At 36.7% G+C, this 144,179-nt stretch overlaps 1 protein-coding gene and 3 long non-coding RNA genes across 6 annotated transcripts; 2 read left to right on the top strand and 2 right to left on the bottom strand.

The window, feature by feature from the left end:
- Window positions 1-26,202: 26,202 nt before the first annotated feature.
- LOC128019383 (uncharacterized) lies at window positions 26,203-67,121 on the bottom strand. The gene is made up of 3 exons (XR_008185132.1): window positions 67,016-67,121; window positions 54,291-54,352; window positions 26,203-26,466 (listed from the first exon to the last, which is right to left on the bottom strand). It is a non-coding gene; the product is annotated as an uncharacterized LOC128019383 (long non-coding RNA).
- LOC128019381 (uncharacterized) lies at window positions 44,427-75,805 on the top strand. Of its 3 annotated transcripts, none has more exons than XR_008185128.1 (4): window positions 44,427-45,004; window positions 50,031-52,055; window positions 67,087-67,559; window positions 75,379-75,805. It is a non-coding gene; the product is annotated as an uncharacterized LOC128019381 (long non-coding RNA). The 3 variants fall into 3 exon arrangements; XR_008185130.1 differs by lacking the exons at window positions 67,087-67,559; window positions 75,379-75,805 and adding exons at window positions 64,078-64,834; window positions 73,286-73,488; XR_008185129.1 differs by lacking the exons at window positions 67,087-67,559; window positions 75,379-75,805 and adding an exon at window positions 64,078-65,645.
- LOC128019382 (uncharacterized) lies at window positions 52,405-62,681 on the top strand. The gene is made up of 2 exons (XR_008185131.1): window positions 52,405-52,528; window positions 62,171-62,681. It is a non-coding gene; the product is annotated as an uncharacterized LOC128019382 (long non-coding RNA).
- A 38,021-nt stretch (window positions 75,806-113,826) lies between the features above and the next one.
- LOC128019380 (uncharacterized) lies at window positions 113,827-122,602 on the bottom strand. Its single transcript, XM_052605344.1, has 4 exons — window positions 122,543-122,602; window positions 118,559-118,951; window positions 118,091-118,480; window positions 113,827-114,837 (listed from the first exon to the last, which is right to left on the bottom strand). The coding sequence occupies exons 1-3, from the start codon at window positions 122,567-122,569 to the stop codon at window positions 118,094-118,096; spliced, it is 807 nt and encodes a 268-aa protein (XP_052461304.1). The 5' UTR covers window positions 122,570-122,602; the 3' UTR covers window positions 113,827-114,837; window positions 118,091-118,093.
- Window positions 122,603-144,179: the final 21,577 nt, after the last annotated feature.

Below are 144,179 nucleotides of genomic sequence, written 5' to 3'. Positions count from 1 at the left end.
GCAAGCAAAACTATTTCACAAATGCTTATAGGTCATTAAAATCATTACAAAACACTAATACATTATTTAAGGATTTGGTAACACTGTAAAATAATGTCTAATTTGTTAACATTATGCAGTATAACATAGTATGCAGTCTTCGTAGGGCACCAACTCCCAGAGGGGGCACCATCCCAGTTGCTCAAAAAAAAAAAAAAAAAAAAAAAACATGCGCCATTCTCCCATCCGCACTCGCGACCGCTCACACCTCATGTTTGCGGCTGAATGTTCGTAATTGATGGATTGACATCTATGCCTGGGTATAGGACATCAGCAATCCGGCACAGAGAAAAGAAAACTAAAGAAAATAAAACAGGCATAAAGTTGTCTTGACATTGGACTTTCTAGAGTCTCAAATTTAGGGCCGGTCTCTAAAGTTACATGTGATATTGTTATACACTTTTCTAACGTCAGTAGCATTTGAAGAGAATGACTTACAGTCATAAAAACAACTGTAATTGTTCATCTAGGTGACAGCTATAATGCACAATTAAATTGAATGTTTGATATTTATTACAACAAACTGTAAGTCATATGTAAATTATGCTACTTTTTCACATGGGCTCAAATGCAAATTTGAAGCTCAATAGCATTTGAGAAGAAAGACTTGCAGTCACAAAACAATTGTAATGTGTTCATATAGGTGTCAGCTACAATGCACACCTTATACATTTTTTATAAATATTAAAATAAAGTGTTACTAAAGTTATATATATTGTTCTGTGTATGTGATTTCAAAGTCTAGATTGGTCGGATTAACCCTTTAACTGCCGCATCCCTTAAAACTGATTGTCAGAGGGTTACTGTAAATGCTTATGCCCGCTGGGCACAGTTATCCTGATGCCACCGGGGTGGCGTTGCACTGATGGCTTGAGCCCGACATCGCTGCTTGCAGCTATATTTAGGGCTCAAGCCTGGAGGGCGAGAGCCCTATTGTTTTCCTTAGGATTATTTGTTATTATTATTATTATTATTATTTTTCTTCAAGGTTTCGGGGGCTTTTGGGGTCCTTAACATGCTCGAAAACTCTTGAAAATTGGCACACAGATTGAAACCTGCGGCCATTAGGGCCGGGCAGAGACTGATACACGGGCGTGGCACAGGGGCTCTACAGCGCCCCCTGGAATACTGAGGGCCATATATCATACATACTTGCACGTAGACACATGAAACTCGGTACACATGTAGATCTCATTAAACCAAACAACTTTCTTACTGCATGTCATAGGCTCCGCCCAACAGGAAGTTGGCTATTTAAGGTTTAGTATTCATATTTTTCGTCAAAGTTGTGGGGGCTTTTGAGGTCCCTAACATACTCAAAAAATCTTGAAAATTTGCACACACTTTGGAATCTTTGCCCTTTAGGAGCCTGCAGAGGCTGTGACCCGGGCGTGCCACAAGGGCTCTACAGCGCCCCCTGGAACACAGTCAGAAATGTTGATGTATAGCTCACACATACTTGCACATATTCATATGAAACTCAGTACACATATAGATCTCATTGTGCCGAACAATTTTCGTATTGCATGTCATTGGGCTCCGCCCAACAGGAAGTCAGCTATTTAGAGTTATGTAAAAAGCGCATGCTCTGGAATTTGATATACTTGTCATAGGATTTTTACCCGATTGCCACCAAACTCGGTCAACATGATCTCAAGACATTGGGGATGGAAAATTGCCAGGGGATTTTTGATATCTCGAATGGCTTGCTCGTGGCGAGGCGTTGAAATTATGGCGAGAAATGAGAAACAGGAAGTGTCTAATACCATCCACATACATTTCCTGATTTTAATCAAACTTCATCAGATTAATCGTTGTATGATGTCGATCGCATATATGTGACTATTAGGAGTCAAAGTTATAGCGCCACCAACTGGCAGCAGGAAGTGTGTCATTTTCAAAATGCTTTGAATTCAGCATCCTAATTTTACTCGATTTGCTTCAAACTTCATCAGAATAATGTTAAAACACAGCCGAAATGAATCTGCTGGGGGTATATTGATATCTAAAAATATTGTTGCCGTGGCAACATGTCAAACTGGAATACTTCTCAGGTGATTTTGAGGCATATAACAGGCTTAGAATTTCATCAAACTCAGAACACATATCAGTATTAGTGACAGCTAGACACTGGCAAAAGTTCATAAGAGGGCGTGGAAGAGGCACTCTATAGCACCACCTTTTGTCAAAAGTGGGGGGGTTAGTTTTAGCTACAGACACCAAACTCGGTACATAAATTGTTCTTATCAAGACGGACAACTTTCTAATTCACAGTCATCAGCTACGACCAACAGGAAGTCGGCTATTTTGATTTGAATGTGGATTTTTTTTACATTTAGCTGTGAATAAATGCATACTGCTCAGCGGAGAGTAACACTATACACACCAAACTTTGTCTAGATGATGCCAAAACATTGAGGAACTTAAATTGCCAAAGGATTTTGGATAGCTTGAACGGTTTTGACGTCGTGATTTTTTTAAATGACAGTAAAAAGGGAATTATTAATTGTCCTGCATTTTTAAATTCCAAACACTTCAAAACCTTTTTTCATACAGAAAAAAAGTCATTCTGAGTAAATATGGATAGTTTCACGACTTTACAACACTGTATGGGTAACAGAAAATTGAAAAAAATGTCAGACATCTCATCTCACTCTGTCCCTCTGTTTGAGTATTATGTGCTGAGACTTACATTGTCTGAGAGAAAATGCGCCCCTACAGGTGCAATTCCTGAAAGGGAAATTCGACTGAAAGGGAGGAGACTCTCTTTTAGTTTCATTTTTAAATCGGTTAAAATACAAATAAATACTTAGATTTAATTCACACCGACAAGCTAAACCAACATATATGATTATTACCGGGTCAGGGCTCATTAAAAATTGATGTGTGGTCAGTGATACGTGAGAAACACGAGAGATGAATCACCGCTCTGAGCAGGAGCGTGTGGAATGATGAGCTCAGAAAAAAACGAGTTTATTCTTGTTTTATAGCTTTTAAAATTAAAATATTAAAGCGATATCACACAATTCACCAATTAGAACACACCAGGAGCTAAATTCAGATGTTTTTGAACTGTTTGTGTGAAAATGAAATATTTGCAGCTGCCTATCTGAAATCACCGCCTCCGATCAGCGCGTACAGAGTTGAAAACAAACGAATTTATTCTTGTTTAAGAGCTTTTTCAAATAAAATATTGCCATAAATGCACACAATACACCCATTATAACACAAGAGCTAAATGCAGGTGTTTGTGACCCGTTTAAGTGTACAAGACTATTTGAAAGCGCGACTGGCACAATATCTCTCGAGCTGCAGGATTCTGCCTTTCGTCGTACGAACGAACACATCACGGACAAGATTATTTCAAAATACATAATAGCTTGGCAAATATAAACGAAAACAGCCACGTGGACATAAACTGTTGAGAAATAAATCTGAAGTAGATCTACTGGATTTGAATATTAAGTGACGCATATATACCAGCTGCTTCTGTCTTCAATTTTAATCTACATATAAAAAAGGAAACTCATTCATCTTGGCTGCTTTTTAATGTGTGTACGTATTTATTTATTTATTATTTTGCTCTAACAAGAATTAATCTATATTTAATTAAATCAATTACATTTTATTTTACATTTGATTTGTCCATTTCTGCATCTAAACGCCTAAAAACCTAAAACATGCTCTATTATACTATTATTAGCAATTTCTTTATCGTCCAATTTATCTGGTGTACACACTTTCATTTTCACAATAAATTTGCTTGTTAGATTTTACACAGTTACAGTGGTCTATAATAAATATTAACAGGTTTTATTCAAGCTGTTTAGAATTATTGCAGTAGGCAAATTTTTTTAAATGTAAATCCAAAAAAATAAATAAATAAAAAACATTGGAAAACAATAACTGTTGTACTTTTTCATACATTTTGTATAATTTCATAGTTTATGCATTATAGTTATAAAAACAAATAAATTTAGCCACTCTTAGGCCTAGAAATCTTAGGCCTTATCCTTTTCTGACAGTTTTAGGGATTTTTTAAAATACAAAAAAACCTTATTTGTGCTGCAAATAATAATTTCAAACTCATTTGATACTGACCTCTGACATCCTGTGACATGATATTTATTTGAATTTACATAATCTCATGGATGTAACAGTAAATCTGTTCAGCTCACAGATCAAGACTAAGCTGTAATGCAAGCAGAACTTTCACAAATGCTTGTAGGTCAATAAAATCATTACTAAACAAAAATCATTTAAGGATTTGATAACACTGTAAAATAATGTCTAATTTGTTAACATTAGCAAATGCATTAATAACACTTTGTAACAACTGCACTCATTAGTAAATAGTCAGTTCATGCTTTATAAAGCCTTGTCCCAACATTAATAGTCATTAGTAAGCAGTTTATAAATACAGCTATAAATAGTTTGGTTTATAAGCACATTTATTAAAAAGGAGAGTAAAGGGTCGGTTATCTTCCTATGAAAAATAAAAAAATAAAAATAAACAAACAACAACACAGATTGATACAGAACTCAGAAATTTTATTGTGGATTTATGATAAAATCAGCCTGTAAATGAATTCATACTCCTCCAAGAAGACACAATTAGTTCACACCAAACTTTTTTAACATGAAGCCAATATACTGAAGATGTTAAATTGCGAATGGGTTTAGGATTCCTTAAATGGTGTGGCCATAGCGATTTATTAAAGTAACATAAAAAAATACAATATTTATTTTACTATATGTTTAAAATTTTTCATTCCAACTCTTCACAATTTTTATATACGTAGAAGTCATCATTTGAAGGAAGCACAGTAAGTTTCATAGCTTTATCATTTTCAAGAGCCAGCATAAAATTAAAACTATCATAACTTATAAATCAAGCTTGCAATTCTTAGTACCAATAATGGCCACCAGATGGAGCTATAGGATTACTTTTAAATAATTATTGTAGAAACAAGTATGATTTAAATCATTTATAGAAATCTTTCAAAGAAAAATAATATGAATTTTATGTATTTTACTGATAAAATGACCCTCACTTAATTAGAATAACAAGCTGAAGTATTGTGAACTGAATATTAAGAATTATTCTTAATAGGCTTTATGGACAGATACGTTTTGAGTGACTCTTGAAGGTTCAGCACCACATCCTCTTTTACCACTGTTTAAAGAATTTATCTTACAGAACAGGTGCGAATGAATATTGGATAGCTTGAATGGTTTTGTCGTGGTGATTTTTTTAAATAAAAGTAAAAAAGTAACCAGTAAATGTCTTTTATTTTTTTAAAGTGCAGCTTTTAAACACTTCAAAAATATGTACACATAGAAGACAAGTCATTCTGAGGAAATATGCATAGTTTCATGACTATACAACACTATATGGATGATAGAAAATTAAAAAACTATCATACATCTGATGTCACTGTGGGTAATGTGTGTGTGTGTGTGTGTGTGTGTGTGTGTGTTTGTGTGTGTGTTAAGTGAATTAGGTGTGAAACTATCAGGGAGAATTTAGTCTCCAGCGCCAACATTTTACAGAACTGCCACTTTCCTGGAGTCTCGGAATTACAATGTGTCAGGTTCTGAGAGATCTAAGATTCCAAAAAATGATTTAATTAGAATACCATGAAGTATTGTGAAATACTATATATTAAGACTTTATATATAGGCTTTATGAACAGATTAGAGTGACTCGTGAAGGACCAGCATCACCTCCTCTTGTCCGATGGTTTGAGGAACATATCTTCCAGAATCCGGGATTAAGATTTAGGAGCTCATTTTTATTCCACCTCCTTTCCTGAAAGTCTGTCTTGCAGAATTGACTAAAAATTAATCTTCACAATTTTTTGTACAATGGTCAAGTCTTAACTTATCCATTTCTGTATTGCATTTGTGTTTGATATTTCTCATGGGCTTTACAGTTTGAGTTAAAACTCTTTTTTAGCGCATTTCATCTGTAAAAGAAAACATGCCCAATAATTCTGCACACATGAATATAAGGAGTTTTTCTCTTCCAAATAATGGTAGTTATTAAGATTGATATGGTTTGGAATTGGTAAAATGTGCTTGGATAAATATTGTTCATGTTAACATAATGTTTATAAATGAAATCTTATTGTAAAGTGTTACTCAAGTTATATATATATATATATATATATATATATATATATATATATATATATATATATATATATATATATATATATATATTGTTCTGTGAATGTGATTTTAAAGTCTAGATGATTCGGATTAACCCTTTAACTGCCATATCCTTTAAAACCTCACTGCCAGAGGGATATTGTGAATGCATGTGCCCGCTGGGCACAGTTTACCTGATGCCACCGGGGTGGTGATGGCATTGGTGGCTTGAGCCCGCCATCGCTGCTTGCAGCTATATTTATTATTATTATTATTTATTAGGGCCCGAGCCAATGGGCGCAGGGCCCTATTGTTCCCCTAAGGATTATTCTTATTATTTTTATTTTTTTTTTAACCTTCCGGGGGTTTTGGGGGGCCTTAACATACTCAAAAACTCTTGAAAATTGGCATACACATTGGAACCTGCGGCCATCAGGTCGCCGCAGAGACTGGAACCCGGGTGTGGCATAGGAGCTCTACAGCGCCCCCTGGAACACCGTCAGAAATCCTGAACCATAGCTCACACATACTTACATGTATTTTTAAGAAACTCAGTACACTTATAGATCTCACTGAGCCGAACAACTTTCACACTCTATGTCATAGGCTCCGCCCAACAGGAAGTCAGCTATTCAGGGCTGTTTAAAAAAAGCATGCTCTGGAATTTGAAATACTCCTCTGAGGTTTTCCACCCGTTCGCCACAAAACTTGGTGAACATGATCTCAAGACATTGAGGATGACAAATTGCGAGGGGATTTTTGATATCTCGAACGGTTCGCCCGTGGTGAGGCGTTGAAATTAGGGCACAAAATTTGAAACAGGAAGTGCCTAATAACATCTGCGTACATTTCCTGAGTTTCATCAAACTTCATCGGTTTGTTTATTGTAATATGTTACTCGCATATATGTAACTATAAGGTGTCAAAGTTACAGCGCCACCAACTGGAAGCAGGAAGTGTGTCATTTTCAAAATTCTTTTAATTCAGCGTCTTATTTTTACTCGATTTGCTTCAAACTTCATCAGAATAATGACAAAATACAGCTGATGTAAATCTGTTGTGGATATACTGATATCTAATATAGTGTTGCCATGGCAACGTGTCAAACTTGAATATTCTGTTATGGTGATTTTGAGGCAGACAACAAGCTCAGATTTACATTAAACTCAGAACACATATCCGTATTAATGATATCTAGACAATGGCATAAGCTTTTAAAAGGACGTGATAGAGGCACTCTATAGCGCCACCTTTTGTCAAAAGTGGGGGGGTTAGTTTTAGCTACAGACACCAAACTTGGTACATAAATTGTTCTTATCAAGACGGACAATTTTCTAATTCACAGTCATAAGCTACGACCAACAGGAAGTCAGCTATTTTGATTTGAATATGTATTTTTGGCAAATTCGGCTGTGAATTAATGCATACTCCTCACAGGGGAAGTGCACTATACACACCAAACTTTGTCTACATGTTGAAAAAACATTGAGGAACTTAAATTGCGAATGGATTTTGGATAGCTTAAACGGTTTTGCCGTGGTGATTTTTTGAAATAACAGTAAAAAGGGAAACATTAATTGTCTGGTATTTTTAAATTGCAGCTTCCAAACATTTCAAAACCATTTTTCATTTAGAGAACATGCGATTCTGAGGAAATATGCATAGTTTCACAACTTTACAACACTGTAAGATTAAAATAAAATTATAAAACTGTCAGACATCTGATCTCACTCTCTGGCATTGTCTCTGTGTGAGGGAAAGGGGGGGGGGGTGCTTGAGGACCTGTCTGACAGAGAGAGAGAGAGATAGGGAGAGAGAGAGAGAGAGAGTTAACATCTCTTTAATCACCAGAAAAAAAACTGTAATTGTGTGTTGTTGATTTTTTTCATCATTACAGCTTAAGAAATCTCTCTATCATTTTCTATCATTTTTAGGGACGAAAAAAACCTAGTACAATTTGTAATCTTGCTGATTTAACAGTAAAACAGTTCAGCTCACAGATAAAGACTAAGCTGTAATGCAGGTAAACATATTTTACAAATGCTTATAGATCAATAAAATTGTTAAAAATGCTTTTTCACAAAGTACATAATAATAAGGCACGTTGATATTCTGATGACATTTTTTTCCAAGTACATTTTACCAATTTCAAATCACATCAATCTTAATAAATACTATAGATCTGGTATTTCATGATTTATGAGTGATATATATAATTGTCCTCGATGGCTGGAAGTGAAATACTCATATTCAGGAGTGCTGAATTTTTAGGCATGTCTTCTTGTCATGCATTGGTCATTGAGCTCATTGTAGCGATGCTTCAGGTGTTGAAATAGATTTGTTATAGATTATACAGGTTCACTGTTTGAAGAGTGTATACAGTATGTGTATGTGGTGCAGACGCAGTAGCGAGAGCATGTTATTGTTACGCAAAAACACATTAAAATAATGTGCGAGCATGAATCTCTCCGCTTGCATGCACATTTCCTTTACTTTGACAAAAAACGCGTCCTCTGATACATACTGCTTTTGCTCGGAGAGCGTGCGCGCACTTAAAACTCGTTTCCTCTGCTCAAACTGTGTCCTGTGCACTCACAACTCTCTCTATGCTCATGCGCTAGATATTCATTCTTTTCACACCTTTCTACTTCTAACCTTTTCTGTTCACATCTTTTACCATGTGCAGTGTGAATGCTCTGATCCATTAACATGGGCTCTGAAAAAAATATGCATTACAGATAGAGCTTGTGAACCTGGCCTTGCATAGGTATATGCACAGTCTGTCCTGTTCTCCTGCTCCATTTAGGAACGCTTCATTCGGACTGGTTCAGATAGCAACACCAAACTTGCAGTGTGTAATACCTATCATGGCCACCACCAGATGGAGCTATAGGATTACTTTTAAATAATTGTTTTAGAAACGTCTATAAAGCATTTAAATCATTTATAAAAATCTTTCAAAGTAAAACAATATGTATTTTAAAAAGCTAATGAATTTTACTGGTAATATAGTTTTATATAATAATTTCAGAAATGTTTATAGATCAATAAAAGTATTTTTAAAAATGGTTATAGATCATGAAAAGTGCGAATAAGCTCTCTTTGGTTTACATTAGTTAATGCATTAACTAACATGAACTAACAATGAACAATCTATTTTTCAGATAATTTATTAATCTTTTTTATGTTAGTTATTCCTATCATTAAAAATATTATTATTTATGTTTTTTCACAGTACATAAACTAATTTTAAAATAAAAATGTAATAAAAAAAATATTATTAATAATGTATTAAAATATTTTAACTAAGCTTTAATTAACATTTATATAAACACTTATATTGAAAGAGACTGAAATTGAAGTAATTTTTACTTTTAAAAACCACTTGTAAGACACAGTTAACAAATGCAGTGAGCAGATGAAAGGACAGAACAACAAAGATATATAGTGCCCCCTATTGGCAACAGGAAGTGTCATATTTTACACTGCGACAAACTACTCCTAGAAATTTTTTGACATTAATGTCTTTTTCGTGGTCAGTCTATCTTGAGTTTTTGTTAAGGGTCGTGTCCATGGCGCCATGACAAAATTGATGTCTCGCCATAGGAAGAGAAGTTGTTGTAACTCAGGCATAAAATATTCGATCTTCCCCAAACTTCAAATGTTTGATAAGAGTCTTGGCCTGAACACATCTGAAGGAAAATATTCCATTATAATGATAGCGCCACCTGCTGGCAAAAAGAAGATTGGCACATATAAATGACTTTGACATATTCCACTTATATTTACGACTTTAAATGCATATTTCTCGCCGTTCGCTTTTTTTACTAAAGCCGCTTGCTGGCGGTGAGCCCGGGTGCGAGGGCCCGATCATCGCTGCTTGCAGCTTTAATTAGGGCTCAAGCCTGGAGGGCGAGAGCCCTATTGTTTTCCTTAGGATTATTTGTTATTATTATTATTATTATTAGGGCTCAAGCCTGGAGGGCGAGAGCCCTATTGTTTTCCTTAGGATTATTTGTTATTATTTATTATTATTATTATTTATTATTATTATTTTTCTTCAAGGTTTCGGGGGCTTTTGGGGCCCTTAACATGCTTAAAAAGTCTTGAAAATTGGCACACACATTGGAACCTGCGGCCATTAGGGCCGGGCAGAGACTGATACACGGGCGTGGCACAGGGGCTCTACAGCGCCCCCTGGAATGCTGAGGGCCATATATCATACATACTTGCACGTAGACGCACAAAACTCGGTACACATATAGAACTCATCAATACAAACAACTTTCGAATTGCATATCATAGGCTCCGCCCAACAGGAAGTTGGCTATTTGGGATTTATTATTCATATTTGTCGTCAAAGTTGTGGGGGCTTTTGGGGTCCTTAACATACTCAAAAACTCTTGAAAGTTTGCGCACACTTTGGAATCTGTGGCCTTAAGGAGCCTGCAGAGGCTGGGACCTGGGCGTGGCACAGGGGCTCTACAGCGCCCCCTGGAACACAGTCATAAATGTTGATGTATAGCTCACACATACTTACACATATTCATATGAAACTCAGTACACATTTAGATCTCATCGTGCCGAACAACTTTCGTATTGCATGTTATAGGCTCCGCCCAACAGGAAGTCAGCTATTTAGAGTTATGTAAAAAGCATATGCTCTGGAATTTGAAATACTTGTCATAGGTTTTTTACTCGATTGCCGCCAAACTCGGTCAACATGATCTCAAGACAGTGGGGATGAAAAATTGCCAGGGGATTTTTGATATCTCAAACGGTTTGCTCGTGGCGAGGCGTTGAAATTATGGCGAGAAATGAGAAACAGGAAGTGTCTAATACCATCCACATACATTTCCTGATTTTAATCAAACTTCATCAGATTATTCATTGTATGATGTCGATCGCATATATGTGACTATTAGGAGTCAAAGTTATAGCGCCACCAACTGGCAGCAGGAAGTGTGTCATTTTCAAAATGCTTTGTATTCAGCATCTTATTTTTACTCGATTTGCTTCAAACTTCATCAGAATAATGTTAAAACACAGCCGATATAAATCTGCTGGGGGGATATTGATATCTAAAAATATTGTTGCCGTGGCAACATGTCAAATTTGAATACTTCTCAGGTGATTTTAAGGCATATAACATACTTAGAATTTCATGAAATTCAGAACACATATCAGTATTTATGATAACTAGACACTGGCAAAAGTTCATAAGAGGGCGTGGAAGAGGCACTCTATAGCGCCACCTTTTGTCAAAAGTGGGGGGGTTAGTTTTAGCTACAGACACCAAACTCGGTACAAAAATTGTTCTTATCAAGACGGACAACTTTCTAATTCACAGTCATCAGCTACGATCAACAGGATGTCAGCTATTTTGATTTGAATGTGGATTTTTTTTTACATTTAGCTGTGAATTAATGCATACTGCTCAGAGGAGAGTAACACTATACACACCAAACTTTGTCTACATGATGCCAAAACATTTTAAACAACTTAAATTGCCAAAGGATTTTGGATAGCTTGAACGGTTTTGTCGTGGTGATTTTTTTAAATGACAGTAAAAATGGAATTATTAATTGTCCTGCATTTTTAAATTCCAAACACTTCAAAACCTTTTTTCATACAAAAAAAAAGTCATTCTGAGTAAATATGGATAGTTTCACGACTTTACAACACTGTATGGATAACAGAAAATTAAAAAACTGTCAGACATCTCATCTCACTCTGTCCCTCTGTTTGAGTATATGTGCTTAGACTTCCATTGTCTGAGAGAAAATGCGCCCCTACAGGTTCAATTCCTTAAAGGGAAATTCGACTGAAAGGGAGGAGACTCTCTTTTAGTTTCATTTTTAAATCGGTTAAAATACAAAATAATACTTGGATTTAATTCACACTGACAAGCTAAACCAACATATATGATTATTACCAGGTCAGGGCTCATTAATAATTGATGTGTGGTCAGTGATACGTGAGAAACACGAGAGATGAATCACCGCTCTGAGCATGAGCGTGTGGAATGACGAGCTCAGAAAAATGAGTTTATTTTTGTTTTATAGCTTTAACAAATGAAATATTAAAGCGATATCACACAATTCACCAATTAGAACACACCAAGAGCTAAATTCAGATGTTTTTGAACTGTTTGTGTGAAAATGAAATATTCGCGGCTGCCTATCTGAAATCACCGCCTCCGATCAGCGCTTACAGTGTCACAAGTTCAAAACAAACGAATTTATTATTGTTTAAGAGCTTTTTCAAATAAAATATTGCCATAAATGCACACAATACACCCATTATAACACAAGAGCTAAATGCAGGTGTTTGTGACCCGTTTAAGTGTGCAAGACTACTTGAAAACGCGACTGGCAGAATAACATATATCTCTTGAGCTGAAGGATTCCGCCTTTCGTCGTACGAACGAACACATCACGGACAAGATTATTTCAAAATACATAATTGCTTGGCGAATATAAACGAAAACAGCCACGTGAACATAAACTGTTGAGAAATAAATCTGAAGTGGATCTACTGGATTTTAATTTTAAGTGACCGCATATACCAGCTGCTTCTTGTCTTCAATTTTAATCTATATAAAAAATTAAACTCATTCATCTTGGCTGCTTTTTTAATATGTGTACGTATTTATTTATTATTTTGCTCTAACAATACTTAATCTATATTTAATTAAATCAATTACATTTTATTTTACATTTGATTTGTCCATTTCGGCATCTAAACGCCTAAAAACCTAAAACATGCTCTATTATACTATTGTTAGCAATTTCTTTATCGTCCAATTTATCTGGTGTACACTTTTATTTTCATAATAAACTTGTTTGTTAGATTATACACAGTTACAGTGGTCTATAATAAATATTAACAGGTTTTATTCAAGCTGTTTAGAATGATTGCCGTAGGCTAATTTTTAAAAATGTAAATCCAAAAAAAAAAAAAAAAAAAAAAAGTTTAAATAAATAAAAAACATTGGAAAAGAATAACTGTTGTACTTTTTTATACATTTTGTATAATTTTATAGTTTATGCATTATAGTTATAAAAACAAATAAATTTAGCCACTCACATAGAAATCTTAGGCCTTATCCTTTTTTGACAGTTTTAGGGATTTTTAAAAATCCTAAAAAACCTTATTTGTGCTGCAAATAATAATTTCAAATTAATTTGATACTGACCTCTGACATCCTGTGACATGATATTTATTTGAATTTACATAATCTCATGGATGTAACAGTAAATCTGTTCAGCTCACAGATCAAGACTAAGCTGTAATGCAAGCAGAACTTTCACAAATGCTTGTAGGTCAATAAAATCATTACAAAACACTTACAAATCATTTAAGGGATTTGATAACACTGTAAAATAATGTCTAATTTGTAAACATTAGCAAATGCATTGATAACACTTTATAATAACTGCACTCATTAGTAAATAGTCAGTTCATTCTTTATAAAGCCTTGTCCCAATATTAATAGTCAGTAGTAAGCAGTTTATAAATACAGCTATAAATAGCTTGTTCTTGGTTTATAAGCACATTTATTAAAAAGGAGAGTAAAGGGTCAGTTATCTTCCTATGAAAAATAAATAAAATAAAAATAAACAAACAACAACACAGATTGATACAGAACTCAGAAATGTTATTGTGGATTTATGATAAACTCAGCCTGTAAATGAATTAATTCTCCTCCAAGAAGACACAAGTAGTTCACACCAAACTGTTTTAACATGAAGCCATATACTGAAGATGTTAAATTGCGAATGGGTTTAGGATACCTTAAATGGTGTGGCCATAGCGATTTATTAAAGTAACATAAAAAAATACAATAGTTATTTTACTATATCTTTGAAATGTTTAATTCCAACTATTCATATTTTTTTATATACGTAGAAGTCATCATTTGAAGGAAGCACAGTAAGTTTCATAGCTTTATCATTTTCAAGAGCCAGCATAAAATTAAAACTATCATAACTTATAAATCAAGCTGGCAATTCTTAGTACCAATAATGGCCACCAGATGGAGCTATAGGATTACTTTTAAATAATTATTGTAGAAACAAGTATGATTTAAATCATTTATAGAAATCTTTCAAAGAAAAATAATATGAATTTTATGTATTTTACTGATAAAATGACCCTCACTTAATTAGAAAAACAAGCTGAAGTATTGTGAACCGTATATTAAGAATAATTCTTTATAGGCTTTATGGACAGATACGTTTTCAGAGACTCTTGAAGGATCAGCACCACATCCTCTTTTACCACTGTTTAAAGAATTTATCTTACAGAAGAGGTGCGAATGAATTTTGGATAGCTTGAATGGTTTTGTCGTGGTGATTTTTTTTAAATAACAGTAAAAAAGTAACCAGTAAATGTATTTTATTTTTTTAAAGTGCAGCTTATAAACACTTCAAAAAAATGTACACATAGAAGACAAGTCATTCTGAGGAAATATGCATAGTTTCATGACTATACAACACTATATGGATGATAGAAAATTAAAAAACTATCATACATCTGATGTCACTCTGTCCCTCTGTCAAGTTCAAAACTAACAAATTTATTCTTGTTTAAGAGCTTTTTAAAATAAATTATTGCCATAAATGCACACAATACATCCATTATAACATAACACGAGCTAAATATAGGTGTTTGTGACCCGTTTAAGTGCGCAAGACTATTTGAAAGCGCGACTGGCAGAATAACATTGATCTCTCGAGCTGCAGGATTCTGCCTTTCGTCGTAAGAACGAACACATCACGGACAAGATTATTTCAAAATACATAATAGCTTGGCTAATATAAACGAAAACAGCCACGTGAACATAAACTGTTGAGAAATAAATCTGAAGTGGATCTACTGGATTTTAATATTAAGTGACCGCATATACCAGCTGCTTCTGTCTTCAATTTTAATCTATATAAAAAATTAAACTCATTCATCTTGGCTGCTTTTTTAATGTGTGTACGTATTTATTTATTATTTTGCTCTAACAAGACTTAATCTATATTTAATTAAATCAAATACATTTTATTTTAAATTTGATTTGTCCATTTCTGCATCTAAACGCCTAAAAACCTAAAATATGCTCTATTATACTATTGTTAGCAATTTCTTTATCGTCCAATTTATCTGGTGTACACGCTTTTATTTTCATAATAAACTTGTTTGTTAGATTATACACAGTTATAGTGGTCTATAATAAATATTGACAGGTTTTATTCAAGCTGTTTAGAATGATTGCCGTAGGCTAATTTTTTAAAATGTAAATCCAAAAATAAATGAATAAATAAATAAAAAATAAAAAAAAAACATTGGAAAAGAATAACTGTTGTACTTTTTTATACATTTTGTATAATTTCATAGTTTATGTATTAAAAATCATTTAAGGGGTTTTATAACACTGTAAAATAATGTCTAATTTGTTAAAATTAGCAAATGCATTGAAAACACTTTATAATAACTGCACTCATTAGTAAATAGTCAGTTCATGCTTCATAAAGCCTTGTCCCAATATTAATAGTCAGTAGTAAGCAGTTTATAAATACAGCTATAAATAGCTCATTTATTAAAAAGGAGAGTAAAGAGTCAGTTATCTTCCTATGAAAAATAAAAAAAAATAAAAATAAACAAACAACAACACAGATTGATACAGAACTCAGAAATGTTATTGTGTATTTATGATAAAATCAGCTGTAAATGAATTCATACTCCTCCAAGAAGACACAAGTAGTTCACACCAAACTTTTTTAACATGAAGCCATACACTGAAGATGTTAAATTTCGAATGGGTTTAGGATACCTTAAATGGTGTGGCCATAGAGATTTATTAAAGTAACATAAAAAAATACAATAGTTATTTTACTATATCTTTAAAATTTTTAATTCCAACTCTTCATATTTTTTTATACGTAGAAGTCATCATATGAAGGAAGCACAGTAAGTTTCATAGCTTTATCATTTTCAAGAGCCAGCATAAAATTAAAACTATCATAACATATAAATCAAGCTTGCAATTCTTAGTACCAATAATGGCCACCAGATGGAGCTATATGATCATTTTAAATAATTATTGTAGAAACAAGTATGATTTAAATCATTTATAGAAATCTTTCAAAGAAAAATAATATGAATTTTATGTATTTTACTGATAAAATGACCCTCACTTTATTAGAATAACAAGCTGAAGTATTGTGAACTGTAAATTAAGAAATAATTCTTTACAGGCTTTATGGACAGATACGTTTTGAGTGACTCTTGAAGGATCAGCACCACATCCTCTTTTACCAATGTTTAAAGAATGTATCTTACAGAACAGGTGCGGATGAATTTTGAATGGCTTGAATGGTTTTGTCGTGGTGATTTTTATAAATAACAATAAAAAAGTAACCAGTAAATGTCTTTTATTTTTTTAAGTGCAGCTTCTAAACACTTCAAAAAAATTTACACATAGAAGACAAGTCATTCTGAGGAAATATGCAAAGTTTCATGACTATACAACACTATATGGATGATAGAAAATTAAAAAACTATCATACATCTGATGTCACTCTGTCCCTCTGTCACTGTGGGTAATGTGTGTGTGTGTGTGTGTGTGTGTGTGTGGGTGTGTTAAGTGAATTAGGTGTGAAACTATCAGGGAGCATTTAGTCTCCAGTGCCAACATTTTACAGAACTGCCACTTTCCTGGAGTCTCAGAATTACAATGTTTCAGGTTCTGAGAAATCAAAGATTCCAAAAAATGATTTAATTAGAATACCATGAAGTATTGTGAAATACTATATATTAAGACTTTATATGTAGGCTTTATGAACAGATTAGAGTGACTCGTGAAGGACCAGCACCACCTCCTCTTGTCCGATGGTTTGAGGAATATATTTTCCTGAATCCGGAATTAAGATTTAGGAGCTCATTTTTATTCCACCTCCTTTCCTGAAAGTCTGTCTTGCAGAATTGACTAAAAATTAATCTTCACATTAATTTCTAATTATTTTGCAATTATTTTTATCAGTTCTTCTTGACCTGTTTTTTTTTTTTTTCTTCTTTTCTGACCTCATGACCCAGTCAGCATTTTTGTACAATGGTCAAGTCTTAACTTATCCATTTCTGTATTGCATTTGTGTTTGATATTTCTCATGGGTATATCATAATTTTCGACTTTGAGTTAAAACAGTTTGAGTTAAAACTCTTTTTTAGCGCATTTCATCTGTAAAAGAAAACATGCCTAATAATTCTGCACATGAATATAAGGAGTTTTTCTCTTCCAGCTTTCCTGGACTATTGTATAGCACTCATAAATGATTAAATAAAAAATAATGGTAGTTATTAAGATTGATATGGTTTGGAATTGGTAAAATGTGCTTGGAAAAAAAACAATGTTTTAATGTTTAAGTTTGGAATATTAACTGACATGAATGAATGCTATATAAATATTGTTCATGTTAACATAATGTTTATAAATGAAATCTTATTGTAAAGTGTTACTATATATATATATATATATATATATATATATATATATATATATATATATATATATATATATATATATATATATATTGTTCTGTGAATGTGATTTTAAAGTCTAGATGATTCGGATTAACCCTTTAACCGCCATATCCTTTAAAACCTCAGTGCCAGAGGGATATTGTGAATGCATGTGCCCGCTGGGCACAGTTTACCTGATGCCACCGGGGTGGTGATGGCATTGGTGGCTTGAGCCCGCCATCGCTGCTTGCAGCTATATTTATTATTAGGGGTTCAAGCACGAAGTGCTGAAACCCTATTGTTTTTGTTAGGATTTTTATTATTATTAGGGGTTCAAGCACGAAGTGCTGAAACCCTATTGTTTTTGTTAGGATTTTTATTATTATTATTATTATTATTATTATTATTCTTCCCTAAAACTGATCGTGCAGCCCAAACCGTAAGGGCTAGAGAGCTGAAACTTGGCCAGATTGTAGTAGTCTGGCTCGCTACTCAGGCGCAAAGACCCGGCCCAATCGGCCTAACGGGGGCGCTACAGCACGAAAAACTAAATTTTCAGACATTTTTGGCCATAGCTCCTAAACCACTTGACGTAGACTCAAAAACGTTATATATTTTGCATCCTTGGGTTAATAGGAACAAAATTGCTCTGCGCCTTTTTTTACTCTAGGACGCACCGTTTTCCCGTAAAATCGACCTATAGCCCAAACCTACTTTTGCAAACTAGTCCTAGGTTTTTCAGCCAATCGTAACAAAACCAGTGCAGAAATGTTCTATGGACAGTCATTATCAATAATTATCAAAAACAATTTGAAATTTTCACTCACTGCTGCAAGGGGGCGCTAATACCTTCACAAGTCGAGGACCAATTTCATTCAAAAGGCCAGAACTCGTGAACGAAATGAGATATCTTATCCAAACTTGGTACACATTTTAATGAGCTGAAACTTTGGTCAAATAAAAAAGAATTGCACAGCTCTGCCACTTGGTGGCGCTATAAGAGGTAAAAACATAAAAATGGCTATAACTACACAAGCGTTAGCCTGATCGACTTGAAAATTTGTATGCCATGTCATTGTCCCATGTGACACAAGGTTCTATGAGGAAATAGGCGTATCTAAAAAAACATGGCGGCCATTGGCCAATGAAATGTAAGCACCTTTTTGACAAGGTTAACAGAGGTCAATCAGAACGAAACTCGGTAGGCACGTTCGACTCAGGGCCCTAAAGGTCTGTAAGAATTTTGAAAGAAATCGGCCACTAGTTGGCGCTAATGAGATTTTTTGGCTCAGTAATCACGTGGTGTGACATAGATTCACACAATATGCATATCATTTGATAGATCTCCTCATGATGCACAACTTTGCCTCAAGAACCATGGCTGTCAAACAAATTGTTCATTAATTATTCACAAATATGTTATAAACCTACTTTTACGAACTAGTCCTAGGTTTTTCACCCTATCAGAACCAAACCACTGCAGTAATATTCTTTGGACTCTCTAGATCAATAGTTATCAAAAAAAATTTGAATTTTGTCCTTTGGTTAGCTGTAACCAGCTCATTAATAAAAGGGGCGTGGCCACATACAAACAAAAGCCTATAAAACCTCAACAGAAACTCAAAACTTTACAAAACTAGGAGAAAACATGGAGCAGATGTCTCTGAACAATCATGCAAAGTTTCATGGAGATCGGACAATAGGTGGCGCTATAACAGTAGAAAAGGTCTCAAAAACACAAGATTTGTATGGTAAATGGCCTCAAATTGGTTGAAAATACTCATATATTCACACAAACACTAGATCATATGATAGATCTCCTCATTCTGAAAAACTTTGCCTCTTGGATCAATGTTGTCGATAAAACTCCTAATTAAATATTCAAGATTATTTTAAAAAGTTACTTTGGCGAACTAGTCCAAGGGTTTAAGCTGAAAATCAATAAAACCACTCAAGTACAATTCTCTAGACTCTGAAGGTCAATAATTATCAAAAAAATGTTGAACAATTGTATTTGGACAACTATAAACCGGTTATTTTAAAATAAGTTCTTTACATAGTGTACCCAAAGACCGGTTAATACAAACAGAAAGCCCACAAATTATCAAAACTGTGTAAAATAATGCATAATCTCATTCTAAACAAGCATGTGAAATTTAAGTGAATTCATGCCTAAAAAATAAAAAACACAGTTACATTTAAAATCTCATTGAGTCAAAGTTTAACATTTTGTTCAAACAGACATATCCAACAGACATAGTGGTGTTGTTGGCGCAGTGGATAAGACACATGCCATCGGTGCGAGCGACCCGGGTTCGAATCCACTGTGAGACACCGATGTGTCGCTGAGCAAGACACTTAACCCCAAGTTGGTCCAGAAGCATGTGACCTCTGACATATATAGCAAGTGTAAGTCGCTTTGGATAAAAGCTTCAGATAAATGTAAACGTCAGTTTTTACACTTCTGCCACTTTATGATTACAGTGAAAGCTGAAAATGACATCTAAACTATTAAAAACTAGTTCAATCATTTAATTTCAGTGCGTGTGTCTGTCTGTGAGCCTAATCTCCATTTTGGATGTGTTTAACTGTCATCCGTACATCCAGGTTGGCCGAGACCACCCCAGAGACCTAAAATGCTTGAACCCCGATAAATGCTGCTTGCAGCTTTAATTAGGGGTTCAAGCACGCAGTGCTGAAACCCTATTGTAATTGTTAGGATTTTTATTATTATTATTATTATTAGGGGTTCAAGCACGCAGTGCTGAAACCCTATTGTATTTGTTAGGATTTTTATTATTATTAGGGGTTCAAGCACGCAGTGCTGAAACCCTCTTGTAATTGTTAGGATTTTTATTATTATTATTATTCTTCCGCCCTAGAACTGAACGTGCAGCCCAAACCGTAAGGCCTAGAGAGCTGAAATTTGGACAGATCGTAGAGCTCATTTTGGGGAGAACTTATCAAAGTCTTAGCCCAATCGGCCTAACGGGGGCGCTACAGCGCAAAAAACTAAAATTTTGGACATTTTTGGCCGCAGATCGTAAACCGTTAGCCGTAGACTCAAAAACAAGGCATCGTTGCAATCCTTGGGTTAGCCCGCACCGTTTTCTCGCAAAATCGAGCTATATACGAAACCTACTTTTGCGAACTAGTCTTAGGATTTTTAACCAATCGGAATCAAACCACTTCAGAAATATTCCCTGGACACTCAATATCAATAATTATCAAAAAAAAGTTGAAATTTCAATTCTTACGCGAAACAGTACACCAAAAAGCGTCTATGCTAACGTTAGCCAAATGCTATTTTAGCTATAACTCTTGAACGGAATGAGATATCTTCACCAAACTTGGTACACATATGTATGAGCTCAATCTTTGGTCAAATAAAAAAAATTGCGCATCTCTGCCACTTGGGGGCGCTATAAGATCGAAAAAACACATAAATGGCTATAACTAGGCAACCGTTGGCTCGATCGAATTGAAAATTGGTATGCAGTGTCTTGGTCTGAAGGGGCACAAGTACCTATGAGGACATTTGCATATCTCAAAAAAACATGGCCGCCATTGGCCAAACAATTTTAAGCACCTATTTGAAAGGGTTAACGGATGTTGATCGGAACAAAACTCGCTGGGTACGTTCAACTCATGAACCTTAAGGTCTGTAAGAATTTTGAAAGAAATCGGCCACTAGTTGGCGCTAACGAGTTTTATGGCTCTGTAATCACGTGGTGTTTCACATATCAACGAAATATGCATATCATTTGATAGATCTCCTCATAATGCACAACTTTGCCTCAAGAACCATTGCTGTCAATCAAATTGTTCAAATGTTATTCACAAATATGTTAAAAACCTACTTTTACGAACTAGTCCTAGGTTTTTTGTCCGATCGGAACCAAACCACTGCAGTAATATTCTTTGGACTCTCTAGATCAATAATTATCAAAAAAATGTTGAATTTTGTCCTTTGGTTAGCTGTAAAGGGGTAATTTAGTAAAAGGGGTGTGGCCAAACATACCCCAAAGCCTATAAAACCTAAACGAAAACTCAAAACTTTATGAAACTTCGTGGAATCATGTATCAGGTGACTCTTAACAAGCATGCAAAGTTTCATGGAGATCGGATCATAGGTGGCGCTATAACAGTTGAAAAAGCCTCAAAAACATACATTTTCAATAGAAAATGATCACAATTTGTAGGACATGTTCATACATTCACACAAACACTAGATCTTCATATCATATGATAGATCTCCTCTTTGTGAACAACTTTGCCTCAAGGAGCGAAGATGTCAATCAAATCGTTCAATTGTTATTCACAAATATGTTAAAAACTTACTTTTGCGAACTAGTCCCAGATTTTTTACCCGATCGAAACCAAACCACTGCAGTAATTTTCTCCGGACTCTCTAGATCAATAATTATCAAAAAAATGTTGAATTTTGTCCTTTGGTTAGCTTTAACTGGCTAAATTAGAAAAGGGGCGTGACCAAAATACCCAAAAGCATATAAAACCTGAACGAAAACTCAAAACTTTATGAAACTTGGTGAAAACATGTAACAGGTGACTCTTAACAAGCATGCACATTTTCATGGAGATCGGACCACAGGTGGCGCTATGACAGTAGAAAAGGTCTCAAAACATAAGATTGATATGGTAAATGGCCTCAAATTGTCTGAAAATGCTCATATATTCACATAAACACTAGATCTTCATATCATATGATAGATCTCCTCATTCTGAACAACTTTTGGGACCAATGTTGTCAATAAAGCTGTTAATTAAATATTGAAGATTATTTAAAAAAGTTACTTTGGCAAAGTAGTCCAAGGCTTTAAGCTGAAAATCAATAAAACCACTGAAGTACAATTCTCTAGACTCTGAAGGTCAATAATAATGAAAAACATGTTGAAAAATTGCATTTGGACAACTATAAACCAGTGATTGTATAATATGTTCTTTTCACAGTGTACACAAAGGCCTATTTATACAAACAGAAAGCCCACAAACTATCAAAACTGTGTAAAATAAAGCCTAATTTCATTCTAAACAAGCATGCAAAATTTATGAGAGATTGGGCAAAAAACTTTACACTATAACAGTTATGTTTAAAAACAGTGTTGTTTGAGTAAATGCAACCACTAGATGGCAGCGGAAGACCACTAATGGGCTCATTCAGCAAATTGAAACAGTACTTTTGAGAAGATTTATGAATTCATGCCTAAACAATAAAAAAAAAAAACACTGTTACAACATTTTAAATCTCACTGAGTTAAAGTTTTCCATTTTGTTCATACAGACTTACCAGTTTTTAAAATTTTGCCACATTATGATTACAGTGAAACCTGAAAATGACATCCAAACTCTTAAAACTAGTTTAATCATTTAATTTCAGTGCGTGTGTCTGTCTGTCAGCCTATTCTCCGTTTTGGATGTGTTTAACTGTCATCCGTACATCCAGGTTGGCTCAGACCACCTCAGAGGCCTTAATGTGCTTGAACCCCGTAAATGCTGCTTGCAGCTTTAATTAGGGGTTCAAGCACGCAGTGCTGAAACCCTATTGTAATTGTTAGGATTTTTATTATTATTATTATTATTATTCTTCCGCCTTAAAACTGAACGTGCAGCCCAAACCGTAAGGCCTAGAGAGCTGAAACTTGGTCAGATCGTAGTAGTCTTGCTCGCTACTCAGATACAAAGAACCGGCCCAATCGGCCTAACGGGGGCGCTACAGCGCAAAAAACAAAAATTTTTGACAATTTTGGCCGTAAAGTGTAAACCGTTAGCCATAGACTCAAAAACATGGCATTGTTGCAATCCTTGGGTTAGCCCGAACAAAAGTGTACGGCGCCTTTTTGGGGTCTACGACGCACCGTTTTCTCGCAAAATCGAGCTATATCCGAAACCTACTTTTGCGAACTAGTCCTAGGATTTTCAACCAATCAGAACCAAACCACTTCATAAATATTCCCTGGACACTCAATATCAATAATTATTAAAAAAAAGTTGAAATTTCAATTCTTACGCGAAACAGTACGCCAAAAAGCGTCTATGCTAACGTTAGCCAAATACTATTTTGACTATAACTCTTGAACGGAATGAGATATATTCACCAAACTCGGTACACATATGTATGAGCTCAATCTTTGGTCAAATCAAAAAAATTGCGCATCTCTGCCACTTGGGGGCGCTATAAGATAGAAAAAACACATAAATTGCTATAACTAGGCAACCGTTGGCTCGATCAACTTGAAAATCGGTATGCAGTGTCTTGGTCTGAAGCGGCACAAGTACTTATGAGGACATTTGCATATCTCAAAAAACATGGCCGTCATTGGCCAAACAAATTTAAGCACCTATTTGAAAGGGTTAACGGATGTTGATCGGAACGAAACTCGCTGGGTACGTTCGACTCATGAACCTTAAGGTCTGTAAGAATTTTGAAAGAAATCGGCCACTAGTTGGCGCTAAGGAGTTTTATGGCTCTGTAATCACGTGGTGTTTCACATATCAACACAATATGCATATCATTTGATAGATCTCCTCGTAATGCACAACTTTGCCTCAAGAACCATTGCTGTCAATCAAATCGTTCAATTGTTATTCACAAATATGTTAAAATCCTACTTTTGCGAACTAGTCCTAGGTTTTTTGCCCGATCGGAACCAAACCACTGCAGTAATATTCTGTGGACTTTCTAGATCAATAATTATTAAAAAAAATGTTGAATTTTGTCCTTTGGTTAGCTGTTACCGGGTAATTTAGAAAAAGGGGTGTGGCCAAACATACCCCAAAGCCTATAAAACCTAAAGGAAAACTCAAAACTGTATGAAACTCAGTGAAATTATGTATCAGGTGACTCTTAACAAGCATGCAAAGTTTCATGGAGATCAGACCATAGGTGGCGCTATAACAGTAGAAAAGGTCTCAAAACACAAGATTTATATGGTAAATGGACCCAAATTGTTTGAAAATGCTCATATATTCACTCAAAAACACTAAATCTTCATATCATATGATAGATCTCCTCATTCTGAACAACTTTGCCTCTGGGACCAATGTTGTCAATAAAGCTGTTAATTAAATATTCAAGATTATTTTAAAAAGTTACTTTGGCATACTTGTGATACGGTTTAAGATGAAAATCAATAAAACCACTGAAGTACAATTCTCTAGACTCTGAAGGTCAATAATTATCAAAAACATGTTGAACAATTGCATTTGGACAACTATAAACCAGTGATTTTATAGTATGTTCTTTTCATGGTGTACACAAAGGCCTATTAATACAAACAGAAAGCCCACACATTATCAAAACTGTGTAAAACAATGCATAATTTCATTCTAAACAAGCATGCAAAATTTAAGAGAGATTGGGCAAAAAAAAAAAAAAAACCACTATAACAGTTATGTTTAAAAACAGTGTTGCTTGAGTAAATGCAATTTATAACCTCTAGATGGCAGTGGAAGACCACTAATGGGCTCATTCAGTTAAGTTGAACAGTACTGTTGAAAGGATTCATGAATTCATCCCAAAACATTAAAAATGTAACTGTTATAACATTTTAAATCTCATTGAGTCAATGTTTTCCATTTTGTTCTTACAGATATATCAGTTTTTACTATTTTGCCACATTGTGATTACAGTTTAACCTGAAAATGACATCTAAACTCTTAAAAAGAGAAGACTTGCAATAAGTTTATTGTCACCTATCACTTATCTCAAATACCTATATCTGCAACAAAATGTTTGTGCATGTATATGTGTGTCTTTCTCTGTGTGTGTGTGTGTGTGTGTGTGTGTGTGTGTGTGCATATGCTTATAGAGTATACATATATTAGTCTAATCATTTACTTTCAGTGTGTGTGTCTGTCTGTTAGCCTGTTCTCCATTTTGGATGTGTATAACTGTCATCCATGCATCCAGGTTGGCTCAGACCACCTCAGAGGCCTTAATGTGCTTGAACCCCGGTAAATGCTGCTTGCAGCTTTAATTAGGGGTTCAAGCACGCAGTGCTGAAACCCTATTGTATTTGTTAGGATTTTTATTATTATTATTATTATTATTATTATTCTCCACTCAAACTGTTCGTGCAGCCCAAACCGTAAGGCCTAGAAAGCTGAAATTTGGTCAGAATGTAGTAGTCCGGCCTTCTTGTCAGATACCGAGTCTCGACCCAATCGGCCTAACGGGGGCGCTACAGCGCAAAAAACTAAAAATTTTGACATTTTTGGCCGTAAATCGTAAACCGTTAGCTGTAGACTCAAAAACATGGCATTGTTGCAATCCTTGGGTTAGCCCGAACAAAAGTGCACGGCGCCTTTTTGGGGTCTACGACGCACCGTTTTCTCGCAAAATCGAGCTATATCCGAAACCTAGTTTTGCGAACTAGTCCTAGGATTTTCAACCAATCAGAACCAAACCACTTCATAAATATTCCCTGGACACTCATTATCAATAATTATCAAAAAAAGTTGAAATTTCAATTCTTACGCGAAACAGTACACCAAAAAGCGTCTATGCTAACGTTAGCCAAATGCTATTTTAACTATAACTCTTGAACGGAATGAGATATCTTCACCAAACTCGGTACGCATATGTAAGAGCTCAATCTTTGGTCAAATCAAAAAAATTGCGCATCTCTGCCACTTGGGGGCGCTATAAGATAGAAAAAACACATAAATGGCTATAACTAGGCAACCGTTGGCTCGATCGACTTGAAAATCGGTATGCAGTGTCTTGGTCTGAAGGGGCACAAGTACCTATGAGGACATTTGCATTTCTCAAAAAAACATGGCCGCCATTGGCCAAACAAATTTAAGCACCTATTTGAAAGGGTTAACGGATGTTGATCGGAACGAAACTCGCTGGGTACGTTCGACTCATGAACCTTAAGGTCTGTAAGAATTTTGAAAGAAATCGGCCACTAGTTGGCGCTAACGAGTTTTATGGCTCTGTAATCACGTGGTGTTTCACATATCAACACAATATGCATATCATTTGATAGATCTCCTCATAATGCACAACTTTGCCTCAAGAACCATTGCTGTCAATCAAATCGTTCAATTGTTATTCACAAATATGTTAAAAACCTACTTTTGCGAACTAGTCCTAGGTTTTTTGCCCGATCGGAACCAAACCACTGCAGTAATATTCTGTGGGCTCTCTAGATCAATAATTATTAAAAAAATGTTGAATTTTGTCCTTTGGTTAGCTGTAAAGGGGTAATTTAGAAAAAGGGGTGTGGCCAAACATACCCCAAAGCCTATAAAACCTAAACGAAAACTCAAAACTTTATGAAACTCAGTGAAATCATGTAACAGGTTACTCTTAACAAGCATGCAAAGTTTCATGGAGATCAGACCATAGGTGGCGCTATAACAGTAGAAAAGGTCTCAAAACACAAGATTTCTATGGTAAATGGCCTCAAATTGTTTGAAAATGTTCATATATTCACTCAAAAACACTAAATCTTCATATCATATGATACAGCTCCTCATTCTGAACAACTTTGCCTCTGGGACCAATGTTGTCAATAAAGCTGTTAATTAAATATTCAAGATTATTTAAAAAAGTTACTTTGGCATACTTGTGATACGGTTTAAGATGAAAATCAATAAAACCACTGAAGTACAATTCTCTAGACTCTGAAGGTCAATAATTATCAAAAACATGTTGAACAATTGCATTTGGGCAACTATAAACCAATACTTTAATAATATGTTATTTGCATAGTATACACAAAGGCCTATTAATACAAACAGAAAGCCCACAAATTATCAAAACTGTGTAAAATAATGCATAATTTCATTCTAAACAAGCATGCAAAATTTAAGAGAGATTGGGCAAAAAAAAATTACAACACTATAACAGTTATGTTTAAAACCAGGGTTGTTTGAGTAAATGCAATTTATAACCACTAGATGGCAGCGGAAGACCACTAATGGGCTCATTCAGCTAAGTTGAACAGCTCTGTTTTCATGAATTCTTGCCAAAACATTAATAAATTAACTGTTATAACATTTTAAATCTTACTGAATCAATGTTTTCCATTTTGTTCATACAGATGTATCAGTTTTTACAATTTTGCCACATTATGATTACAGTTTAACCTGAAAATGACATCTAAACTCTAAAAAAGAGAAGACTTGCAATAAGTTTATTGTCACCTATCACTTATTTCAAATACCTGTATCTGCAACAAAATGTGTGTCCATGTATATGTGTGTCTTTGTGTGTGTGTGTGTGTGCATATGCTTATAGAGTATACATATATTAGTCTAATCATTTGCTGTCAGTGTGTGTGTCTGTCTGTTAGCCTGTTCTCCATTTTGGATGTGTTTAAATGTCATCCAAACATCCAGGTTGGCTCTGACCACCTCAGAGGCCTTAATGTGCTTGAACCCCGGTAAAATGCTGCTTGCAGCTTTAATTATTATTATTATTATTATTCTTCCGCCTTAAAACTGAACGTGCAGCCCAAACCGTAAGGCCTAGAGAGCTGAAACTTGGTCAGATGGTAGTAGTCTTGCTCGCTACTCAGATACAAAGAACCGGCCCAATCGGCCTAACGGGGGCGCTACAGCGCAAAAAACTAAAATTTTGGACAATTTTGGCCGTAAAGTGTAAACCGTTAGCCATAGACTCAAAAACATGGCTTTGTTGCAATCCTTGGGTTAGCCCGAACAAAAGTGCACGGCGCCTTTTTGGGGTCTACGACGCACCGTTTTCTAGCAAAATCGAGCTATATCCGAAACCTACTTTTGCGAACTAGTCCTAGGATTTTCAACCAATCAAAACCAAACCACTTCATAAATATTCCCTGGACACTCAATATCAATAATTATCAAAAAAAAGTTGAAATTTCAATTCTTACGCGAAACAGTACACCAAAAAGCGTCTATGCTAACGTTAGCCAAATGCTATTTTAACTATAACTCTTGAACGGAATGAGATATCTTCACCAAACTCGGTACACATATGTATGAGCTCAATCTTTGGTCAAATAAAAAAAATTGCGCATCTCTGACACTTGGGGGCGCAATAAGATAGAAAAAACACATAAATGGCTATAACTAGGCAACCGTTGGCTCGATCGACTTGAAAATTGGTATGCAGTGTCTTGGTCTGAAGGGGCACAAGTACCTATGAGGACATTTGCATATCTAAAAAAACATGGCCGCCATTGGCCAAACAATTTTAAGCACCTATTTGAAAGGGTTAACGGATGTTGATCGGAACGAAACTCGCTGGGTACGTTCGACTCATGAACCTTAAGGTCTGTAAGAATTTTGAAAGAAATCGGCCACTAGTTGGCGCTAACGAGTTTTATGGCTCTGTAATCACGTGGTGTTTCACATATCAACACAATATGCATATCATTTGATAGATCTCCTCATAATGCACAACTTTGCCTCAAGAACCATTGCTGTCAATCAAATCGTTCAATTGTTATTCACAAATATGTTAAAAACCTACTTTTGCGAACTAGTCCTAGGTTTTTTGTCCGATCGGAACCAAACCACTGCAGTAATATTCTGTGGACTCTCTAGATCAATAATTATTAAAAAAATGTTGAATTTTGTCCTTTGGTCAGCTGTAAAGGGGTTATTTAGAAAAAGGGGTGTGGCCAAACATACCCCAAAGCCTATAAAACCTTAACGAAAACTCAATACTTTATGAAACTCAGTGAAATCATGTAACAGATGACTCTTAACAAGCATGCAAAGTTTCATGGAGATCAGACCATAGGTGGCGCTATAACAGTAGAAAAGGTCTCAAAACACAAGATTTATATGGTAAATGGCCTCAAATTGTTTGTAAATGCTCATATATTCACTCAAAAACACTAAATCTTTATATCATTTGATAAATATCCTCATTCTGAACAACTTTGCCTCTGGGACCAACGTTGTCAATAAAGCTGTTAATTAAACATTCAAGATTATTTTAAAAAGGTACTTTGGCAAACTAGTGATCGGGTATAAGATGAAAATCAATAAAACCACTGAAGTACAATTCTCTAGACTCTGAAGGTCAATAATTATCAAAAACATGTTGAACAATTGCATTTAGACAACTATAAACCAGTAATTTTATATTATGTTATTTGCATAGTGTACACAAAGGCCTATTAATACAAACAGAAATCCCACAAATGATCAAAACTGTGTAAAATAATGCATGATTTCATTCTAAACAAGCATGCAAAATTTAAGAGAGATTGGGCAAAAATAAAAAAATAACAACACTATAACAGTTATGTTTAGAAACACAGTGTTGTTTCAGTAAATGCAATTTATAACCACTAGATGGCAGCGGAAGACCACTAATGGGCTCATTCAGTTAAAATGAACAGTACTGTAGAAAGGATTCATGAATTCATGCCAAAACATTAATAAATTAACTGTTATAACATGTTACATCTTATTGAATCAATGTTTTCCATTTTGTTCATACAGAAACATCATTTTTTACAATTTTGCCACATTGTGATTACAGTGAAACCTGAATGACATCTAAACTCTTAAAAACTAGTTTAATCATTTAATTTCAGTGTGTGTGTGTCTTTCTTTTGGATGTATTTAAATGTCATCCATACATCCTGGTTGGCCGAGACCACCCCAGAGGCACAAAGACCTATTAATACAAACAGAAATCCCACAAATTATCAAAACTGTGTAAAGTAATGCATAATTTCATTCTAAACAAGCATGCAACATTTAAGAGAGATAGGGCAAAAAAACCCAACAACAACACTTTAACAGTTATGTTTAAAAACACAGTGTTGTTTGAGTAAATGCAATTTATAACCACTAGATGGCAGCGGAAGACCACTAATGGGCTCTTTCAGCTAGTACTGTTTTTATGAATTCATGCCAAAACATTAATAAATTAACTGTTATAACATTTTGTATCTCATTGAATTGATGTTTTCCATTTTGTTCATACAGATGTATCAGTTTTAACAATTTTGCCACATTATGATTACAGTTTAATCTGAAAATGACATCTAAACTCTAAAAAAAGAGAAGACTTGCAATAAGCTTATTGTCACCTATCACTTTTTATCAAATACCTATATCTGCAACAAAATGTTTGTGCATGTATATGTGTATCTTTGTGTGTCTTTGTGTGTGTGTGTGTGTGTGTGTGTGTGTGTGTGTGCATATGCTTATAGAGTATACATATATTAGTCTAATCATTTACTTTCAGTGTGCGTGTCTGTCTGTTAGCCTGTTCTCCATTTTGGATGTGTTTAACTGTCATCCATACATCCAGGTTGGCTCTGACCACCTCAGAGGCCTTAATGTGCTTGAACCCCGGTAAATGCTGCTTGCAGCTTTAATTATTATTATTATTCTTCCGCCCTAGAACTGAACGTGCAGCCCAAACCGTAAGGCCTAGAGAGCTGAAATTTGGACAGATCGTAGAGCTCATTTTGGGGAAAACTTATCAAAGTCTCAGCCCAATCGGCCAAACGGGGGCGCTATAGCGCAAAAAACAAAAATTTTGGACGTTTTTGGCCATGAATTGTAAACCGTTAGCCATAAACTCAAAAACATGGCATCATAGCAATCCTTGGGTTAGCCCGAACAAAAGTGTACGGCGCCTTTTTGGGGTCTACGACGCACCGTTTTCTCGCAAAATCGAGCTATATCCGAAACCTACTTTTGCAAACTAGTCCTAGGATTTTCAACCAATCAGAACCAAACCACTTCAGAAATATTCCCTGGACACTCAATATCAATAATTATCAAAAAAAAGTTGAAATTTCAATTTTTACGCGAAACAGTACGCCAAAAAGCGTCTATAGTAACGTTGGCCAAATGCTATTTTAACTATAACTCTTGAACGGAATGAGATAACTTCACCAAACTTGGTACACATATGTACGAGCTCAATTTTGGGTAAAATAAAAAAAAATGCGCATCTCTGCCACTTGGGGGCGCAATAAGATAGAAAAAACACATAAATGGCTATAACTAGGCAACCGTTGGCTCGATCGACTTGAAAATTGGTATGCAGTGTCTTGGTCTGAAGGGGCACAAGTACCTATGAGGACATTTGCATATCTCAAAAAACATGGCCGCCATTGGCCAAACAATTTTAAGCACCTATTTGAAAGGGTTAACGGATGTTGATCGGAACGAAACTCGCTGGGTACGTTCGACTCATGAACCTTAAGGTCTGTAAGAATTTTGAAAGAAATCGGCCACTAGTTGGCGCTAACGAGTTTTATGGCTCTGTAATCACGTGGTGTTTCACATATCAACACAATATGCATATCATTTGATAGATCTCCTCATAATGCACAACTTTGCCTCAAGAACCATTGCTGTCAATCAAATCGTTCAATTGTTATTCACAAATATGTTAAAAACCTACTTTTGCGAACTAGTCCTAGGTTTTTTGCCCGATCAGAACCAAACGACTTCAGTAATATTCTGTGGACTCTCTAGATCAATAATTATCAAAAAAATGTTGAATTTTGTCCTTTGGTTAGCTGTAAAGGGGTAATTTAGAAAAAGGGGTGTGGCCAAACAAACCCCAAAGCCTATAAAACCTAAACGAAAACTCTAAACTTTATGAAACTAGGTGAAATCATGTAACAGGTGACTCTCAACAAGGCTGCAAAGTTTCATGGAGATTGATCCATAGGTGGCGCTATAACAGTAGAAAAGGTCTCATAACACAAGATTTAGATGGTAAATGGCCTAAAACTGTTTGAAAATGCACATATATTCACTCAAAAACACTAAATCTTCATATCATATGATAGATCTCCTCATTCTGAAAAACTTTGCCTCTGGGACCAATTTTGTCAATAAATCTGTTAATTAAATATTCAAGATTATTTGAAAAAGTTACTTTGGCAAAGTATTCCAAGGCTTTAAGCTGAAAATCAATAAAACCACTGAAGTACAATTCTCTAGACTCAGAAGGTCAATAATTATCAAAAACATGTTGAACAATTGCATTTGGACAACTATAAACCAGTAATTTTATAATATGTTATTTGCATAGTGTACACAAAGGCCTATTAATACAAACAGAAAGCCCACAAATTATCAAAACTGTGTAAAATAATGCATAATTTCATTCTAAACGAGCATGCCATATTTAAGAGATATTGGGCAAAGAACACTAAGATTTAAAAGGATTAACACATTGATGTATGAGAAATTGCCATTTATAACCACTAGATGGCAGCAGAAAACCACTAATGGGCTCATTCAGCTAACTTAAACTGTACAGTTGAAAGGATGTAATGCCTAAACAATACAAAAAACACTCTTACAACATTTCAAATCGCATTGAGTTAAAGTTTTCCATTTTGTTCATTCAGACATATCAGTTTTTAAAATTTTGCAACATTATGATTACAGTGAAACCTGAAAATGACATCTAAAATCTTAAAAACGAGTTTAATCATTTAATTTCAGTGTGTGTGTCTGTCTGTTAGCCTATTCTCCATTTTGGATGTGTTTAACGACCATCCATATATGTCCAGGTTGGCTCTGACCACCTAAGATGCCTTAAGTGCTTGAACCCCGTAAATGCTGCTTGCAGCTTTAATTATTAGGGGTTCAAGCACGCAGTGCTGAAACCCTATTGTAATTGTTAGGATTTTTAGGGGTTCAAGCACGCAGTGCTGAAACCCTATTGTATCTGTTAGGATTTTTATTATTATTATTATTATTATTATTCTCCACTCAAACTGATCGTGCAGCCCAAACCGTAAGGCCTAGAGAGCTAAAACTTGGTCAGATGGTAGAAGTCCGGCCTTCTTGTCAGATCCAAAGGCTCACCCCAATCGGCCTAAAGGGGGCGCTACAGTGATCAAAAATGCGTTAGTGCTAATAACTCCTAAACCGCTTATCATAGAGCCAAAAATTTTACATTTCCGGAATCCGTGGGTCATGCGAAATTAAAAACGGTCACTCTGATTTTGGGTCTAGGAGGCCTCGTTTTTTCGCAAATTTGACGTATGTCCAAAACCTACTTTTGCGAACTAGTCCTAGATTTTTCGCCCAATCTGAACCAAACCACTGCAGAAATGTTCTCTGGCCAGGCAATATCAATAATTATCAAAAAAAAGTTGAAATTTCGACTCGCTGTCGTAATGGGATGCCAAAACGTTCGAAAGTCGAGGAGCAATTTTACGCAACAGGCTATAACTCGTGAAAGAAATAAGATATCTTAACCAAACTTGCTACACATTTGTAAGACCTAAAACTTTGGTCAAATAAAAAAAATTGCACACCTCTGCCACTTGGGGGCGCTATAAAAAGAAAAAACACATAAATGGCTATAACTAGGCTACCGTTGGCTCGATCGACCTAAAAATTGGTATGCAGTGTCTTTGATTGAAGGGGCACAAGTACCTATGAGGACATTTGCATATCTCAAAAAACATGGCCGCCATTGGCCAAACAATTTTAAGCACCTATTTGAAAGGGTTAACGGATGTTGATCGGAACGAAACTCGCTGGGTGCGTTCGACTCATGAACCTTAAGGTCTGTAAGAATTTTGAAAGAAATCATCCACTAGTTGGCGCTAACGAGTTTATTGGCTCTGTAATCACGTGGTGTTTCACTTATCAACACAATATGCATATCATTTGATAGATCTCCTCATAATGCACAACTTTGCCTCAAGAACCATTGCTGTCAATCAAATCGTTCAATCGTTATTCACAAATATGTTAAAAACCTACTTTTACGAACTAGTCCTAGGTTTTTTGTCCGATCGGAACCAAACCACTGCAGTAATATTCTGTGGACTCTCTAGATCAATAATTATCAAAAAAATTTTGAATTTTGTCCTTTGGTTAGCTGTAAAGGGGTAATTTAGTAAAAGGGGTGTGGCCAAACATACACCAAAGCCTATAAAACCTAAACGAAAACTCAAAACTTTATGAAACTTCGTGGAATCATGTATCAGGTGACTCTTAACAAGCATGCAAAGTTTCATGGAGATCAGATCATAGGTGGCGCTATAACAGTTGAAAAAGCCTCAAAAACACACATTTTCAATAGAAAATGATCACAATTTGTAGGACATGTTCATACATTCACACAAACACTAGATCTTCATATCATATGATAGATCTCCTCTTTGTGAACAACTTTGCCTCAAGGAGCGAAGATGTCAATCAAATCGTTCAATTGTTATTCACAAATATGTTAAAAACTTACTTTTGCGAACTAGTCCCAGATTTTTTACCCGATCGAAACCAAACCACTGCAGTAATTTTCTCTGGACTCTCTAGATCAATAATTATTAAAAAAATGTTGAATTTTGTCCTTTGGTTAGCTTTAACTGGCTAAATTAGAAAAGGGGCGTGACCAAAATACCCAAAAGCATATAAAACCTAAACGAAAACTCAAAACTTTATGAAACTTGGTGAAAACATGTAACAGATGACTCTTAAGAAGCATGCAAATTTTCATGGAGATCGGACCACAGGTGGCGCTATGACAGTAGAAAAGGTCTCAAAACATAAGATTGATATGGTAAATGGCCTCAAATTGTCTGAAAATGCTCATATATTCACATAAACACTAGATCTTCATATCATATGATAGATCTCCTCATTCTGAACAACTTTTGGGACCAATGTTGTCAATAAAGCTGTTAATTAAATATTGAAGATTATTTAAAAAAGTTACTTTGGCAAAGTAGTCCAAGGCTTTAAGCTGAAAATCAATAAAACCACTGAAGTACAATTCTCTAGACTCTGAAGGTCAATAATAATCAAAAACATGTTGAAAAATTGCATTTGGACAACTATAAACCAGTGATTGTATAATATGTTCTTTTCACAGTGTACACAAAGGCCTATTTATACAAACAGAAAGCCCACAAACTATCAAAACTGTGTAAAATAAAGCCTAATTTCATTCTAAACAAGCATGCAAAATTTAAGAGAGATTGGGCAAAAAACTTTACACTATAACAGTTATGTTTAAAAACAGTGTTGTTTGAGTAAATGCAATTTATAACCACTAGATGGCAGCGGAAGACCACTAATGGGCTCATTCAGCAAATTGAAACAGTACTTTTGAGAAGATTTATGAATTCATGCCTAAACAAAAAATAAAAAAAAACACTGTTACAACATTTTAAATCTCACTGAGTTAAAGTTTTCCATTTTGTTCATACAGACTTACCAGTTTTTAAAATTTTGCCACATTATGATTACAGTGAAACCTGAAAATGACATCCAAACTCTTAAAACTAGTTTAATCATTTAATTTCAGTGCGTGTGTCTGTCTGTCAGCCTATTCTCCGTTTTGGATGTGTTTAACTGTCATCCGTACATCCAGGTTGGCTCAGACCACCTCAGAGGCCTTAATGTGCTTGAACCCCGTAAATGCTGCTTGCAGCTTTAATTATTATTATTAGGGGTTCAAGCACGCAGTGCTGAAACCCTATTGTATTTGTTAGGATTTTTATTATTATTATTATTAGGGGTTCAAGCACGCAGTGCTGAAACCCTATTGTATCTGTTAGGATTTTTATTATTATTATTATTATTATTATTCTCCACTCAAACTGATCGTGCAGCCCAAACCGTAAGGCCTAGAGAGCTGAAACTTGGTCAGATGGTAGAAGTCCGGCCTTCTTGTCAGATCCAAAGGCTCGCCCCAATCGGCCTAAAGGGGGCGCTACAGTGATCAAAAATGCGTTAGTGCTAATAACTCCTAAACCGCTTATCATAGAGCCAAAAATTTAACATTTCCGGAATCCGTGGGTCATGCGAAATTAAAAACGGTCACTCTGATTTTGGGTCTAGGAGGCCTCGTTTTTTCGCAAATTTGACGTATGTCCAAAACCTACTTTTGCGAACTAGTCCTAGGTTTTTCACCCAATCTGAACCAAACCACTGCAGAAATGTTCTCTGGCCAGGGAATATCAATAATTATCAAAAAAAAGTTTAAATTTCGACTCGCTGTCGTAATGGGATGCCAAAACGTTCGAAAGTCGAGGAGCAATTTTACGCAACAGGCTATAACTCGTGAAAGAAATAAGATATCTTAACCAAACTTGCTACACATTTGTAAGACCTAAAACTTTGGTCACATAAAAAAAATTGCACACCTCTGCCACTTAGGGGCGCTATAAAAAGAAAAAACACATAAATGGCTATAACTAGGCTACCGTTGGCTCGATCGACCTAAAAATTGGTATGCAGTGTCTTGGTCTGAAGGGGCACAAGTACGTATGAGGACATTTGCATATCTCAAAAAACATGGCCGCCATTGGCCAAACAATTTTAAGCACCTATTTGAAAGGGTTAACGGATGTTGATCAGAACGAAACTCGCTGGGTGCGTTCGACTCATGAACCTTAAGGTCTGTAAGAATTTTGAAAGAAATCGGCCACTAGTTGGCGCTAAAGAGTTTATTGGCTCTGTAATCACGTGGTGTTTCACTTATCAACACAATATGCATATCATTTGATAGATCTCCTCATGATGCACAACTTTGCCTCAAGAACCAATGCTGTCAATCAAATTGTTCAAATGTTATTCACAAATATGTTAAAAACCTACTTTTACGAACTAGTCCTAGGTTTTTTGTCCGATCGGAACCAAACCACTGCAGTAATATTCTGTGGACTCTCTAGATCAATAATTATCAAAAAAAATGTTGAATTTTGTCCTTTGGTTAGCTGTAAAGGGGTAATTTATTAAAAGGGGTGTGGCCAAACATACCCCAAAGCCTATAAAACCTAAACGAAAACTCAAAACTTTATGAAACTTCGTGGAATCATGTATCAGGTGACTCTTAACAAGCATGCAAAGTTTCATGGAGATCGGATCATAGGTGGCGCTATAACAGTTGAAAAAGCCTCAAAAACACACATTTTCAATAGAAAATGATCACAATTTGTAGGACATGTTCATACATTCACACAAACACTAGATCTTCATATCATATGATAGATCTCCTCTTTGTGAACAACTTTGCCTCAAGGAGCAAAGATGTCAATCAAATCGTTCAATTGTTATTCACAAATATGTTAAAAACTTACTTTTGCGAACTAGTCCCAGATTTTTTACCCGATCAAAACCAAACCACTGCAGTAATTTTATCTGGACTCTCTAGATCAATAATTATCAAAAAAATGTTGAATTTTGTCCTTTGGTTAGCTTTAACTGGCTAAATTAGAAAAGGGGCGTGACCAACATACCCAAAAGCATATAAAACCTAAACGAAAACTCAAAACTTTATGAAACTTGGTGAAAACATGTAACAGGTGACTCTTAACAAGCATGCAAATTTTCATGGAGATCGGACCACAGGTGGCGCTATGACAGTAGAAAAGGTCTCAAAACATAAGATTGATATGGTAAATGGCCTCAAATTGTCTGAAAATGCTCATATATTCACATAAACACTAGATCTTCATATCATATGATAGATCTCCTCATTCTGAACAACTTTTGGGACCAATGTTGTCAATAAAGCTGTTAATTAAATATTGAAGATTATTTAAAAAAGTTACTTTGGCAAAGTAGTCCCAGGCTTTGAGCTGATAATCAATAAAACCACTGAAGTACAATTCTCTAGACTCTGAAGGTCAATAATAATTAAAAACATGTTGAAAAATTGCATTTGGACAACTATAAACCAGTGATTGTATAATATGTTCTTTTCACAGTGTACACAAAGGCCTATTTATACAAACAGAAGGCCACAAACTATCAAAACTGTGTAAAATAAAGCCTAATTTCATTCTAAACAAGCATGCAAAATTTAAGAGAGATTGGGCAAAAAACTTTACACTATAACAGTTATGTTTAAAAACAGTGTTGTTTGAGTAAATGCAACCACTAGATGGCAGCGGAAGACCACTAATGGGCTCATTCAGCAAATTGAAACAGTACTTTTGAGAAGATTTATGAATTCATGCCTAAACAATAAAAAAAAAACACTGTTACAACATTTTAAATCTCACTGAGTTAAAGTTTTCCATTTTGTTCATACAGACTTACCAGTTTTTAAAATTTTGCCACATTATGATTACAGTAAAACCTGAAAATGACATCCAAACTCTTAAAACTAGTTTAATCATTTAATTTCAGTGCGTGTGTCTGTCTGTCAGCCTATTCTCCGTTTTGGATGTGTTTAACTGTCATCCGTACGTCCAGGTTGGCTCAGACCACCTCAGAGGCCTTAATGTGCTTGAACCCCGTAAATGCTGCTTGCAGCTTTAATTATTAGGGGTTCAAGCACGCAGTGCTGAAACCCTATTGTATCTGTTAGGATTTTTTTTATTATTATTATTATTTTTCTCCGCTAAAACTGATCGTGCAGACCAAACCGTAAGGCCTAGAGAGCTGAAACTTGGCCAGAAGGTAGAGCTCCCCGAGGGGACATTCTGACAAAGTCTCAGCTTAATTGGCCTATGGGGGGCGCTACAGTGATCAAAAATGCGTTTTTGCTAATAGCTCCTAAACCGCTTGTCATAGACCCAAAAATTTTACATTTCTGGAATCTGTGGGTCAAGCGAAATTAAAAACGGTCACTCTGATTTTGGGTCTAGGAGGCCTCGTTTTTTCGCAAACTTGACGTATGTCCAAAACCTACTTTTGCGAACTAGTCCTAGGTTTTTCGCACAATCGGAACCAAAATACTGCAGAAATGTTTGCTGGACAGTGAATATCAATAATTATCAAAAAAAAGTTGAAATTTCGACTCACTGTCAAAATGGGATGCCAAAACGTTCGAAAGTCGAGGACCAATTTTACGCAACAGGCTATAACTCATGAATGAAATAAGATATCTTAACCAAACTTGCTAGACATTTGTATGAGCTAAAACTGTGGTCAAATAAAAAAAATTGCGCATCTCTGCCACTTGGGGGCGCTATAAAAAGGAAAAACACATAAAAGGCTATAACTTGGCAGCCGTTGGCTCTATCGACTTGAAAATTGGTATGCAGTGTCTTGGTCTGAAGGGGCACAAGTATCTATGAGGACATTTGCATATCTCAAAGAACATGGCCGCCATTGGCCAAACAAATTTAAGCACCTATTTGAAAGGGTTAACGGATGTTGATCGGAACGAAACTCGCTGGGTAGGTTCAACTCATGAACCTTAAGGTCTGTAAGAATTTTGAAAGAAATCGGCCACTAGTTGGCGCTAACGAGTTTTATGGCTCTGTAATCACGTGGTGTTTCACATATCAACACAATATGCATATCATTCGATAGATCTCCTCATAATGCACAACTTTGCCTCAAGAACCATTGCTGTCAATCAAATAGTTCAATTGTTATTCACAAATATGTTAAAAAGCTACTTTTGCGAACTAGTCCTAGGTTTTTTGCCCGATCGGAACCAAACAACTTCAGTAATATTATGTGGACTCTCTAGATCAATAATTATTAAAAAAATGTTGAATTTTGTATTTTGGTTAGCTTTAAAGGGGTAATTTAGCAGAGGGGTGTGGCCAAACATACCCCAAAGCCTATAAAACCTAAACAAAAACTCAAAACTTTATGAAACTCGGTGAAATCATGTAACAGGTGACTCTTAACAAGCATGCAAAGTTTCATGGAGATCGGACCATAGGTGGCGCTATAACCGTAGAAAAGGTCTCAAAACACAAGATTTATATGGTAAATGGCCTCAAATTGTTTGTAAATGCTCATATATTCACTCAAAAACACTAAATCTTCATATCATTTGATAAATCTCCTCATTCTGAACAACTTTGCCTCTGGGTCCAACGTTTTCAATAAAGCTCTTAATTAAATATTCAAGATTATTTAAAAAAGTTACTTTGGCATACTTGTGATACGGTTTAAGATGAAAATCAATAAAACCACTGAAGTACAATTCTCTAGACTCTGAAGGTCAATAATTATCAAAAACATGTTGAAAAATTGCATTTGGGCAACTATAAACCAATAATTTTATAATATGTTATTTGCATAGTGTACACAAAGGCCTATTAATACAAACAGAAAGCCCACAAATTATCAAAACTGTGTAAAATAATGCATAATTTCATTCTAAACAAGCATGCAAAATTTAAGAGAGATTGGGCAAAAAAAAATTACAACACTATAACAGTAATGTTTAAAACCAGTGTTGTTGGAGTAAATGCAATTTATAACCACTAGATGGCAGCAGAAGACCACTAATGGGGTCATTCAGCTAGTACTGTTTTTATGAATTCATGCCACAACATTAATAAATTAACTGTTATAACATTTTAAATCTCATTGAATTGATGTTTTCCATTTTGTTCATACAGATGTATCAGTTTTAACAATTTTGCCACATTATGATTAAAGTTTAACCTGAAAATGACATCTAAACTCTAAAAAAGAGAAGACTTGCAATAAGTTTACTGTCACCTATCACTTATTTCAAATACCTATATCTGCAACTAAATGTGTGTGTGTGTGTGTGTGTGTGTGTGTGCATATGCTTATAGAGTATACATATATTAGTCTAATCATTTACTTTCAGTGTGTGTGTCTGTCTGTTAGCCTGTTCTCCATTTTGGATGTGTTTAAATGTCATCCATGCATCCAGGTTGGCTCTGACCACCTCAGAGGCCTTAATTTGCTTGAACCCCGGTAAAATGCTGCTTGCAGCTTTAATTATTATTATTATTATTATTCTTCTGCCCTAGAACTGAACGTGCAGCCCAAACCGTAAGGCCTAGAGAGCTGAAATTTGGACAGATCGTAGAGCTCAATTTGGGGAGAACTTATCAAAGTCTCAGCCCAATCGGCCTAACGGGGGCGCTACAGCGCAAAAAACAAAAATTTTGGACATTTTTGGCCGTAAAGTGTAAACCGTTAGCCGTAGACTCAAAAACATGGCATTGTTGCAATCCTTGGGTTATCCCCAACAAAAGTGTACGATGCCTTTTTGGGGTCTACGACGCACCGTTTTCTCGCAAAATCGAGCTATATCCGAAACCTACTTTTGCGAACTAGTCCTAGGATTTTCAACCAATCAGAACCAAACCACTTCATAAATATTCCCTGGACACTCAATATCAATAATTATCAAAAAAAAGTAGAAATTTCGATTCATACGCGAAACAGTACGCCAAAAAGCGTCTATGCTAACGTTAGCCAAATGCTGTTTTAACTATAACTCTTGAACGGAATGAGATATCTTCACCAAACTCGGTATACATATGTATGAGCTCAATCTTTGGTCAAATAAAAAAAATTGCGCAGCTCTGCCACTTGGGGGCGCAATAAGATTTAAAAAACACATAAATGGCTATAACTAGGCAACCGTTCGCTCGATCGACTTGAAAATTGGTATGCAGTGTCTTGGTCTGAAGGGGCACAAGTACCTATGAGGAAATTTGCATATCTCAAAAAACATGGCCGCCATTGGCCAAACAATTTTAAGCACCTATTTGAAAGGGTTAACGGATGTTGATCGGAACGAAACTCGCTGGGTACGTTCGACTCATGAACCTTAAGGTCTGTAAGAATTTTGAAAGAAATCGGCCACTAGTTGGCGCTAACGAGTTTTATGGCTCTGTAATCACGTGGTGTTTCACATATCAACACAATATGCATATCATTTGATAGATCTCCTCATAATGCACAACTTTGCCTCAAGAACCATTGCTGTCAATCAAATCGTTCAATTGTTAGTCACAAATATGTTAAAAACCTACTTTTGCGAACTAGTCCTAGGTTTTTTGCCCGATCGGAACCAAACCACTGCAGTAATATTCTGTGGGCTCTCTAGATCAATAATTATTAAAAAAATGTTGAATTTTGTCCTTTGGTTAGCTGTAAAGGGGTAATTTAGAAAAAGGGGTGTGGCCAAACATACCCCAAAGCCTATAAAACCTAAACGAAAACTCAAAACTTTATGAAACTCAGTGAAATCATGTAACAGGTTACTCTTAACAAGCATGCACAGTTTCATGGAGATCAGACCATAGGTGGCGCTATAACAGTAGAAAAGGTCTCAAAACACAAGATTTCTATGGTAAATGGCCTCAAATTGTTTGAAAATGTTCATATATTCACTCAAAAACACTAAATCTTCATATCATATGATACAGCTCCTCATTCTGAACAACTTTGCCTCTGGGACCAATGTTGTCAATAAATCTGTTAATTAAATATTCAAGATTATTTAAAAAAGTTACTTTGGCATACTTGTGATACGGTTTAAGATGAAAATCAATAAAACCACTGAAGTACAATTCTCTAGACTCTGAAGGTCAATAATTATCAAAAACATGTTGAACAATTGCATTTGGGCAACTATAAACCAATAATTTTATAATATGTTATTTGCATAGTGTACACAAAGGCCTATTAATACAAACAGAAAGCCCACAAATTATCAAAACTGTGTAAAATAATGCATAATTTCATTCTAAACAAGCATGCAAAATTTAAGAGAGATTGGGCAAAAAAAAAATAACAACACTATAACAGTTATGTTTAAAACCAGGGTTGTTTGAGTAAATGCAATTTATAACCACTAGATGGCAGCGGAAGACCACTAATGGGCTCATTCAGCTAATTTGAACAGCACTGTTTTCATGAATTCTTGCCAAAACATTAATAAATTAACTGTTATAACATTTTAAATCTTACTGAATCAATGTTTTCCATTTTGTTCATACAGATGTATCAGTTTTTACAATTTTGCCACATTATGATTACAGTTTAACCTGAAAATGACATCTAAACTCTAAAAAAGAGAAGACTTGCAATAAGTTTATTGTCACCTATCACTTATTTCAAATACCTATATCTGCAACAAAATGTGTGTCCATGTATATGTGTGTCTTTGTGTGTGTGTGTGTGTGTGTGCATATGCTTATAGAGTATACATATATTAGTCTAATCATTTGCTGTCAGTGTGTGTGTCTGTCTGTTAGCCTGTTCTCCATTTTGGATGTGTTTAAATGTCATCCAAACATCCAGGTTGGCTCTGACCACCTCAGAGGCCTTAATGTGCTTGAACCCCGGTAAAATGCTGCTTGCAGCTTTAATTATTATTATTATTATTATTATTATTATTCTTCCGCCGTAAAACTGAACGTGCAGCCCAAACCGTAAGGCCTAGAGAGCTGAAATTTGGTCAGATCGTAGAGCTCAATTTGGGGAGAACTTATCAAAGTCTCAGCCCAATCGGCCTAACGGGGGCGCTACAGCGCAAAAAACAAAAATTTTGGACATTTTTGGCCGTAAATCGTATACCGTTAGCCGTAGACTCAAAAACATGGCATTGTTGCAATCCTTGGGTTAGCCCGAACAAAAGTGCACGGCGCCTTTTTGGGGTCTACGACGCACCGTTTTCTCGCAAAATCGAGCTATATCCAAAACCTACTTTTGCGAACTAGTCCTAGGATTTTCAACCAATCAGAACCAAACCACTTCATAAATATTCCCTGGACACTCAATATCAATAATTATCAAAAAAAAGTTGAAATTTCAATTCTTACGCGAAACAGTACACCAAAAAGCATCTATGCTAACGTTAGCCAAATGCTATTTTGACTATAACTCTTGAACAGAATGAGATATCTTCACCAAACTCGGTATACATATGTATGAGCTCAATCTTTGGTCAAATCAAAAAAATTGCGCATCTCTGCCACTTGGGGGCGCTATAAGATAGAAAAAACACATAAATGGCTATAACTAGGCAACCGTTGGCTCGATCGACTTGAAAATCAGGTATGCAGTATCTTGGTCTGAAGGGGCACAAGTACCTATGAGGACATTTGCATATCTAAAAAAACATGGCCGCCATTGGCCAAACAAATTTAAGCACCTATTTGAAAGGGTTAACGGATGTTGATCGGAACGAAACTCGCTGGGTACGTTCGACTCATGAACCTTAAGGTCTGTAAGAATTTTGAAAGAAATCGGCCACTAGTTGGCGCTAACGAGTTTTATGGCTCTGTAATCACGTGGTGTTTCACATATCAACACAATATGCATATCATTTGATAGATCTCCTCGTAATGCACAACTTTGCCTCAAGAACCATTGCTGTCAATCAAATCGTTCAATTGTTATTCACAAATATGTTAAAAACCTACTTTTGCGAACTAGTCCTAGGTTTTTTGCCCGATCGGAACCAAACCACTGCAGTAATATTCTGTGGACTCTCTAGATCAATAATTATTAAAAAAATGTTGAATTTTGTCCTTTGGTTAGCTGTAACGGGGTAATTTAGAAAAAGGGGTGTGGCCAAACATACCCCAAAGCCTATAAAACCTAAAGGAAAACTCAAAACTTTATGAAACTCAGTGAAATCATGTAACAGGTGACTCTTAACAAGCATGCAAAGTTTCATGGAGATCAGACTATAGGTGGCGCTATAACAGTAGAAAAGGTCTCAAAACACAAGATTTCTATGGTAAATGGCCTCAAATTGTTTGAAAATGTTCATATATTCACTCAAAAACACTAAATCTTCATACCATATGATAAATCTCCTCATTCTGAACAACTTTGCCTCTGGGACCAATGTTGTCAATAAAGCTGTTAATTAAATATTCAAGATTATTTAAAAAAGTTACTTTGGCATACTTGTGATAAGGTTTAAGATGAAAATCAATAAAACTACTGAAGTACAATTCTCTAGACTCTGAAGGTCAATAATTATCAAAAACATGTTGAACAATTGCATTTGGGCAACTATAAACCAATAATTTTATAATATGTTATTTGCATAGTGTACACAAAGGCCTATTAATACGAACAGAAAGCCCACAAATTATCAAAACTGTGTAAAATAATGCATGATTTCATTCTAAACAAGCATGCAAAATTTAAGAGAGATTGGGCAAAAAAAAATACAACACTATAACAGTTATGTTTTAAAACACAGTGTTGTTTGAGTAAATGCAATTTATAACCACTAGATGGCAGCGGAAGACCACTAATGGGCTCATTCAGCTAGTTAAACAGTACTGTTTTCATGAATTCATGCCAAAACATTAATAAATTAACTGTTATAACATTTTAAATCTCATTGAATTGATGTTTTCCATTTTGTTTATACAGATGTATCAGTTTTTACAATTTTGCCACATTATGATTACAGTTTAACCTGAAAATGGCATCTAAACTCTGAAAAAGAGAAGACTTGCAATAATTTTATGTCACCTATCACTTATTTCAAATACCTATATCTGCAACAAAATGTTTGTACATTTATATGTGTGTCTTTGTGTGTGTGTGTGTGCATATGCTTATAGAGTATACATATATTAGTCTAATCATTTACTTTCAGTGTGTGTGTCTGTCTGTTAACCTGTTCTCCATTTTGGATGTCTTTAAATGTCATCCAAACATCCAGGTTGGCTCTGACCACTTCAGATGCCTTAAATGCTTGAACCCCGGTAAAATGCTGCTTGCAGCTTTAATTATTATTATTATTCTTCTGCCCTAGAACTGAACGTGCAGCCCAAACCGTAAGGCCTAGAGAGCTGAAATTTGGACAGATCGTAGAGCTCAATTTGGGGAGAACTTATCAAAGTCTCAGCCCAATCGGCCTAACGGGGGCGCTACAGCGCAAAAAGCAAAAATTTTGGACATTTTTGGCCGTAAATCGTATACCGTTAGCCGTAGACTCAAAAACATGGCATTGTTGCAATCCTTGGGTTAGCCCGAACAAAAGTGTATGGCGCCTTTTTGGGGTCTACGACGCACCGTTTTCTCGCAAAATCGAGCTATATCCGAAACCTACTTTTGCGAACTAGTCCTAGGATTTTCAACCAATCAGAACCAAACCACTTCAGAAATATTCCCTGGACACTCAATATCAATAATTATCAAAAAAAAGTTGAAATTTCAATTCATACGCGAAACAGTACACCAAAAAGCGTCTATGCTAACGTTAGCCAAATGCTATATTGACTATAACTCCTGAACGGAATGAGATATCTTCACCAAACTCGGTAAACATATGTATGAGCTCAATCTTTGGTCAAATCAAAAAAAATGCGCATCTCTGCCACTTGGGGGCGCTATAAGATATAAAAAACACATAAATTGCTATAACTAGGCAACCGTTGGCTCGATCGACTTGAAAATTGGAATGCAATGTCTTGGTCTGAAGGGGCACAAGTACCTATGAGGACATTTGCATATCTCAAAAAAACATGTCCGCCATTGGCCAAACAATTTTAAGCACCTATTTGAAAGGGTTAACGGATGTTGATCGGAACGAAACTCGCTGGGTACGTTCGACTCATGAACCTTAAGGTCTGTAAGAATTTTGAAAGAAATCGGCCACTAGTTGGCGCTAACGAGTTTTATGGCTCTGTAATCACGTGGTGTTTCACATATCAACACAATATGCATATCATTTGATAGATCTCCTCATAATGCACAACTTTGCCTCAAGAACCATTGTTGTCAATCAAATCGTTCAATTGTTATTCACAAATATGTTAAAAACCTACTTTTGCGAACTAGTCCTAGGTTTTTTGTCCGATCGGAACCAAACCACTGCAGTAATATTCTGTGGACTCTGTAGATCAATAATTATTAAAAAAAAATTGAATTTTGTCCTTTGGTTAACTGTAAAGCGGTAATATAGAAAAAGGGGTGTGGCCAAACATACCCCAAAGCCTATAAAACCTAAACGAAAACTCAAAACTTTATGAAACTCAGTGAAATCATGTAACAGGATACTCTTAACAAGCATGCAAAGTTTCATGGAGATCAGACCATAGGTGGCGCTATAACAGTAGAAAAGGTCTCAAAACACAAGATTTCTATGGTAAATGGCCTCAAATTGTTTGTAAATGCTCATATATTCACTCAAAAACACCAAATCTTCATATCATATGATATATCTCCTCATTCTGAACAACTTTGCCTCTGGGACCAATGTTGTCAATAAAGCTGTTAATTAAATATTCAAGATTATTTAAAAAAGTTACTTTGGCATACTTGTGATACGGTTTAAGATGAAAATCAATAAAACCACTGAAGTACAATTCTCTAGACTCTGAAGGTCAATAATTATCAAAAACATGTTGAACAATTGCATTTGGGCAACTATAAACCAGTCATTTTATAATATGTTCTTTTCATAGTGCACACAAAGGCCTATTAATACAATCAGAAAGCCCACAAATTATCAAAACTGTGTAAAATAAGGCATAATTTCATTCTAAACAAGCATGCAAAATTTAAGAGAGATTGGGCAAAAAAAAAATAACACTATAACAGTTATGTTTTAAAACACAGTGTTCTTGGAGTAAATGCAATTTATAACCACTAGATGGCAGCGGAAGACCACTAATGGGCTCATTCAGTAAAGTTGAACAGTACTGTTGAAAGGATTCATGAATTCATGCCAAAACATTAAAAAATGAACTGTTATAACATTTTAAATCTCATTGAGTCAATGTTTTCCATTTTGTTTATACAGATATATCAGTTTTTTTAAATTTTGCCACATTATGATTACAGTTTAACCTGAAAATGACATCTAACTCTTAAAAAGAAAAGACTTGCAATAAGTTTATGGTCACCTATCACTTATTTCAAATACCTATATCTGCAACAAAATGTTTGTGCATGTATATGTGTGTCTTTGTGTGTGTGTGTGTGTGCATATGCTTATAGAGTATACATATATTAGTCTAATCATTTAGTTTCAGTGTGTGTGTCTGTCTGTTAGCCTGTTCTCCATTTTGGATGTGTTTAACTGTCATCCATGCATCCAGGTTGGCTCAGACCACCTCAGAGGCCTTAATGTGCTTGAACCCCGGTAAATGCTGCTTGCAGCTTTAATTAGGGGTTCAAGCACGCAGTGCTGAAACCCTATTGTATCTGTTAGGATTTTTATTAGGGGTTCAAGCACGCAGTGCTGAAACCCTATTGTATTTGTTAGGATTTTTATTATTATTATTATTATTAGGGGTTCAAGCACGCAGTGCTGAAACCCTATTGTAATTGTTAGGATTTTTATTATTATTATTATTATTAGGGGTTCAAGCACGCAGTGCTGAAACCCTATTGTATTTGTTAGGATTTTTATTATTATTATTATTATTATTATTATTATTATTATTATTCTTCTGCCCTAAAACTGAACGTGCAGCCCAAACCGTAAGGCCTAGAGAGCTGAAATTTGGACAGATCGTAGAGCTCAATTTGGGGAGAACTTATCAAAGTCTCAGCCCAATCGGCCTAACGGGGGCGCTACAACGCAAAAAGCAAAAATTTTGGACATTTTTGGCCGTAAATCGTATACCGTTAGCCGTAGACTCAAAAACATGGCATTGTTGCAATCCTTGGGTTAGCCCGAACAAAAGTGCACGGCGCCTTTTTGGGGTCTACGACGCACCGTTTTCTCGCAAAATCGAGCTATATCCGAAACCTACTTTTGCGAACTAGTCCTAGGATTTTCAACCAATCAGAACCAAACCACTTCATAAATATTCCCTGGACACTCAATATCAATAATTATTAAAAAAAAGTTGAAATTTCGATTCTTACGCGAAACAGTACACCAAAAAGCGTCTATGCTAACGTTAGCCAAATGCTATTTTGACTATAACTCTTGAACAGAATGAGATATCTTCACCAAACTCGGTACGCATATGTATGAGCTCAATCTGTGGTCAAATAAAAAAAAATGCGCATCTCTGCCACTTGGGGGCGCTATAAGATAGAAAAAACACATAAATTACTATAACTAGGCGACTGTTGGCTCGATCAACTTGAAAATCGGTATGCAGTGTCTTGGTCTGAAGGGGCACAAGTACTTATGAGGACATTTGCATATCTCAAAAAACATGGCCGTCATTGGCCAAACAAATTTAAGCACCTATTTGAAAGGGTTAAACGGATGTTGATCGGAACAAAACTCGCTGGGTACGTTCGACTCATGAACCTTAAGGTCTGTAAGAATTTTGAAAGAAATCGGCCACTAGTTGGCGCTAACGAGTTTTATGGCTCTGTAATCACGTGGTGTTTCACATATCAACACAATATGCATATCATTTGATAGATCTCCTCGTAATGCACAACTTTGCCTCAAGAACCATTGCTGTCAATCAAATCGTTCAATTGTTATTCACAAATATGTTAAAAACCTACTTTTGCGAACTAGTCCTAGGTTTTTTGCCCGATCGGAACCAAACCACTGCAGTAATATTCTGTGGACTCTCTAGATCAATAATTATTTAAAAAATGTTGAATTTTGTCCTTTGGTTTGCTGTAACCGGGTAATTTAGAAAAAGGGGTGTGGCCAAACATACCCCAAAGCCTATAAAACCTAAAGGAAAACTCAAAACTGTATGAAACTCAGTGAAATCATGTATCAGGTGACTCTTAACAAGCATGCAAAGTTTCATGGAGATCAGACCATAGGTGGCGCTATAACAGTAGAAAAGGTCTCAAAACACAAGATTTATATGGTAAATGGCCCCAAATTGTTTGAAAATGCTCATATATTCACTCAAAAACACTAAATCTTCATATCATATGATAGATCTCCTCATTCTGAACAACTTTGCCTCTGGGACCAATGTTGTCAATAAAGCTGTTAATTAAATATTCAAGATTATTTTAAAAAGTTACTTTGGCATACTTGTGATACGGTTTAAGATGAAAATCAATAAAACCACTGAAGTACAATTCTGTAGACTCTGAAGGTCAATAATTATCAAAAACATGTTGAACAATTGCATTTGGACAACTATAAACCAGTAATTTTATAATATGTTCTTTTCATAGTGTACACAAAGGCCTATTAATACAAACAGAAAGCCCACACATTATCAAAACTGTGTAAAACAATGCATAATTTCATTCTAAACAAGCATGCAAAATTTAAGAGAGATTGGGCAAAAAAAAAAAAAAAACACTATAACAGTTATGTTTAAAAACAGTGTTGCTTGAGTAAATGCAATTTATAACCTCTAGATGGCAGTGGAAGACCACTAATGGGCTCATTCAGTTATGTTGAACAGTACTGTTGAAAGGATTCATGAATTCATCCCAAAACATTAAAAATGTAACTGTTATAACATTTTAAATCTCATTGAGTCAATGTTTTCCATTTTGTTCTTACAGATATATCAGTTTTTACTATTTTGCCACATTGTGATTACAGTTTCACCTGAAAATGACATCTAAACTCTTAAAAAGAGAAGACTTGCAATAAGTTTATTGTCACCTATCACTTATTTCAAATACCTATATCTGCAACAAAATGTTTGTGCATGTATATGTGTGTCTTTCTGTGTGTGTGTGTGTGCATATGCTTATAGAGTATACATATATTAGTCTAATCATTTACTTTCAGTGTGTGTGTCTGTCTGTTAGCCTGTTCTCCATTTTGGATGTGTTTAAATGTCATCCATGCATCCAGGTTGGCTCAGACCACCTCAGAGGCCTTAATGTGCTTGAACCCCGGTAAATGCTGCTTGCAGCTTTAATTATTAGGGGTTCAAGCACGCAGTGCTGAAACCCTATTGTATTTGTTAGGATTTTTATTATTATTATTATTATTATTATTATTATTCTCCACTCAAACTGTTCGTGCAGCCCAAACCGTAAGGCCTAGAAAGCTGAAATTTGGTCAGAATGTAGTAGTCCGGCCTTCTTGTCAGATACCGAGTCTCGATCCAATCGGCCTAACGGGGGCGCTACAGCGCAAAAAACTAAAATTTGTGACATTTTTGGCCGTAAATCGTAAACCGTTAGCCGTAGACTCAAAAACATGGCATTGTTGCAATCCTTGGGTTAGCCCGAACAAAAGTGCACGGCGCCTTTTTGGGGTCTACGACGCACCGTTTTCTCGCAAAATCGAGCTATATCCGAAACCTACTTTTGCGAACTAGTCCTAGGATTTTCAACCAATCAGAACCAAACCACTTCATAAATATTCCCTGGACACTCAATATCAATAATTATCAAAAAAAAGTTGAAATTTCAATTCATACGCGAAACAGTACACCAAAAAGCGTCTATGCTAACGTTAGCCAAATGCTATTTTAACTATAACTCTTGAACGGAATGAGATATCTTCACCAAACTCGGTACACATATGTATGAGCTCAATCTTTGGTCAAATCAAAAAAATTGCGCATCTCTGCCACTTGGGGGCGCTATAAGATAGAAAAAACACATAAATTGCTATAACTAGGCAACCGTTGGCTCGATCGACTTGAAAATCGGTATGTAGTGTCTTGGTCTGAAGGGGCACAAGTACCTATGAGGACATTTGCATATCTCAAAAAACATGGCCGCCATTGGCCAAACAATTTTAAGCACCTATTTGAAAGGGTTAACGGATGTTGATCGGAACGAAACTCGCTGGGTACGTTCAACTCATGAACCTTAAGGTCTGTAAGAATTTTGAAAGAAATCGGCCAGTAGTTGGCGCTAACGAGTTTTATGGCTCTGTAATCACGTGGTGTTTCACATATCAGCACAATATGCATATCATTTGATAGATCTCCTCATAGTGCACAACTTTGCCTCAAGAACCATTGCTGTCAATCAAATCGTTCAATTGTTATTCACAAATATGTTAAAAACCTACTTTTGCGAACTAGTCCTAGGTTTTTTGTCCGATCGGAACCAAACCACTGCAGTAATATTCTGTGGACTCTCTAGATCAATAATTATTAAAAAAATGTTGAATTTTGTCCTTTGGTTAGCTGTAACGGGGTAATTTAGAAAAAGGGCTGTGGCCAAACATACCCCAAAGCCTATAAAACCTAAAGGAAAACTCAAAACTTTATGAAACTAAGTGAAATCATGTAACAGGTGACTCTTAACAAGCATGCAAAGTTTCATGGAGATCAGACCATAGGTGGCGCTATAACAGTAGAAAATGTCTCAAAACACAAGATTTATATGGTAAATGGCCTCAAATTGTTTGAAAATGTTCATATATTCACTCAAAAACACTAAATCTTCATATCATATGATAAATCTCCTCATTCTGAACAACTTTGCCTCTGGGACCAATGTTGTCAATAAAGCTGTTAATTAAATATTCAAGATTATTTAAAAAAGTTACTTTGGCATACTTGTGATACGGTTTAAGCTGAAAATCAATAAAACCACTGAAGTACAATTCTCTAGACTCTGAAGGTCAATAATTATCAAAAACATGTTGAACAATTGCATTTGGGCAACTATAAACCAATAATTTTATAATATGTTATTTGCATAGTGTACACAAAGGCCTATTTATACAAACAGAAAGCCCACAAATTATCAAAACTGTGTAAAATAATGCATGATTTCATTCTAAACAAGCATGCAAAATTTAAGAGAGATTGGGCAAAAAAAAATTACAACACTATAACAGTTATGTTTTAAAACACAGTGTTGTTTGAGTAAATGCAATTTATAACCACTAGATGGCAGCGGAAGACCACTAATGGGCTCATTCAGCTAGTTAAACAGTACTGTTTTCATGAATTCATGCCAAAACATTAATAAATTAACTGTTATAACATTTTAAATCTCATTGAATTGATGTTTTCCATTTTGTTTATACAGATGTATCAGTTTTTACAATTTTGCCACATTATGTTTACAGTTTAACCTGAAAATGACATCTAAACTCTGAAAAAGAGAGGACTTGCAATAATTTTATGTCACCTATCACTTATTTCAAATACCTATATCTACAACAAAATGTTTGTGCATGTATATGTGTGTCTTTGTGCATATGCTTATAGAGTAAACATATATTAGTCTAATCATTTACTTTCAGTGTGTGTGTCTGTCTGTTAACCTGTTCTCCATTTTGGATGTGTTTAAATGTCATCCAAACATCCAGGTTGGCTCTGACCACCTCAGATGCCTTAAATGCTTGAACCCCGGTAAAATGCTGCTTGCAGCTTTAATTATTATTATTATTATTATTCTTCCGCCCTAGAACTGAACGTGCAGCCCAAACCGTAAGGCCTAGAAAGCTGAAATTTGGACAGATCGTAGAGCTCATTTTGGGGAGAACTTATCAAAGTCTCAGCCCAATCGGCAAAACGGGGGCGCTATAGCGCAAAAAACTAAAATTTTGGACATTTTTGGCCGTGAATCGTATACCGTTAGCCGTAGACTCAAAAACATGGCATTGTTGCAATCCTTGGGTTTGCCCGAACAAAAGTGCACGGCGCCTTTTTGGGGTCTACGACGCACCGTTTTCTCGCAAAATCGAGCTATATCCGAAACCTACTTTTGCGAACTAGTCCTAGGTTTTTCAACCAATCAGAACCAAACCACTTCATAAATATTCCCTGGACACTCAATATCAATAATTATCAAAAAAAAGTTGAAATTTCAATTCTTACGCGAAACAGTACACCAAAAAGCGTCTATGCTAACGTTAGCCAAATGCTATTTTGACTATAACTCTTGAACAGAATGAGATATCTTCACCAAACTCAGTACACATATGTATGAGCTCAAACTTTGGTCAAATCAAAAAAAATTGCGCATCTCTGCCACTTGGGGGCGCTATAAGATAGAAAAAACACATAAATTGCTATAACTAGGCAACCGTTGGCTCGATCGACTTGAAAATCGGTATGCAGTGCCTTGGTCTGAAAGGGCACAAGCACCTATGAGGACATTTGCATATCTCAAAAAACATGGCCGCCATTGGCCAAACAAATTTAAGCACCTATTTGAAAGGGTTAACGGATGTTGATCAGAACGAAACTCGCTGGGTACGTTCGACTCATGAACCTTAAGGTCTGTAAGAATTTTGAAAGAAATCGGCCACTAGTTGGCGCTAACGAGTTTCATGGCTCTGTAATCACGTGGTGTTTCACATATCAACACAATATGCATATCATTTGATAGATCTCCTCGTAATGCACAACTTTCCCTCAAGAACCATTGCTGTCAATCAAATCATTCAATTGTTGTTTACAAATATGTTAAAAACCTACTTTTGCAAACTAGTCCTAGGTTTTTTGTCCGATCGGAACCAAACCACTGCAGTAATATTCTGTGGACTCTCTAGATCAATAATTATTAAAAAAATGTTGAATTTTGTCCTTTGGTTAGCTGTAAGGGGATAATTTATGAAAAGGGGTGTGGCCAAACATACCCCAAAGCCTATAAAACCTAAACGAAAACTCAAAACTTTATGAGCCTTGGTGAAATCATGTAACAGGTGACTCTTAACAAGCATGCAAAGTTTCATGGAGATCAGACCATAGGTGGCGCTATAACAGTAGAAAAGGTCTCAAAACACAAGATTTATATGGTAAATGGCCCCAAATTGTTTGAAAATGCTCATATATTCACTCAAAAACACTAAATCTTCATATCATATGATAGATCTCCTCATTCTGAACAACTTTGCCTCTGGGACCAATGTTGTCAATAAAGCTGTTAATTAAATATTCAAGATTATTTTAAAAAGTTACTTTGGCATACTTGTGATACGGTTTAAGATGAAAATCAATAAAACCACTGAAGTACAATTCTGTAGACTCTGAAGGTCAATAATTATCAAAAACATGTTGAACAATTGCATTTGGACAACTATAAACCAGTAATTTTATAATATGTTCTTTTCATAGTGTACACAAAGGCCTATTAATACAAAGAGAAAGCCCACACTATCAAAACTGTGTAAAACAATGCATAATTTCATTCTAAACAAGCATGCAAAATTTAAGAGAGATTGGGCAAAAAAAAAAAAAAAAAACACTATAACAGTTATGTTTAAAAACAGTGTTGCTTGAGTAAATGCAATTTATAACCTCTAGATGGCAGTGGAAGACCACTAATGGGCTCATTCAGTTAAGTTGAACAGTACTGTTGAAAGGATTCATGAATTCATCCCAAAACATTAAAAATGTAACTGTTATAACATTTTAAATCTCATTGAGTCAATGTTTTCCATTTTGTTCTTACAGATATATCAGTTTTTACTATTTTGCCACATTGTGATTACAGTTTAACCTGAAAATGACATCTAAACTCTTAAAAAGAGAAGACTTGCAATAAGTTTATTGTCACCTATCACTTATTTCAAATACCTATATCTGCAACAAAATGTTTGTGCATGTATATGTGTGTCTTTCTGTGTGTGTGTGTGTGTGTGTGTGTGCATATGCTTATAGAGTATACATATATTAGTCTAATCATTTACTTTCAGTGTGTGTGTCTGTCTGTTAGCCTGTTCTCCATTTTGGATGTGTTTAACTGTCATCCATGCATCCAGGTTGGCTCAGACCACCTCAGAGGCCTTAATGTGCTTGAACCCCGGTAAATGCTGCTTGCAGCTTTAATTATTATTATTATTATTATTCTTCTGCCCTAGAACTGAACGTGCAGCCCAAACCGTAAGGCCTAGAGAGCTGAAATTTGGACAGATCGTAGAGCTCAATTTGGGGAGAACTTATCAAAGTCTCAGCCCAATCGGCCTAACGGGGGCGCTACAGCGCAAAAAGCAAAAATTTTGGACATTTTTGGCCGTAAATCGTATACCGTTAGCCGTACACTCAAAAACATGGCATTGTTGCAATCCTTGGGATAGCCCGAACAAAAGTGTACGGCGCCTTTTTGGGGTCTACGACGCACCGTTTTCTCGCAAAATCGAGCTATATCCGAAACCTACTTTTGCGAACTAGTCCTAGGATTTTCAACCAATCAGAACCAAACTACTTCATAAATATTCCCTGGTCACTCAATATCAATAATTATCAAAAAAAAGTTGAAATTTCAATTCTTACGCGAAACAGTACGCCAAAAAGCGTCTATGCTAACGTTAGCCAAATGCTATTTTGACTATAACTCTTGAACACAATGAGATATCTTCACCAAACTCGGTACACATATGTATGAGCTCAATCCTTGGTCAAATCAAAAAAATTGCGCATCTCTGCCACTTGGGGGCGCTATAAGATAGAAAAAACACATAAATTGCTATAACTAGGCAACCGTTGGCTCGATCGACTTGAAAATCGGTATGCAGTGTCTTGGTCTGAAGGGGCACAAGTACCTATGAGGACATTGGCATATCTCAAAAAACATGGCCGCCATTGGCCAAACAAATTTAAGCACCTATTTGAAAGGGTTAACGGATGTTGATCGGAACGAAACTCGCTGGGTACGTTCGACTCATGAACCTTAAGGTCTGTAAGAATTTTGAAAGAAATCGGCCACTAGTTGGCGCTAACGAGTTTTATGGCGCTGTAATCACGTGGTGTTTCACATATCAACACAATATGCATATCATTTGATAGATCTCCTCGTAATGCACAACTTTGCCTCAAGAACCATTGCTGTCAATCAAATCGTTCAATTGTTATTCACAAATATGTTAAAAACCTACTTTTGCGAACTAGTCCTAGGTTTTTTGCCCGATCGGAACCAAACCACTGCAGTAATATTCTGTGGACTCTGTAGATCAATAATTATTAAAAAAATGTTGAATTTTGTCCTTTGGTTAGCTGTAAGGGGATAATTTAGGAAAAGGGGTGTGGCCAAACATACCCCAAAGCCTATAAAACCTAAAGGAAAACTCAAAACTTTATAAAACTCAGTGAAATCATGTAACAGGTGACTCTTAACAAGCATGCAAAGTTTCATGGAGATCAGACCATAGGTGGCGCTATAACAGTAGAAAAGGTCTCAAAACACAAGATTTATATGGTAAATGGCCCCAAATTGTTTGAAAATGCTCATATATTCACTCAAAAACACTAAATCTTCATATCATATGATAGATCTCCTCATTCTGAACAACTTTGCCTCTGGGACCAATGTTGTCAATAAAGCTGTTAATTAAATATTCAAGATTATTTTAAAAAGTTACTTTGGCATACTTGTGATACGGTTTAAGATGAAAATCAATAAAACCACTGAAGTACAATTCTGTAGACTCTGAAGGTCAATAATTATCAAAAACATGTTGAACAATTGCATTTGGACAACTATAAACCAGTAATTTTATAATATGTTCTTTTCATAGTGTACACAAAGGCCTATTAATACAAACAGAAAGCCCACACATTATCAAAACTGTGTAAAACAATGCATAATTTCATTCTAAACAAGCATGCAAAATTTAAGAGAGATTGGGCAAAAAAAAACAAAAAACACTATAACAGTTATGTTTAAAAACAGTGTTGCTTGAGTAAATGCAATTTATAACCTCTAGATGGCAGTGGAAGACCACTAATGGGCTCATTCAGTTAAGTTGAACAGTACTGTTGAAAGGATTCATGAATTCATCCCAAAACATTAAAAATGTAACTGTTATAACATTTTAAATCTCATTGAGTCAATGTTTTCCATTTTGTTCTTACAGATATATCAGTTTTTACTATTTTGCCACATTGTGATTACAGTTTAACCTGAAAATGACATCTAAACTCTTAAAAAGAGAAGACTTGCAATAAGTTTATTGTCACCTATCACTTATTTCAAATACCTATATCTGCAACAAAATGTTTGTGCATGTATATGTGTGTCTTTCTGTGTGTGTGTGTGTGTGTGTGCATATGCTTATAGAGTATACATATATTAGTCTAATCATTTACTTTCAGTGTGTGTGTCTGTCTGTTCTCTATTTTGGTTGTGTTTAACTGTCATCCATGCATCCAGGTTGGCTCAGACCACCTCAGAGGCCTTAATGTGCTTGAACCCCGGTAAATGCTGCTTGCAGCTTTAATTTAGGGGTTCAAGCACGCAGTGCTGAAACCCTATTGTATTTGTTAGGATTTTTATTATTATTATTATTATTATTATTATTATTATTATTATTCTTCTGCCCTAGAACTGAACGTGCAGCCCAAACCGTAAGGCCTAGAGAGCTGAAATTTGGACAGATCGTAGAGCTCAATTTGGGGAGAACTTATCAAAGTCTCAGCCCAATCGGCCTAACGGGGGCGCTACAGCGCAAAAAGCAAAAATTTTGGACATTTTTGGCCGTAAATCGTATACCGTTAGCCGTAGACTCAAAAACATGGTATTGTTGCAATCCTTGGGTTAGCCCGAACAAAAGTGCACGGCGCCTTTTTGGGGTCTACGACGCACCGTTTTCTCGCAAAATCGAGCTATATCCGAAACCTACTTTTGCGAACTAGTCCTAGGATTTTCAACCAATCAGAACCAAACCACTTCATAAATATTCCCTGGACACTCAATATCAATAATTATTAAAAAAAAGTTGAAATTTCAATTCTTACGCGAAACAGTACGCCAAAAAGCGTCTATGCTAACGTTAGCCAAATACTATTTTGACTATAACTCTTGAACGGAATGAGATATCTTCACCAAACTCGGTACACGTATGTATGAGCTCAATCTTTGGTCAAATCAAAAAAATTGCGCATCTCTGCCACTTGGGGGCGCTATAAGATAGAAAAAACACATAAATTGCTATAACTAGGCAACCGTTGGCTCGATCGACTTGAAAATCGGTATGCAGTGTCTTGGTCTGAAGGGGCACAAGTACTTATGAGGACATTTGCATATCTAAAAAAACATGGCCGTCATTGGCCAAACAAATTTAAGCACCTATTTGAAAGGGTTAACGGATGTTGATCGGAACGAAACTCGCTGGGTACGTTCGACTCATGAACCTTAAGGCCTGTAAGAATTTTGAAAGAAATCGGCCACTAGTTGGCGCTAACGAGTTTTATGGCTCTGTAATCACGTGGTGTTTCACATATCAACACAATATGCATATCATTTGATAGATCTCCTCGTAATGCACAACTTTGCCTCAAGAACCATTGCTGTCAATCAAATCGTTCAATTGTTATTCACAAATATGTTAAAAACCTACTTTTGCGAACTAGTCCTAGGTTTTTTGCCCGATCGGAACCAAACCACTGCAGTAATATTCTGTGGACTCTCTAGATCAATAATTATTAAAAAAATGTTGAATTTTGTCCTTTGGTTAGCTGTAACCGGGTAATTTAGAAAAAGGGGTGTGGCCAAACATACCCCAAAGCCTATAAAACCTAAAGGAAAACTCAAAACTGTATGAAACTCAGTGAAATCATGTATCAGGTGACTCTTAACAAGCATGCAAAGTTTCATGGAGATCAGACCTTAGGTGGCGCTATAACAGTAGAAAAGGTCTCAAAACACAAGATTTATATGGTAAATGGCCCCAAATTGTTTGAAAATGCTCATATATTCACTCAAAAACACTAAATCTTCATATCATATGATAGATCTCCTCATTCTGAACAACTTTGCCTCTGGGACCAATGTTGTCAATAAAGCTGTTAATTAAATATTCAAGATTATTTTAAAAAGTTACTTTGGCATACTTGTGATACGGTTTAAGATGAAAATCAATAAAACCACTGAAGTACAATTCTGTAGACTCTGAAGGTCAATAATTATCAAAAACATGTTGAACAATTGCATTTGGACAACTATAAACCAGTAATTTTATAATATGTTCTTTTCATAGTGTACACAAAGGCCTATTAATACAAACAGAAAGCCCACACATTATCAAAACTGTGTAAAACAATGCATAATTTCATTCTAAACAAGCATGCAAAATTTAAGAGAGATTGGGCAAAAAAAAATTACAACACTTATAACAGTTATGTTTAAAACCAGGGTTGTTTGAGTAAATGCAATTTATAACCACTAGATGGCAGCGGAAGACCACTAATGGGCTCATTCAGTAAAGTTGAACAGTACTGTTGAAAGGATTCATGAATTCATGCCAAAACATTAAAAAATGAACTGTTATAACATTTTAAATCTCATTGAGTCAATGTTTTCCATTTTGTTCATACAGATATATCAGTTTTTAAAATTTTGCCACATTATGATTACAGTTTAACCTGAAAATGACATCTAAACTCTTAAAAAGAAAAGACTTGCAATAAGTTTATTATCACCTATCACTTATTTCAAATACCTATATCTGCAACAATATGTTTGTGCATGTATATGTGTGTCTTTGTTTGTGTGTGTGTGTGTGTGTGTGTGTGTGTGTGTGTGTGAGCATATGCTTATAGAGTATACATATATTAGTCTAATCATTTACTTTCAGTGTGTGTGTCTGTCTGTTACCCTGTTCTCCATTTTGGATGTGTTTAACTGTCATCCATGCATCCAGGTTGGCTCAGACCACCTCAGAGGCCTTAATGTGCTTGAACCCCGGTAAATGCTGCTTGCAGCTTTAATATTATTATTATTATTATTCTTCTGCCCTAAAACTGAACGTGCAGCCCAAACCGTAAGGCCTAGAGAGCTGAAATTTGGACAGATCGTAGAGCTCAATTTGGGGAGAACTTATCAAAGTCTCAGCCCAATCGGCCTAACGGGGGCGCTACAGCGCAAAAAGCAAAAATTTTGGACATTTTTGGCCGTAAATCGTATACCGTTAGCCGTAGACTCAAAAACATGGCATTGTTGCAATCCTTGGGTTAGCCCGAACAAAAGTGCACGGCGCCTTTTTGGGGTCTACGACGCACCGTTTTCTCGCAAAATCGAGCTATATCCGAAACCTACTTTTGCGAACTAGTCCTAGGATTTTCAACCAATCAGAACCAAACCACTTCATAAATATTCCCTGGACACTCAATATCAATAATTATCAAAAAAAAGTTGAAATTTCAATTCTTACGCGAAACAGTATGCCAAAAAGCGTCTATGCTAACGTTAGCCAAATGCTATTTTGACTATAACTCATGAACGAAATGAGATATCTTCACCAAACTCGGTATACATATGTATAAGCTCAATCTTTGGTCAAATCAAAAAAATTGCGCATCTCTGCCACTTGGGGGCGCTTTAAGATAGAAAAAACACATAAATTGCTATAACTAGGCAACCGTTGGCTCGATCGACTTGAAAACCGGTATGCAGTGTCTTGGTCTGAAGGGGCACAAGTACCTATGAGGACATTTGCATATCTCAAAAAAACATGGCCGTCATTGGCCAAACAAATTTAAGCACCTATTTGAAAGGGTTAACGGATGTTGATCGGAACGAAACTCGCTGGGTACGTTCGACTCATGAACCTTAAGGTCTGTAAGAATTTTGAAAGAAATCGGCCACTAGTTGGCGCTAACGAGTTTTATGGCTCTGTAATCACATGGTGTGTCACATATCAACACAATATGCATATCATTTGATATATATCCTCGTAATGCACAAGTTTGCCTCAAGAACCATTGCTGTCAATTAAACCGTACAATTGTTATTCACAAATATGTTAAAAACCTACTTTTGCGAATTAGTCCTAGGTTTTTTGCCCGATCGGAACCAAACCACTGCAGTAATATTCTCTGGACTCTCTAGATCAATAATTATTAAAAACATGTTGAATTTTGTCCTTTGGTTAGCTGCAACGGGGTAATTTAGAAAAAGGGGTGTGGCCAAACATACCCCAAAGCCTATAAAACCTAAAGGAAAACTCAAAACTTTATGAAACTCAGTGAAATCATGTATCAGGTGACTCTTAACAAGCATGCAAAGTTTCATGGAGATCAGACCATAGGTGGCGCTATAACAGTAGAAAAGGTCTCAAAACACAAGATTTATATGGTAAATGGCCTCAAATTGTTTGAAAATGTTCATATATTCATTCAAAAACACTAAATCTTCATATCATATGATAAATCTCCTCATTCTGAACAACTTTGCCTCTGGGACCAATGTTGTCAATAAAGCTGTTAATTAAATATTCAAGATTATTTTAAAAAGTTACTTTGGCATACTTGTGATACGGTTTAAGATGAAAATCAATAAAACCACTGAAGTACAATTCTCTAGACTCTGAAGGTCAATAATTATCAAAAACATGTTGAACAATTGCATTTGGGCAACTATAAACCAATAATTTTATAATATGTTATTTGCATAGTGTACACAAAGGCCTATTTATACAAACAGAAAGCCCACAAATTATCAAAACTGTGTAAAATAATGCATGATTTCATTCTAAACAAGCATGCAAAATTTAAGAGAGATTGGGCAAAAAAAAATTACAACACTATAACAGTTATGTTTTAAAACACAGTGTTGTTTGAGTAAATGCAATTTATAACCACTAGATGGCAGCGGAAGACCACTAATGGGCTCATTCAGCTAGTTAAACAGTACTGTTTTCATGAATTCATGCCAAAACATTAATAAATTAACTGTTATAACATTTTAAATCTCATTGAATTGATGTTTTCCATTTTGTTTATACAGATGTATCAGTTTTTACAATTTTGCCACATTATGATTACAGTTTAACCTGAAAATGACATCTAAACTCTGAAAAAGAAAAGACTTGCAATAATTTTGTCACCTATCACTTATTTCAAATACCTATATCTGCAACAAAATGTTTGTGCATGTATATGTGTGTCTTTGTGTGTGTGTGTGTGTGCATATGCTTATAGAGTATACATATATTAGTCTAATCATTTACTTTCAGTGTGTGTGTCTGTCTGTTAACCTGTTCTCCATTTTGGATGTGTTTAAATGTCATCCAAACATCCAGGTTGGCTCTGACCACCTCAGATGCCTTAAATGCTTGAACCCCGGTAAAATGCTGCTTGCAGCTTTAATTATTATTATTATTATTATTCTTCCGCCTTAAAACTGAACGTGCAGCCCAAACCGTAAGGCCTAGAGAGCTGAAACTTGGTCAGATGGTAGTAGTCTTGCTCGCTACTCAGATACAAAGAACCGGCCCAATCGGCCTAACGGGGGCGCTACAGCACAAAAAACAAAAATTTTGGACAATTTTGGCCGTAAAGTGTAAACCGTTAGCCATAGACTCAAAAACATGGCATTGTTGCAATCCTTGGGTTAGCCCGAACAAAAGTGTACGGCGCCTTTTTGGGGTCTACGACGCACCGTTTTCTCGCAAAATCGAGCTAAATCCGAAACCTACTTTTGCGAACTAGTCCTAGGATTTTCAACCAATCAGAACCAAACCACTTCATGAATATTCCCTGGACACTCAATATCAATAATTATCAAAAAAAAGTTGAAATTTCAATTCTTACGCGAAACAGTACACCAAAAAGCGTCTATGCTAACGTTAGCCAAATGCTATTTTAACTATAACTCTTGAACGGAATGAGATATCTTCACCAAACTCGGTATACATATGTATAAGCTCAATCTTTGGTCAAATCAAAAATATTGCGCATCTCTGACATTTGGGGGCGCTATAAGATAGAAAAAACACATAAATGGCTATAACTAGGCAACTGTTGCCTCGATCGACTTGAAAATTGGTATGCGATGTCTCGGTCTGAAGGGGCACAAGTACATATGAGGACATTTGCATATCTAAAAAAAACATGGCCGCCATTGGCCAAACAATTTTAAGCACCTATTTGAAAGGGTTAACGGATGTTGATCGGAACGAAACTCGCTGGGTACGTTCGACTCATGAACCTTAAGGTCTGTAAGAATTTTGAAAGAAATCGGCCACTAGTTGGCGCTAACGAGTTTTATGGCTCTGTAATCACGTGGTGTTTCACATATCAACACAATATGCATATCATTTGATAGATCTCCTCATAATGCACAACTTTGCCTCAGGAACCATTGCTGTCAATCAAATCATTCAATTGTTATTCACAAATATGTTAAAAACCTACTTTTGCGAACTAGTCCTAGGTTTTTTGTCCGATCGGAACCAAACCACTGCAGTAATATTCTGTGGACTCTCTAGATCAATAATTATTAAAAAAATGTTGAATTTTGTCCTTTGGTCAGCTGTAAAGGGGTAATTTAGAAAAAGGGGTGTGGCCAAACATACCCCAAAGCCTATAAAACCTTAACGAAAACTCAAAACTTTATGAAACTCGGTGAAATCATCTAACTTGTGACTCTTAACAAGCATGCAAAGTTTCATGGAGATCAGACCATAGGTGGCGCTATAACAGTAGAAAAGGTCTCAAAACACAAGATTTATATGGTAAATGGCCTCAAATTGTTTGTAAATGCTCATATATTCACTCAAAAACACTAAATCTTTATATCATTTGATAAATATCCTCATTCTGAACAACTTTGCCTCTGGCACCAATGTTGTCAATAAAGCTGTTAATTAAACATTCAAGATTATTTTAAAAAGGTACTTTGGCAAACTAATGATCGGGTATAAGATGAAAATCAATAAAACCACTGAAGTACAATTCTCTAGACTCTGAAGGTCAATAATTATCAAAAACATGTTGAACAATTGCATTTAGACAACTATAAACCAGTAATTTTATATTATGTTATTTGCATAGTGTACACAAAGGCCTATTAATACAAACAGAAATCCCACAAATGATCAAAACTGTGTAAAATAATGCATGATTTCATTCTAAACAAGCATGCAAAATTTAAGAGAGATTGGGCAAAAAAAAAAAAAAAATAACAACACTATAACAGTTATGTTTAGAAACACAGTGTTGTTTCAGTAAATGCAATTTATAACCACTAGATGGCAGCGGAAGACCACTAATGGGCTCATTCAGTTAAAATGAACAGTACTGTAGAAAGGATTCATGAATTCATGCCAAAACATTAATAAATTAACTGTTATAACATGTTACATCTTATTGAATCAATGTTTTCCATTTTGTTCATACAGACACATCATTTTTTACAATTTTGCCACATTGTGATTACAGTGAAACCTGAATGACATCTAAACTCTTAAAAACTAGTTTAATCATTTAATTTCAGTGTGTGTGTGTCTGTCTTTTGGATGTATTTAAATGTCATCCATACATCCTGGTTGGCCGAGACCACCCCAGAGGCACAAAGACCTATTAATACAAACAGAAATCCCACAAATTATCAAAACTGTGTAAAGTAATGCATAATTTCATTCTAAACAAGCATGCAACATTTAAGAGAGATAGGGCAAAAAACCCAACAACAACACTTTAACAGTTATGTTTAAAAACACAGTGTTGTTTGAGTAAATGCAATTTATAACCACTAGATGGCAGCGGAAGACCACTAATGGGCTCTTTCAGCTAGTACTGTTTTTATGAATTCATGCCAAAACATTAATAAATTAACTGTTATAACATTTTGTATCTCATTGAATTGATGTTTTCCATTTTGTTCATACAGATGTATCAGTTTTAACAATTTTGCCACATTATGATTACAGTTTAATCTGAAAATGACATCTAAACTCTAAAAAAAGAGAAGACTTGCAATAAGCTTATTGTCACCTATCACTTTTTATCAAATACCTATATCTGCCACAAAATGTTTGTGCATGTATATGTGTATCTTTGTGTGTCTTTGTGTGTGTGTGTGTGTGTGTGTGTGCATATGCTTATAGAGTATACATATATTAGTCTAATCATTTACTTTCAGTGTGCGTGTCTGTCTGTTAGCCTGTTCTCCATTTTGGATGTGTTTAACTGTCATCCATACATCCAGGTTGGCTCTGACCACCTCAGAGGCCTTAATGTGCTTGAACCCCGGTAAAATGCTGCTTGCAGCTTTAATTAGGGGTTCAAGCACGCAGTGCTGAAACCCTATTGTATCTGTTAGGATTTTTAGGGGTTCAAGCACGCAGTGCTGAAACCCTCTTGTAATTGTTAGGATTTTTATTATTATTATTATTCTTCCGCCCTAGAACTGAACGTGCAGCCCAAACCGTAAGGCCTAGAGAGCTGAAATTTGGACAGATCGTAGAGCTCATTTTGGGGAGAACTTATCAAAGTCTTAGCCCAATCGGCCTAACGGGGGCGCTACAGCGCAAAAAACTAAAATTTTGGACATTTTTGGCCGCAGATCGTAAACCGTTAGCCGTAGACTCAAAAACAAGGCATCGTTGCAATCCTTGGGTTAGCCCGAACAAAAGTGCACAGCTGCATTTTTTGCTCTACGACGCACCGTTTTCTCGCAAAATCGAGCTATATCCGAAACCTACTTTTGCGAACTAGTCTTAGGATTTTTAACCAATCGGAATCAAACCACTTCAGAAATATTCCCTGGACACTCAATATCAATAATTATCAAAAAAAAGTTGAAATTTCAATTCTTACGCGAAACAGTACACCAAAAAGCGTCTATGCTAACGTTAGCCAAATGCTATTTTAGCTATAACTCTTGAACGGAATGAGATATCTTCACCAAACTTGGTACACATATGTATGAGCTCAATCTTTGGTCATACAAAAAAAATTGCGCATCTCTGCCACTTGGGGGCGCTATAAGATTGAAAAAACACATAAATGGCTATAACTAGGCAACCGTTGGCTCGATCGACTTGAAAATTGGTATGCAGTGTCTTGGTCTGAAGGGGCACAAGTACCTATGAGGACATTTGCATATCTCAAAAAAACATGGCCGCCATTGGCCAAACAATTTTAAGCACCTATTTGAAAGGGTTAACGGATGTTGATCGGAACAAAACTCGCTGGGTACGTTCAACTCATGAACCTTAAGGTCTGTAAGAATTTTGAAAGAAATCGGCCACTAGTTGGCGCTAACGAGTTTTATGGCTCTGTAATCACGTGGTGTTTCACATATCAACGAAATATGCATATCATTTGATAGATCTCCTCATAATGCACAACTTTGCCTCAAGAACCATTGCTGTCAATCAAATTGTTCAAATGTTATTCACAAATATGTTAAAAACCTACTTTTACGAACTAGTCCTAGGTTTTTTGTCCGATCGGAACCAAACCACTGCAGTAATATTCTGTGGACTCTCTAGATCAATAATTATCAAAAAAATGTTGAATTTTGTCCTTTGGTTAGCTGTAAAGGGGTAATTTAGTAAAAGGGGTGTGGCCAAACATACCCCAAAGCCTATAAAACCTAAACGAAAACTCAAAACTTTATGAAACTTCGTGGAATCATGTATCAGGTGACTCTTAACAAGCATGCAAAGTTTCATGGAGATCGGATCATAGGTGGCGCTATAACAGTTGAAAAAGCCTCAAAAACAAACATTTTCAATAGAAAATGATCACAATTTGTAGGACATGTTCATACATTCACACAAACACTAGATCTTCATATCATATGATAGATCTCCTCTTTGTGAACAACTTTGCCTCAAGAAGCGAAGATGTCAATCAAATCGTTCAATTGTTATTCACAAATATGTTAAAAACTTACTTTTGCGAACTAGTCCCAGATTTTTTACCCGATCGAAACCAAACCCCTGCAGTAATTTTCTCTGGACTCTCTAGATCAATAATTATCAAAAAAATGTTGAATTTTGTCCTTTGGTTAGCTTTAACTGGCTAAATTAGAAAAGGGGCGTGACCAAAATACCCAAAAGCATATAAAACCTAAACGAAAACTCAAAACTTTATGAAACTTGGTGAAAACATGTAACAGGTGACTCTTAACAAGCATGCAAATTTTCATGGAGATCGGACCACAGGTGGCGCTATGACAGTAGAAAAGGTCTCAAAACATAAGATTGATATGGTAAATGGCCTCAAATTGTCTGAAAATGCTCATATATTCACATAAACACTAGATCTTCATATCATATGATAGATCTCCTCATTCTGAACAACTTTTGGGACCAATGTTGTCAATAAAGCTGTTAATTAAATATTGAAGATTATTTAAAAAAGTTACTTTGGCAAAGTAGTCCAAGGCTTTAAGCTGAAAATCTATAAAACCACTGAAGTACAATTCTCTAGACTCTGAAAGTCAATAATAATGAAAAACATGTTGAAAAATTGCATTTGGACAACTATAAACCAGTGATTGTATAATATGTTCTTTTCACAGTGTACACAAAGGCCTATTTATACAAACAGAAAGCCCACAAACTATCAAAACTGTGTAAAATAAAGCCTAATTTCATTCTAAACAAGCATGCAAAATTTAAGAGAGATTGGGCAAAAAACTTTACACTATAACAGTTATGTTTAAAAACAGTGTTGTTTGAGTAAATGCAACCACTAGATGGCAGCGGAAGACCACTAATGGGCTCATTCAGCAAATTGAAACAGTACTTTTGAGAAGATTTATGAATTCATGCCTAAATAATAAAAAAAAAAACACTGTTACAACATTTTAAATCTCACTGAGTTAAAGTTTTCCATTTTGTTCATACAGACTTACCAGTTTTTACAATTTTGCCACATTATGATTACAGTGAAACCTGAAAATGACATCCAAACTCTTAAAACTAGTTTAATCATTTAATTTCAGTGCGTGTGTCTGTCTGTCAGCCTATTCTCCGTTTTGGATGTGTTTAACTGTCATCCGTACATCCAGGTTGGCTCAGACCACCTCAGAGGCCTTAATGTGCTTGAACCCCGTAAATGCTGCTTGCAGCTTTAATTATTATTATTATTATTATTATTCTCCACTCAAACTGATCGTGCAGCCCAATCCGTAAGGCCTAGAGAGCTGAAACTTGGTCAGATGGTAGAAGTCCGGCCTTCTTGTCAGATCCAAAGGCTCGCCCCAATCGGCCTAAAGGGGGCGCTACAGTGATCAAAAATGCGTTAGTGCTAATAACTCCTAAACCGCTTATCATAGAGCCAAAAATTTAACATTTCCGGAATCCGTGGGTCATGCGAAATTAAAAACGGTCACTCTGATTTTGGGTCTAGGAGGCCTCGTTTTTTCGCAAATTTGACGTATGTCCAAAACCTACTTTTGCGAACTAGTCCTAGGTTTTTCGCCCAATCTGAACCAAACCACTGCAGAAATGTTCTCTGGCCAGGGAATATCAATAATTATCAAAAAAAAGTTGAAATTTCAACTCGCTGTCGTAATGGGATGCCAAAACGTTCGAAAGTCGAGGAGCAATTTCACGCAACAGGCTACAACTCGTGAAAGAAATAAGATATCTTAACCAAACTTGCTACACATTTGTAAGACCTAAAACTTTGGTCAAATTAAAAAAATTGCACACCTCTGCCACTTGGGGGCGCTATAAAAAGAAAAAACACATAAATGGCTATAACTAGGCTACCGTTGGCTCGATCGACCTAAAAATTGGTATGCAGTGTCTTTGTCTGAAGGGGCACAAGTACCTATGAGGACATTTGCATATCTCAAAAAACATGGCCGCCATTGGCCAAACAATTTTAAGCACCTATTTGAAAGGGTTAACGGATGTTGATCGGAACGAAACTCGCTGGGTGCGTTCGACTCATGAACCTTAAGGTCTGTAAGAATTTTGAAAGAAATCGGCCACTAGTTGGCGCTAACGAGTTTATTGGCTCTGTAATCACGTGGTGTTTCACTTATCAACACAATATGCATATCATTTGATAGATCTCCTCATGATGCACAACTTTGCCTCAAGAACCAATGCTGTCAATCAAATTGTTCAAATGTTATTCACAAATATGTTAAAAACCTACTTTTACGAACTAGTCCTAGGTTTTTTGTCCGATCGGAACCAAACCACTGCAGTAATATTCTGTGGACTCTCTAGATCAATAATTATCAAAAAAATGTTGAATTTTGTCCTTTGGTTAGCTGTAAAGGGGTAATTTAGTAAAAGGGGTGTGGCCAAACATACCCCAAAGCCTATAAAACCTAAACGAAAACTCAAAACTTTATGAAACTTCGTGGAATCATGTATCAGGTGACTCTTAACAAGCATGCAAAGTTTCATGGAGATCGGATCATAGGTGGCGCTATAACAGTTGAAAAAGCCTCAAAAACACACATTTTCAATATAAAATGATCACAATTTGTAGGACATGTTCATACATTCACACAAACACTAGATCTTCATATCATATGATAGATCTCCTCTTTGTCAACAACTTTGCCTCAAGGAACGAAGATGTCAATCAAATCGTTATTCACAAATATGTTAAAAACTTACTTTTGCGAACTAGTCCCAGATTTTTTACCCGATCAAAACCAAATCACTGCAGTAATTTTATCTGGACTCTCTAGATCAATAATTATCAAAAAAAATGTTGAATTTTGTCCTTTGGTTAGCTTTAACTGGCTAAATTAGAAAAGGGGCGTGACCAAAATACCCAAAAGCATATAAAACCTAAACGAAAACTCACTAACAGGTGACTCTTAACAAGCATGCAAATTTTCATGGAGATCGGACCACAGGTGGCGCTATGACAGTAGAAAAGGTCTCAAAACATAAGATTGATATGGTAAATGGCCTCAAATTGTCTGAAAATGCTCATATATTCACATAAACACTAGATCTTCATATCATATGATAGATCTCCTCATTCTGAACAACTTTTGGGACCAATGTTGTCAATAAAGCTGTTAATTAAATATTGAAGATTATTTAAAAAAGTTACTTTGGCAAAGTAGTCCCAGGCTTTGAGCTGATAATCAATAAAACCACTGAAGTACAATTCTCTAGACTCTGAAGGTCAATAATAATTAAAAACATGTTGAAAAATTGCATTTGGACAACTATAAACCAGTGATTGTATAATATGTTCTTTTCACAGTGTACACAAAGGCCTATTTATACAAACAGAAGGCCACAAACTATCAAAACTGTGTAAAATAAAGCCTAATTTCATTCTAAACAAGCATGCAAAATTTAAGAGAGATTGGGCAAAAAACTTTACACTATAACAGTTATGTTTAAAAACAGTGTTGTTTGAGTAAATGCAACCACTAGATGGCAGCGGAAGACCACTAATGGGCTCATTCAGCAAATTGAAACAGTACTTTTGAGAAGATTTATGAATTCATGCCTAAACAATAAAAAAAAAACACTGTTACAACATTTTAAATCTCACTGAGTTAAAGTTTTCCATTTTGTTCATACAGACTTACCAGTTTTTAAAATTTTGCCACATTATGATTACAGTAAAACCTGAAAATGACATCCAAACTCTTAAAACTAGTTTAATCATTTAATTTCAGTGCGTGTGTCTGTCTGTCAGCCTATTCTCCGTTTTGGATGTGTTTAACTGTCATCCGTACGTCCAGGTTGGCTCAGACCACCTCAGAGGCCTTAATGTGCTTGAACCCCGTAAATGCTGCTTGCAGCTTTAATTAGGGGTTCAAGCACGCAGTGCTGAAACCCTATTGTATTTGTTAGGATTTTTATTATTATTATTATTATTATTATTATTATTCTCCACTCAAACTGTTCGTGCAGCCCAAACCGTAAGGCCTAGAAAGCTGAAATTTGGTCAGAATGTAGTAGTCCGGCCTTCTTGTCAGATACCGAGTCTCGACCAAATCAGCCTAACGGGGGCGCTACAGCGCAAAAAACTAAAATTTTTGAAATTTTTGGCCGTAAATCGTAAACCGTTAGCCGTAGACTCAAAAACATGGCATTGTTGCAATCCTTGGGTTAGCCCGAACAAAAGTGCACGGCGCCTTTTTGGGGTCTACGACGCACCGTTTTCTCGCAAAATCGAGCTATATCCGAAACCTACTTTTGCGAACTAGTCCTAGGATTTTCAACCAATCAGAACCAAACCAATTCATAAATATTCCCTGGACACTCAAAATCAATAATTATTAAAAAAAAGTTGAAATTTCAATTCTTACGCGAAACAGTACGCCAAAAAGCGTCTATGCTAACGTTAGCCAAATACTATTTTGACTATAACTCTTGAACGGAATGAGATATCTTCACCAAACTCGGTACACATATGTATGAGCTCAATCTTTGGTCAAATCAAAAAAATTGCGCATCTCTGCCACTTGGGGGCGCTATAAGATAGAAAAAACACATAAATTACTATAACTAGGCAACCGTTGGCTCGATCAACTTGAAAATCGGTATGCAGTGTCTTGGTCTGAAGGGGCACAAGTACTTATGAGGACATTTGCATATCTCAAAAAACATGGCCGTCATTGGCCAAACAAATTTAAGCACCTATTTGAAAGGGTTAACGGATGTTGATCGGAACGAAACTCGCTGGGTACGTTCGACTCATGAACCTTAAGGTCTGTAAGAATTTTGAAAAAAATCGGCCACTAGTTGGCGCTAACGAGTTTTATGGCTCTGTAATCACGTGGTGTTTCACATATCAACACAATATGCATATCATTTGATAGATCTCCTCATAATGCACAACTTTGCCTCAAGAACCATTGCTGTCAATCAAATCGTTCAATTGTTATTCACAAATATGTTAAAAACCTACTTTTGCGAACTAGTCCTAGGTTTTTTGCCCGATCGGAACCAAACCACTGCAGTAATATTCTGTGGACTCTCTAGATCAATAATTATTAAAAAAATGTTGAATTTTGTCCTTTGGTTTGCTGTAACCGGGTAATTTAGAAAAAGGGGTGTGGCCAAACATACCCCAAAGCCTATAAAACCTAAAGGAAAACTCAAAACTGTATGAAACTCAGTGAAATCATGTATCAGGTGACTCTTAACAAGCATGCAAAGTTTCATGGAGATCAGACCATAGGTGGCGCTATAACAGTAGAAAAGGTCTCAAAACACAAGATTTATATGGTAAATGGCCCCAAATTGTTTGAAAATGCTCATATATTCACTCAAAAACACTAAATCTTCATATCATATGATAGATCTCCTCATTCTGAACAACTTTGCCTCTGGGACCAATGTTGTCAATAAAGCTGTTAATTAAATATTCAAGATTATTTTAAAAAGTTACTTTGGCATACTTGTGATACGGTTTAAGATGAAAATCAATAAAACCACTGAAGTACAATTCTGTAGACTCTGAAGGTCAATAATTATCAAAAACATGTTGAACAATTGCATTTGGACAACTATAAACCAGTAATTTTATAATATGTTCTTTTCATAGTGTACACAAAGGCCTATTAATACAAACAGAAAGCCCACACATTATCAAAACTGTGTAAAACAATGCATAATTTCATTCTAAACAAGCATGCAAAATTTAAGAGAGATTGGGCAAAAAAAAAAAAAAAACTCTATAACAGTTATGTTTAAAAACAGTGTTGCTTGAGTAAATGCAATTTATAACCTCTAGATGGCAGTGGAAGACCACTAATGGGCTCATTCAGTTAAGTTGAACAGTACTGTTGAAAGGATTCATGAATTCATCCCAAAACATTAAACATGTAACTGTTATAACATTTTAAATCTCATTGAGTCAATGTTTTCCATTTTGTTCTTACAGATATATCAGTTTTTACTATTTTGCCACATTGTGATTACAGTTTAACCTGAAAATGACATCTAAACTCTTAAAAAGAGAAGACTTGCAATAAGTTTATTGTCACCTATCACTTATTTCAAATACCTATATCTGCAACAAAATGTTTGTGCATGTATATGTGTGTCTTTCTGTGTGTGTGTGTGTGCATATGCTTATAGAGTATACATATATTAGTCTAATCATTTACTTTCAGTGTGTGTGTCTGTCTGTTAGCCTGTTCTCCATTTTGGATGTGTTTAACTGTCATCCATGCATCCAGGTTGGCTCTGACCACCTCAGAGGCCTTAATGTGCTTGAACCCCGGTAAATGCTGCTTGCAGCTTTAATTATTATTATTATTATTATTATTCTCCACTCAAACTGATCGTGCAGCCCAAACCGTAAGGCCTAGAGAGCTGAAACTTGGTCAGATGGTAGAAGTCCGGCCTTCTTGTCAGATCCAAAGGCTCACCCCAATCGGCCTAAAGGGGGCGCTACAGTGATCAAAAATGCGTTAGTGCTAATAACTCCTAAACCGCTTATCATAGAGCCAAAAATTTTACATTTCCGGAATCCGTGGGTCATGCGAAATTAAAAACGGTCACTCTGATTTTGGGTCTAGGAGGCCTCGTTTTTTCGCAAATTTGACGTATGTCCAAAACCTACTTTTGCGAACTAGTCCTAGATTTTTCGCCCAATCTGAACCAAACCACTGCAGAACTGTTCTCTGGCCAGGCAATATCAATAATTATCAAAAAAAAGTTGAAATTTCGACTCGCTGTCGTAATGGGATGCCAAAACGTTCGAAAGTCGAGGAGCAATTTTACGCAACAGGCTATAACTCGTGAAAGAAATAAGATATCTTAACCAAACTTGCTACACATTTGTAAGACCTAAAACTTTGGTCAAATAAAAAAAATTGCACACCTCTGCCACTTGGGGGCGCTATAAAAAGAAAAAACACATAAATGGCTATAACTAGGCTACCGTTGGCTCGATCGACCTAAAAATTGGTATGCAGTGTCTTTGATTGAAGGGGCACAAGTACCTATGAGGACATTTGCATATCTCAAAAAACATGGCCGCCATTGGCCAAACAATTTTAAGCACCTATTTGAAAGGGTTAACGGATGTTGATCGGAACGAAACTCGCTGGGTGCGTTCGACTCATGAACCTTAAGGTCTGTAAGAATTTTGAAAGAAATCATCCACTAGTTGGCGCTAACGAGTTTATTGGCTCTGTAATCACGTGGTGTTTCACTTATCAACACAATATGCATATCATTTGATAGATCTCCTCATAATGCACAACTTTGCCTCAAGAACCATTGCTGTCAATCAAATCGTTCAATCGTTATTCACAAATATGTTAAAAACCTACTTTTACGAACTAGTCCTAGGTTTTTTGTCCGATCGGAACCAAACCACTGCAGTAATATTCTGTGGACTCTCTAGATCAATAATTATCAAAAAAATTTTGAATTTTGTCCTTTGGTTAGCTGTAAAGGGGTAATTTAGTAAAAGGGGTGTGGCCAAACATACACCAAAGCCTATAAAACCTAAACGAAAACTCAAAACTTTATGAAACTTCGTGGAATCATGTATCAGGTGACTCTTAACAAGCATGCAAAGTTTCATGGAGATCAGATCATAGGTGGCGCTATAACAGTTGAAAAAGCCTCAAAAACACACATTTTCAATAGAAAATGATCACAATTTGTAGGACATGTTCATACATTCACACAAACACTAGATCTTCATATCATATGATAGATCTCCTCTTTGTGAACAACTTTGCCTCAAGGAGCGAAGATGTCAATCAAATCGTTCAATTGTTATTCACAAATATGTTAAAAACTTACTTTTGCGAACTAGTCCCAGATTTTTTACCCGATCGAAACCAAACCACTGCAGTAATTTTCTCTGGACTCTCTAGATCAATAATTATTAAAAAAATGTTGAATTTTGTCCTTTGGTTAGCTTTAACTGGCTAAATTAGAAAAGGGGCGTGACCAAAATACCCAAAAGCATATAAAACCTAAACGAAAACTCAAAACTTTATGAAACTTGGTGAAAACATGTAACAGATGACTCTTAAGAAGCATGCAAATTTTCATGGAGATCGGACCACAGGTGGCGCTATGACAGTAGAAAAGGTCTCAAAACATAAGATTGATATGGTAAATGGCCTCAAATTGTCTGAAAATGCTCATATATTCACATAAACACTAGATCTTCATATCATATGATAGATCTCCTCATTCTGAACAACTTTTGGGACCAATGTTGTCAATAAAGCTGTTAATTAAATATTGAAGATTATTTAAAAAAGTTACTTTGGCAAAGTAGTCCAAGGCTTTAAGCTGAAAATCAATAAAACCACTGAAGTACAATTCTCTAGACTCTGAAGGTCAATAATAATCAAAAACATGTTGAAAAATTGCATTTGGACAACTATAAACCAGTGATTGTATAATATGTTCTTTTCACAGTGTACACAAAGGCCTATTTATACAAACAGAAAGCCCACAAACTATCAAAACTGTGTAAAATAAAGCCTAATTTCATTCTAAACAAGCATGCAAAATTTAAGAGAGATTGGGCAAAAAACTTTACACTATAACAGTTATGTTTAAAAACAGTGTTGTTTGAGTAAATGCAATTTATAACCACTAGATGGCAGCGGAAGACCACTAATGGGCTCATTCAGCAAATTGAAACAGTACTTTTGAGAAGATTTATGAATTCATGCCTAAACAAAAAATAAAAAAAAACACTGTTACAACATTTTAAATCTCACTGAGTTAAAGTTTTCCATTTTGTTCATACAGACTTACCAGTTTTTAAAATTTTGCCACATTATGATTACAGTGAAACCTGAAAATGACATCCAAACTCTTAAAACTAGTTTAATCATTTAATTTCAGTGCGTGTGTCTGTCTGTCAGCCTATTCTCCGTTTTGGATGTGTTTAACTGTCATCCGTACATCCAGGTTGGCTCAGACCACCTCAGAGGCCTTAATGTGCTTGAACCCCGTAAATGCTGCTTGCAGCTTTAATATTATTATTAGGGGTTCAAGCACGCAGTGCTGAAACCCTATTGTAATTGTTAGGATTTTTATTATTATTATTATTATTATTATTCTTCTGCCCTAGAACTGAACGTGCAGCCCAAACCGTAAGGCCTAGAGAGCTGAAATTTGGACAGATCGTAGAGCTCAATTTGGGGAGAACTTATCAAAGTCTCAGCCCAATCGGCCTAACGGGGGCGCTACAGCGCAAAAAACAAAAATTTTGGACATTTTTGGCCGTAAATCGTATACCGTTAGCCGTAGACTCAAAAACATGGCATTGTTGCAATCCTTGGGTTAGCCCGAACAAAAGTGCACGGCGCCTTTTTGGGGTCTACGACGCACCGTTTTCTCGCAAAATCGAGCTATATCCGAAACCTACTTTTGCGAACTAGTCCTAGGATTTTCAACCAATCAGAACCAAACCACTTCAGAAATATTCCCTGGACACTCAATATCAATAATTATCAAAAAAAAGTTGAAATTTCAATTCATACGCGAAACAGTACACCAAAAAGCGTCTATGCTAACGTTAGCCAAATGCTATTTTAACTATAACTCTTGAACGGAATGAGATATCTTCACCAAACTCGGTATACATATGTATAAGCTCAATCTTTGGTCAAATCAAAAAAATTGCGCATCTCTGCCACTTGGGGGCGCAATAAGATTTAAAAAACACATAAATGGCTATAACTAGGCAACCGTTGGCTCGATCGACTTGAAAATTGGTATGCAATGTCTTGGTCTGAAGGGGCACAAGTACCTATGAGGACATTTGCATATCTCAAAAAAACATAGCCGCCATTGGCCAAACAATTTTAAGCACCTATTTGAAAGGGTTAACGGATGTTGATCGGAACGAAACTCGCTGGGTACGTTCGACTCATGAACCTTAAGGTCTGTAAGAATTTTGAAAGAAATCAGCCACTAGTTGGCGCTAACGAGTTTTATGGCTCTGTAATCACGTGGTGTTTCACATATCAACACAATATGCATATCATTTGATAGATCTCCTCATGATGCACAACTTTGCCTCAAGAACCATTGCTGTCAATCAAATCGTTCAATTGTTATTCACAAATATGTTAAAAACCTACTTTTGCGAACTAGTCCTAGGTTTTTTGTCCGATCGGAACCAAACCACTGCAGTAATATTCTGTGGACTCTCTAGATCAATAATTATTAAAAAAAATGTTGAATTTTGTCCTTTGGTTAGCTGTAAAGGGATAATTTAGAAAAAGGGGTGTGGCCAAACATACCCCAAAGCCTATAAAACCTAAACGAAAACTCAAAACTTTATGAAACTCAGTGAGAACATGTAACAGGTGACTCTTAACAAGCATGCAAAGTTTCATGGAGATCAGACCATAGGTGGCGCTATAACAGTACAACAGGTCTCAAAACACAAGATTTATATGGTAAATGGCCTCAAATTGTTTGAAAATGCTCATATATTCACTCAAAAACACTAAATCTTCATATCATATGATAAATCTCCTCATTCTGAACAACTTTGCCTCTGGGACCAATGTTGTCAATAAAGCTGTTAATTAAATGTTCAAGATTATTTAAAAAAGTTACTTTGGCATACTTGTGATAGGGTTTAAAATGAAAATCAATAAAACCACTGAAGTACAATTCTCTAGACTCTGAAGGTCAATAATTATCAAAAACATGTTGAACAATTGCATTTGGACAATTATAAACCAGTAATTTTATAATATGTTATTTGCATAGTGTACACAAAGGCCTATTAATACAAACAGAAAGCCCACAAATTATTAAAACTGTGTAAAATAATGCATAATTTCATTCTAAACAAGCACGCAATATTTAAGAGAGATTGGGCAAAAAAACAAAAAACAAAACTATAACAGTTATGTTTAAAAACACAGTGTTGCTTGAGTAAATGCAATTTATAACCTCTAGATGGCAGTGGAAGACCACTAATGGGCTCATTCAGTTAAGTTGAACAGTACTGTTGAAATGACTCATGAATTCATCCCAAAACATTAAAAATGTAACTGTTATAACATTTTAAATCTCATTGAGTCAATGTTTTCCATTTTGTTCTTACAGATATATCAGTTTTTACTATTTTGCCACATTGTGATTACAGTTTAACCTGAAAACGACATCTAAACTCTTAAAAGGAGAAGACTTGAAATAAGTTTATTGTCACCTATCACTTATTTCAAATACCTATATCTGCAACAAAATGTTTGTGCATGTATATGTGTGTCTTTCTGTGTGTGTGTGTGTGCATATGCTTATAGAGTATACATATATTAGTCTAATCATTTACTTTCAGTGTGTGTGTCTGTCTGTTAACCTGTTCTCCATTTTGGATGTGTTTAAATGTCATCCATGCATCCAGGTTGGCTCAGACCACCTCAGAGGCCTTAATGTGCTTGAACCCCGGTAAATGCTGCTTGCAGCTTTAATTATTATTATTATTCTTCTGCCCTAGAACTGAACGTGCAGCCCAAACCGTAAGGCCTAGAGAGCTGAAATTTGGACAGATCGTAGAGCTCAATTTGGGGAGAACTTATCAAAGTCTCAGCCCAATCGGCCAAACGGGGGCGCTACAGCGCAAAAAGCAAAAATTTTGGACATTTTTGGCCGTAAATCGTATACCGTTAGCCGTAGACTCAAAAACATGGCATTGTTGCAATCCTTGGGTTAGCCCGAACAAAAGTGCACGGCGCCTTTTTGGGGTCTACGACGCACCGTTTTCTCGCAAAATCGAGCTATATCCGAAACCTACTTTTGCGAACTAGTCCTAGGATTTTCAACCAATCAGAACCAAACCACTTCATAAATATTCCCTGGACACTCAATATCAATAATTATCAAAAAAAAGTTAAAATTTCAATTCTTACGCGAAACAGTACGCCAAAAAGCGTCTATGCTAACGTTAGCCAAATGCTATTTTGACTATAACTCTTGAACGGAATGAGATATCTTCACCAAACTCGGTACACATATGTACGAGCTCAATCTTTGGTCAAATAAAAAAAATTGCGCATCTCTGCCACTTGGGGGCGCTATAAGATAGAAAAAACACATAAGTTGCTATAACTAGGCAACCGTTGGCTCGATCGACTTGAAAATCGGTATGCAGTGTCTTGGTCTGAAGGGGCACAAGTACCTATGAGGACATTAGCATATCTCAAAAAACATGGCCGCCATTGGCCAAACAAATTTAAGCACCTATTTGAAAGGGTTAACGGATGTTGATCGGAACGAAACTCGCTGGGTACGTTCGACTCATGAACCTTAAGGTCTGTAAGAATTTTGAAAGAAATCGGCCACTAGTTGGCGCTAACGAGTTTTATGGCTCTGTAATCACGTGGTGTTTCACATATCAACACAATATGCATATCATTTGATAGATCTCCTCGTAATGCACAACTTTGCCTCAAGAACCATTGCTGTCAATCAAATTGTTCAATTGTTATTCACAAATATGTTAAAAACCTACTTTTGCGAACTAGTCCTAGGTTTTTTGCCCGATCGGAACCAAACCACTGCAGTAATATTCTGTGGACTCTCTAGATCAATAATTATTAAAAAAATGTTGAATTTTGTCCTTTGGTTAGCTGTAACGGGGTAATTTAGAAAAAGGGGTGTGGCCAAACATACCCCAAAGCCTATAAAACCTAAAGGAAAACTCAAAACTTTATGAAACTCAGTGAAATCATGTAACAGGTGACTCTTAACAAGCATGCAAAGTTTCATGGAGATCAGACCATAGGTGGCGCTATAACAGTAGAAAAGGTCTCAAACACAAGATTTATATGGTAAATGGCCTCAAATTGTTTGAAAATGTTCATATATTCACTCAAAAACACTAAATCTTCATATCATATGATAAATCTCCTCATTCTGAACAACTTTGCCTCTGGGACCAATGTTGTCAATAAAGCTGTTAATTAAATATTCAAGCTTATTTAAAAAAGTTACTTTGGCATACTTGTGATACGGTTTAAGATGAAAATCAATAAAACCACTGAAGTACAATTCTCTAGACTCTGAAGGTCAATAATTATCAAAAACATGTTGAACAATTGCATTTGGGCCACTATAAACCAATAATTTTATAATATGTTATTTGCATAGTGTACAAAAGGCCTATTAATACAAACAGAAATCCCACAAATTATCAAAACTATGTAAAATAATGCATGATTTCATTCTAAACAAGCATGCAAAATTTAAGAGAGATTGGGCAAAAAAGAAATACAACACTATAACAGTTATGTTTTAAAACACAGTGTTGTTTGAGTAAATGCAATTTATAACCACTAGATGGCAGCGGAAGACCACTAATGGGCTCATTCAGCTAGTTAAACAGTACTGTTTACATGAATTCATGCCAAAACATTAATAAATTAACTGTTATAACATTTAACATCTCATTGAATTGATGTTTTCCATTTTGTTCAAACAGATGTATCAGTTTTTACAATTTTGCCACATTATGATTACAGTTTAACCTGAAAATGACATCTAATCTCTGAAAAAGAGAAGACTTGCAATAATTTTATGTCACCTATCACTTATTTCAAATACCTATATCTGCAACAAATTATTTGTACATGTATATGTGTGTCTTTGTGTGTGTGTGTGTGCATATGCTTATAGAGTATACATATATTAGTCTAATCATTTACTTTCAGTGTGTGTGTCTGTCTGTTAGCCTGTTCTCCATTTTGGATGTGTTTAACTGTCATCCGTACATCCAGGTTGGCTCAGACCACCTCAGAGGCCTTAATGTGCTTGAACCCCGGTAAATGCTGCTTGCAGCTTTAATTATTATTATTATTATTATTCTTCCCTAAAACTGATCGTGCAGCCCAAACCGTAAGGGCTAGAGAGATGAAACTTGGCCAGATTGTAGTAGTCTGGCTCGCTACTCAGGCGCAAAGACCCGGCCCAATCGGCCTAACGGGGGCGCTACAGCACAAAAAACTAAATTTTCAGACATTTTTGGCCATAGCTCCTAAACCACTTGACGTAGACTCAAAAACTTTATATATTTTGCATCCTTGGGTTAATAGGAACAAAATTGCTCGCGCCTTTTTTTACTCTACGATGCACCGTTTTCCCGTAAAATCGACCTATAGCCCAAACATACTTTTGCAAACTAGTCCTAGGTTTTTCACCCAATCGGAACAAAACCAGTGCAGAAATGTTCTATGGACAGTCATTATCAATAATTATCAAAAAAAATTTGAAATTTTCACTCACTGCTTCAAGGGGGCGCTAATACCTTCACAAGTCGAGGACCAATTTCATTCAAAAGGCCAGAACTCGTGAACGAAATGAGATATCTTAACCAAACTTGGTACACATTTTGATGAGCTGAAACTTTGGTCAAATAAAAAAGAATTGCACAGCTCTGCCACTTGGTGGCGCTATAAGAGGTAAAAACATAAAAATGGCTATAACTACACAACCGTTAGCCTGATCGACTTGAAAATGTGTATGCCATGTCATTGTCCCATGTGACACAAGGGTCTATGAGGAAATTGGCGTATCTAAAAAAACATGGCCGCCATTGGCCAATGAAATGTAAACCCCTTTTCGACAAGGTTAACAGAGGTCAATCGGAACGAAACTCGGTAGGCACGTTCGACTTAGGGCCCTAAAGGTCTGTAAGAATTTTGAAAGAAATCGGCCACTAGTTGGCGCTAATGAGATTTTTTGGCTCAGTAATCACGTGGTGGGACATAGATTCACACAATATGCATATCATTTGATAGATCTCCTCATGGTGCACAACTTTGCCTCAAGAACCATGGCTGTCAATCAAATTGTTCATTAATTATTCACAAATATGTTAAAAACCTACTTTTGCGAACTAGTCCTAGGTTTTTCACCCGATCAGAACCAAACCACTGCAGTAATATTCTCTGGACTCTCTAGATCAATAGTTATCAAAAAAATGTTGAATTTTGTCCTTTGGTTAGCTGTAACCAGGTCATTAATAAAAGGGGCGTGGCCACATACAAACAAAAGCCTATAAAACCTCAACAGAAACTCAAAACTTTACAAAACTAGGAGAAAACATGGAGCAGATGTCTCTGAACAATCATGCAAAGTTTCATGGAGATCGGACAATAGGTGGCGCTATAACAGTAGAAAAGGTCTCAAAAACACAAGATTTATATGGTAAATGGCCTCAAATTGGTTAAAAATACTCATATATTCACGCAAACACTAGATCATATGATAGATCTCCTCATTCTGAACAACTTTGCCTCTTGGATCAATGTTGTCGATAAAACTCCTAATTAAATATTCAAGATTATTTAAAAAAGTTACTTTGGCAAACTAGTCCAAGGTTTTAAGCTGAAAATCAATAAAACCAATTAAGTACAATTCTCTAGACTCTGAAGGTCAATAATTATCAAAAAAATATTGAACAATTGTATTTGAACAACTATAAACCAGTTATTTTAAAATACGTTCTTTACGTAGTGTACCCAAAGACCTGTTAATACAAACAGAAAGCCCGCAAATTATCAAAACTGTGTAAAATAATGCATAATCTCATTCTAAACAAGCATGCAAAATTTAAGTGAATTCATGCCTAAAAAATAAAAAAACAAAGTTACATTTTAAATCTCATTGAGTCAAAGTTTTCCATTTTGTTCAAACAGACATTTCCAACAGACGTAGTGGTGTTGTTGGCGCAGTGGATAAGACACACGCCATCGGTGCGAGCGACCCGGGTTCGAATCCACCGTGAGACACCGATGTTTCGCTGAGCAAGACACTTAACCCCAAGTTGTTCCAGAAGCATGTGACCCCTGACATATATAGCAAGTGTAAGTCGCTTTGGATAAAAGCGTCAGATAAATGTAAACGTCAGTTTTTACACTTCTGCCACTTTATGATTACAGTGAAAGCTGAAAATGACATCTATACTATTAAAAACTAGTTCAATCATTTAATTTCAGTGCGTGTGTCTGTCTGTGAGCCTAATCTCCATTTTGGATGTGTTTAACTGTCATCCGTACATCCAGGTTGGCCGAGACCACCCCAGAGACCTAAAATGCTTGAACCCCGATAAATGCTGCTTGCAGCTTTAATTATTATTTATTATTATTATTTTTCTTCAAGGTTTCGGGGGCTTTTGGGGCCCTTAACATGCTTAAAAAGTCTTGAAAATTGGCACACACATTGGAACCTGCGGCCATTAGGGCGGGGCAGAGACTGATACACGGGCGTGGCACAGGGGCTCTACAGCGCCCCCTGGAATATGGAGGGCCATATATCATACATACTTGCACGTAGACGTACGAAACTCGGTACACATATAGAACTCATCAATACAAACAACTTTCGTATTGCATATCATAGGCTCCGCCCAACAGGAAGTTGGCTATTTGGGGTTTATTATTCATATTTGTCGTCAAATTTGTGGGGGCTTTTGGGGTCCTTAACATACTCAAAAACTCTTGAAAGTTTGCGCACACTTTGGAATCTGTGGCCTTTAGGAGCCTGCAGAGGCTGGGACACGGGCGTGGCACAGGGGATCTACAGCGCCCCCTGGAACACAGTCATAAATGTTGATGTATAGCTCACATATACTTACACGTATTAATATGAAACTCAGTACACATATAGATCTCATCGTGCCGAACAACTTGCGTATTGCATGTTATAGGCTCCGCCCAACAGGAAGTCAGCTATTTAGAGTTATGTAAAAAGCGCATGCTCTGGAATTTGAAATACTTGTCATAGGTTTTTTACTCGATTGCTGCCAAACTCGGTCAACATGATCTCAAGACACTGGGGATGAAAAATTGCCAGGGGATTTTTGATATCTCAAACGGTTTGCTCGTGGCGAGGCGTTGAAATTATGGTGAGAAATGAGAAACAGGAAGTGTCTAATACCATCCACATACATTTCCTGATTTTAATCAAACTTCATCAGATTATTCTTTGTATGATGTCGATCGCATATATGTGACTATTAGGAGTCAAAGTTATAGCGCCACCAACTGGCAGCAGGAAGTGTGTCATTTTCAAAATGCTTTGTATTCAGCATCTTATTTTTACTCGATTTGCTTCAAACTTCATCAGAATAATGTTAAAACACAGCCTATATTAATCTGCTAGGGGGATATTGATATCTAAAAATATTGTTGCCGTGGCAACATGTCAAACTTGAATACTTCTCAGGTGATTTTAAGGCATATAACATGCTTAGAATTTCATGAAATTCAGAACACATATCAGTATTTATGATAACTAGACACTGGCAAAAGTTCATAAGAGGGCGTGGAAGAGGCACTCTATAGCGCCACCTTTTGTCAAAAGTGGGGGGGTTAGTTTTAGCTACAGACACCAAACTCGGTACAAAAATTTTTCTTATCAAGACGGACAACTTTCTAATTCACAGTCATCAGCTACGATCAACAGGAAGTCAGCTATTTTGATTTGAATGTGGATTTTTTTTTACATTTAGCTGTGAATTAATGCATACTGCTCAGAGGAGAGTAACACTATACACACCAAACTTTGTCTACATGATGCCAAAACATTTTAAACAACTTAAATTGTCAAAGGATTTTGGATAGCTTGAACGGTTTTGTCGTGGTGATTTTTTTAAATGACAGTAAAAATGGAATTATTAATTGTCCTGCATTTTTAAATTCCAAACACTTCAAAACCTTTTTTCATACAAAAAAAAAAAAGTCATTCTGAGTAAATATGGATAGTTTCACGACTTTACAACACTGTATGGATAACAGAAAATTAAAAAAACTGTCAGACATCTCATCTCACTCTGTCCATCTGTTTGAGTATTATGTGCTGAGACTTACATTGTCTGAGAGAAAATGCGCCCCTACAGGTTCAATTCCTTAAAGGGAAATTCGACTGAAAGGGAGGAGACTCTCTTTTAGTTTCATTTTTAAATCGGTTAAAATACAAAATAATACTTGGATTTAATTCACACTGACAAGCTAAACCAACATATATGATTATTACCGGGTCAGGGCTCATTAATAATTGATGTGTGGTCAGTGATACGTGAGAAACACGAGAGATGAATCACCGCTCTGAGCATGAGCGTGTGGAATGAGGAGCTCAGAAAAACGAGTTTATTTTTGTTTTATAGCTTTAACAAATAAAATATTAAAGCGATATCACACAATTCACCAATTAGAACACACCAAGAGCTAAATTCAGATGTTTTTGAACTGTTTGTGTGAAAATGAAATATTCGCGGCTGCCTATCTGAAATCACCGCCTCCGATCAGCGCTTACAGTGTCACAAGTTCAAAACAAACGAATTTATTCTTGTTTAAGAGCTTTTTCAAATAAAATATTGCCATAAATGCACACAATACACCCATTATAACACAAGAGCTAAATGCAGGTGTTTGTGACCCGTTTAAGTGTGCAAGACTACTTGAAAACGCGACTGGCAGAATATCTCTCGAGCTGCAGGATTCTGCCTTTCGTCGTACGAACGAACACATCAAGGACAAGATTATTTCAAAATACATAATAGCTTGGCGAATATAAACGAAAACAGCCACGTGGACATAAACTGTTAAGAAATAAATCTGAAGTGGATCTACTGGATTTGAATATTAAGTGACCGCATATACCAGCTGCTTCTGTCTTCAATTTTAATCTATATAAAAAATTAAACTCATTCATCTTGGCTGCTTTTTTAATATGTGTACGTATTTATTTATTATTTTGCTTTAACAAGACTTAATCTATATTTAATTAAATCAATTACATTTTATTTTACATTTGATTTGTCCATTTCTGCATCTAAACGCCTAAAAACCTAAAACATGCTCTATTATACTATTGTTAGCAATTTATTTATCGTCCAATTTATCTGGTGTACACTTTTATTTTCATAATAAACTTGTTTGTTAGATTATACACAGTTACAGTGGTCTATAATAAATATTAACAGGTTTTATTCAAGCTGTTTAGAATGAATGCAGTAGGCTAATTTTTTTAAATGTAAATCCAAAAAAAAAAAAAAAAAAAATTTAAATAAATAAAAAACATTGGAAAAGAATAACTGTTGTACTTTTTTATACATTTTGTATAATTTTATAGTTTATGCATTATAGTTATAAAAACAAATAAATTTAGCCACTCACATAGAAATCTTAGGCCTTATCCTTTTTTGACAGTTTTAGGGATTTTTAAAAATCCTAAAAAACCTTATTTGTGCTGCAAATAATAATTTCAAATTAATTTGATACTGACCTCTGACATCCTCTGACATCATATTTATTTGAATTTACATAATTTCATGGATGTAACAGTAAATCTGTTCAGCTCACAGATCAAGACTAAGCTGTAATGCAAGCAGAACTTTCACAAATGCTTGTAGGTCAATAAAATCATTACAAAACATTTACAAATCATTTAAGGGATTTGATAACACTGTAAAATAATGTCTAATTTGTTAACATTAGCAAATGCATTGATAACACTTTATAATAACTGCACTCATTAGTAAATAGTCAGTTCATTCTTTATAAAGCCTTGTCCCAATATTAATAGTCAGTAGTAAGCAGTTTATAAATACAGCTATAAATAGCTTGTTCTTGGTTTATAAGCACATTTATTAAAAAGGAGAGTAAAGGGTCAGTTATCTTCCTATGAAAAATAAATAAAATAAAAATAAACAAACAACAACACAGATTGATACAGAACTCAGAAATGTTATTGTGGATTTATGATAAACTCAGCCTGTAAATGAATTAATTCTCCTCCAAGAAGACACAAGTAGTTCACACCAAACTGTTTTAACATGAAGCCATATACTGAAGATGTTAAATTTCAAATGTGTTTAGGATACCTTAAATGGTGTGGCCATAGCGATTTATTAAAGTAACATAAAAAAATACAATAGTTATTTTACTATATCTTTAAAATGTTTAATTCCAACTATTCATAATTTTTTATATACGTAGAAGTCATCATTTGAAGGAAGCACAGTAAGTTTCATAGCTTTATCATTTTCAAGAGCCAGCATAAAATTAAAACTATCATAACTTATAAATCAAGCTGGCAATTCTTAGTACCAATAATGGCCACCAGATGGAGCTATAGGATTACTTTTAAATAATTATTGTAGAAACAAGTATGATTTAAATCATTTATAGAAATCTTTCAAAGAAAAATAATATGAATTTTATGTATTTTACTGATAAAATGACCCTCACTTAATTAGAAAAACAAGCTGAAGTATTGTGAACCGTATATTAAGAATAATTCTTTATAGGCTTTATGGACAGATACGTTTTCAGAGACTCTTGAAGGATCAGCACCACATCCTCTTTTACCACTGTTTAAAGAATTTATCTTACAGAAGAGGTGCGAATGAATTTTGGATAGCTTGAATGGTTTGTCGTGGTGATTTTTTTTTTAAATAACAGTAAAAAAGTAACCAGTAAATGTATTTTATTTTTTTAAAGTGCAGCTTATAAATGCTTCAAAAAAATGTACACATAGAAGACAAGTCATTCTGAGGAAATATGCATAGTTTCATGACTATACAACACTATATGGATGATAGAAAATTAAAAAACTATCATACATCTGATGTCACTCTGTCCCTCTGTCATGTGGGTAATGTGTGTGTGTGTGTGTGTGTGTGTGTGTGTGTGTGTTAAATGAATTAGGTGTGAAACTATCAGGGAGCATTTAGTCTCCAGCGCCAACATTTTACAGAACTGACACTTTCCTGGAGTCTCAGAATTACAATGTGTCAGGTTCTGAGAGATCTAAGATTCCAAAACATGATTTAATTAGAATACCATGAAGTATTGTGAAATACTATATATTAAGACTTTATATATATAGGCTTTATGAACAGATTAGAGTGACTCGTGAAGGACCAGCAGCACCTCCTCTTGTCCGATGGTTTGAGGAATATATCTTCCAGAATCCGGGATTAAGATTTAGGAGCTCATTTTTATTCCACCTCCTTTCCTGAAAGTCTGTCTTGCAGAATTGACTAAAAATTAATCTTCACATTAATTCCTAATTATTTTGCAATTCTTTTTGTCAGTTCTTCTTGACCTGTTTTTTTCTTCTTCTTTTCTGACCTCATGACCCAGTCAGCATTTTTTGTACAATGGTCAAGTCTTAACTTATCCATTTCTGTATTGCATGTGTGTTTGATATTTATCATGGGTATTTCATAATTTTCGACTTTACAGTTTGAGTTAAAACTCTTTTTTTAGCGCATTTCATCTGTAAAAGAAAACATGCCTAATAATTCTGCACACATGAATATAAGGAGTTTTTCTCTTCCAGCTTTCCTGGACTATTGTATAGCACTCATAAATGATTAAATGAAAAATAATGGTAGTTATTAAGATTGATATGGTTTGGAATTGGTCAAATGTGTTTGGAAAAAAAATCACAATAAAACAATGTTTTAATGTTTAATTTTGGAATATGAACTGACATGAATGAATGTTATATAAATATTGTTCATATTAACATAATGTTTATAAATGAAATCTTATTGTAAAGTGTTACTAAAGTTAAATATACATTGTTCTGTGAATGTGATTTTAAAGTCTAGATGATTCGGATTAACCCTTTATCTGGCGTATCCTTTAAAACCTCACTGCCAGAGGGATATTGTGAATGCATGTGCCCGCTGGGCACAGTTTACCTGATGCCACCGGGGTGGCGATGGCATTGGTGGCTTGAGCCCGCCATCGCTGCTTGCAGCTATATTTATTATTATTTTTCTTCAAGGTTTCGGGGGCTTTTGGGGCCCTTAACATGCTTAAAAAGTCTTGAAAATTGGCACACACATTGGAACCTGCGGCCAATAGGGCCGGGCAGAGACTGATACACGGGCATGGCACAGGGGCTCTACAGCGCCCCCTGGAATATGGAGGGCCATATATCATACATACTTGTACGTAGACGTACGAAACTCGGTACACGTATATAACTCATCAATACAAACAACTTTCACATTGCATATCATAGGCTCCGCCCAACAGGAAGTTGGCTATTTGGGGTTTATTATTCATATTTGTCGTCAAAGTTGTGGGGGCTTTTGGGGTCCTTAACATACTCAAAAACTCTTGAAAGTTTGCGCACACTTTGGAATCTGTGGCCTTAAGGAGCCTGCAGAGGCTGGGACCTGGGCGTGGCACAGGGGCTCTACAGCGCCCCCTGGAACACAGTCATAAATGTTGATGTATAGCTCACACATACTTGCACGTATTAATATGAAACTCAGTACACATTTAGATCTCATCGTGCCGAACAACTTGCGTATTGCATGTTATAGGCTCCGCCCAACAGGAAGTCAGCTATTTAGAGTTATGTAAAAAGCATATGCTCTGGAATTTGAAATACTTGTCATAGGTTTTTTACTCGATTGCCACCAAACTGGGTCAACATGATCTCAAGACAATGGGGATGAAAAATTGCCAGGGGATTTTTGATATCTCAAACGGTTTGCTCGTGGCGAGGCGTTGAAATTATGGCGAGAAATGAGAAACAGGAAGTGTCTAATACCATCCACATACATTTCCTGATTTTAATCAAACTTCATCAGATTATTCATTGTATGATGTCGATCGCATATATGTGACTATTAGGAGTCAAAGTTATAGCGCCACCAACTGGCAGCAGGAAGTGTGTCATTTTCAAAATGCTTTGTATTCAGCATCTTATTTTTACTCGATTTGCTTCAAACTTCATCAGAATAATGTTAAAACACAGCCGATATAAATCTGCTGGGGGGATATTGATATCTAAAAATATTGTTGCCGTGGCAACATGTCAAACTTGAATACTTCTCAGGTGATTTTAAGGCATATAACATACTTAGAATTTCATGAAATTCAGAACACATATCAGTATTTATGATAACTAGACACTGGCAAAAGTTCATAAGAGGGCGTGGAAGAGGCACTCTATAGCGCCACCTTTTGTCAAAAGTGGGGGGGTTAGTTTTAGCTACAGACACCAAACTCGGTACAAAAATTGTTCTTATCAAGACGGACAACTTTCTAATTCACAGTCATCAGCTACGATCAACAGGAAGTCAGCTATTTTGATTTGAATGTGGATTTTTTTTTACATTTAGCTGTGAATTAATGCATACTGCTCAGAGGAGAGTAACACTATACACACCAAACTTTGTCTACATGATGCCAAAACATTTTAAACAACTTAAATTGCCAAAGGATTTTGGATAGCTTGAACGGTTTTGTCGTGGTGATTTTTTTAAATGACAGTAAAAATGGAATTATTAATTGTCCTGCATTTTTAAATTCCAAACACTTCAAAACCTTTTTTCATACAAAAAAAAAAGTCATTCTGAGTAAATATGGATAGTTTCACGACTTTACAACACTGTATGGATAACAGAAAATTAAAAAACTGTCAGACATCTCATCTCACTCTGTCCCTCTGTTTGAGTATTATGTGCTGAGACTTACATTGTCTGAGAGAAAATGCGCCCCTACAGGTTCAATTTCTTAAAGGGAAATTCGACTGAAAGGGAGGAGACTCTCTTTTAGTTTCATTTTTAAATCGGTTAAAATACAAAATAATACTTGGATTTAATTCACACTGACAAGCTAAACCAACATATATGATTATTATCAGGTCAGGGCTCATTAATAATTGATGTGTGGTCAGTGATACGTGAGAAACACGAGAGATGAATCACAGCTCTGAGCAGGAGCGTGTGGAATGACGAGCTCAGAAAAAAACGAGTTTATTCTTGTTTTATAGCTATTAAAAATAAAGTATTGCAGCGATATCACACAATTCACAAATTAGAGCACACCAAGAGCTAAATTAACATGTTTTTGAACTGTTTGTGTGAAAATGAAATATTTGTGGCTGCCTATCTGAAATCACTGCCTCCGATCAGCGCGTACAGTGTCACAAGTTCAAAACTAACGAATTTATTCTTGTTTAAGAGCTTTTTAAAATAAATGATTGCCATAAATGCACACAATACATCCATTATAACACAACACGAGCTAAATGCAGGTGTTTGTGACCCGTTTAAGTGTGCAAGACTATTTGAAAGCGCGACTGGCAGAATAACATATATCTCTCTCGAGCTGCAGGATTCTGCCTTTCGTCGTAAGAACGAACACATCACGGACAAGATTATTTCAAAATACATAATAGCTTGGCTAATATAAACGAAAACAGCCACGTGAACATAAACTGTTGAGAATTAAATCTGAAGTGGATCTACTGGATTTTAATATTAAGTGACCGCGTATACCAGCTGCTTCTGTCTTCAATTTTAATCTATATAAAAAATAAACTCATTCATCTTGGCTGCTTTTTTAATGTGTGTACGTATCTATTTATTATTTTGCTCTAACAAGACTTAATCTATATTTAATTAAATCAATTACATTTTATTTTACATTTTATTTTTCCATTTCTGCATCTAAACGCCTAAAAACCTAAAACATGCTCTATTATACTATTGTTAGCAATTTCTTTATCGTCCAATTTATCTGGTGTACACACTTTTATTTTCATAATAAACTTGTTTGTTAGATTATACACAGTTATAGTGGTCTATAATAAATATTGACAGGTTTTATTCAAGCTGTTTAGAATGATTCCCTTAGGCTAATTTTTTTAAAATGTAAATCCCAAAAAAAAAAAAAAAAAAGAAAAAAAAATTAAATAAATAAAAAACATTGGAAAAGAATAACTTGTACTTTTTTATACATTTTGTATAGTTTCATAGTTTATGCATTATAGTTATAAAAACAAACAAATTTAGCCACTCACATAGAAATCTTAGGCCTTATCCTTTTCTGACAGTTTTAGGGATTTTTAAAAATCCTAAAAAACCTTATTTGTGCTGCAAATAATAATTTCAAACTAATTTGATACTGACCTCTGACATCCTGTGACATCATATTTATTTGAATTTACATAATCTCATGGATGTAACAGTAAATCTGTTCAGCTCACAGATCAAGACTAAGCTGTAATGCAATCAGAACTTTCACAAATGCTTGTAGGTCAATAAAATCGTTACAAAACACTTACAAATCATTTAAGGGATTTGATAACACTGTAAAATAATGTCTAATTTGTTAACATTAGCAAATGCATTGATAACACTTTATAATAACTGCACTCATTAGTAAATAGTCAGTTCATGCTTTATAAAGCCTTGTCCCAATATTAATAGTCAGTAGTAAGCAGTTTATAAATACAGCTATAAATAGCTTGTTCTTGGTTTATAAGCACATTTATTAAAAAGGAGAGTAAAGGGTCAGTTATCTTCCTATGAAAAATTAAAAAAAATAAAAATAAACAAACAACACAGATTGATACAGAACTCAGAAATGTTATTGTGGATTTATGATAAACTCAGCCTGTAAATGAATTCATACTCCTCCAAGAAGACACAAGTAGTTCACACCAAACTTTTTTAACATGAAGCCAATATACTGAAGATGTTAAATTTCGAATGGGTTTAGGATACCTTAAATGATGTGGCCATAGCGATTTATTAAAGTAACATAAAAAAATACAATAGTTATTTTACTATATCTTTAAAATTTTTAATTCCAACTCTTCATAATTTTTTATATACGTAGAAGTCATGACTTTAAGGAAGCACAGTAAGTTTCATAGCTTTATCATTTTCAAGAGCCAGCATAAAATTAAAACTATCATAACATATAAATCAAGCTTGCAATTCTTAGTACCAATAATGGCCACCAGATGGAGCTATAGGATTACTTTTAAATAATTATTGTAGAAACAAGTATGATTTAAATCATTTATAGAAATCTTTCAAAGAAAAATAATATGAATTTTATGTATTTTACTGATAAAATGACCCTCACTTAATTAGAATAACAAGCTGAAGTATTGTGAACTGTATATTAAGAATAATTCTTTATAGGCTTTATGGACAGATACGTTTTGAGTGACTCTTGAAGGATCAGCACCACATCCTCTTTTACCACTGTTTAAATAATGTATCTTACAGTACAGGTGCGGATGAATTTTGAATGGCTTGAATGGTTTTGTCGTGGTGATTTTTTGAAATAACAATAAAAAAGTAACCAGTAAATGTCTTTTATTTTTTTAAGTGCAGCTTCTAAACACTTCAAAAAAATTTACACATAGAAGACAAGTCATTCTGAGGAAATATGCATAGTTTCATGACTATACAACACTATATGGATGATAGAAAATTAAAAAACTATCATACATCTGATGTCACTCTGTCCCTCTGTCACTGTGGGTAATGTGTCTGTCTGTGTGTGTGTGTGTGTGTGTGTGTGTGTGTGTGTGTGTGTGTGTGTTTGTGTGTGTTAAGTGAATTAGGTGTGAAACTATCAGGGAGCATTTAGTCTCCAGCGCCAACATTTTACAGAACTGCCACGTTCCTGGAGTCTCAGAATTACAATGTGTCAGGTTCTGAGAGATCTAAGATTCCAAAAAATGATTTAATTAGAATACCATGAAGTATTGTGAAATACTATATATTAAGACTTTATATATAGGCTTAATGTAGAAAAATGAACATAATAAGCGAGTACACCATGAATCCATTTTCAAAACCGTGTTTTTAGCTTGTCCTGAATCACTAGGGTACACCTATAATAAGTGTTTATATTCGGACTATTTTAGATTGCTTCGGGGATACCGCGGTGGAGTAACCCAGTACCTTTGTGATTCTTCATAGACATAAACAGAGAGAAGTAGCTCCAGCTACAATGTTCTTCCGCAAGACGCGAGCAGTTCTGTTTATTAACCTCTAGAGCATCAAAAGTTACCTACCGCAGCTTTAAGACTGATATGGTTTGGAATTGGTACAATGTGCTTGGAAACAAATCACAATAAAACAATGTTTTAATGTTTAAGTTTTGAATATTAACTGACATGAATGAATGCTATATAAATATTGTTCATGTTAACATAATGTTTATAAATGAAATCTTATTGTAAAGTGTTACTAAATATATATATATATATATATATATATATATATATATATATATTGTTCTGTGAATGTGATTTTAAAGTCTAAGATGATTCAGATTAACCCTTTAACTGCCATATCCTTTAAAACCTCACTGCCAGAGGGATATTGTGAATGCATGTGCCCGCTGGGCACAGTTTACCTGATGCCACCGGGGTGGCGATGGCATTGGTGGCTTGAGCCCGCCATCGCTGCTTGCAGCTATATTTTTTTTTATTTTTTATTTAATCTTCCGGGGGTTTTTAGGGGCCTTAACATGCTCAAAAACTCTTGAAAATTGGCACACACATTGGAATCTGCGGCCATCAGGACGCCGCAGAGGCTGGGACCCGGGCGTGGCACAGGGACTCTACAGCGCCCCCTGGAACACCTTCAGAAATCTTAAACCATAGCTCACACAGACTTGCATGTATATATATGAAACTCGGTACACTTATAGATCTCATTGAGCCGAACAACTTTCACACTTTATGTCATAGGCTCCGCCCAACATGAAGTCAGCTATTCAGGGCTGTTTAAAAAAAGCATGCTCTGGAATTTGAAATACTCCTCTGAGGTTTTCAACCCGTTCGCCACGAAACTCGGTGAACATGATCTCAAGACATTGGGGACGAAAAATTGCGAGGGGATTTTTGATATCTTGAACGGTTTGCCCGTAGCGAGGCGTGGAAATTATGGCGAGAAATGAGAAACAGGAAATGTCTAATAACATCCACATACATTTCCTGAATTTTATCAAACTTCATTGGTTTGTTTGTGGTATGATACCGATCGTATATATGTGACTACTAAGAGTCAACGTTATAGCGCCACCAACTGGCAGCAGGAAGTGAGTCATTTCAAAATGTTTTGAATTCAGCATCTTATTTTTACTCGATTTACTTAAAACTTCATCAGAATAATGACAAAACACGGCCGATGTAAATCTGTTGTGGGGATATTGATATCTGATATGGCGTTGCCATGGCAACGTGTCAAACTTGAATGTTCTGTTATGATGAGTTTGAGGCAGACACCAACCTCAGATTTACATGAAACTAAAAACACATCAGTATTAGTGATAGCTAGACAATGGGAAAAGCTTTTAAAAGGGCGTGAAGGAGGCATGCTATAGCGCCACCTTTTGTCAAAAGTGGGGGGTTTAGTTTTAGCTACAGACACCAAACTTGGTACATAAATTGTTCTTATCAAGACGGACAACTTTCTAATTCACAGTCATCAGCTACGACCAACAGGAAGTCGGCTATTTTGATTTGAATATTTAAATTGAGCTCTGATTTAATGCATTCTCCTCAGAGGAAATGTTCACTATACTCACCAAACTTTGTCTACATGTTGAAAAAACATTGAGGAACTTAAATTGCGAACGGATTTTGGTTAGCTTGAACCGTTTTGTCGTGGTGATTTTTTGAAATGACAGTAAAAAGGGAATCATTAATTGTCTTGTATTTTTAAATTGCAGCTTCCAAACACTTAAAAAAAAATTCATACAGAGATCAAATCATTCTGAGGACATATGCATAGTTTCATGACCTTACAACACTGTATGATTAAAAGAAAATAAAAAAAAACTGTCAGACATCTCAACTCACTCTGTCCCTCTGTTTGAGCAATGTATGTGTGCTGACTGAGTGCATGTGTGTGTGTGAGTGTGTGTGTGTGAGTGGGGGATGGGCATGAGCTGAGTGGCAGACACAATGAGAGAGAGAGAGAGAGAGAGACTTAATCATCTCTTTAATCACCAGAAAAAAAATGTATTTTAAATTGTTATTTTTTGTTGCTGTTGCTAACATTGCTGTTTTCATTACAGCTTAAGAAATCTCTTAGGCCTTATCCTTTTCTGACAGTTTCAGGAATTAAAAACAAAATTCTAAAAATACTTATTTGTGCTGCAAATAATAATTTCAACTCATTTGATACTGACCTATTCCATCCTGTGACATGACATGTATCTACATTTTTAAAATCTCATGGATGTAACAGTAAAACTGTTCAGTTCACAGATCAAGACTAAGCTTCTTTCACAAATGCTTATAAGTCATTAAAGGATTTAATAACACTGTAAAATAATGTCTAATTTGTTAACATTAGTAAATGCATTGGTAACACTTTATAATAACTGCACTCATTAGTAAATAGTCAGTTTATGCTTTATAAAGCCTTGTCCCAATATTAATAGTCAGTAGTAAGCAGTTTATAAATACAGCTATAAATAGCTTGTTCTTGGTTTATAAGCACATTTATTAAAAAGGAGAGTAATCTTTTCAGTTATCTTCCTATGAAAAATAAACAAAAATAAAAATAAACAAACAACAACACAGATTGATACAGAACTCAGAAATTTTATTGTGGATTTATGATAAAATCAGCATGTAAAAATGAATTCATACTCCTCCGAGAAGACATAAGTAGTTCACACCAAACTTTTTCAACATGATGCTAATATACTGAAGATGTTAAATTGCGAATGGGTTTAGGATACCTTAAATGGTGTGGCCATAGCGATTTATTAAAGTAACATAAAAAAATACAATAGTTATTTTACGATATCTTTAAAATTTTTCATTTCAACTCTTCATAATTTTTTATATATGTAGAAGTCATCATTTGAAGGAAGCACAGTAAGTTTCATAGCTTTATCATTTTCAAGAGCCAGCATAAAATTAAAACTATCATAACTTATAAATCAAGCTTGCAATTATTAGTACCAATAATGGCCACCAGATGGAGCTATAGGATTACTTTTAAATAATTATTGTAGAAACGAGTATAATTTAAATCATTTATAGAAATCTTTCAAAGAAAAATAATATGAATTTTATGTATTTGTATTTGTACTGATAAAATGACCCTCACTTAATTAGAATAACAAGCTGAAGTATTGTGAACTGTATATTAATAAATAATTCTTTATAGGCTTTATGGACAGATAAGTTTTGAGTGACTCTTGAAGGTTCAGCCCCACATCCTCTTTTACCACTGTTTAAAGAATTTATCTTACAGAACAGGTGCGAATGAATTTTGGATAGCTTGAATGGTTTTGTTGTGGTGATTTATTGAAATAACAGTAAAAAAGTAACCAGTAAATGTCTTTTTATTTTTTTAAAGTGCAGTTTCTAAACACTTCAAAAAAATGTACACATAGAAGACAAGTCATTCTGAGGAAATATGCATAGTTTCATGACTATACAACACTATATGGATGATAGAAAATTAAAAAACTATCAAACATCTGATGTAACTCTGTCCCTCTGTCACTGTGGGTAATGTGTGTGTGTGTGTGTGTGTAAGTGAATTAGGTGTGAAACTATCAGGGAGCATTTAGTCTCCAGCGCCAACATTTTACAGAACTGCCACTTTCCTGGAGTCTCCAGAATTACTCTGTGTCAGGTTCTGAGAGATCTAAGATTCAAAAAAATGATCTAATTAGAATACCATGAAGTATTGTGAAATACTATATATTAAGACTTTATATATAGGCTTTATGAACAGATTAGAGTGACTCGTGAAGGACCAGCACCACCTCCTCTTGTCCGATGGTTTGAGGAATATATCTTCCAGAATCCGGGATTAAGATTTAGGAGCTCTTTTTTATTCCACCTCCTTTCCTGAAAGTCTGTCTTGCAGAATTGACTAAAAATTAATATTCACATTAATTCCTAATTATTTTGCAATTCTTTTTGTCAGTTCTTCTTGACCTGTTTTTTTTTCTTCTTCTTTTCTGACCTCATGACCCAGTCAGCATTTTTTGTACAATGGCCAAGTCTTAACTTATCAATTTCTGTATTGCATTTGTGTTTGATATTTCTCACAGGCTTTACAGAGTTAAAACTCTTTTTTAGCGCATTTCATCTGTAAAAGAAAACATGCCCAATAATTCTGCACACATGAATATAAGGAGTTTTTCTCTTCCAGCTTTCCTGGACTATTGTATAGCACTCATAAATGATTAAATAAAAAATAATGGTAGTTATTAAGATTGATATGGTTTGGAATTGGTAAAATGTGCTTGGAAAAAAATCACAATAAAACAATGTTTTAATGTTTAAGTTTGGAATATTAACTGACATGAATGAATGCTATATAAATATTGTTCATGTTAACATAATGTTTAGAAATGAAATATTATTGTAAAGTGTCACTAAAGTTATATATATTGTTCTGTGAATGTGATTTTAAAGTCTTGATGATTCGGATTAACCCTTTAACTGCCATATCCTTTAAAACCTCACTGCCAGAGGGATATTGTGAATGCATGTGCCCGCTGGGCACAGTTTACCTGATGCCACCGGGGTGGCGATGGCATTGGTGGCTTGAGCCCGCCATCGCTGCTTGCAGCTATATTTAGGGCTCAAGCCCGAAGGGGCGAAGAGCCCTATTGTTCTTCTAAGGATTATTCTTGTTATTATTAGGGCTCAAGCCTGGAGGGCGAGAGCCCTATTGTTTTCCTTAGGATTATTTGTTATTATTATTATTATTATTATTATTATTAGGGCTCAAGCCTGGAGGGCGAGAGCCCTATTGTTTTCCTTAGGATTATTTGTTATTATTATTATTATTTTTCTTCAAGGTTTCGGGGGCTTTTGGGGCCCTTAACATGCTTAAAAAGTCTTGAAAATTGGCACACACATTGGAACCTGCGGCCATTAGGGCCGGGCAGAGACTGATACACGGGCGTGGCACAGGGGCTCTACAGCGCCCCCTGGAATACTGAGGGCCATATATCATACATACTTGCACGTAGATGCACGAAACTCGGTACACATGTAGATCTCATCAAACCAAACAACTTTCGTACTGCATGTCATAGGCTCCGCCCAACAGGAAGTTGGATATTTAGGGTTTAGTATTCATATTTTTCGTCAAAGTTGTGGGGGCTTTTGGGGTCCTTAACATACTCAAAAACTCTTGAAAATTTGCGCACACTTTGGAATCTGTGGCCTTTAGGAGCCTGCAGAGGCTGGGACCCGGGCGTGACACAGGGGCTCTACGGCGCCCCCTGGATCACAGTCAGAAATGTTGATGCATAGCTCACACATACTTGCACATATTAATATCAAACTCAGTACACATATAGATCTCATCGTGCTGAACAACTTTCGTATTGCATGTCATAGGCTCCGCCCAACAGGAAGTCAGCTATTTAGAGTTATGTAAAAAGCGCATGCTCTGGAATTTGAAATACTTGTCATAGGGTTTTTTGCCGATTGACACCAAACTCGGTCAACATGATCTCAAGACATTGGGGATGAAAAATTGCCAGGGGATTTTTGATATCTCGAACGGTTTGCTCGTAGCGAGGCGTTGAATATATGGCGGGAATTGAGAAACAGGAAGTGTCTAATACCATCAACATACATTTCCTAATTGTAATCAAACTTCATCAGATTATTCATTGTATGATGTTGATCGCATATATGTGACTATTAGGAGTCAAAGTTATAGCGCCACCAACTGGCAGCAGGAAGTGTGTCATTTTCAAAATGCTTTGAATTCAGCATCTTATTTTTACTCGATGTGCTTCAAACTTCATCAGAATAATGTTAAAACACAGTCGATATAAATCTGCTGGGGGGATATTGATATCTAAAAATATTGTTGCCGTGGCAACATGTCAAACTGGAATACTTCTCAGGTGATTTTGAGGCATATAACATGCTTAGAATTTCATCAAACTCAGAACACATATCAGTATTAGTGACAGCTAGACACTGGCAAATGTTCATAAGAGGGCGTGGAAGAGGCACTCTATAGCGCCACCTTTTGTCAAACGTGAGGGGGTTAGTTTTAGCTACAGACACCAAACTCGGTACATAAATTGTTCTTATCAAGACGGACAACTTTCTAATTCACAGTCATCAGCTACGACCAACAGGAAGTCGGCTATTTTGATTTGAATGTGGATTGTTTTTTACATTTAGCTGTGAATTAATGCATACTGCTCAGAGGAGAGTAACACTATACACACCAAACTTGGCCTACTTGTTGAAAAAACATTGAGGAACTTAAATTGTGAATGGGTTTTGGATAGCTTGGATGGTTTTGTCGTGGTGATTTTTTTAAATGACAATAAAGATGGAATTATTAATTTTCCTGCATTTTTAAATTCCAAACACTTCAAAACCTTTTTTCATACAGAAAAAAAGTTATTCTGAGTAAATATGCATAGTTTCATGACTTTACAACACTGTATGGATAACAGAAAATTAAAAAACTGTCAGACATCTCATATCACTCTGTCCATCTGTTTGAGTGTGTGTGCTTAGACTTCCATTGTCTGAGAGAAAATGCGCCCCTACAGGTTCAGTTACCGGACTAAAAAAGGGAGGAGACTGTCTTTTGGTTTCACTTTTAAATCGGTTAAAATACAAATAAATACTTGGATTTAATTCAAACTGACAAGCTAAACCAACATATATGATTATTATCAGGTCAGGGCTCATTAATAATCGATGTGTGGTCAGTGATACGTGAGAAACACGAGAGATGAATCACCGCTCTGAGCACCAGCGTGTGGAATGATGAGCTCAGAAAAAACGAGTTTATTCTTGTTTTATAGCTATTAAAAATAAAGTATTGCAGCGATATCACACAATTCACCAATTAGAACACACCAAGAGCTAAATTAAGATGTTTTTGAACTGTTTGTGTGAAAATGAAATATTTTCAGCTGCCTTTCTGAAATCACTGCCTCCGATCAGCGCGCACAGTGTCACAAGTTCAAAACAAACGAATTTATTCTTGTTTAAGAGCTTTTTAAAATAAATTATTGCCATAAATGCACACAATACACCCATTATAACACAACGCGAGCTAAATGCAGGTGTTTGTGACCCGTTTATGTGCGCAAGACTATTTGAAAGCGAGACTGGCAGAATAACATATATCTCTGGAGCTGCAGGATTCTGCCTCTCGTCTTAAGAACGAACACATCACGGACAAGATTATTTCAAAATACATAATAGCTTGGCTAATATAAACGAAAACAGCCACGTGAACATAAACTGTTGAGAAATAAATCTGAAGTGGATCTACTGGATTTTAATATTAAGTGACCGCATATATACCAGCTGTTTCTGTCTTCAATTTTAATCTATATAAAAAATTAAACTCATTCATCTTGGCTGCTTTTTTAATGTGTGTACGTATTTATTTATTATTTTGCTCTAACAAGACTTAATCTATATTTAATTAAATCAATTAAATTTTATTTTACATTTGATTTGTCCATTTCTGCATCTAAACGCCTAAAAACCTAAAACATGCTCTATTATACTATTGTTAGCAATTTCTTTATCGTCCAATTTATCTGGTGTACACACTTTATTTTCATAATAAACCTGTTTGTTAGATTATACACAGTTACAGTGGTCTATAATAAATATTAACAGGTTTTATTCAAGCTGTTTAGAATGAATGCCGTAGACTAATTTTTTTAAAATGTAAATCCATACAGCTATAAATAGCTTGTTCTTGGTTTATAAGCACATTTATTAAAAAGGAGAGTAAAGGGTCAGTTATCTTCCTATGAAAAATAAAAAAAATAAAAATAAACAAACAACACAGGCCATAGCGATTTATTAAAGTAACATAAATACAATAGTTATTTTACTATATCTTTTAAATTTTTAATTCCAGCTCTTCATAATTTTTTATATACGTAAAAGTCATCATTTGAAGGAAGCACAGTAAGTTTCATAGCTTTATCATTTTCAAGAGCCAGCATAAAATTAAAACTATCATAACATATAAATCAAGCTTGCAATTCTTAGTACCAATAATGGCCACCAGATGGAGCTATAGGATTACTTTTAAATAATTATTGTAGAAACAAGTATGATTTAAATCATTTATAGAAGTCTTTGAAAGAAAAATAATATGTATTTTATGTATTTTACTGATAAAATAACCCTCACTTAATTAGAATAACAAGCTGAAGTATTGTGAACTATATATTAAGAATAATTCTTTATAGGCTTTATGAACAGATACGTTTTGAGTGACTCTTGAAGGTTTAGCACCACATCCTCTTTTACCACTGTTTAAAGAATTAATCTTACAGAACAGGTGCGGATGAATTTTGGATAGCTTGAATGGTTTTGTTGTGGTGATTTTTTGAAATAACAGTAAAAAAGTAACCAGTAAATGTCTTTTATTTTTTTTAAGTGCAGCTTCTAAACACTTCAAAAAAAATTACACATAGAAGACAAGTCATTCTGAGGAAATATGCATAGTTTCATGACTATACAACACTATATGGATGATAGAAAATTAAAAAAACTATCATACATCTGATGTCACTCTGTCCCTCTGTCACTGTGGGTAATGTGTGTGTGTTTGTGTGTGTGTGTGTGTGTGTATTAAGTGAATTAGGTGTGAAACTATCAGACAGCATTTAGTCTCCAGCGCCAACATTTTACAGAACTGCCACTTTCCTGGAGTCTCAGAATTACAATGTGTCAGGTTCTGAGAGATCTAAGATTCCAAAAAATGATTTAATTAGAATACCATGAAGTATTGTGAAATACTAAATATTAAGACTTTATATATAGGCTTTATGAACCGATTAGAGTGACTCGTGAAGGACCAGCACCACCTCCTCTTGTCTGATGGTTTGAGGAATATTGTGGCGAGTGGGGCGGGGCCGAGAGGCGTGGGAACGAGGAGTGAGGCCAGGTGTAGTGATTGGAGATGAGCTACACCTGAGCCCCACCGCTAGTATCGAGTCCCACGTAGGAGATGGAAGGATATAAAACTGGAGTGACGACCGTGAAGGACGAGAGAGGACCAGGCCTGGGACATTATTTTAATGTGTGTGCTTTTTATTTATGCGCACCAGTCGGCCGTGAGGGGCTGGTGCGCCGTTTTGTATTTATTTTGGATATTAAAGTGCTTTTTGATTGTGCGCCGGTTCCCGCCTCCTTCTTCCCGATGAATATGGAGATTTGTTTATTACAGTGGTGCCGAAGCCCGGGAGAAGGAGGGACGCGCTGCTGAAGATCCCTCGCCGCTGTGGTGAATCCGCGGTGCCCTCGAGCAGGCGAGGTATGTGCCGCCAGGGACGCTCGAGGCGGTGGGCTGGAGCGAGTTGCCGGGGACGGGCGAGCTTGCTGCCGACCGCCCACGACAAGGAGGGGCGGCTGCCGTCCGTGAGGGAGCGGAGGAGTCGGCGCCATTCGCCAGGGGGCCGGAGCCTGCCGCCTCCGTGACGGAATCCGGAGGGGCAGGGAACGGGGGACTCCTGCCGCTGCCCAAAATCGGAGGAGCCGTCGCCGTCCATCGGGCGGCGGAGGAGTGTCGCGCCGTCCGCCGAGGGCCGTCCAGTGCCACCGCCAGGCACCGCGGAGGAGATCACCCAGCTGGTGGAGGGCCGAGCAGCAGTGCGTCTGGGAACCGGATTTTTTTTTTTTTTTCCTCTCTCCCCTCTCTCGTCCTTGTCGCTCCTCCTTCCATCTCCTTTTCTCTCGCCTCGTCTGTCCTACCCCCAGGTTCCTGCAGGTCCCCGTGAGCGGTCCCCCCCGGAGGGAAGGGGGGGGGGGGAGTAGAGCGCAGTCTCGAGGGTACCCCCCGGCCTGCGAGGGGCGATGGGGGTATGTGGCGAGTGGGGCGGGGCCGAGAGGCGTGGGAACGAGGAGTGAGGCCAGGTGTAGTGATTGGAGATGAGCTACACCTGAGCCCCACCGCTAGTATCGAGTCCCACGTAGGAGATGGAAGGATATAAAACTGGAGTGACGACCGTGAAGGACGAGAGAGGACCAGGCCTGGGACATTATTTTAATGTGTGTGCTTTTTATTTATGCGCACCAGTCGGCCGTGAGGGGCTGGTGCGCCGTTTTGTATTTATTTTGGATATTAAAGTGCTTTTTGATTGTGCGCCGGTTCCCGCCTCCTTCTTCCCGATGAATATGGAGATTTGTTTATTACAAATATATCTTCCAGAATCCAGGATTAAGATTTAGGAGCTCATTTTTATTCCACCTCCTTTCCTGAAAGTCTGTTTTGCAGAATTGACTAAAAATTAATCTTCACATTAATTCCTAATTATTTTGCAATTCTTTTTGTCAGTTCTTCTTGACCTGTTTTTTTCTTCTTCTTTTCTGACCTCATGACCCAGTCAGCATTTTTGTACAATGGTCAAGTCTTAACTTATCAATTTCTGTATTGCATTTGGGTTTGATATTTCTCATGGGTATTTCATAATTTTCGACTTTGAGTTAAAACAGTTTGAGTTAAAACTCTTTTTTAGCGCATTTCATCTGTAAAAGAAAACATGCCTTATAATTCTGCACACATGAATATAAGGAGTTTTTCTCTTCCAGCTTTCCTGGACTATTGTATAGCACTCATAAATGATTAAATAAAAAATAATGGTAGTTATTAAGATTGATATGGTTTGGAATTGGTAAAATGTGCTTTGAAAAAAATCACAATAAAACAATGTTTTAATGTTTAAGTTTGGAATATTAACTGACATGAATGAATGCTATATAAATATTGTTCATGTTAACATAATGTTTATCAATGAAATCTTATTGTAAAGTGTTACTAAATAAATAAATAAATAAATATATATATATATATATATATATATATATATATATATATATATATATATATATATATATATATATATATATATATATTGTTCTGGGAATGTGATTTTAAAGTCTAGATGATTCGGATTAACCCTTTAACTGCCATATCCTTTAAAACCTCACTGCCAGAGGGATATTGTGAATGCATGTGCCCGCTGGGCACAGTTTACCTGATGCCACCGGGGTGGCGATGGCATTGGTGGCTTGAGCCCGCCATCGCTGCTTGCAGCTATATTTATTATTATTATTTATTATTATTATTTTTCTTCAAGGTTTCGGGGACTTTTGGGGCCCTTAACATGCTTAAAAAGTCTTGAAAATTGGCACACACATTGGAACCTGCGGCCATTAGGGCCGGGCAGAGACTGATACACGGGCGTGGCACAGGGGCTCTACAGCGCCCCCTGGAATGCTGAGGGCCATATATCATACATACTTGCACGTAGACGCACAAAACTCGGTACACATATAGAACTCATCAATACAAACAACTTTCGAATTGCATATCATAGGCTCCGCCCAACAGGAAGTTGGCTATTTGGGGTTTATTATTCATATTTGTCGTCAAAGTTGTGGGGGCTTTTGGGGTCCTTAACATACTCAAAAACTCTTGAAAGTTTGCGCACACTTTGGAATCTGTGGCCTTAAGGAGCCTGCAGAGGCTGGGACCTGGGCGTGGCACAGGGGCTCTACAGCGCCCCCTGGAACACAGTCATAAATGTTGATGTATAGCTCACACATACTTGCACATATTAATATGAAACTCAGTACACATTTAGATCTCATCGTGCCGAACAACTTGCGTATTGCATGTTATAGGCTCCGCCCAACAGGAAGTCAGCTATTTAGAGTTATGTAAAAAGCATATGCTCTGGAATTTGAAATACTTGTCATAGGTTTTTTACTCGATTGCCGCCAACCTCGGTCAACATGATCTCAAGACAATGGGGATGAAAAATTGCCAGGGGATTTTTGATATCTCAAACGGTTTGCTCGTGGCGAGGCGTTGAAATTATGGCGAGAAATGAGAAACAGGAAGTGTCTAATACCATCCACATACATTTCCTGATTTTAATCAAACTTCATCAGATTATTCATTGTATGATGTCGATCGCATATATGTGACTATTAGGAGTCAAAGTTATAGCGCCACCAACTGGCAGCAGGAAGTGTGTCATTTTCAAAATGCTTTGTATTCAGCATCTTATTTTTACTCGATTTGCTTCAAACTTCATCAGAATAATGTTAAAACACAGCCGATATAAATCTGCTGGGGGGATATTGATATCTAAAAATATTGTTGCCGTGGCAACATGTCAAACTTGAATACTTCTCAGGTGATTTTAAGGCATATAACATACTTAGAATTTCATGAAATTCAGAACACATATCAGTATTTATGATAACTAGACACTGGCAAAAGTTCATAAGAGGGCGTGGAAGAGGCACTCTATAGCGCCACCTTTTGTCAAAAGTGGGGGGGTTAGTTTTAGCTACAGACACCAAACTCGGTACAAAAATTGTTCTTATCAAGACGGACAACTTTCTAATTCACAGTCATCAGCTACGATCAACAGGAAGTCAGCTATTTTGATTTGAATGTGGATTTTTTTTACATTTAGCTGTGAATTAATGCATACTGCTCAGAGGAGAGTAACACTATACACACCAAACTTTGTCTACATGATGCCAAAACATTTTAAACAACTTAAATTGCCAAAGGATTTTGGATAGCTTGAACGGTTTTGTCGTGGTGATTTTTTTAAATGACAGTAAAAATGGAATTATTAATTGTCCTGCATTTTTAAATTCCAAACACTTCAAAACCTTTTTTCATACAAAAAAAAAAGTAATTCTGAGTAAATATGGATAGTTTCACGACTTTACAACACTGTATGGATAACAGAAAATTAAAAAACTGTCAGACATCTCATCTTACTCTGTCCCTCTGTTTGAGTATTATGTGCTGAGGCTTACATTGTCTGAGAGAAAATGCGCCCCTACAGGTTCAATTCCTTAAAGGGAAATTCGACTGAAAGGGAGGAGACTCTCTTTTGGTTTCACTTTTAAATCGGTTAAAATACAAAATAATACTTGGATTTAATTCACACTGACAAGCTAAACCAACATATATGATTATTACCGGGTCAGGGCTCATTAATAATTGATGTGTGGTCAGTGATACGTGAGAAACACGAGAGATGAATCACCGCTCTGAGCATGAGCTTGTGGAATGACGAGCTCAGAAAAACGAGTTTATTTTTGTTTTATAGCTTTAACAAATAAAATATTAAAGCGATATCACACAATTCACCAATTAGAACACACCAAGAGCTAAATTCAGATGTTTTTGAACTGTTTGTGTGAAAATGAAATATTCGCGGCTGCCTATCTGAAATCACCGCCTCCGATCAGCGCTTACAGTGTCACAAGTTCAAAACAAACGAATTTATTCTTGTTTAAGAGCTTTTTCAAATAAAATATTGCCATAAATGCACACAATACACCCATTATAACACAAGAGCTAAATGCAGGTGTTTGTGACCCGTTTAAGTGTGCAAGACTACTTGAAAACGCGACTGGGAGAATAACATATATCTCTCGAGCTGCAGGATTCTGGCTTTCGTCGTACGAACGAACACATCAAGCACAAGATTATTTCAAAATACATAATAGCTTGGCGAATATAAACGAAAACAGCCACGTGAACATAAACTGTTGAGTATTAAATCTGAAGTGGATCTACTGGATTTTAATATTAAGTGACCGCATATACCAGCTGCTTCTGTCTTCAATTTTAATCTGTATAAAAAATTAAACTCATTCATCTTGGCTGCTTTTTTAATGTGTGTACGTATTTATTTATTATTTTGCTCTAACAAGACTTAATCTATATTTAATTAAATCAATTACATTTTATTTTACATTTGATTTTTCCATTTCTGCATCTAAACGCCTAAAAACCTAAAACATGCTCTATTATACTATTGTTAGCAATTTCTTTATCGTCTAATTTATCTGGTGTACACACTTTTATTTTCATAATAAACTCGTTTGTTAGATTATACACAGTTATAGTGGTCTATAATAAATATTGACAGGTTTTATTCAAGCTGTTTCGAATGATTGCCGTAGGCTAATTTGTAAAAATGTAAATCCCCCAAAAAAAAAAAAAAATGTAAATAAATAAAAAACATTGGAAAAGAATAACTTGTACTTTTTTATACATTTTGTATAGTTTCATAGTTTATGCATTATAGTTATAAAAACAAACAAATTTAGCCACTCACATAGAAATCTTAGGCCTTATCCTTTTCTGACAGTTTTAGGGATTTTTAAAAATCCTAAAAAACCTTATTTGTGCTGCAAATAATAATTTCAAACTAATTTGATACTGACCTCTGACATCCTGTGACATGATATTTATTTGAATTTACATAATCTCATGGATGTAACAGTAAATCTGTTCAGCTCACAGATCAAGACTAAGCTGTAATGCAAGCAGAACTTTCACAAATGCTTGTAGGTCAATAAAATCATTACAAAACACTTACAAATCATTTAAGGGATTTGATAACACTGTAAAATAATGTCTAATTTGTTAACATTAGCAAATGCATTGATAACACTTTATAATAACTGCACTCATTAGTAAATAGTCAGTTCATGCTTCATAAAGCCTTGTCCCAATATTAATAGTCAGTAGTAAGCAGTTTATAAATACAGCTATAAATAGCTCATTTATTAAAAAGGAGAGTAAAGGGTCAGTTATCTTCCTATGAAAAATAAAAAAAATAAAAATAAACAAACAACAACACAGATTAATACAGAACTCAGAAATATTATTGTGGATTTATGATAAACTCAGCCTGTAAATGAATTCATTCTCCTCCAAGAAGACACAAGTAGTTCACACCAAACTTTTTTAACATGAAGCCATATACGGAAGATGTTAAATTGCGAATGGGTTTAGGATACCTTAAATGGTGTGGCCATAGAGATTTATTAAAGTAACATAAAAAATACAATAGTTATTTTACTATATCTTTAAAATTTTTAATTCCAACTCTTCATAATTTTTTATATAGGTAGAAGTCATCATTTGAAGGAAGCACAGTAAGTTTCATAGCTTTATCATTTTCAAGAGCCAGCATAAAATTAAAACTATCATAACTCATAAATCAAGCTTGCAATTCTTAGTACCAATAATGGCCACCAGATGGAGCTATAGGATCACTTTTAAATAATTATTGTAGAAACAAGTATGATTTAAATCATTTATAGAAATCTTTCAAAGAAAAATAATATGAATTTTATGTATTTTACTGATAAAATGACCCTCATTTAATTAGAATAACAAGCTGAAGTATTGTGAAATACTGTGTATTAAGAATAATTCTTTATAGGCTTTATGGACAGATAAGTTTGGAGTGACTCTTGAAGGATCAGCACCACATCCTCTTTTACCACTGTTTAAAGAATTTATCTTACAGTACAGGTGCGGATGAATTTTGAATGGCTTGAATGGTTTTGTCGTGGTGATTTTTTGAAATAACAGTAAAAAAGTAACCAGTAAATGTCTTTTATTTTTTTAAGTGCAGCTTCTAAACACTTCAAAAAAATGTACACATAGAAGACAAGTCATTCTGAGGAAATATGCATAGTTTCATGACTATACAACACTATATGGATGATAGAAAATTAAAAAACTATCATACATCTGATGTCACTCTGTCCCTCTGTCACTGTGGGTAATGTGTGTGTGTGTGTGTGTGTGTGTGTGTGTTAAGTGAATTAGGTGTGAAACTATCAGGGAGCATTTAGTCTCCAGTGCCAACATTTTACAGAACTGCCACTTTCCTGGAGTCTCAGAATTACAATGTGTCAGGTTCTGAGAAATCAAAGATTCCAAAAAATGATTTAATTAGAATACCATGAAGTATTGTGAAATACTATATATTAAGACTTTATATGTAGGCTTTATGAACAGATTAGAGTGACTCGTGAAGGACCAGCACCACCTCCTCTTGTCCGATGGTTTGAGGAATATATCTTCCAGAATCCGGGATTAAGATTTAGGAGCTCATTTTTATTCCACCTCCTTTCCTGAAAGTCTGTCTTGCAGAATTGACTAAAAATTAATCTTCACATTAATTCCTAATTATTTTGCAATTATTTTTGTCAGTTCTTCTTGACCTGTTTTTTTTTTTCTTCTTCTTTTCTGACCTCATGACCCAGTCAGCATTTTTGTACAATGGTCAAGTCTTAACTTATCCATTTCTGTATTGCATTTGTGTTTGATATTTCTCATGGGTATTTCATAATTTTCGACTTTGAGTTAAAACAGTTTGAGTTAAAACTCTTTTTTAGCGCATTTCATCTGTAAAAGAAAACATGCCTATTAATTCTGCACATGAATATAAGGAGTTTTTCTCTTCAAGCTTTCCTGGACTATTGTATAGCACTCATAAATGATTAAATAAAAAATAATGGTAGTTATTAAGATTGATATGGTTTGGAATTGGTAAAATGTGCTTGGAAAAAAATCACAATAAAACAATGTTTAAGGGCCCTATCTTGCACCCAGCGCAATTGACTTTGTACACCGACGCATGTGTCATTCCTATTTTGCACCCGCGCAAAGCGCGCTTTTCCCCCCACAGAAGCACGTCGCTAAACTAGTGAATGCACTTGCGCTCCCTGGGCGGTTCAGCGCAAAAAAGGAGGCGTGTTCCGGCGCAAACAATCCCTGGTGCTATTTTGTTGTTCCATTAAACAATTGCGCCACTGACCAGAAAAAACCTAGTCTAAAGTCAGTGGCGAGTTGCGCGTTGTTCATTATGCTATTTTAAGGGCGCATGCTTGACCATATGTATAGCGTGCACAACGCGCATACACTTTGCTCATGTAATCTACACAGATGCAACAGTTATTTTTGCAAATCATAAATTGTTACACTAAAAAAATATTAACACATGAGATGACAGAAATCATTGTGGTGTGCCACGAAGATGTGAAAAAATAGGCATAAATCTAGCTTACAAATTATTCAGGCTAATCGTAGTAATTAAGGATCAGACCTGTTTGATGTCATATATGTTTATAAGGACATCTGACAAATTGGTTTGTCCATCAAGAACCAGGAAAAAAAATCGATGAAACAATTGTGGCTATTTCCTCCCACGCCTGTTTAACCGACGCTATTTTGGGTGGGTTTCTCCCATCCCCATACAACACAACTTCTCTGTCTTTCACTGCTCTTACAAGAACATCAGTCTCCTCGGCTGTGAACCGCTCCTGGCGTGCGCCTCGTAAATACGCCATAATAATAGCAATCCATAATGGAACTTGCGCACCTGCTTTTAAAGGGAATGTTGGATGACGCTCTGATTGGTTTATTTCACGTTACGCCCAAACCACACCTATGAATAATGAAGCTGCTTCAGACCAACCCATTTTAGATTTGCGCCGGGCGCAAGAGCCATTTATCCCGCCGGGAAAATAGCAACAGCGCCGAGACCCGCCCACAAACTTACTTGCGCTTCGCGCTTTGACACTTGCGTTTCAGATCGTTAAAATAGGGCCCTTAATGTTTAAGTTTGGAATATTAACTGACATGAATGAATGCTATATAAATATTGTTCATGTTAACATAATGTTTATGAATGAAATCTTATTGTAAAGTGTTACTAAATATATATATTGTTCTTTGAATGTGATTTTAAAGTCTAGATGATTCGGATTAACCCTTTAACCGCCATATCCTTTAAAACCTCACTGCCAGAGGGATATTGTGAATGCATGTGCCCGCTGGACACAGTTTACCTGATGCCACTGGGGTGGCGATGGCATTGGTGGCTTGAGCCCGCCATCGCTGCTTGCAGCTATATTTATTATTATTTTTATTTTTTATTAAACCTTCCGGGGGTTTTGGGGGGCCTTAACATGCTCAAAAACTCTTTAAAATTGGCACACACATTGGAATCTGCGGCCATCAGGACGCCACAGAGACTGGGACCCGGGCGTGGCACAGGGGCTCTACAGCGCCCCCTGGAACACAGTCAGAAATCTTGAACCATAGCTCACACACACTTGCATGTATTTATATGAAACTCTGTACACTTATAGATCTCATTGAGCCGAACAACTTTCACACTTTATGTCTTAGGCTCCGCCCAACAGGAAGTCAGCTATTCAGGGCTGTTTAAAAAAAGCATGCTCTGGAATTTGAAATACTCCTCTGAGGTTTTCAACCCGTTCGCCACGAAACTTGGTGAACATGATCTCAAGACATTGGGGATGAAATATTGCGAGGGGATTTTTGATATCTCGAACGGTTTGCCCGTGGTGAGGCGTTGAAATTATGGCGAGAAATGAGAAACAGGAAATGTCTAATAACGTCCACATACATTTCCTGAATTTGATCAAAATTCATCGGTTTGTTCGTTGTATGATACAGATCGTATATATGTGACTATTAAGAGTCAACGTTATAGCGCCACCAACTGGCAGCAGGAAGTGTGTCATTTTCAAAATGTTTAGAATCGGGCATCTTATTTTTACTCGATTTACTTAAAACTTCATCAGAATAATGACAAAACACGGCTGAAGAAAATCTGTTGTGGGGATATTGATATCTAATATAGTGTTGCCATGGCAACGTGTCAAACTTGAATGTTCTGTTATGGTGAGTTTGAGGCAGACAACAACCTCAGATTTACATGAAACTCAAAACACATATCAGTATTAGTGATAGCTAGACAATGGCAAAAGCTTTTAAAAGGGCGTGAAGGAGGCACGCTATAGCGCCACCTTTTGTCAAAAGTGGGGGAGTTAGTTTTAGCTACAGACACCAAACTTGGTACATAAATTGTTCTAATCAAGACGGACAACTTTCTAATTCACAGTCATAAGCTACGATCAACAGGAAGTCGGCTATTTTGATTTGAATGTGTATTTTTGAGATTTTACAGTTGTGAATTAATGCATACTCCTCACAGGGGAAGTACACTATACACACCAAACTTTGTCTACATGAAGAAATACCATTGAGGAACTTAAATTGCGAACGGATTTTGGTTAGCTTGAACGGTTTTGTCGTGGTGAATTTTTGAAATGACAGTAAAAAGGGAAACATTAATTGTCTTGTATGTTTAAATTGCAGCTTCCAAACACTTCAAAGCATTTTTTCATACAAAGATCAAATCATTCTGAGGAAATATGCATAGTTTCACGACTTTACAACACTGTATGGATAAAAGAAAATTAAAAAACTGTCAGAATTCTCAACTGACATGATCTCACTCTGGCCACCCTGTCTGTGTGAGGAAAGGGAGGGGGAGTGTTAGGGGGTTGGTGACTGTGACAGTGTGTGTGGACTGTAGGGAGGGGCTGTCTGGCAGAGAGAGAGAGAGAGAGAGACCTGATCATCCTTTTAATAATCAGGAAAAAAAAATCTGTATTTTAAATTGTTTTTGTTTTTGTTGTTGCTAATGGTGGTGTTTTTTTCCTTTCATTACAGGTTAAGACATCTCTTAGGCCTTATCCTTTTCTGACAGTTTTAGGGATTTAAAAACATCCTAAGAACCCTAATTTGTGCTGCAAATAATAATTTCAAACTCATTTGATACTGACCTATGACAACCTGTGACGTGACATGACATTTATTAATCTCATGGATGTAACAGTAAAACTCTTCAACTGACAGATAAAGCTGCAATGCAAGCAAAACTATTTCACAAATGCTTATAGGTCATTAAAATCATTACAAAACACTAATACATTATTTAAGGATTTGGTAACACTGTAAAATAATGTCTAATTTGTTAACATTAGTATATGCAATGGTAACACTTTATAATAATTGCACTCATTAGCTAAGCATTAGTAAATAGTTCATGATTATAAAGCATTTTCCCTTAATAATAGTCATTATTAAGCAGTAATACATCTATAAATAAATTGTTCTTGGTTTAAAAGTACATATATTACAAAGGAGATTTAAGTCTCAGTTGTCTTATAAAATAAATAAATAAACACAACCCAGTTTGATTCAGAATTCAGAAATATTTATTTCAAGATGCAATAAAAGGAAACTGTACACTTGAATAGCTTTTATGCGATTCTTGAAGGATTAGCATCACCTCCTCTTGTAAAATGGTTTGAGGAATATATCTTCAAGATAGTACCGCCGCTCCCTATATGCATAGTATGCAGTCTTCGTAGGGCACCAACTCCCAGAGGGGGCACCATCCCAGGTGCTCAAAAAAAAAAAAAAAAAAAAAAAAAACATGCGCCATTCTCCCATCCGCGCTCGCGACCGCTCACACCTCATGTTTGCGGCTGAATGTTCGTAATTGATGGATGGACATCTATGCCTGAGTATAGGACATCAGCAATCCGGCACAGAGAAAAGAAAACTAAAGAAAATAAAACAGGCATAAAGTTGTCTTGACTTTGGACTTTCTAGAGTCTCAAATTTAGGGCCGGTCTCTAAAGTTACATGTGATATTTTTATACACTTTTCTAACGTCAGTAGCATTTGAAGAGAATGACTTACAGTCATAAAAACAATTGTAATTGTTCATCTAGGTGACAGCTATAATGCACAATTAAATTCAATTTAAAAACACATCTCTTGGCGAAAGAGATGTGTTTTTAATCTAGATTTAAACAGAGAGAGTGTGTCTGAACCCCGAACATTATCAGAAAGGCTATTCCAGAGTTTGGGAGCCAAATGTGAGAAAGCTCTACCTCCTTTAGTGGACTTTGCTATCCTAGGAACGACCAAAAGTCCAGCGTTTTGTGACCTTAGGGTGCGTGATGGGTTGTAACGTGGTAGAAGGCTAGTTAGGTACGCTGGAGCTAAACCATTTAGGGCCTTATAGGTAAGTAATGATAATTTGTAACTGATACGGAACTTAATAGGTAGCCAGTGCAGAGACTGTAAAATTGGGGTAATATGATCATATTTTCTTGACCTGGTAAGGACTCTAGCTGCTGCATTTTGGACTACCTGTAGCTTGTTTATTGACGAAGCAGGACAACCACCTAGAAGTGCATTACAATAGTCCAGTCTAGAGGTCATGAATGCATGAACTAGCTTTTCTGCATCAGAAACAGATAACATGTTTCGTAGCTTGGCAATGTTTCTAAGATGGAAGAATGCAGTTTTTGTAACATTGGAAATATGATTTTCAAAAGACAAATTGCTGTCTAATATAACACCCAGATTTCTGACTGTAGAGGAAGTAACAGTACATCCGTCTAGTTGCAGATTGTAATCTACAAGATTCTGTGTAGTGTTTTTTGGTCCAATAATTAGTATCTCTGTCTTATCCAAATTTAATTGGAGAAAATTGTGTGTCATCCAATCTTTTACATTTTTAACACACTCTGTTAGCTTAGATAATTGGGAAGTTTCATCTGGTCTCGTTGAGATATATAGCTGAGTATCATCAGCATAACAGTGGAAGCTAATTCCGTATTTTCTAATAATATTACCAAGGGGCAACATATATATTGAAAATAGAAGGGGACCTAGGACGGATCCTTGTGGCACTCCATATTTTACTGATGATAAATGAGATGACTCCCCATTTAAGTAAACAAAATGGTAGCGATCGGACAGGTAGGATCTAAACCATCTTAGAGCCTGCCCTTGAATACCTGTATAGTTTTGTAATCGATCTATGAGTATGTCATGATCTATGGTGTCGAACGCAGCACTAAGATCAAGTAAGACTAGAAATGAGATGCAGCCTTGGTCTGACGCAAGGAGCAGGTCATTTGTAATTTTAACAAGTGCAGTTTCTGTGCTATGGTGGGGCCTAAAACCTGACTGAAATTCTTCATACAGATCATTTTTATGCAGGAAGGTGCTCAATTGAGCAGACACAACTTTCTCTAAAATTTTAGACATAAATGGAAGATTTGAAATAGGCCTATAATTTGCCAGTACACTAGGATCTAGTTTTGGTTTCTTAATAAGAGGCTTGATAACCGCCAGCTTGAATGGTTTTGGGACGTGTCCTAAAGTTAACGACGAGTTTATGATATTGAGAAGCGGTTCTTCGGCTACAGGTAACAGCTCTTTCAGTAATTTAATGGGTACAGGATCTAATAAACATGTTGTTGGTTTAGATACAGTGATAAGTTTATTTAGCTCTTCCTGTCCTATGGTTGTAAAGCACTGCAGTTTATCTTTGGGTGCGATGGATGAAACTGAAGTGTTAGACGCTGTAGAATCTACATTCGCTATTGTATTTCTAATGTTATCTATTTTATCAGTGAAGAAATTCATGAAGTCATTACTGTTTAACGTTGGTGGAATATTTGAATCAGGTGGCATCTGGTAATTTGTTAACTTAGCCACTGTGCTAAATAAAAACCTTGGATTGTTTTGGTTATTTTCAATGAGTTTGTGTATATGCTCTGCCCTAGCATTTTTCAGAGCCTGTCTATAGCTGGACATACTGTTTTTCCATGCAGTTCTAAAAACTTCTAAGTTAGTTTTTCTCCATTTGCGTTCAAGACTACGAGTTAATTTCTTGAGAGAGTGAGTATTACTGTTATACCATGGTACAGTACGTTTTTCTCGAACTTTTTTCAATTTGATTGGGGCAACAGCTTCTAATGTATTAGAGAAAATAGTGCCCATGTTGTCAGTAATTTCGTCTAATTTGTGTGTATTTTTGGGTACAATTAGCAGTTGAGATAGATCAGGCAGGTTATTTGCGAATCTTTCTTTGGTGGCTGGAACAATAGTTCTGCCCAGACGGTAACGCTGCGACATATAGTTAATATCAGTTATACGCAGCATGCACGATACAAGGAAATGGTCTGTAATATCATCACTTTGAGGTACAATATCTATAGCAGTAAGATCGATTCCATGCGATATAATTAAATCTAGTGTATGATTAAAACGATGAGTGGGCCCGGTGACATTTGCTTGACTCCAAAGGAGTTTATTAGGTCAGTAAACGCAAGTCCTAATGTATCATTTGCATTATCAACGCGAATATTAAAATCTCCCATGATTAGCGCCTTATCAACTGTAACTAGAAGGTCTGAGAGGAAATCTGCAAATTCTTTTAGGAATTCTGTATACGGCCCTGGTGGTCTATACACAGTAGCCAGAGCAAGAGATACATTAGATTTCTTTTGCATGTCTGACAGAGTAACATTTAGCAGAAGTATTTCAAAAGAGTTAAACCTGTATCCTGTTTTCTGGGTAACATTGAGAATATCACTATATATTGTTGCAACACCCCCGCCACGACCAGTCTGACGGGGCTCATGCTTATAACAGTAGTTTGGTGGAGTAGACTCATTTAGACCAAAATAATCATTTGGTTTTAGCCAGGTTTCAGTCAAGCAGAGTAAATCAAAACTATTATCTGTGATCATTTCATTTACAATAACTGCTTTTGGTGCGAGTGATCTAATATTTATGAGCCCAAACTTTAAAAATTGTTTTTGTTCATTTACTTTACATTTTTCTGGTTTAATTACGATAAGATTTTTTCTTGATCCTACATTATATTTATATTTTGACCTCACTATTCGGGGAACAGACACAGTCTTAATAGGTTTTACAGCGCAAGTACCTTTAGCATTTAAGCGGTTAGAACAAAACTCATCATAATGGTTATTTGAGAATTGTCTTACTAGTCACATGGAGCGAAGTGTCCTGGAGATGTTGTCAGAGAGAAGCTCCGCTCCAATTTTGCTGGGGTGTAATCCATCAGCGCGAAACAGTCTAGGACGCTCCCAGAAAAGATTCCAGTTATTAACAAATAGCAGTTTCTGTTCTTTACACCATGACAACAACCATTCATTTAAAGCAAAAAGTCTACTGAACCTTTCGTGTCCTCGTCGATACGTGGGCAGTGGTCCTGACACGACGATCGTCGCCGCGGGCGTCGTGCTGCGAACTGTCTCGATCAGGCTCCTGAAGTCCCTCTTCAGCGTCTCCGTCTGCCGCAGCGTGGTGTCGTTAACCCCGGCGTGAAGCACGACCGCTCTGGGGCTCTCGCCGTCCTTCAGGATCGCGGGTATCTGCGCAGAAACATCGAGAACACGAGCACCAGGCTAACAATGAGTGTGCACTTTACCTTCGGCTAACATAGCACTTACGTGTCGGACGATGGAGTCTCCGACGATCACAGCGTCGCGTCCTGTCTCACGGAGGGGAGCGAAGCGGTTCTGGATGGAGATCTCGAAGGCAGGAGGGGGGGAAGTCGTCGCCCGGGACCCAGCTCGCGTCAACCGCTGTGGATGCACCCAGGGTCCGTGGTGTCCCGGCGTCGCAGTGAAGGACATCTGGGAAGATCGCGTCCTGGGTTCACCGGGCCTGCGCAGAGAAACACACGGAGTAGACGTGGTGGGACTGTTAACAGCACGCTGTATACTTACCCCGGACTTGTGAGCGTCAGCCCGGGATGATTCCAGCGCGGCTCTCTGCTCTCTCAGCTGGGCCTGCTTCTGTTCAAGGTCGCGAAACTGCTTCCCCACCGCCTCGAGCTCGAGCTGCAAAGAGTGGAGACATTCATCCGCCATTAAAGCAAGTAACAGTGAGTACAGCAGTGGTAATGTGTGAGAATAGAGTATTAGCAATGTAAGCGCAGTTAGCAGCAACCACGCTTGATGATGCTAACTGGCTAAAAGCTAATAGCGGACCCGGGAGATCAAAATAAAACTAGTGATAGCGAGGCGCTCTGATTGTTTTTGTTGTAGAATACAATAGAGGATATATTCACGCCTTATATAAACGGAAACAATGATGTATAAAATTGATTTTTAAGTTAAAAATAGTCAATGAAAAGAATATAGTGACGGAGCTCAAACGTAGTACAGCCGTCAACAACAAACTGAATGTTTGATATTTATTACAACAAACTGTAAGTCATATGTAAATTATGCTACTTTTTCACATGGGCTCAAATGCAAATTTGAAGCTCAATAGCATTTGAGAAGAAAGACTTGCAGTCATAAAACAATTGTAATGTGTTCATATAGGTGTCAGCTACAATGCACACCTTATAAATTTTTTATAAATATTAAAATAAAGTGTTACTAAAGTTATATATATTGTTCTGTGTATGTGATTTCAAAGTCTAGATTGGTCCGATTAACCCTTTAACTGCCGCATCCCTTAAAACTTGATTGTCAGAGGGTTACTGTAAATGCTTATGCCCGCTGGGCACAGTTATCCTGATGCCACCGGGGTGGCGTTGCACTGATGGCTTGAGCCCGACATCGCTGCTTGCAGCTATATTTCTTCTTATTATTATTATTAGGGCTCAAGCCCGAAGGGGCGAAGAGCCCTATTGTTCTTCTAAGGATTATTCTTGTTATTAGGGCTCAAGCCCGAAGGGGCAAAGAGCCCTATTGTTCTTCTAAGGATTATTCTAATTATTTTTTTAATTTTTTATTAAACCTTCCGGGGGTTTTTAGGGGCCTTAACATGCTCAAAAACTCTTGAAAATTGGCACACACATTGGAATCTGCGGCCATCAGGACGCTGCAGAGGCTGGGACCCGGGCGTGGCAAAGGGGCTCTACAGCGCCCCCTGGAACACCTTCAGAAATCTTGAACCATAGCTCACACAGACTTGCATGTATTTATATGAAACTCGGTACACTTATAGATCTCATTGAGCTGAACAACTTTCACACTTTATGTCATAGGCTCCGCCCAACAGGAAGTCAGCTATTCAGGGCTGTTTAAAAAAAGCATGCTCTGGAATTTGAAATACTCCTCTGAGGTTTTCAACCCGTTCGCCACGAAACTCGGTGAACATGATCTCAAGACATTGAGGATGAAAAATTGCGAGGGGATTTTTGATATCTCGAACGGTTTGCCCGTAGCGAGGCATGGAAATTATGGCGAGGAATGAGAAACAGGAAATGTCTAATAACATCCACATACATTTCCTGAATTTGATCAAACTTCATTGGTTTGTTCGTTGTATGATACCGATCGTATATATGTGACTATTAAGAGTCAACGTTATAGCGCCACCAACTGGCAGCAGGAAGTGAGTCATTTTCAAAATGTTTTGAATTCAGCATCTTATTTTTACTCGATTTACTTAAAACTTCATCAGAATAATGACAAAACACGGCCGATGTAAATCTGTTGTGGGGATATTGATATCTAAAAATATTGTGTGAAACTATTGAGTGACTCTTGAAGGTTTAGCACCACATCCTCTTTTACCACTGTTTAAAGAATTAATCTTACAGAACAGGTCGGATGAATTTTGGATAGCTTGAATGGTTTTGTCGTGGTGATTTTTTGAAATAACAGTAAAAAAGTAACCAGTAAATGTCTTTTATTTATTTATTTAGTGCAGCTTCTAAACACTTCAAAAAATGTACACATAGAAGACAAGTCATTCTGAGGAAATATGCAAAGTTTCATGACTATACAACACTATATGGATGATAGAAAATTAAAAAACTATCATACATCTGATATCACTCTGTCCCTCTGTCACTGTGGGTAATGTGTGTGTGTGTGTGTGTGTGTGTGTGTGTTAAGTGAATTAGGTGTGAAACTATCAGGGAGCATTTAGTCTCCAGCGCCAACATTTTACAGAACTGCCACTTTCCTGGAGTCTCAGAATTACAATGTGTCAGGTTCTGAGAGATCTAAGATTCCAAAAAATTATTTGATTAGAATACCATGAAGTATTGTGAAATACTATATATTAAGACTTTATATATAGGCTTTATGAACAGATTAGAGTGACTCGTGAAGGGCCAGCACCACCTCCTCTTGTCCAATGGTTTGAGGAATATATTTTCCTGAATCCGGGACTAAGATTTAGAAGCTCATTTTTATTCCACCTCCTTTCCTGAAAGTCTGTCTTGCAGAATTGACTAAAAATTAATCTTCACATTAATTCCTAATTATTTTGCAATTATTTTTGTCAGTTCTTCTTGACCTGTTTTTTTTTCTTCTACTTTTCTGACCTCATGACCCAGTCAGCATTTTTGTACAATGGTCAAGTCTTAACTTATCCATTTCTGTATTGCATTTGTGTTTGATATTTCCCATGGGTATTTCATAATTTTCGAATTTGAGTTAAAACAGTTTGAGTTAAAACTCTTTTTTAGCGCATTTCATCTTTAAAAGAAAACATGCCTAATAATTCTGCACACATGAATATAAGGAGTTTTTCTCTTCCAGCTTTCCTGGACTATTGTATAGCACTCATAAATTATTTAAAAAAAAATAATGGTAGTTATTAAAGGTGCTGTAGGGAACTTTTGTAAAAAAAATATTTTTTACATATTTATTAAACCTGTCATTATGTCCTGACAGTATAATTGAGACAGATAATCTGTGAAAAAAATCAAGCTCCTCTGGCTCCTCCCAGTGGTCCTATTGCCATTTGCAGAAAGTCATGCGCTCCCGGTAAAAAACAACCAATCAGAGCTGCGGTCCGTAACTTTGTTTCTGTTCAAAATGTAGAAAAATGAACATAATAAGCGAGTACACCATGAATCCATTTTCCAAACCTTGTTTTTAGCTTGTCCTGAATCACTAGGGTACACCTATAATAAGTGTTTATATTCGGACTATTTTAGATTGCTTCGGGGGTACCGCGGTGGAGTAACCCAGTACCTTTGTGATTCTTCATAGACATAAACAGAGAGAAGTAGCTCCAGCTACAATGTTCATCTGCAAGACGCGAGCAGTTCTGTTTATTAACCGCTAGAGCGTCAAAAGTTCCCTACTGCAGCTTTAAGATTGATATGGTTTGGAATTGGTACAATGTGCTTGGAAACAAATCACAATAAAACAATGTTTTAATGTTTAAGTTTGGAATATTAACTGACATGAATGAATGCTATATAAATATTGTTCATGTTAACATAATGTTTATAAATGAAATCTTATTGTAAAGTGTTACTAAATATATATATATATATATATATATATATATATATATATATATATATATATATATATATATATATATATATATTGTTCTGTGAATTTGATTTTAAAGTCTAGATGATTCGGATTAACCCTTTAACTGCCATATCCTTTAAAACCTCACTGCCAGAGGGATATTGTGAATGCATGTGCCCGCTGGGCACAGTTTACCTGATGCCACCGGGGTGGCGATGGCATTGGTGGCTTGAGCCCGCCATCGCTGCTTGCAGCTATATTTCTTTTTTTTTTTTTCTTTATTCTTCAAATTTTTTTCCAAGGTTTCGGGGGCTTTTGGGGCCCTTAACATGCTCAAAAACTCTTGAAAATTGGCACACACCTTGGAACCTGCGGCCATTAGGGCCGGGCAGAGTCTGATACACGGGCGTGGCACAGGGGCTCTACAGCGCCCCCTGTAGAACCGAGGGCCATATATCATGCGTACTTGCACGAATACATATGAAACTTGGTACGTATATATAACTCATCAAACCAAACAACTTTCACACTGCATATCATAAGCTCCGCCCAACAGGAAGTTGGCTATTTAGGGTTTTATGAAAAACACATGCTCTGGAATTTGATATACTTCTCTGAGGAACTCCACCCGTTCAACACAAAACTCGGTGAACACGATCTCAAGACATTGGGGATGCTAAATTGCCAGGTGATTTTTGATATCTCGAACGGTTTGCCCGTGGCGAGGCGTTGAAATTATGGCGAGAAATGAGAAACAGGAAATGTATAATAACATCCAAATACATTTGCTGAATTTGATCAAACTTAATTGGTTTGTTCGTTGTATGATACCGATCGTATATATGTGACTATTAGGAGACAAAGTTATAGCGCCACCAACTGGCAGCAGGAAGTGAATCATTTTCAGAACGCTTTGAATTCAGCATCTTATTTTTACTTGATTTGCTTCAAACTTCATCAGAATAATGACAAAACACGGCCGAAGAAAATCTGTCGTGGGGATATTTATATCTAATATAGTGTTGCCATGGCAACGTGTCAAACTTGAATGTTCTGTTCTGGTGATTTTTAGGCAGATAACTAGCTCAGATTTACATGAAACTCGAAACAGATATCAGTATTAAAGATAGCTAGACCATGGCAAAAGCTTTTAAAAGGGCATGGAAGAGGCACTCTATAGCGCCACCTTTTGTCAAAAGTGTGGGGGGGGGGGTTAGTTTTAGCTACAGACAGCAAACTTGGTACATAAATTGTTCTTATCAAGACGGACAACTTTCTAATTCGCAGTCATAAGCTATGACCAACAGGAAGTTGGCTATTTTGACTTGAATATGGATTTTGGGGAATTTTCTTTTGTGAATTAATGCATACTCCTCCCAGGGGAAGTACACTATACACACCAAACTTTGTCTACATTAAGAAAAAACATTGAGGAACTGAAATTGCGAATGGATTTTGGATAGCTTGAAAGGTTTTGTCGTGGTGATTTTTTGAAATAACAGTAAAAAGTGAAACATTAATCGTCTTGTATTTTTAAATTGCAGCTTCCAAACCTTTAAAAAAACATTTTTCATTTAGAAAACCAATGATTCTGAGGAAATATGCATAGTTTCATGACTTTACAGCACTGTATGATTAAAAGAAAATTAAAAAACTGTCAGACATCTGATCTCACTCTGTCACTCTGTGTGAGGAATGTATGTGTGCTGACTGTGTGTCTGTGTGTGTGTGTGTGTGTGTGTGTGAGTGGGGGAGAGGTGTGAGGTGTGAGGTGAGTGGCAGACAAGACAGGGAGAGAGAGAGGGACTTAAACATATCTTTAATCACCAGAAAAAAAATATTATTTTAAATTGTTATTTTTTTGTTGTTGTTGCTAATTGTGCTGTTTTCATTACAGCTTAAGAAATATCTTAGGCCTTATCCTTTTCTGACAGTTTCAGGGATTAAAAAAATTCTAAAAATACTTATTTTAGCTGCAAATAATAATTTAAAACTCATTTGATACTGACCTCTGACACCCTGTGACATGACATTTATTTGAATTTACATAATCTCATGGATGTAACAGTAAAACTGTTCAGCTCACAGATGAAGACTAAGCTGTGATGCAAGCAAAACTATTTCACAAATGCTTAAAGGTTAATGAAATCATAACAAAACACTTTTAAATTATTTAAGGATTTGGTAACACTTAAAAATAATGTCTCAATTGTTAACATTAGTAAATGCATTGGTAACACTTCATAATAGCTGTACTCCTAGCTAAGCATTAGTAAATAGCCAGTTCATGCTTTATATATCCTTCTCCCAAAATTAATATTTTATTAAGCATTTTATAAATACAGCTATAATTAAATTGTTCATAGTTTATATGCACATTTATTTTGAGGAGATTAAAGGCTGTTATCTTCCAAAATAAAAAAAAATAAATAAAAAAATAAAAATAAACAAACGCAGAACTAAAAAGGGAATCATTAATTGGCTTGTATTTTTAAATTGCAGCTTCCAAACATTTCAAAGCATTTTTTTCATACAGAGATCAAATCATTCTGAGGAAATATGCATAGTTTCACGACTTTACAACACTGTATGGGACAACAGAAAATAAAAAAACTGTCAGACTTCTTAACTAATATGATCTCACTCTGGCCACTCTGTCTGTGTGAGGGAAGGGAGGGGAAGAGGGAGGGGGAGTGTGAGGGGGTTGGTGACTGACTGCATTTTTGGTGACTGACAGTGTGTGTGAATTGTAGGGAGGGGAGGGGCTATCTGGCAGAGAGAGAGACAGAGAGAGAGAGAGAGAGACCTAATCATCTCTTTAATCATCAGGGGGAAAAAAATCAGTATTTTAAATGTTTATTGTTTTTGTTGTTGCAAATGGTGGTATTTTTTTCCCTTTCATTACAGCTTAAGAAATATCTTAGGCCTTATCCTTTTCTGACAGTTTTAGGGATTTAAAAACATCCTAAGAATCCTTATTTGTGCTGCAAATAATAATTTCAAACTCATTTGATACTGACCTATGACATCCTGTGACATGACATGACATTTATCTGAATTTAAGAGTTATGAATCTACATCCGTCTGCATGGACTCTTGTTTGTAGGTGTTCTACACTTGCTTACTCCTATTATCAATGGCAACGGCATTGGAAAGCCAGTACATTATATACATACATATATATATATATATATATATATATATATATATATATATATATATATATATATATACATATATACAGTATTGTTCAAAATAATAGCAGTACAATGTGACTAACCAGAATAATCAAGGTTTTTAGTATATTTTTTATTGCTACGTGGCAAACAAGTTACCAGTAGGTTCAGTAGATTGTCAGAAAACAAACAAGACCCAGCATTCATGATATGCACGCTCTTAAGGCTGTGCAATTGGGCAATTAGTTGAAAGGGGTGTGTTCAAAAAAATAGCAGTGTCTACCTTTGACTGTACAAACTCAAAACTATTTTGTACAAACATTTTTTTTTTTTCTGGGATTTAGCAATCCTGTGAATCACTAAACTAATATTTAGTTGTATGACCACAGTTTTTTAAAACTGCTTGACATCTGTGTGGCATGGAGTCAACCAACTTGTGGCACCTCTCAGCTGTTATTCCACTCCATGATTCTTTAACAACATTCCACAATTCATTCACATTTCTTGGTTTTGCTTCAGAAACAGCATTTTTGATATCACCCCACAAGTTCTCAATTGGATTAAGGTCTGGAGATTGGGCTGGCCACTCCATAACATTAATTTTGTTGGTTTGGAACCAAGACTTTGCCCGTTTACTAGTGTGTTTTGGGTCATTGTCTTGTTGAAACAACCATTTCAAGGGCATGTCCTCTTCAGCATAGGGCAACATGACCTCTTCAAGTATTTTAACATATGCAAACTGATCCATGATCCCTGGTATGCGATAAATAGGCCCAACACCATAGTAGGAGAAACATGCCCATATCATGATGCTTGCACCTCCATGCTTCACTGTCTTCACTGTGTACTGTGGCTTGAATTCAGAGTTTGGGGGTCGTCTCACAAACTGCCTGTGGCCCTTGGACCCAAAAAGAACAATTTTACTCTCATCAGTCCACAAAATGTTCCTCCATTTCTCTTTAGGCCAGTTGATGTGTTCTTTGGCAAATTGTAACCTCTTCTGCACATGCCTTTTTTTTAACAGAGGGACTTTGCGGGGGATTCTTGAAAATAGATTAGCTTCACACAGACGTCTTCTAACTGTCACAGTACTTACAGGTAACTCCAGACTGTCTTTGATCATCCTGGAGGTGATCATTGGCTGAGCCTTTGCCATTCTGGTTATTCTTCTATCCATTTTGATGGTTGTCTTCCGTTTTCTTCCACGTCTCTCTGGTTTTGCTCTCCATTTTAAGGCATTGGAGATCATTTTAGCTGAACAGCCTATCATTTTTTGCACCTCTTTATAGGTTTTCCCCTCTCTAATCAACTTTCAAAGTACGCTGTTCTTCTGAACAATGTCTTGAACGACCCATTTTCCTCAGCTTTCAAATGCATGTTCAACAAGTGTTGGCTTCATCCTTAAATAGGGGCCACCTGATTCACACCTGTTTCTTCACAAAATTGATGACCTCAGTGATTGAATGCCACACTGCTATTTTTTTGAACACACCCCTTTCAACTAATTCAACTAATTGCCCAATTGCACAGCCTTAAGAGCGTGCATATCATGAATGCTAGGTCTCATTTGTTTTCTGAGAATCTACTGAACCTACTGGTAACTTGTTTGCCACGTAGCAATAAAAAAAATATACGAAAAACCTTGATTATTCCGGTTAGTCACATTGTACTGCTATTATTTTGAACAATACTGTATATATATATATATATATATATATACAGGTACTTCTCAAATAAATAGCACATTGTGATAAAAGTTCATTATTTTCCATAATGTAATGATAAAAAAATAATTTTATATATTTTAGATTCATTGCACACCAACTGAAATATTTCAGGTCTTTTATTGTTTTAATACTGATGATTTTGGCATACAGCTCATGAAGACCCAAAATTCCTAACTCAAAAAATTAGCATATTTCATCCGACCAATAAAAGAAAAGTGTTTTTAATACAAAAAAAATCAACCTTCAAATAATTATGTTCAGTTCTGCACTCAATACTTGGTCGGGAATCCTTTTGCAGAAATGACTGCTTCAATGTGGCGTGGCATGGAGGCAATCAGCCTGTGGCGCTGCTGAGGTGTTATGGAGGCCCAGAATACTTCAATATCGGCCTTAAGCTCATCCAGAGTGTTGGGTCTTGCGTCTCTCAACTTTCTCTTCACAATATCCCACAGATTCTCTATGGGGTTCAGGTCAGGAGAGCTGGCAGGCCAATTGAGCACAGTAATACCATGGTCAGTAAACCATTTACCAGTGGTTTTGGCACTGTGAGCAGGTGCCAGGTCGTACTGAAAAACGAAATCTTCATCTCCATAATGCTTTTCAGCAGATGGAAGCATGAAGTGCTCCAAAATCTCCTGATAGCTAGCTGCATTGACCCTGCCCTTGATAAAACACAGTGGACCAACACCAGCAGCTGACATGGCACCCCAGACCATCACTGACTGTGGGTACTTGACAGTGGACTTCAGGCATTTTGGCATTTCCTTATCCCCAGTCTTCCTCCAGACTCTGGCACCTTGATTTCCGAATGACATGCAAAATTTGCTTTCATCCGAAAAAAAGTACTTTGGACCACTGAGCAACAGTCCAGTGCTGCTTCTCTGTAGCCAATTTCCTGCACACGCCTGTGCACGGTGGCTCTGGATGTTTCTACTCTAGACTCAGTCCACTGCTTCCGCAGGTCCCCCAAGGTCTGGAATCGGTCCTTCTCCACAATCTTCCTCAGGGTCCGGTCACCTCTTCTCGTTGTGCAGCTTTTTTTGCCACACTTTTTCCTTCCCACAGACTTCCCACTGAGGTGCCTTGATACAGCACTCTGGGAACAGTCTATTCATTCAGAAATTTCTTTCTGTGTCTTACCCTCTCGCTTGAAGGTGTCAATGATGGCCTTCTGGACAGCAGTCAGGTCGGCAGTCTTATCCATGATTGCGGTTTTGAGTAATGAACCAGGCTGGGAGTTTTTAAAAGCCTCAGGAATCTTTTGCAGGTGTTTAGAGTTAATTAGTTGATTCAGATGATTAGGTTAATAGCTCGTTTAGAGAACCTTTTTTCATGATATGCTAATTTTTTGAGATAGGAATTTTGGGTTTTCATGAGCTGTGTGCCAAAATCATCAGTATTAAAACAATAAAAGACCTGCAATATTTCAGTTGGTGTGCAATGAATCTAAAATATATGAAAGTTTAATTTTTATCATTACATTATGGAAAACAATGAACTTTTATCACAATATGCAAATTTTTGGAGAAGGACCTGTATATATATATATATTGTGACGAGCACTCCCAGAGGAATCAGCGTCGCCCTGGAAACCAAAGCAAAACACCTGCACGTCCTCATCACCGGCTGATCGGTCACAGCTACTCCCCATCAGCCAGCACATTTAAAAGGAGCACATGTTACACTCAGAAGAGGTTCTTGAACCGAATGCAATGCTGGTCTAACCCCTCTCTCTTCACTTTTCAGAAAGCAGCGAGTGACCGACAGCCCAGCCACTTTGGAGCACGTTTGGATACCCACTTTCCCCTTAACTGGCACAGAAAAGCACAAAGAGCACACGGGAAGCACCGGCCACCAGAAAGTGGAGCAGCACCTTTCAAAAGGCATCACTGTGTTTAATAAATCCACCCTCCAGGGCTTTTGATTTCACGTACATCTTGTCGAGTGTTTCTTCACCCCGTGACAGTGGTGGAGAATGCGGGCAGTACAGTGAGGAATCACCGACAAGATCACCGCCCCAACTCCTAATTTTTTTCCTGTTTTTCCTGTTTCTGTCACCGGCACCACGGAAGGCAGCACTCGCGTCCCCGCGACGGAGGACGTCTTACAACGCCTCGCTGAAGTTAGCATCCGCCAGCAGCAAATAGCGGAACACCTCGCCACTCGCCTGGGCAGGACGGAGGATGAACTCGCCGCCGTCCAGGCGGCCGCGGCCCAGCGCGTGTTACCTAAGATAACAGCCGATGACGATGTGGAAGCCTTCCTTCAGGTTTTTGAAAACACTGCCCACCGAGAGGGATGGCCAGAGGATGAGTGGGCATGTGCGCTAGCACCCTTACTCACCGGTGAAGCACAGAGGGCTTACTTCTCGCTCCCCCTGAAGAGTGCCGACAGTTATGTTGAAGTTAAGCGAGAGATCCTGGCGAGGCTGGGCCTCTCCACTGTAAGCGCCGCCCAGCAGTTCCACGAGTGGGAATGCAAGCCCCAGGTGCCAGCCCGTGCCCAGGCAGCCGAACTCAGCCGCATCGCCCAGCACTGGCTGTTGGAAGGAAACCCCACACCAACACAGGTAGCGGAACGAGTGGTGGTCGATCGCCTCCTGCGCGCACTACCTTGCGCCCACCGACAGGCCGTCGGCATGAGGAACCCACGTGACATCCGGGAACTAGTGGAGGCGATCGAGCTGGCGGATGCTGTCCATCCCAACGGGGCAGGGGACCGGCTGCCGCCATTCCCCCGGAGGGTGGTCCAGGAGCGACGCCCGCTCGAAGGCACCGCGCGACCAGTCAGCAGGCCGACGGTTCCCCCACCGCGAGATGAGCCCATGCCAAGTGCCGAACCACCGTCGCCTCCGCGAGCCTGGCTGGCAGGCTGCATCCTTCACCAATGGGTGCCGGCGGGAGCCCCCGAAGCAAACGTGAAGGTGGATGGAAGATGGTTCCGGGCCCTGTTGGACTCAGGCAGTGCGGTCACCCTCATCCAGTCGTGGATGTGCGCCCCTCGAAGCGGCCGGAAAAACTTCCTACCAATTACCTGTGTGCAAGGGCGTAACTTTGGGTCTACCATTGGGGGGGTTAAACTTGCGGCATATTTATTAAAAAATCAAACAAAAATAAACGGGTGACTCTATTGGAGCAAACATCAACTTAGGTTACAATACAGTGACATTGGTTCTACACAGTCCCTGGCACCCTCTGGCTTTACCTCACAGGACACTGGCAAACCAACATCTAGCCAGCCCACTCCAGTCAACAAAACAGCATAATAACAAAAACAAAAATAACAGCATTAATAACTTTCAAATAGAGAAAATGAAAGTGCAATTATATTATCACTTTGCATGAAATAAGACTCAAAAGTAGATTAAAAAAATAATAATAATTGTGTTTGCATTTAGCCTCTGATAACATCAAATTCAGAAACTGAGAAAATACAAGTGTGGACTGACGTTAACCTTAGTTGTGCTAATATATATATATATATATATATATATATATATATATATATATATATATATATATATATATATATATATATATATATTTTTTTTTTTTTTTTTTTTTTTGAGATGATTATAATATATTATAATTATAATATATATATATATATATATATATATATATATATATATATATATATATATATATATATATATATATATTATAATTATAATTATAATATATTATAATCATCTCAAATTGAACCGGAGGTGGTAAATTCCTAATAATAATTTAACGTTACGTAATTTTTTAGGTATTTTAATAAGATAGATACCTAAAATACGTTGCGCATACAACTCAATTAACGCAATCATTATAAAGGTGTTTGAACAACAAAACACATCCACTTGCACATATTTGACAATCGGAATATCAGATATATCCTGCTATAGCTAACAAATTTGTGAAATTAGAATAAAAAAGGAAATAAAAGCAGATCATCAGTCATCAGCACTGACAAGCAATGAACGATTCGTCTCCATGGGAACCATAAAGCGATACTACGATCAATAACGGTCGCCTTGAAAAACTTTTAAACTTAAGTGTGAAAAGGTTAAGTAAGGCTTACATTTAAATGTGTCTTTGTTTTTGTTTTGAGTGTATGGTCAATAAATAAAGTAATTAGAAAAAAGTGGGCACAAAACATGTTTGTCATGTATCTGCTCCCCACACTTTGAGAAACGCTCAGCTAACTTAACAGCCAATTTAGCGGGGTACCTCCGTTTGGTCAGGATTTTCTTTTCTTTTTTTTTTTGGCTGGTGTCGACAAACAATGAAAAATTGTTGTCTGGCTGCCTTTCAGTGTCCTTTTCATCTTTCCGTCAGCTTTTTCCACCCATTCATCCCAGGGACTGCGCAAAATAGTGAACAAACTTGGTAGAGAAAGCCGGTTGGGTAATACCAAGTAGTCGATGCGGGGGGCGGGGGGTACATTACAGATTCTTAAAAATATGATACTATCTTTCTTGCTGGCAAATGAAATTAATAAAGAAAACGAACAAAAGTATTTATTCTGAATATTTCATATTATTTTAATCTGAATGGTTTGATGATATTGAGGGGGTTATATTAGTTTGATCTGATTTGAACCCCCCTGCAAATTACGCGCATGCCTGTGTGCACGGAGACACTTGCCAAGTACCGGCCCGTGGGATGGTCATTTCGTCCCCCCAAGGCACCTGGCTGGTGGAGGTAGGCCTGGTGAAGGACCTTCCGGTGGCCGTACTGCTTGGAAGGGATTGGCCCGGCTTCGAGAAGCTGCTGTCCACCGCTACTAAGCCTGCCAGCCCCAAGGGGAACCGTCGAAGACCGAGGCGGCCGCCTGGACCCCGCCACCGACCAGCCCTGCTTGTCTCCGACAGTGGGAGAAAATGAGGCCCCCTCCCAATCTACTAATCTGTTTTATGATGTCTACCAACTGGAGGAGGCTCTTTCGCCAAGGAACAGCGGGAGGACGACCGACTAAGGCACTGTTGGAGCCAGGTGCGAGTCGTGGATGGAGAGGACGTCCTCCCCCGGCCCCACCCTCTCCCACATTTTGTTGTAGAGAATGGCATGCTGTATTGTGTCGCCCAGCGTAGGGGGGGAGGAGGAGAAAAAGTTACTAGTTGTGCCTCGAGCCAAGACCGAGACCATTCTAGAGCTGGCCCATTCCCACCCCATGGCAGGACACCTCGCGGCAGCCAATACTGCTCAACGCATCCGCGACCGCTTCTATTAGCCGGGCTGGACGCTGAGGCAAAGCGGTTCTGCCAAGCCTGCCCGACCTGTCAGGCCACGTCGCCCAGGACTCCTCCCCCCAGCCCACTCATCCCGCTGCCTATCATTGAGGTGCTCTTCGAGCGGATTGGAATGGACATAGTGGGGCCATTGCCAAAGTCTGCCCGTGGGCATGAGCACATCCTGGTCATCGTCGACTATGCCACCCGGTACCCAGAAGCAGTCCCCCTGCGGAAGGCCACCGCGAAGTCCATCGCCCAGGAGCTGTTTCTGCTGGCCAGCCGAGTCGGCCTCCCATCGGAGATCCTGACTGACCAGGGAACCCCCTTCATGTCCCGGCTAATGGCTGACCTCTGCCGGCTGCTGCGGGTGAAGCAGTTGATGACCACTGTTTATCACCCCCAAACTGATGGCCTCGTAGAGAGATTTAACCAGACCCTCAAGCAAATGCTCAGATGTGTGGCGGCGGAGGACAAGCGGGATTGGGACCTCATGATCCCCTACGTGCTCTTTGGGATCTGCGAAGTTCCCCAGGCCTCAACTGGCTTCATCCCCTTCGAGCTCCTGTTTGGCCGTCAACCCCGGGGCCTCTTGGATGTGGCCCGGGAAGCGTGGGAGCAGCAGCCGGCCCCGCATCGTACCGTCATCGAGCATGTCCGGCAAATGAGGGAACGGATCGACCGAGTGATGCCGTTAGTCCGGGAACACCTCACCAGGGCCCAACGTCATTACGACCGGGCGGCCCAACCACGGGAGTTCCAACCGGGAGACCGCGTCATGGTCCTGGTCCCCAGCTTCGCCTGCAAATTTCTGGCCTCCTGGAAGGGACCCTACTCGGTCGTTGAGAGGATTGGACCGGTCACTTACCGCCTGAGACAGCCGGGACGATGGCAGGTGGAGCAACTCTACCACATCAACCTCCTAAAGAAATGGGTGGGGACCCGGGACCAAGTAGCTGCCCTGAGCCTCACCGAACCCATGGTTGTGGATGTCAACCCCCACCTTTCGGCTGCCCAGAAGACAGAGCTGCAGCACCTGGTCAGTCAGTTCCAGGATGTGTTCTCCTCTCAGCCCGGGCAGACCAACGTGCTTCAATCAATCAATCACCTTTATTTATATAGTGCTTTAAACAAAATACATTGTGCCAAAGCACTGAACAACATTCATTTGGAAAACAGTGTCTCAATAATGCAAAATGATAGTTAAAGGCAGTTCATCATTGAATTCAGTTATGTAATCTCTGTTCAGTTGAAATAGTGTCTGTTTTAATTTGCAATCAAGTCAATGATATCGCTGTAGATGAAGTGACCCCAACTAAGCAAGCCAGAGGCGACAGCGGCAAGGAACCGAAACTCCATCGGTGACAGAATGGAGAAAAAAACCTTGGGAGAAACCAGGCTCAGTTGGGGGGCCAGTTCTCCTCTGACCAGACGAAACCAATAGTTCAATTCCAGGCTGCAGCAAAGTCAGATTGTGCAGAAGAATCATCTGTTTCCTGTGGTCTTGTCCTGGTGCTCCTCTGAGACAAGGTCTTTACAGGGGATCTGTATCTGGGGCTCTAGTTGTCCTGGTCTCCGCTGTCTTTCAGGGCAGTAGAGGTCCTTTCTAGGTGCTGATCCACCATCTGGTCTGGATACGTACTGGATCCGGGTGACTGCAGTGACCCTCTGATCTGGACACAGACTGGATCTGGTGGCCACGGTGACCTTGGAACAAGAGAGAAACAGACAAATATTAGCGTAGATGCCATTCTTCTAATGATGTAGAAAGTACGGTGTTATGTGAAGTGTTCCGGTTCCAGTTTACCTAATTAATGCAGCCTAAAAATCCTTTAACGGATTTGGATATTAAAAGCATATTAGTATGTTATGTGTATGCCAGGTTAAAGAGATGGGTCTTTAATCTAGATTTAAACTGCAAGAGTGTGTCTTCAACACCATATCCGGACGCCCCAGGAGTCGTCGTTAGGCAACGGCCCTACCGAGTCCCGGAGGCTCGTCGGCAGGCTATTGAGGAAGAGGTCCAACAGATGCTAAAGTTGGGGTTAATAGAACCATCCCAGAGTCCGTGGTCCTGCCCCATTGTGATGGCCCCAAGCCGGATGGCACCCTCCGCTTTTGTAATGACTTCCGCCGCCTGAACGAAGTCTCCGAATTCGACGGGTACCCCATGCCTCGGGTGGACGAACTGCTGGACCGGCTAGGAAGGGCCCGGTATATCAGCACCCTAGACCTCATCAAGGGCTATTGGCAGGTACCGCTCTCCGAGGCCCACAAGCCGAAAACCGCCTTCTCCACCCCCAGTGGCCACTGGCAGTACTGGACCCTTCCCTTCTGCCTACATGGGGCCCCCGCGACGTTCCAGCGGATGATGGACCTCCTGCGGCCACACCAAGCTTACGCGGCCGCCTACCTGGATGACGTCGTGGTCCACTCCGAGGCATGGGACGAACATCTGCGGAGGGTGCTCTCGGAGCTCCGGCGGGCTGGACTTTCCACCAACCCCCGAAAATGCCACCTAGCCCTCTCTGAGGCCAAGTACCTGGGCTATCAAGTCGGCCGAGGACTCATCCGGCCGCAAGACAAGAAAGTTGAGGCCATCCACGCCGCACCAAGACCCGAGACAAAGACCCAGATACGAGCCTTCTTGGGGTTGGCGGGTTATTACCGTTGTTTTATCCCCAACTTCTCTTCTTTAGCCTGCATGTCCTCATCACCGGCTGATCGGTCACAGCTGCTCCCCATCAGCCAGCACATTTAAAAAGAGCACATGTTACACTCAGAAGAGGTTCTTGAACCGAATGCAACACTAGTCTAACCCCTCTCTCTTCACTTTTCAGAAAGCAGCGAGTGACCGACAGCCCAGCCACAGCCCAGCCATATATATATATTCCAGATGTATGTGTGCCCATAGATTAGGGTCACCACCCATCCAGTGTGTTAGTCTCTCCCTTCTTTAATGCTGGAACTGAACAGACTCACTCTGATGAGGACGCTCTTCCAATGTGCTGTCTGTACGCTTCCATAAACAGGTCAGTTCAGGGCTTGGCACAATATGGCTGCATTATTCCCCACAATAAACTTCAAGGGCTGTTGTTCCTCAGGGTAATTTCCCTGTGCGTCTGTTTTCTCCAGGGATTCTCCAGGACATTGTTTCAGGGTTATAATCTTTCACTGTAATGGCCTGAAGGTTTATGTTATACTGGAGACAAGGTGTCATAATAGACATTGTAAAAAATATTAACTGTAATTTGCTTTCTATGAGTCAGTTAATGTTGTCTCCCTTAATTTTACATCCTAGAATTGTGTTTGTTTATTTGTTTGTTTAACTCTAAAATAAATAAAGTTTAATGATGTGTTCACCCTTGAGTTTGGTCCTGTAAAAGGAGTTGTGTTTGTATATATATATATATATATATATATATATATATATATATATATATATATATATATAAATTTGCCCCGTTTCATTTAATCTATTCATAAACAATGACACATGTGAGGTGAGGGGCATTGAGGACACCCGTGTTGGGGTGCTGGCTAACAGGTTTTAAAGCATGTGTCTTGAGTATTTTGTATAAAAATTCTTGCTTTTGACCTGTTGCATCAATCCAGAAAAAAAAAGTACACAAACGTAATACATTCATAAACAAATAATAAACAGTAGCAAAGAAAACATTATTAATAATAATACAATTAAATAAATAAAGTTTTTTGTTACCTGAGTTTGTTGGTATAAAGTAATGTATTTAGATTGATTCAGTGATGCTAAATAATAGCATAGCAATAGCATGAGCATTTGCAGCGCGCTTGTGTTGTCAAATTGATGAAGTTTTTTCTTAATTTGCAGTGCATTTTTTCTTTTTTTGTGAAAATATTGTGAGCATTTGCAGCATGCATGTAGTCAAATGGATGAAGTTGTTTAAATAATTTGCAGGTGTGTTTTTTTTTTTTTTTTTTTTAGCGCGTTGAGCTCTTTCGGCCACCGTACTAAAGCCTATCAATGCTTCTACAATTCAGTAGTTATATTCATTTACTTTGCATCTACATATATAATAGTTTACAAAATTCTTGTGTGTTTAACACACACACACACAAGCACAAAACACTATTTAAACTGAACAGAGATGAAATCACTGAATTCAATGATGAACTGCTTTTAACTTATCATTTTGCATTATTGACACACTGTTTTCCTAATGAATGTTGTTCAGTTGCTTTGACACAATGTATTTTGTTTAAAGCGCTATATAAATAAAGGTGACTTGACTTGACTTGACACACACACACACATCCACACCAGGATCCATTTAGAGGGTAACCACAGCAAAGGTCATGCTACAGCATGCCAATCTCCTACTGTAATTGACCAGTGATGTTTAGTGATCATTAAGGCCCCCCCTTCCAGCATAGCATGGGGGACCCATCATTCGTTCAACCTCACAGGAGGAGAGTCCAATGAGACACAATTCACAGCAGGGGTTGGATATTTTATATATGATTTCATAATTGGCAAGCTTAATTGGTCACAGTTGTTATGAAGAGAAGGGGATTGGCTGAAGGTATAAGTTGAATTGAGAGTTCAAAGTTCAGGCCAAAGCTGATTGTGTGGAGACAGCTGCCTTAACTGTCAACTGACGTCTCCTGTTGGTCCAATTAGACACTACCTCAGTAAATTACAGCCCCCTATCATTTTGGTCAGAAAAAAAAAAAAAAAAAAAAAAAAAAAAAATCCTTCATAATAGTATTTGGAAAGAAGTGAACTGGCTGTGCTTAAATATAGTTAATTTAGTCAAAAGGCAATCTCATATAGCAGCATTGCATAAATGGCAATCCCACGATGCATAGCAACAAGTTTATCAAAGATGGTGGACAGGATAAAAAAAAAAAAAATAATAATAATAATAAATACATAAATAAAAATAAATAAAACCTGTACTTGTGTAGACAGCCAGCAGGCAGTAATAGAACAGAGCTCACTGCATGACAAGACCAACCAAAGTACAAGCTGCTCATGCTGGGCTTTAATATCTTTATTCCTGGTTCTGTTATAGACATACAGTACAGTCATGACAGTTGACAAAATATAGATAAATAGGAAAATCCAGCAAGGCAAACTTGGCTGTTTGTTTATTTGATATCACACATCACTTTTCTGTCCATCACATATACAGTGAAATAGATCAACAATATAGTGCATGTGACCCGTATGCGTGTTGTTCTTCCTGTCTAGAGATGTGTTCAAGTCAACACATCAAGTACAACTGACACCGCAGATTTAGATATAGTAAAGCAACAGCTGCTGAACGGTTTACAAGGTTAATAGATATGGACAATACAACATGAAATGGACCCGAGCAGGTGTTTTTATTTCCAAGCTACTTTTATTATTATTATTATTATTATTATTATTATTATTATTATGAGGGATCTTTCTAAAACAAAATTCTAATTATTCCAAAGAGTTTCCAGAGCTGCAGGTTTTACAATAATTCCCATATTGCACCATAAAATCAATCATTTTATATCTAAGATCAAGGAAAAACTGGATTCCTCATGATATTACCTATTTAATTCCACATTCTGAAATCCCATCAAGCACCTGTTTAAGTGGAATCAGCTGAGATTGGAAACATGTGAGCATGTCTTTTTAAGTCTGTTAAAAAGAGAGACACCATTCACCCATGAAGAAGACGAGAGGTATAAGAAGCAGAAAATGACTGGATAGCTTTTATGTTGCTCGCCGTCCATCAGCAGCAGAGAGAAAGGATTTTGCAGCCATAAAGACAGAGCCCGGGAAAAGAGCAGGCGAGCTTGTGCTCGCTGGAATTAATCAGTTTGGGTTTTGGGCCTGAACTTAAATGTCAGGTGCTGCTCTCTCAATGCTTCTGGGCGATTTCTTAAAGCAGGGAAACACGTTAAGCTCACTCACACACACTAACGCACACACAGGAGGTCAAAGTTGGTCAGTGAGCCAAGAAATACCATATCAGAGCTGCCTTCCTCTGCTATTGCCAGCAGTATAAATTGCAGAATTAGTGTATTGATTTGGGAATGTAGCATCCAGCAATCACTTTTACAGTCCTGACAAGATTATTTTATCCTTGTTTTCCTGTATGATTATGTGTTATGTGTGAGTTATGCTCTCAGCATGGGAACTGACAGACTAAATTTACTCAATAAAATGGGGCAGTTAGTGAAGGCAGTCAGCCACAACAGAGATATCTGTTACTGTTAGCATGTATGCTAGCTCGAAGGACTGCCAACGGCCCCCCAAAAAGATCAATATACCAAACCATGCAACTTACCTGCATGGAATGTGTGGGGGAAACGTGCTGCCCTTAAAAATATGACATGAGAAACTTGCGGCGCCCGGGGAGCAGTTGGGGGTTCGATGCCTTGCTCAAGGGCACCTAAGTCATGGTATTGAAGGTGGAGAGAGATCTGTACATGCACTCCCCCCACCCACAATTCCGTCCGGCCCGAGACTAGAACTCACAACCCTTCGATTGGGAGTCCAACCCTCTAACCATTAGGCCACGACTTCCCGTGGCCTAATAAATAGATAGATAGATAGATAGATAGATAGATAGATAGATAGATAGATAGATAGATAGATAGATAGATAGATAGATAGATAGATAGATAGATAGATAGATAGATAGATAGATAGATAGATAGATAGATAGATAGATAGATCCATCATCTACCATTGGGTAGGCAGTTCTTGTTTTAAGAACTGATTTGAATATTTATTGGCTCCTCATTTTAACCTCAACAAGTGAGAGATATGCTGAGCTTCTAAAAGTTTTCAAACATTGATAAGCCAGCTGTTTTTATCGTAATAAAAGGCCTTTTAAAAGCTGCTAAACCCCTGGTGATGATTATTCACTTCTGGGCTTCTGATACCAGTGAAAGCAGCACTTACCTAATTACAGATTAATACATAAATGTGCTTTTAATCATCAGAGGTTTTGAACAGGATGGTCTCATTTCTTGGCGACAGCTGGGGACGCTTTCTTCTGATTTGTTGTAATCCACTTTTTATTATGAAGAAAATTGTGCCGTTTCAGATACAGACGGCTGCTCAGGATAAGTAATAGAGAAGGTGGCATGGGGCAGGGGAAAGAGAGGAGGAGAATACTGATCTCCTCATTTTACAACAAACATTGAAAAATAATTATATGTAATTTATAATGTGAAATTGCTTACATTAAACACATGACCACACATTTAAAAAAGGCAGTCTTAGTGTGTTTTCTAATTGTTTTATTTAATGTCTCTTTAGTAAGCCCTCACTCTTGTAAGCACTTTAATGTAATGATTTACACAACAGTTTATGAAGACAAATGCATTTACATTACAACCAAAATACATTTATATGAATTATGCACATGATGAAGCAGTTGCTGTTTGTTGCTGTGACTTTTTTTCTTCTTATTAGTGTTTTTATTATGTGCACTGCTATGCAAATGTTCCTGACCCAAATCTGCTTGGTTTAAATTAATGTATTTTACCTCTGAGATGAGGTGCTGAGCTCTCAGTGGGTAATTTGTGTAAAGTGTTCACAGGGAGTCATACAGTATAGATTTAAGTGGTTAAACAGTGATATCTATTATACACAATCCCATAACGGTAAAGCATTAGACTTACTAAATGATATATACCAATTATATCAGTAACACAGCCTTGTGCACACAGTAATACTTCATAAAACAGTCATTACTCTTGTGAGCTGCAACGTAGGGCTTTCCTCTCATTAAAGATTTATTCACTAACACTGAAGGAAAATAACTGCTCTGTTTCTGTTTGTGCGGTAATACTTCTGGGGCAATTTCTGTGCATGACTTTACATATACACAGTAAAAACTGTATATATATATATATATATATATATATATATATATATATATATATATATATATATACACGCACACACATATGCATTTATAATCACTCTTTGCAGTGTTCATGTCACTGTCATGTTAATTAACAGTATTAGGATTTGCTTGTAATTGAAAACTGTATTGTAATTTCATGGTAGTCATATTTTAATAAATGTGTAATGGTCACTGATGTGTTTTCCGAAGACATATTTATTCAACAACTTGTCTTAAATATTGTATAAGTGTTATTTTTAAAAATGTTTTAAAGTGAGATTGAAATGTGCATTTTAGTCTTTTTGTGTGTGTGTGTGTGTTTTATTAAATTCTACAGTGAGGATTTTACCAGGTTAAACCATACTATCAAATGTATCTATTCAAAATTAAACTGTTCTAAATGGATGTGTCTTCACAAACGGATTTATTTTGTTTCTATATTTTGTTAAAAGAAAAACTAAATAATGTTGTCTACCATGGGCGTAGGTTTGGTCTCAGCTTTGGTGGGGACATCCTCATACAACAGCGCCTCCCCCGTATCCTGACCCCGATATACCATCCTGTATACTGTCCCTAAAGAGCTAGTATAACTGTAAAAAATAAAAAATAAAAACCTGAGACTGTGTAATGCTGAACAAGCAAACGTTTTATTAACATAAATCATTATGTACATTAGTATTTACACTAACAAAAAAATACTCAGCAACAAGGAAACAAATATAAATAAATAAATATAATAACCTTTTTTCTATTATAAACAGTATTTATTTGTGTGGCTAGCTAGTTATTTTGCTTACTTACACTCTGACTCTGCTTTATGAAAAAGCTTCTTATATCCCCTTTTTTCTTCTTGGGTGGCATCTACAAAGTACAAAAAGGGGCAAACCGGAATATTAAAATGTTTTTACTCTGGCCTTGTATGTGGCAGAGAGACAGCCCTGGTAACTTACCTTCGGCATCATCAACATGCGCGTACACACACACACACAAGCACGCACACAAAAGTAGTCCCGGCCCGCGCGTGTAGCCTGTCCGATACCCCGCCGCCAATCAAATTATGGCGTTTCTTGTACTGTCATCGTCCTGGCCGTTAGAATCGATCCAAATAGCAATGCAAAGATCCAAATAGCAGTTCAAATGAGCTTGCTAAATATTGGTGGGGACAAATTTGTAATCTCAAAATATTGATAGGGACTAGTACCTAGCGTCCCCCCTAAAACCTACGCCCATGGTGTCTACAGCTGGGGGTTAAGACCGTTACAATACCCAGCCATTAGACACAACAATACAGGACTATGACTGAAGACACCTTCTTTTTATATGCTTCCACTGCAAACAGTACTATGTTGATTAAAGTTTAATTAAGAATCACATTTGGCTGAGTGTCTAGCTCCACTCTACAGGAACAGATTTCTGTGGGCTTAACTCTATAGCTGGTAAAATCCTCTTTTATTACATTCAACCTGTTGTGGAAGCACGGGGCAGGAGGGAAGCCAGCCAGCTGCTGAGACCTTGTTTGCTGTCTGAAAAATCCCAAGTCTCCTGAGATTCCCCTGCAGCGTCCTGACTTAATATCAGCACCAACGCTACACAACTATTATTAATTATACTCTTCATTAGTATATTGTTGGGCTGATGTTATTTATTAAAATATTAAAGAAAACTCCAGGGACACACACACACGCATGAAATGAAGAATGTGTTCCCTTTCCCCTCTCTTTTTCAAAATCTGTTTCTCTCTGTTGCTCTTTCTTGTTCTTTATGGATGGAGTTTGGAATTACACATGGAATCTGCCATCTCTCTCTCTCTCTCTCTCTCTCTCTCTCTCTCTCTCTCTCTCTATTAGCTGCTCTCTTGGGCTGAGTGACACCATAAATCCATTCTACATGTGGCCCATAGCTGGCCACACAACTCACACACACATACAGAGAGAGAGAGAGAGAGTTCTTCTCTCTCATTAATGAGGCATGCACATGAGAGATGAATTGACTACTGTCCGTCCGAAATGAGCATTCGATGTGTCGGGCGACCACAATCACCCAGCATGTAGATTTGGGTCATGAGGTGACACCCTAATTCTTCATTAGGGATATATGGTAATGTATTCCAACACACATTCCATATTAATGCATAAGAGTATTTTAAGGTAATGCAACATTTGACTGTATCATAAATTAAATAAATAAATAAATAAATATATACAAGATCATCATATTACAGATTGTATGTAAAATGTGTGATAGTTTTTTTTTTTTTTTTTCATTTATTTATGTTGCATATGAGCAGCAGTCATCCTTAACAAATGAAAACCATCATGAACACAATTATTAATAAAACAAAACATTAAACAAATTTAGTACAAATTGCTTTGTAATAAAATGTAAATTGTTAATATTAATAATATTAATTTAATAATATTAAGCTATTTATAAATTATACATATAATTTATGCAAGATTAATAATACAATTGTTAATATAAAAAGAATGACTAATTAATATATTAATTGTTAATAAACTAATCACAGTTCACAGTTGTGCTCAATGCCACTGATGGTCACTTTGGTTTTCTGTATTTGTGCAGCTGTTTGTCTGAACTGATGTGGCATTAGATGCTCAGACATCTTAAAGACTGAGAGGTGGAGCCTTTAATTTGTCCCACCTTCAGTTTGTCTCAGTCCCTCATATGATATCTGCCAGATTAATGGCTGTGCCCACAAAACTGTTCCCTATTAATCATAATAATTCATCAGATCCAATTATATCATATATATATATATATATATATATATATATATATATATATATATATATATGTGTGTGTGTGTGTGTGTGTGTGTGTGTGTGTGTGTGTGTGTGTGTGTGTGTGTGTGTGTGTGTGTTTACAAACTGCAGGAAAAGTAATTATCTGTCAAGAAGGAGCTGCAAAGAAAAAGAGAGTAAAACAGAAATTAGAAGGTGGGATATTATAAAAGTGGTGTTATGGTGCAGTGTTTTAAAAATACTATGATGATGTAATTAGTGTGTGTGTGTGTGTGTGTGTGTGTGCTTTAGCAAATCTCCTAATGCACGTCTGGTGAATACAATTGTTGTTGTTGTTGTTGTTGTCTGTTTATTTGATCATGGTTGTTCATATGTTTGCCGGGCCCTCTGAAGTCAGTTCCTGAAATGCAATTACCTATGTGCTTTACCTGTGCAGGAGTTTGAGGTGAAAGGAGCAGCGAAACAAGACTTAATTATCTTCATTATGAAAAATAATGCATCAAACCCTTCCTAAACAATACTTTGCCCCTTTCTATTTACTTATATATTCATGATGCTGTTTGCAGTACTATCTACAAATTAGCATGACTGTATTAACTACTATATCAGATTTGTATGGTGCAACCCGAAAGCCTTGAGGAGTTAAGATGGCCTACACCCTCACAGTTGTTCTTTCATCTCGATGTTGTGGCAGCCACAAAGAAGTTAAACCCTTATCATGACAGTTCCAGAATCTGTCAGCATTACTCGACGGCAAAACCTCATCCACTCGAACCGCATTTATTCCCCGTGTCAGAGATAAGAGGAGGACAGGAACAGGTAAATCCCTGGACATGAAACAAACCCACTCCAGCATAGCTGGCCAAGCCAACAGATACAGACATAAATCTACTTTTCATTCTTCAAATGGACCATTTTCCATTAACACTTCAGTAAAGCCATAATGAGAAAAGAAATCAGAACATGTATTATCAAATTCTAGCTCAGTTCAGAACTCTTTCAGAGCTGCACAAAAACAAACAACCACACCAAACCTTTCTAGCAATATATATGAAGAAAATAAAAACAT

Source organism: Carassius gibelio, chromosome A9 (assembly GCF_023724105.1).
Source record: "Carassius gibelio isolate Cgi1373 ecotype wild population from Czech Republic chromosome A9, carGib1.2-hapl.c, whole genome shotgun sequence".
Lineage (NCBI taxonomy): Eukaryota > Metazoa > Chordata > Actinopteri > Cypriniformes > Cyprinidae > Carassius > Carassius gibelio.
This window is presented reverse-complemented; position numbering and strand designations above follow the sequence as displayed.

Coding starts and splice junctions, on each gene's coding strand:
- LOC128019380 (XM_052605344.1), bottom strand. CDS start 122,569: ATGCCATCGCCACCCCGGTGGCATCAG. Junction 118,952..122,542: donor CGCCACCCCGGTGGCATCAG/GTAAACTGTGCC, acceptor CACTCTTTGCAG/CTCGAGCTCGAGGCGGTGGG. Junction 118,481..118,558: donor GAGACTCCATCGTCCGACAC/GTAAGTGCTATG, acceptor GTTTCTGCGCAG/ATACCCGCGATCCTGAAGGA.